The following is a 144,179-nucleotide window of genomic DNA, read 5'->3' as shown; positions in this document are numbered from 1 at the left end:
AAGCGCCTAATTGTTCTCAGAAAATTGCATTTTGATTATCTTTTAAACAAGCAGGAATTAATGCAGGGAAGTCCTAGGGCCTGGGTTATACTGAAGGTCAGACTAAATGATCACAGTCATTCCTTCCGGCATTAGAATCTACGAAAAATAAATTTCTCTGCTGATTTTTAGCTTTCGACTGTGCTAATGTAGCAATATGGTTTTAATTTCAGATGAGCTATATCTGAGTGACAGCATCTCATACTCCTTCCTAAACCACCATCAGCAAAAGAAACCAGTTGGGAAGCAAGCCTTACAGGAAAATTTAGTCACTGGATGTGAGATCTTGTTTCTTTCTGGGCATGGTTCTGTTCCCATACAAGTCGATAGGAGTTTTGCCTTTGGCTTCAGTGAGAGCAGGCTCGCTGCAATGCAATCCAGTCTGCTGAGTGTGGAACTGGGGGGAGCAATTCATTTCAATATTTCCCTTGTTAATTTGTACGTTTCCATCTCTGAGTCAGCAGCATCGCCCTTAAAGCTGACATGAGGGTCAGGAGGGAATAGAGCTGCTCCAAAGCATATTAAGACTTCATTAGGTTATTGAAGCCAATATTTAAAGACATTTAAACTTAGCTGTGATTTTAAAAAAAGAAAAAAATACTTTATTCCCTTCTGAGCTGTATGCCTGCTTCAAAGAGGCTGCCAATGTAGAAAGGAGAACTTGCACTACAAGGTCATAAAGCCAATGGTGTACCAAAGATTATTTAAAATAAAATAAAAATTAGATTAATACCAGGTGGAAAGGGGCAACGAGGCCTGGGAGAGATGATGGAGTATTAGGGATTTTTTCTGCAGTTATTTTTGGCTTTTCATTATGGTATTCTAATTTTTTTCCCTTTAATGATGCTGCTATGACTAACAAATTCTAAGCTTAAATATTGCTGACTATGGGTAGTTTCACATGCTTGTCAGATAATCAGAGTGGTTAATTTTTCCAGTCCTTTTATTTAATAGTGCTGGGCAACTATAGCAAAATGTATTTGCAAAGATTCTCTTGCCAATTATTTCTTCTGCCGATTCATTTCACTGGTATTCACCACCATTTGTTTCTTTAGGCCTTGATCCTGCAGGCACATACACATGAGCTTACCATTGCTCATATGAAGTCCATGGGACTACCCACAGGTTTAAAGTAAGCATATGTGTAAGTGTTTGCAGGGTCAAGGCATTATTGCCCCACCATTTGTGTTAGCAAAATTTTATTTGCAAGGCTTGTGCAGAGCAATGCGAAATATGTTTGTAAGAATACTCACAGCCAAAGTGCTTTACATGTCCCTAGTAAAGAACTCCTATGATGGCACAAAGTAGATTTGAACTGTTCCACATTTTCTCAGACAATCTGCAAACAGAGAATGGGACTGCCTATGTTTAAAGTTTCAATCTTCCAACTAGGGAACAAAAAGAACAACCTGCAACTCAGGTGACCAATCAGTTAGCCTGCCTAACAAACAGACATTTGCGGCAACTGATTTGTGGCAGGCAATAGGCTAAAATGAGTATGCACAAATTACTGGTTGAACAGTTAGGGAAGATGGACACATCCAGAAAAAAAACTGTTCATGAACACTGCATAATGAGCTCATGAGATATGTCTTAACAGGCAAAAAGATACCTTTGAGTTGTGTTAATTCAATCAAGGTAGCTCAGCATGATTGAAAAGCCATGTAAAGAGGCAGCCTAATGTGTCTGAAGCCATGTTAGTGGGCCATATCATAGCTGAGGCTCTCTTCTAGACTGTAGCATATAAAAACACCATTAGAAAATAAATTATTAATTTCCTTGTGAGTTTTTCTATGGTACTCATCACTATAGTATCTGTGTGCATGATAAACGCTAATTAATATATTTTCACAACACCCTATAAGAGTATTTGCACCCTCTTTGCTCCTAGTCTAGTTGCATTATCAGACTATTGCCAGTCCCAGTTCACCCCCTCCCAACACTCTGGCTGATCTCAGTTGCTCCCTCTCTCCCACACAAACCAGTTAGCTCTCAGTCCAAACCATAAAAAGGGCAAAAACCATATTTTTACCTAATCTTATTCTTGGAAATGGCTGAACAATTTTTTGCTGCAACTTTCCCAATAAAATCAGTCTGAGGTAACTATTTAGCATAGAAATATTTAGCCCAAATGGTTAAACTTTGCTAAGTTACAAGGAACTGAAAACATGGTCTTATAATGGAAAGTGTCAGGCGACCTTAAGAATAGGAAATATTACAACCTCTGCCTATAATATTATGTAAGAACATGCTATCCTCTAAGGACCAAGAAATTGAAAACTGGAAGAAAACAAATCAAGGTTTAGAAGTACTTACCTGCTGGAAGATAGGAAGCTGTAGCAAGCAACAGTCAGCTGCAAAATGGCTACTTTAGGGTTGCAAAATGGCTGCTTCACTGAGCAAAGCTTAAAAGGGCAATCCCCAGTAAAACATTCTGGGGGAACAAAATCCTATCAAAGGTCAATCCAGCAGTATGGACTACTAGTAAGGCTCGGACAATTACAAAGGAAAGCACTTGTAGTGAAAGAGGTGGCTTCCGTGTATTTTACCTAATAATTATTTCATGCTACCATTATTTCTGCTATAACCTGCATTTGCAGGATAACAATTTTTCATAAGATTAAAATGATATAATAAGAGTAGCAGCCAGTGGTGCTATCAAAAGCTATATTACCTAGTGAATCAAGAATTAGACTGGGACTCAGGGGCCCTGAGTTCCATTCATCACTCAGCCTCTGGCCTGCTGCATGACCATGGGGAAGTCGTTGCCTGCTCTATGCCTCGGTTTCCCTATCTGTAAAATGGGAAAAATTATACTTAACTCCTTTGAAATCTAATGATGAAAAGTACTATAGAAGAGCTGGAGTTTTGCGCATGGATCAAGGGCAGCAAATGGCTTTATTCATAATATTACGAAGTTATATATCAAATATGCACATGAACTGAGATTTGATAACAGTCTTTTGTTACTCACAATCAAAATTCAGATTTCATATTGATTAAGAGGCATTAATAGAGAATAACTCTGTTACTGCCTAAGTCTTATCATTACTGTGTATTCAGGAATTTCAGGTCACCTTAGACAATCCCGACAGTATGTAAGCTTATTTGAAGTATATACCACCCATTTAAAATCCTGTCACCTGTGTTCTTCATACCTTGAATCACATAGATGGCCAAAGCTTACACATCTGGGTTAGCTTTCTTTTAATACAATTTGGCCCATTGTCTTCACTGGGTATGTCTCTCTAGCCCCAGCAGCAAGCCTCCTAGCCCCAATGGACAGCTTCAGACCAGTGTTGCTGCACTAACAATAGCTGTGTAGATGTTGCGGCTTAGGCTGGAGCTTCGGAGCACAACCTCCAGTCCCACCTGCAACATCAGAGCTCTGTCTACACAGTTATTTTTATCATGGTCATGTGAGCCTGGCGAGTCCAAGTCTGTCGACCCGGGTGGGAATCTTGCTGCCACAGGCTGTGTAGACGTAACCATTGGGACAACTCCAACGAGTAAAGTTAAGCTTTTGTGTAATTGTGTTCAAGATCAATTTCAGTGGACCTGTTCAAAGTAGTAAAGTTAAGCATGTGTGTGTGATATTGGGACCTAAGTAGTTTCATTGAAGTTTGACATGGTCTCCCCTCCTTTCAAAAGATATTAAGACTACATAGAAGTACTGGACTTCAGTGTTTTAAAGTCAGCTTTCCCAATTTCAGATGACATAGAAAACCACTAAAGGTGTGAAGCACGTGTAGGAAAAAGTGCAGGTTCCACAGATCAAAGTATTATTTATTTTTCTCCATCAATTTTCTTCCTTTGCTAAAAGGACATCCAACATTATTCATAGCAGATCCTCCAAGATACTGTGAGCAACCTCAGTTCTCATAGACCACAGCAGCAGCAGAGGGCTCTCTGCCCCCTCAAGAAGTGCCCAGCACCTGGCAAGGCAGATAACCCATTCACTTCAGGCAGTTAAATGTCCTAAGAAATTATATTATCCAAAAAAGTGACCATTTCCTTTTGTAGTACACAGACAACAAAATAACAGGCCTGGGTTTACTTCATCTAAGAACATCAAATCCGAGTGCCTTTTCACAACATTTATTCAGCTGGTCTGGATAAAAAGTAATGTCCAAAATATTTTGAAGTGTCTTCATATATAAAACTCTCTTACAAATTAAAAGGTCAATGGTTTTGCTCATGTAAATGGCAACGAATCAGTAATAGAGGGCAGAAGTCCAGCTTTTTATTAATTCCATCTCCCAACTCTATTAAATTAAGTAGCAGATTAAGTGCTGTACAGCTACATGGAGAAGTCCTTAGTCCTTCAAATATGTGTTGTTATTAATAATTTGAGACTGTTTTGACGGTCTTACCAGCTCCACATTTTTGCCACTGTAAAATGCAGTTGTTTCAGTGGTGTTAAATTATTGTAAAACAGATCTGCTGTTACTGCAGAGGAGAACAGCAAACTACACTATGCTCTGAGCAATCATCAGGGGTCTTTTTATTGCACGCTTGGAAGTCAATGGTGAATAAAATTCCATTTCCAAATGAATGATTAATCAGCTGTGACAAGTAGCCAGATAATGGACCCAGTAATGAAGCATTTTTATTATTATCTTTATTTGTATTACAGTAGTGACTAAAGCCTCCAACCAAGATGTGGGCCCTGTTGTCCTAGGCAGTGTATCAACAGAGCAAGAGACAATCATGTCCCAAAGAGCTTACAATCTAAACAGAGAAGACAGACCATGGATGGGAGGGGAAACAGACACACAGAGGTGAAGTGACTTGCCCAAGGTCACAAAAAGGTCAGTAGCAGAGCTTGAAATAGAACCCAACACTCCTGTCAACTGGTCATGCTGACTCTCTTTGTGGATAAAGATTAGTATTACACAATATGTGACAACACTTACATTAGTCACTGGTTATCTGCCTGGTTGGTGCCCTCAACTTCAGAAGGGGCAGCATTTCAGTGGAGTGAAGAGATTCCTGCAGTTTATTGATAGTTTGTAAAGTGCCTTGGCATCTCTGCAGTGCTGGGTCAGATGATGCTGTCAAATCTGCAACTCACAAGGACCCACCTCTTCCTACCCACTAGGGAGAGGTGGAAACGTCAGCTCACCGGCTACTATACATGCCCCAGTGCCATATGCTATGGAGCACAAACTCCTTCCTGGTGAATTTAAGTTCTGTGATGTTAATACCCTGAGATCCATGAGAAATCAGAATGCCTCCCTCAGCCTTCACCTTGGGTGGGTCACATTACAGGTTATACTGTCCTTCCATTTAATGGAGAACCGTGCTCCCCCCCTGCTCCCAATCTCTGAAAATAACCCCACACCATCTGTTCACAAGGAAGGACCCACATGTGCTTGGACTAGCCCTGACAAATGGCACAACAGACCATAAATGTGCATTATTTTTAGTATAAAGCATAATATCAGCTCAGTGCCTCTTAATAGGCACTGAATGGGGTTCTAATTTCTATATCCTGGACCAATATCAGAGCTGGGTATATGTAAGTGTAACTTCATTGGCTTCAATAAATTCACACCCATTTGTGTCAGGTGCACATTTTCTCAGAGAAGAGCCTTCCTGGTAGGTGAGAGGAAGTGCATGTGACAAGTTCTAATTCAGCTCAGAGGAAGTGCATTGGCATTAAACTGCACTTCCTTCCTCCAATGCACCATCATTGTCAAATGGAGCAAAAAGAGAAAAGCCAGCTGTTGCCTGGAACACATTGCTAACTGTCTGTGCATTATGGCAACTTTTCCGTGAGGGGCTGACAGGACAGAATCGGAATGCCTCCCATAAAGCTGGGAGCTGCTGACATTGAGCGATGTGAAGGGAAGGGGACCTGTGCTGATCATCAGGGGGAGGGTATGGAGTGTTCACAGGATGACTTGCCGGGGTCACCATCTGGAGTTAGGATAATGGTGAGGTTGGATGTTCAGGATGAATGAGGGAACAGGGATGGGGTATGGGAAGATAGAAAGCAGGCACTTTGTCCTACAGGGGAATTTGATTAGGTAAGGGAGCTGGGGAATATATATGGTAATGTAACCCTTCTGCCCGTCAGAGTTGGCAGCAACAAGGGCCGGGTTCAATATCTAGGGGTTCCATTCCAATAACACAATGCAAACCGGCTCGAGCCCCCACCCAGTGACCTGGGACAAATATATACCACCCCCGCTGGGCGCCTCCAAGAGGCAATACTTCCCCTCTCGCAAGCACATAGTCTGAGTGTAGCAAAAGCCTTTTAATAACAGAGAGAAACAATGTGGCATTATGTTGGGGAAACACCACCAACAAGATTCATAACACAACCCATGAGCAAAAAAAATCCACCCCAGGCAAATTGGGGCATGCCCTTTTCCCTTTGGTTCTTGAGTCCAGCAACCCCAAATCACCCAAAGTCCCAAAAGTCCAATGCCCCAAAAGTCTCTGTCTCTGGTCAGGGCAGCCCCAGAGTTCGAAAGTTTATCTGCGGAGCTTTACCTCCCAACCTGGGTGGAAATGGGACGGGGGTAAGAGGCACCTTACATGATCTGAAGCTGACCGCCCCATAGCTCCATAGCGGCGCTCCGCTCCGCCAGCCGCCCCACGAACTCCTTCGCTCCGCTCCGCTCCGCCAGCCGCCCCACGAACTCCTTCGCTCAGCTCCACGGCACACAAGCAGCTCCTGCCATCCACACACTGCTCCGCGTCAAACTGCTTCACCAGCCGTCCCACAAACTGCTCCACAATATATCTTCAGGCTCCCCCACTACTTAACACAACACTCAGTGATTTCAGCTCTTAGGTGAATTCAGCTTGTAGTAGGGGAGCCCCAGTGCTGGTGCACTGTCAGCTCAAAGTGAGCTCAGCAGCCTATAACTAGACTTCTAATGAAATCAAAATTAGCTCTGATATTCCACAGTGGAGAGAGGAGGAAGTGCAATTAGCATGCAAGGCCCTCACCAAGGGGCCCATGCCACCAAGTATTAATACTTGTCCCCAGCCTCTCTCCCTTCACACAGTTTTGGAACCCATGACCCTTGCCTAGCGAGTGCTACTTAGTTGATGGTGAATCCCTCCATCATAACAAAAGGCCACGTACAGTTCCAAGCACAGTTCCCATAATCAGGGTAATAACAATTTATTCTTCCTGCCCCAATAACAGAGACACTGGGGATCCCACAGCAGCCAAAGTGACCATTTGGGCAGCTATGGTCTCATTCTAGGCGTGGTGGGTGTGCCTATGCAAATGAGATTGGCCCCTGAAGTTTTTTTCCACAACTTGCCACACCTCACCACCAGATGTCAGGGTGGAGCTCATCCTGACACTGCTTACATCAACAAACTGTACATAATAACTAAATAACTGTGTAACCTATTTTTTGTAACCTTGGTGTATCCATCCTCTCATTTATCTTCTTCCTCTTGTAGCTCTCCATTGTGGCCCTATTTACCAATAGGATGCAAACTCTTTGGGCCAGAATTTTGCTCTCCTTTATGTTTACCGTGCTTTTTGGAGCTATATTATAAGTAAAACTAAAATAAAAAAAATATGCCAGAATATATATTGATCGGGGTTCCTACTGTGTTTAAGTCATAATAGGTCTCAATACAGCCTACAGGGAGTTACATCAGCATGATAAAAACCTAGAGTACTTATCAATAACTGAAGATATTGAGTGCATTATAACGGGTCCCAGAGGCATTTTACCAGCTGTGCAGACCTTGGAACCATTCACAGCAGGTATGCCTGGCTTGAAGCTGCATGACAGATACATGCATTCAATAGTATTGAAATATTAGGACTGTTAGCAATTGAGATATTGCCAAAACTGTGCGGGTGAAAGGACCCACTCAGTCTCTCTACCATTCCCAATACCATGAATGCTTATTTTTGTGAGTAATACAATTTTCCAAATGTAATCCGAGCAAGGAAAAGAACATCAGGCTCAGTCATGTACTGAAGTTACTTTGTATGCAATAGGTTTTTGTAATTCCCAGAGATGAGTTGGCCTGGGAAAGACCAGAGTTCCAACCTCTGGTTTTGCCCTTGGTTGGCAGAGGCTTTGGACCCGAGTAGAAATTTGTACTCAAGCCCCTGTGTTTATGAGCAAGAAAAGGCTGGAGTGCTACTTGACCACAGCTCCTGTGGCTGACTGAGGAGTAGGGCTGCTAGGCTCCAAAGGGAGTGAGTGGCATCCTGTATTTGCCAGAAAGATGATAGCGGCAATGCGGTACCTAGAAAGAAATTCAAGACCTCAGAGCTCAAAAGCTCTAATGACTCCAGTTTGAAGACCAAAAAAAACCTTTATTTTGGCCAGAATGATCAAATCTGGTTTTGTGTAGTGTGGTGAGGAACGTACAGGACTAACAGTGTGTCATTGGCTATAGCCAGGCACAGTGGACTAGATCCTCCAAGGTATTTAGGCACCTAACTCAGTGATTTCATTGAAAGTTTGATGACCTTTGAGGATCTGGGCCAAGTTCATCCAGATGCTGTGCAACCCTCCCCATGCTGCTTTGCAAAGCCACTCAGTCATCGCTCTGAAGTGACATGGTCCAGACCACAAAGATGTATGGAAGACATCTGGGAAGTGCAACAGAAATAATTAAAAAATAATGGTCCTAAGTAACTTCATTTATTTTAATCTACCAGTCCGTGTCTCAGCAAAATTAAAATGTACCTACCGAGGTGTGTCCATGGCTCCCACTGCCACCGTATCTAAGTTGGGGGTTCTCAAACTGGGGGTCAGGACCCCTGAAGGAGTTGTGAGGTTATTACATGGGGGGGTCACGAGCTGTCAGCCTCCACCCCAAACCCGGCTTTGCCTCCAGCATTTATAATGGTGTTAAATATATTAAAAAGTGTTTTTAATGTATGGGGGGGGGTCGCACTTAAAGGCTTGCTCTGTGAAAGGGGTCACCAGTACAAGAGTTTGAGAACCACTGATCTAAGTGCTACGCAAATCAGAATAGACTACTTCTGACCCAGGCCCAGGCAGGTAAGGAAGTGCTGTATTACAATCCTTCTTGCAGATGGGGTCCTGACACACAGACAAGGTTAGTGACTTGTTTAAAACAACACAGGAAGTCTGTGGCAGAGCTAGTAGCTGAAATCACCTCTCCTGAGTCCTAGTCTCCAAAAGACCAATTTTCCCCTCTCCTGACTCTAACACGTTTACTCTGAACCTATCACAATAATACTTCACTCTTTATATTTGAAATACCGATCTGCCCAGTACAATTCTACATAATCTTTAAAACATGGGTATTACACCCTGATTTCAGATGGTTAGCAGTAGTAAGACTGGTTAGTACTTTCATTCGTTTTAAAAAAGAGAGTTAGAAAATCTATTTTCAGTGAACAGATACTTTGCACTTTACCTGTAGTTTGCCAAAGTCAGTCAAGCCACTCCTTGTGTGGGGCTAATCAAAATGGCTATGGTTTTATAAGGTGAGAAGGGCCTGTGCAGAGACGCTGAGGGAAGGATCTGGACTCAAGTTTCCTCAAAGCTGGAGGTGGGTCGGTTGCAGTGGTCTGGTTAAAACCCTGTTCTACTCATGAGCCAAGCTTTAATGGTAAACATTTACAAGGCTCTTGGCTCTGCTCCAGCTCTGGTAAAGGGGCCCCAGTGCTGGAAATATTTCTACGAGAAATACAATGTACAATCCGCAAAACATGGCATCAGCACGTCAATTAATATTCAGTAACTCTCCTTTTACTTTCTGATTTCTTTGCAATTCAGTTCCCTGTGAGAGATCCAAACTTAGATGGCATCTAGTGGTTTTGTTTAAATCCAGCAAACACACTGGTGCTTCTAAGAGGTTGTTCCTAGCCCTCTGCAGACCACTGAGAGGTTAGTTTCCGTGTGTTGAATTTGACAGAGAGGAATTTGGGCTATGGTTAAAGCAGTTAGTGATTTGGGGGCTTCATTCAAGCTGAGGTTACCACAATCAAGAATATTTCTACCATTTCATAGGCATAAACATTTTGCCTGAACTTGCTCACTCATGGTGGAATATGGTTTATCTGTTACTTTTTATTTATTACTCGTGTTAAATATTGTGATGCATCTTATGCTGGTTCCCAGTACCACTCGCCAGCAGATCCAAACTGTACACGGTAGTTAAATAACTTATTAAGACCAGCATCTGAAAGCATATTAAATCAGGTTTTGTTCTGTGCCACCAGCTCCCTCTCTAGAATTAAAATTCTTATCTATTGACACAACTTGGCCGCATATCTGCTATTCCAGCCCTATATATAGGATCCTACCAAATTCATGGGCCATTTTGGTAAATTCCACTGTCATAGGATTTTAAATGTAATAAATTTAATGATTTCAGCTATTAAAATCTGAAATTTCATGGTAGTATAATTGTAGGGGTCCTGACCCAAAAAGGAGTTGTGGGGGGGCACCAGGTTTTTGTAGGGGGGAGTTGCGACTGCGACCCTTACTTCTGCTCTGCTGCTGGTGGCGTCACTGCCTTCAGAGCTGGGCAGCTGGAGAGCAGCACTGCTGGCCGGGAGCCCCGCTCTGAAGGCAGAGCCACCACCAGCAGCGGTGCAGAAGGAAGGATGGCCTGGTACGGTAGTGCTACCCTTACTTCTGCGCTGCTGCCTGCAGAGCTGGGCCCGCAGTCAGCGGCCACCACTCTCCGGTGGCCAAGCTCTGAAGGCAGCAGTGCAGAAATAAGAAAGGCATGGCATGGTATTGCCACCCTTACATCTGCACGGCTCTTAGTGGTGCGCTGCCTTCAGAGCTGGGCGCCCGGCCAATAGCTGCCGCTCTCCGGCTGCTTAGCTCTGAAGGCAGCGCAGAAGTAAGGGTGGCATTACTGTGTCTCCCCTAAAATAACCTGGTGACCCCCCTGCAACTCCCTGTTGAGTAAGGACCCCCAATTTGAGAAATGCTGGTCTCCCCCATGAAATCTGTATAGTATAGGGTAAAAGCACACAAGAGACCAGATTTCACAGTCCGTGACATGTTTTTCATGCCTGTGAATTTGGTAGGGCCCTACCTATATAGATGAAACTGCTATGTACATGATTTGAAAATGTGAACTGTAGTTTACTAAAGCTGTACATCCTGCATTGCAAGTTAAATGTTCACTGAATAATGGGTCTTCTGACAGGAAACAATGCTGGGGTTGCATGGGAATGATGTGTACCCTGGGCAGCGACTCTGTCCCCGCCCCTCATCCGTAAAGGGGTTTGGACCATTGAATCAATAGCCCATCCCCCAGTAGCTGATCCTGATCATTCATACCCAGCATGGTCAGATGGGGATTCTGTGATGTGCAGGGCTATCCCAGGACCAGGGCTATGGTTTATTTCATGCACTGTGCAGATTCACAAACCTATCTGCATAATTAGCCAAACAAAACCTGTATTTTCATTTGGAAGTGTTGCCTTTTCTTTAGGGTGATGGTGTTGCTAAGGAGCTCAGTTGTTTGGGGTTTTTTTCAATGTTTTGATGGAGCATAGCATTCCTCTTTGCAAATTGCTGCATTATGTTAAATATAATATACAATACTGTCTCTTTCTGGTTCATGTCAGAGTTAGCAACAAAAGCCGACTGCATGAGATTTATTATAATGAACTGCATGGGAGTTGTGCTTATTACCTATACAATTCTTGTCAGGAACGTTCCAACAGCTCCCTTTAAACTCATCCCACAAAAGGTCACCTTGTTCTTGTCTTGTGGACTTAGAAGTAAAATGGTTGATAAGAGCTGTTCATTTAAAGGAAAACTTCTGATTTTGGTAGGGGCAAGGGGATTGTATAAACCAGTTTCTTCTAACGATGATTTCTCCTGTTGCCTAGACTCCAATATTGAATTCACTTTATCAAGAACATATGGCTTCTCGCTTCCAGCTCTCTCATAGAACTGGCATAAACTGAGCACATTAGATTAAATAACTGATGTAAAAGTAGTGCAACTCCACTGACCACACTGGCATCACTTTAGATTTACACTGCTTTAATAAAGTAGAATTTTCACCATACAGTAGATAAATGAATGTAAAATTTTGTTAGTGATCAATAAAAACGGTTCAGTTACATAGAGCAAGGACTGCAGGTGGCTGAGGGTATGTCTACACTTCAAGTAGACAATCACAACTGGCCCGTGACAGGTGACTCCAGCTCGCGGGGCTAGACCTAAAGGGCTGTTTAATTGCAGTGTAGATGGTTGGACTAGGGCTGGAGCCTGGCCTCTAGGACGCTGAAGGGTGGGAGGGTCCCAGAGTTCGGGGAACAGCCCGTGTCCAAATGTCTACACCACAATTAAACAGCCCCTTATCCTGAGCCCTGCAAGCCCAAATCAGCTGTCATGGGCCAGCTGCATGGTTCTAATTGCCGTATAGACATATCCTGACGGGGCTGCGGCAGTCACTACCTTTCTGTTGCCCATTAACAAATGGACAGAAAGATAGGGATGCTGGCCCAACTTCTCTGCTCACCCCATGGAAGAGCTGGTTATGGCTCCCCGACTCTCTTGGAGGTGTTATACTTACCACAATCCTGGTGAAGTTTACAGCTACGTGTGGGGCTGCTCTAAACTCCTCTGTTTGGTAAAGGTCCTCTATGGACTAGCTGCCAGCTGAGGATTTCCAGAGTGCAGTATACTCTGGTCCGGTCACCTTCCTGTCCCTTATACCAGGGCTGTTGGAGGCTGGCTGTATGGAGATATGGGCCTTCATGGACCCTGAATAGCGCAGAGAATATGACCTGTCTTCACAAGCAAATATGGCAATTTTATACCTGGACACACAGGTGCTGAAACTATGGGTGCAGGGGAATGCTGCAGCACCCCCTGACTAGAAGTGGTTTCGATTATATACCGGGTTTACAGTTTGGTTCAATGGCTCTCATCACCCCCACTATAAAAATTGTTCCAGCACCACTGCCTGGCCAAAAGGGACCCAGTGTCATGTCTCATTCAAATGACACTGGGACAGAATTTGCTCTCAGTTACAGCCGTATAAAACAAAGTTATTGCTCTGCAGTCACTTGAGTTTCTCCAGAGTTACAACTGTGTGAGTTCAGAAATGTGGCTCATTACTGGAGTATCCCCTGCTGCACTTCAGTGTCAGCTCTGGGTATAATCCCAACCCCTAATATGGGCCTGGTTCATTTCCTCCTGGCTCAGAGATGAGAAAGCTATCTAACTGGTCTCTATTCTGATAATTGTATTGAGACAGATCTAAATTTGACCTTCCCAAGGTGGGGGTAGAAACCAAAGAGTTTTAAAATAGGAGAATTATTAGAAACTACACTGAGAAAAACAATCTGAGCAACATCCTAGTGTTCTTTAAAATGGATTTAAAATGGTAAATGCTACACAGTCAAATTGTTGACTTTCAATTTCAGAAAGTCTGAACTGCCTGATATGACCTGTTTTGTATCTATGAATTTGTGGGTGGCAAAGCTAGGAAAGAGGTCAAGCCAAAAGGCTTCCATTTTCCTTCCTTACGTCAGTGAGTGATTCTGAGGGGATGTGCTTAGCTTTTCACTAGTTTATGCTGGATTGTGAGCTCACTCATGGTTATAAATGGGTTGTCTGTACAATTGTTACCGATTACATGCGAATTGCTGCTAAATGGCACAGGCAACCCATTTGTGCCAAACGTTGGTTTACACTTTGCTCTCTTTCCAAGACAGTGGGGAGATAAAAAAGCTATCGGATTGATGAGTGGGATGTCAACATTTCTCTAAAGTTTCCATTAAGCAGTTAAACATTGCCTCACCGTTCTTTAACAAACACTGGAATATATCCAGAAATCACACTTCGTTTTTTCCTAGAAGGCGATCAAATACCTCCCCAAATCCCAGCAAGATGAACCAGTTCTTGTTTATCCTCCATGTCAGGGCTCTGATCCAGACAATACAAATGAGATTTTGATATGTTTTGCTCTATCAGTCTGGTATTCAGTTCTTAACCAACTTGGAATATACCAACTAGCTCCACACATTCCTCTCTGTGTTTCTGCTTCATTAAGGATCTGAACAACATTTGTTCCAAAAGGAGTGATCCCACCCAGATAATAAGCAAACTTTATGACCATACAAGTGAAGCTGAAGTGTACTTCACTATTAGCAATTTCTCTATTATTCAGGATTAGTTTAAGCTACGAGGGGGGAAAGCATTTCCCATTTATCAATCCATCTTTTGACTTTTTTTTTTTTTTAACTGTGGGTGTGGTTTTAAGTTCTGTCCTAAGTCATGGGAAGCAATTTTAAGATACAGCACTAAGGCCTAAATCTTCAAAGGCATTTAGGTGCCTAGCTCCCATTGAAATCAATAAGGCTTCAAGTGCCTAAATACCTTTGCGGATCTGGGCCTAAGTTTCTAAGTGAAATCCTAGCTTCACTAAAGTCAATGGCAAAGCTCCCATTGATTTCAATGGGGCCAAGATTTCTGAGTCAGCAAAGCATGCGAACATGTGCTTAACATTTCACAGGTAAGTCTTATGGACTTTGACAGAATTTAAACATAAACATGTTCAGGACTTTGAGTAAAAGTTCTTTGCTGAACAGGGATGGACTCAAATACTCACACCTTTCCAATCCAATGCAATGTTTGCTTTTCAGAGCTAGTTGTGAGTCTTTAAAATTTGCTTCATTGTTTCTGTTTACTTTGCTCTTGGAAGCTTGCTAGAACTCAAAAGAGGATTAAATATGTGGGCCATGATCCTGTAAACTACTCCACATGGTTGGACCTCAGCCATGGACCACAATAAAGTTCTCTGCAGACAGAAGGATTTGCCTACCTGGAGCAGTTCACAGCATCAAGGTTTTATGGCACAAATGTGCTACAGTCAGTTTTCACACACACAGATAGTTTCCATTATTGATTGGAATCACAGGGAAAATAGGAAAGAGAAAAAACATCAGGTGGGCTATGACTGGTAAAAACCTGAAGGTAAAGATCTCTGCATCGAGATATTGTAGATTTGAGAGCAAAATGTAGCTTATTTTAAAAAGAAAAAAACATTTTCTCTAATAAATGTATAATTACTAAGAATATTTTTTAAAGGGGGACTTAAAATATTTGCTATTGATATGTTTATAAAAACAGTTATTTGTCTTTGGGGGGGGAGGAGGAGTTTTAAAAGTAAAATTAAAAAAAAATCTGGATTCCTAGCTATTTCCTCCAGAATTCAGTGCTCTAAATGTGGTATCTGAGCAAACACCAGCTCTTGACCTCAACTCTATATTCTTCTCAGAGGTTTGTGCACCAGGATAGGGGACTCTGTGTAGTGGTTAAATACAAAACAAACCTGAATTGGTACCTTCTTAGCTTTGGTTCTGGCAGGCCTCTGAAATGAGATTGCTTTCAGTCAATTGGTTATTTCAGCACTTGACATCACCCCCCACACAAAACAAGGCAGGCGGCCAATTAGCTAGCTGGAAACCTTCCAGTTTAAAAATTCACTCGGTGCCAAAATGAACGAAGATGAAGTGGGGTAGAAAAATAAGTTTAAATTGGCTGAACAGTCTGCTCTCTATGGGAAGCTGAAAATAGAAAGCAGCCCATGGAACTCAGGAGCTTCATTATCTTTTATCTGGGGAAGATCAAACTTCCAAATTTGCAAGTTAAACTGGGATACCCAAGGTATGTGGGAAAGTGGTTACAAAAAGGGTTTTATATACATCCCATGTATTGTACAAACAAAACCTAACTACACTAAATTCTAATCGCATTCTATTCATAGTAGCCGAAGCCAGCGTAAAAGCCTTGCTTTCTAGAGGTAAATAGCTAGACTGGTGTTTTAATCTCCTCCTAGTTATCTGATTTCTCTCTTACAAACATGGGAAAACTTTAGATTTGCTTCTTTAGCAACATTCCAAGTTTTGATACTTTAACCATCTGATCATTTGTTGTGTTTCACACAATATAGATAGCACCACAGCTGACTTGTTCAAGCGACATAAGGGTTGCTGGACTGAGGCCATTCTGAATGCAAGAATAGCACTAGAAAATAATCCCTCTTATTGGGAAATGATGCTACTACAGATCTGAAAAAACAGAAAATATCTAATCATAGCAACTGTAAACAATTTGCATATAATCTGCATATAATTTGTATTACAACTTCAGTACACAAACCTAGCATTTACAAGTTTATCATAGAAATTCATAAAATATTATGAGACAATGAAGGTAAGCATTTTAAATATGAAGTACTCTAGCTGAAAAGTCCTATTAATTAGTAAAAAGGGGGTCATTATCTTAAGGCACAGCAATTTTATCTTATGTTGATGCCAAAACAAACAATGATGTACAATTCTGGCTACATATCTTGAGATTTTTGGTTTATTGGCTTTGTTCCATTCACATCAACTTACCATTATAAGGGATAATGCATCTCTCATTTGTCTTCTTTCCAATTCCAACACAGAATTTATTCTGGCAGAACAGGGAGATGGGAGTTAAGGTTTTTATGTTTATTTTTTAAATGCACACATAAATTTGCCATACTGGATCAGACCAGGGGTCCATCCTCTTCCTTGTCATGTTTCTGACAGTGGCCAATAAAAGTGGCTCGTCACAGAGAAACATACTTTTTCCCCCCCATTACAGCTAATTTAGACTCCAGCAATCTGTATGAGTAGCTCAAATTAATTTTTTCAGTGCATTATCTTGCATTTGTTGAGACTGAATTTCATGTGCCATTGTGCTGCCCAAACACCTAGCTTTGTTAAGTCCCTCTGAAGTTCCTCGCAATCTTCCTTCTTCTTGCCAGACTGGAGCCAATGAAAACAAAGTACTCAGTACCTTAACAGATCAAACCTTAAGCCCAGCATCAGTGGTTAACTGTATTTTAGAGTACAGGAAATTATATGTTCCCCGCTAATTGGTACAGTCCCAATACGTTGTGCTGTTTAACTTGCCATATAAAAAGTTAATATATGATATAAATTTGACAAAGTTTATACAATCTCTTTAATACAAAAAAATCCAACATTCTGGACATAATTTTTAACATTAAACTACAAAGGTGTGTGAGGTGTGTCCAATTCTCTCTCACTTAAGGCTTGACCCCATTGTTCAGTTAAATCAGCAACAAAACTCCCATTGTTTACAATGGGGCAAGATCAGGCCTATAAAGAGTTTATAAAGAAAAATCTGCTTTCCATTAATTTATACTTGACACGATTATTAATAAAAAGAATGCTGACTAAACAGAGCCAACATAAGATTGTCAAATCCTTAGTAAGTGATAAAAATGAATACAGGACTGAATTGCTGAGGAAGATAATGGAGCAAAACCTGGTGAACTTGTTCACATTTAGACAGTCCAAATTAATTTTGGGGGGCTTGATCCAAAACCCATTGAAGTCAAGAGAAAGATTTCCATTTCCTACAATTATCACTAATTAAGGTCCTCAGGGATAGATTTTTAGAAGTATTTAGGCACTGAGTGGGATTTCCAAAAGCACCTTCAAAAAAGCAAATTCACTAAAATTAATTCTTTTAAAGACCTTGTGATTTCCTTAAACATTATTAACATACATTAAGATACTTCACTTTAAAAGCTCATGTTTTTATAACTTTTTCTGACTGTCAAAGAACAGTATATTTAGAAAGAAGATTATGAAATCATCAAGCATGATGGAACTCATAAAAAATGGTTATTAACCTTTCTGTAACTGTCCTTTGAGATGCATTGCACATGTCCATTCCATATTAGGTGTGCGCACGCCATGTGCACAGTTGCTGGAAATTTTTTCCCTCAGCGGTATCCATTTGGTCAGCTTTAGCACCCTCTGGTGCCATGTGCTCATGTGCCAGTATAAGGTGTTCAGCCAACTCCGCACCATCTCAGTTCCTTCTTGCCGGCCAACTTTGACAGAGGGGTAGGAGGGTGGGTCGTGGAATGGACATATGCAACACATCTTGAAGTACAACAGTTACAAAAAGTTTAGTAACCTTTTTTTCTTCTTCGAGTGCTTGCACATGTCCCTTCCATATTAGGTGTCTCCCAGGCAGTACCACCGGAGCTTGAATCAGAGTTCATGGACATGCTGACTGCAATACAGCTCGACCAAACCTGGAGTTATCTTTAGCTTGCTGTGTGATGATGTAGTGGGATGAAAATGTACATACTGATGACCAAGACACTGCTCTGCAGATGTACTGGATTGGGATCTGGGCCAGGAATGCGCTGAGGAAGCTTTCACCCTCGTTAAATGGTCTATCACTATAGCCGGTGACGGGACCCCTGCCTGTTCATAGCATGTGTGGATGCACTATGTGATCCAGGATGAAATCCTCTGAGCTGAATTAGGAAGGCCCCTCAATCTCTCTGCTACCGCCACAAAGAGCTGCTTGAATCTACGGAACAGTCTTGTCCTCTCAATATAGAAAGCTTGGATGCTTCTAACGTCCAGTGTGTGGAAACATTGCTCCTCCCTGCTTGCGTGTGGTTTTGGGGAGGAAACTGGCAGGAAAATAGACTGATTACTGTGAAATTGCTAAACCACTTTTGGGAGGAATGCGGGGTGAAGCTGTACCTTGTCCTTAAAGAAGACCGTGTATGGGGATTCTGACGTAAGTGCCCTGATCTCTGAGACCCTTCTGGCTGAAGTGATAGACACTAGAAAGGCCACCTTCCAGGAAAGGTATGACAAGAAGCATGTGGCCAGTGGCTCAAATGGGGGGGGCCTGTGAGTTTTGACAAGACCAGGTTTAAAGTCCCATGAGGGAATGGGCTCCCAAATCTGTGGGTATAATCTTTCTAGGCCCTTGAGAAAACAAATGGTCATCTCATGCAAGAAAATTGATCAGTTATCCATTGGGAATGCCAAAATCACTGCCAGGTGGACTTTAACAACTGAAATTGCCAGACCTTGCTGTTTCAGATGTAGCAAATACTCCAGAATGGTCTGTAGAGATGACCAGATGGGTGAGAGGCTTTGCTGGGAAGACCAAATGGAAAAACGCTTACTCTTGGCAAGGTATGTAGCTCTGGTAGAGGGCTTCCTACAACCTAGCAGAACCTGGTGAACTTGCTCCAAACAGGTCAACTCCTCAGGATTGGAGTTTCCAAGCTGACAGATGAGATTGGGGTGGAGCATTTGACTATGGTCCTGCGATATCAGGTTGGAATGAGAGGGAGTGGCATCAGAGTTGCTACCGAAAGGCCTAGCAGCATAGCAAACCAGTGCTGGCAGGATCAGGCTGGGGCTATGGGAATGACTCCTGCTCTCTCCCGCTTGATCTTCAGCGGGACCTTTTGCACGAGAGGAATGGCAGGGGAAGGCATAGAACAGGTGCCTCGTCCAAGGGAGCAGGAAAGCATCTGTGAGTGAGCCCGGACTGTGGCCTTGCAGGGAGCATAATTGGTGACATTTCCTGCTCTGCCTGGTCACAAACAGATCTACCTGGGAAGTCCCCCACTGTTGGAAAACTACCCTTGTTACGTCGGAGCAAAGGGACCACCAGTGCTGACTGGAGAAATACCTGCTGAGGTGATTTGCCAGCTTGTTCTGGGCTTCTGGAAGGTGAGAGGCTCAAGATGGATCAATTGCGTTATGCAGAATTCCCACAGGTGGATAGTTTCTTGGCACAGGGGGAAAGAGCAAGCCCCTCCCTGCCTGTTGAAGTAAAACATGGCTGCCATATTGTCCATGAGCACTAGCACGTTCTTGTTCACAATAGGGGGTAAACACACCTGACAGGCTAGGTGGACCGCTCTTAGCTCCCTGACATTTATATGTAGGGAGAGCTCCTCTGGGGAACCACAGGACTTGCATCCTGAGGTGCCCAAGGTGAGCCCTCCATCCTAGATCTGACTCATCTGAAACTAGGGACAAAGGCTGTGGCCTGGTGAAGGGGAGGCCTGAGCAGACCAAACAGAGGGCTCCGCCATAAGTCAAGGAAGGCAAAGACCAAGGGCAGGAACTCCAAGCACCAAGTCCAGGTGATAATAGCTCAAGTGAGTACACCGAGGCCAGCCAAGCCTGAAGTGGTCTGCGGTGTAGCCTCACATGCTGCAGTACGTAACTGCACATGGTCATGTGGCCTTACAGTCTGAGGCAGAAATGAGCTGTCATGATTGGATGGGCCTTGACTTGCACTATCAATGACCGCATTGTCTGGAAACTGACTTCTGGGAGAAAAGCTCTGGCCTGGGAAGAAACAAGAACCGCTCCGACAAACTCTATTCTCTACATGGGAATGCGGGTAGACTCTATAGAGGTTTTTAAGGTCAGGCTTGACAAAGCCCTGGCTGGGATGATTTAACTGGGAATTGGTCCTGCTTTGAGCAGGGGGTTGGACTAGATGACCTTCTGGGGTCCCTTCCAACCCTGATATTCTATGATTCTATTCTATGATTCTGCTCATTTGTAAGCAGGCCCAGTGCCTGAAAGGTCAACTGTATGAGGTGGATACTGGTGTCCATTTGGGCCTGGGACCAGTCCTTGACCTGCCAATCATCAAGGTATGGCTAGACTTGTACCCCTCTTCTTCTGAGGAAGGCTGCCACTCCCACCGTGCATTTTGTGAGAACCCTTCGGGCCGCTGAAAGGCCAAATGGGAGAACCATGAATTGGTGGTGAGTCTGGCTTACAATGAACCTGAGGAACCTCCTGTGGCCTTGGAAAACTGAGACATGGAAATAAGTGTCTCTCAAGTGAGGGTGGCTTGCCAGTCCCCCAGGTCCAGGGAGGGGATGATGGAGGCCAGGGAGCCCATGTGGAACTTCAGCTTTTTGAGGTAGCTGTTGAGACAGCGCAGGTCTAAAATGGGCAGACCCCACCTTCCCTTGGCCTTTGGCATTAGGAAATATTGGAAGTAAATATTGGAAGTAAATATCCCTTCCCTCCTAAGTCTCAGGAACCCCCTCCATGGCTCCCACTTGGAGGAGGGCTTGCACCTCCTGGACCAGAAATTACTCATGAGAAGGGTCCTTGAAGAGGGATGGGAAGAGGGAGGGTGCGTGTGTGTGTGGCAGAGTGGAAATAAACTGGAGCATATAACCCCTTTCCACAGTGTTCAGCACCCAGTGGTCCATGGTGATAAGAGACCATGCCGAGCTGAAGTGGGATAGGCGGTCCAAAAACAAAAGGGGGGACAGGATCAGGTGGCATGGGAACTGGTAAAATGCTCAAGGGCATCCCATCAAAAGTTCTGTTTGGCTGCCCCCGGGTATCTGAGTGGGCCAGGCTGGGATGTTGAGGCAGACGAGGGCAGCTGGCTGTGTCTAAACCCTCTGCTTAGTTTCTTTAGCAGGTCCTGAGGGGGCGGTGGAGCTGAGAAATGGGTGGAGTGCTGAGGCCTGAAGTGCTTCCTCAAAGGTGCCAGGGCATAGAGACCCAGAGACTTGAGGGTGGCTCTGAAGTCTTTCAGGGCATGGAGCTTTGAATCCGCTTGCTCTGGAGAAGGGTGAAGCGCCTTCAAATGGAATGTCCTGGATGGACTGCTGGACTTCCATTGGCAGTCCCAAGGACTGGAGCTAAGAGCACCAGCGTATGATCAGAAGCCATGGATCTGGCCACTGAGCCTTCAGCATCCAGGGCGGCCTGAAGGGAAGCCCTGGCTGCAGACTTCCCTTCGTCCACCAGAGTGGAGAACTCCTGCCTGGACTCCTGAGAAAGTAAGTCCTTGAGTTTCAACATCCATTCCCAGACATTGAAGTCATACCTCCTCATCAATGCCTGCTGCTTGGAGATGTGGAGCTGTAGACCCCCTGTAGAATAAACCTTTCTATCAAAAAGATCTAGTCTCAGTGTCTTTCACCTTGGGGGTCACTCCTTGATGCCCTTGCCTGTCCCTCATTGGCCACCGAGACCACCAGGGACCCCAGAGGAGGGTATAAGTACTTGTACTACCATCCTTGAGCGGGAACAAAGTACCCACAGGGCTTTAACCGGTCCCACGATGGCCTAATTGAGATGGAGAACCACCTTTGACAGGGCCACTGTGGTCAAAATATCAGCCAGGTTATGGGAGGACTCTGACTACCTCCACTTCCAGCCTGAGGTTCGAGGCCACTCTTTTCAACAGCTCCTGATGAGCTCTGAAGTCATTGTAGGGAGGTGATGTGCATGCCCCTGACACTACCTCATCCAGGGAGGAGAAAGATGCCTGCATCAGCAAGAGGTCCTCTTCTTCCCCTTCTGCACTGACTGGATTCCCGCAGGTCTAGGTCTTGAGGGTCTGTACTGGGCTCAGTACCAGATTCCAGGTCAGGTGATTGTCAAAGGGATGGAGGTGCTCTCCTTTCTGAGGCCACTGAATATGAGCACCTGGAAGGGGGCCCTTGCATTGGGGAAAAACCGTATGGGTTCCAAAATGGCCACTGCATCTGCACAGGCCAATGCCCACTGTGCCAAGCATTCAGGACTACCTTGCATCCAGATCCAAAACCAAATAGGGCTGACCAGGGTGGGAGGGTACTGGCAATGGTTTCTCGGTTGGGGATACAACTCCAGTTCCAAGTCCAACAATGAGCCTTCCTCTGGGGACCATGAAGGAGCAGTACCCATCACTGCTGGGGAAAAGTGCCAAGGTGGGAAGACCTGCATCAAGGCCAGCAGGGCCAGTGTCCCTCTAGATAGTTCTGAGGGGTCGGTACTGAACAGGAGCTTGGGGCAACATTCTCCCTTCTGGTCACCGGCATGGACGACGCCGACTCTTGTACTGCTGGTGACAGTGGTACTAAAAGCACCAGCAACTCCCTAACCACAACAAATGCCTTAGAGATAGATGGTACCGCGATCCAACTGGTGCAGCATTGTCCCTCTGGTGCCAATGGCTGGTCCAGGATCGGACTCAATGGAGCATGTACAGGTTGGAGTCAATGGTACTGCCCTCGGACCAGGGGCAGAGGAGTAGCCAGACTCAGGTCGCACACCACTGTGCTCCCCGTGCTTGGCTTTCTTTAGAGTTGGGAATGCCCCCTCTCAGCCAGCTGTTTCTTATGTTTCTTTTCCTTGGCACCGGTGAAGGGGAACAGTGCTGAGAGACTCTCACGGCAGGAGGAACACTCCACACCAATGCCGAGGTACTCAGTGCCAAGTCCAACTGGCTCGGCACCATCAGGAGAGATTTCAACCTTGCCTCCAGGTCCTTCTTAGTACGGGACTTGAAGTCCCGGTATACCTGGCTGCAATCTCTGATATAAGTCTCTCCCAGGTACTTCAGATAAATGGAGTGTGGGTTGCTCACAGGCATAGGCTTGCCACAAGAGGCACAAAGATTGAGACCCAGACACCGAGGCATGCCCCAGCACCAGCACTGGACAAAAACTCCACTAACCACAGTGAAAAATGCCAACTAACTATGTATAACAAATTGACAACAGTCCAAACAAGAAATAAAGAACTGGGATGAAAGAAACAAAGGGAAAAATAGTAAACTAAGACCACTGAGAAGAGTTTGCCAAAGCAGGAGGAGCAGTTCCAGCGACCATCACAGGCAGTAAGGAGGAACTAAGAGGGTACAGGTTCAGCCAAACCACTTATATCGGCCCATGGGCGTGTGGCACCAGAGGGCACTAGAGCTGAAACGGCATTTCCACTGAGGGGAGAAATGTTCAGTGACTGTGCATATGGCGCATGCATACTTAACATGGAATGGACATGTCCAAGCACTTGAAGATCAGATGATCATGAGAAACAAGGTATTAACAGTATGTTCGTGAAAAAGGCGGAATTGGCCCCAACAAAACTTTATTACAAAACAAAAAAAGCTGTAAATTTTAAATTACTCACGTATTTTTAAAAGAAACACTGGCTTTTTGAATATAAAACAGATAGACATGTAAGTTTACTGATTTCTCTGACATCATGAGAGGCTGATTTAAATAGAACAATGAGCAGACCTCTTTAGCGATCAAGCTACAGAGCTATTATCAAAATAATCAGTTAACAACAGAGGACCCTATCCTGCGCCAAGTTCTGAGCAGACAGATCCCAGCACCAGCATAGAGCATGTTTTTTCCCCTTCGTCAAACTCTGATTAGGGATATGCTGCTATTCAGGAAAGCACATGCTAAACTACCACTGATGTCAGTGGAAGATATTTATGTACTTTTGTATTTTTCTGAACTGGGGCCTTGGTTTAGAAAGAAGGCCCAGGGATCCATCACTTACCCTGAACTGCATGGAAGTCATGTCATGCTGAATGACAGTAAATGATATGCACTTGCATGCAGACACCTACGATGCAATCAATAACCATCTGCTTCTCCCACCACATAACCTCTGCTAAACAATTTGTTTCTATATATCCCCACAGACTCCAGATATCCTTTGACTTCTATATAGCACAGCATCCACCTCTGATTCCCCTCTGTGTGTCCTTTAATTCTCAAGAATTATCTCTGGCCTCTCTGCTCAGGCTTGTGGAACCCAGGCTATAAAGATCCCAAATGCACCCCAGAATCTTTAACACCAGCTGCTGTAGTACTTCAAAAGAGGTTACAGCTAAGGATTTAGGACTGCAGCTGGAATCTGAAGGCTCAGGGTGGGGCCCCAGGGGCTGAGTGAAAAGAGCAAAGCTCATTTGTAAGGATTAAAAAGTAGACAGGTAATGGAGCTAGATGGGGTTGCTAGGCTGGACAGAGGTAGGAGAATGTGGGAGTCAATACACAATAAAGACAAATATGAGGACGTTAAGAGGAGCAACATAAGGAAGGGAAGGGGACATGGAAAAACACAAGAGATGCACAGGGTAAGTAAATAATATACATGGACCCTAAGATGCATAAATAAGCACATTTTAGAAATATAAAAAAAGGATGTATGGAGAAAATAAAGACTAAAAAATATAAATGGAAGAGAAAACAGAATGAAGGAGAAAAAGATCAACAGGAAGAAAGTACAAAAAAAGAGGAGAGGGGCAGAAAGGAGGACTAAGAGACCCACAGAAAAATGCAGAACACAAATTACTATGGGAGAGCAGCTGTATCCAGCAGCAAAAGAACTTGTTCTATGAAAACACTAATGCTATGGTAAATGATTAAACAGATTTTTTTCTAAATGTAAAAAGTAAAGCATTTGGGTTTTTAATTAATAACTAACTTCTACATCCCTGGGCCAGGGAAGCTAATGATCCAACAAGTGCACCAAATTCGGTGATGAATCCTGGTCATGTGCCACCTGAGGCACGTTGCACATATGCTAAGAAGTAACTTGAACACAACTGGCAATGTCCCTTTCACTGGTGAAAAGGGCCGGTAAAGGTTTGCTTTGTTATTTTAATTGTTTGGCAGCAGGGCATGAGGGACAGGACAGAGAGAAAGAAAGGGAAAAGAGGAACAAGTGAGGAGAGGATTTTTTCCAGGTGCAGCAGTTAGAAGGGTTAATTTTTATTTTTTATCTAATTTATACAGAAGGGAGCAAGAATACTAAGAGTTATGCAAAGTGTATTACATAAAATTTGGAGGAAGGGGGAAGAAGAATTAACATTTATATATGTTTGCTAGTTAAATGCCATAAAACGGCTAGACATTTCTTTGTATTTATATGAGCAACTGGAGGTGAATTCAGTGTGGCCAGAAATTCACCCTTGTGCCCCTAACTAGACAAGAAAGGCCCAGTTTGGAGGTCATTATTGCTATTACAAGCCATGAAAATATTAAATGTATAGAAAAATAATCACCCTTTTATGACAAATCCAACTAAGTCAATAGGTGGCTGTACCAACTTCAGTGTCTTGTAAGGCCTAGTGCAGAAAAGTAGGAACCCTACTTTTCTCAGCATCCCATTAGATTTATAAGTACAGGGGGAGAAAAAGATTACTTACCACCAGAAATTGTAGTTCTCTGAGTGTGTTGCCCCTGCATATTAACAATCCCCATCCACCCTCACGTCTTCCTGGGAGTTCTAAGAACTCAAATTTAGTACAAGGGACTGAGCCAGTTGTGGCCACACAGCCCTTTTAATAAATGTGGCTAATGAATAATTGTTATTGCAACTGAGGAGGGTCATAGCGCACCCATTGTCCATTGCAGTTTCAAAACTTTCCAGAAAGCTTTGAAACCATTCAGAGAGGGGCATCCCAAAGGTGGGAATATGAAGAAGCCACTTTGAAATATTAATCCCACTTTACAGATAGGAAACAGCAGCACAAAATGATACATTAATTCAACAAACAAAACATCAAAAACTTGTCCAAATCCACACAGAATGTTTGTGGTAGACTGAATTAAACCCAGATCTCCTGGTTCCCAGTCTTGTGCTTCAGCCATATGCCCATTCTTCATCCTTCCTTAATTGAGCAGTGATATGTGATAAGTGATATGGAAACCCAGCAGTTAAGGGGTTAATAACTAGATAGACCATGATTTAAAACAAACCTAATATTTTTGTAAAAGAGGATAATTCAACAAAAGCTCCTTTCAGCATCCACATCATACTATGATGGTACAACCTCAAATGTACATTTGTTGGGGGAAACAGGACTGAGCTTCCCAACCTGCCCCTCTCCAGCCCAGAAAATAAACAATCTCTATTCAATTTGACCCGAAATAGAGCGTGCTTATGCTGAAAATCTGCCTGTTTGGTTGTGTACTCTTTAAGGCGGGGACTGGCCTCAGCTTGTTCCGGTGAAGTGCCTAGCACACTTGTGAGCACTCAGAAATAATAAATCACAGCCTTTTTAGTTTTCTACCATCCAGTTAAAACTACCATTCACACTGCATATTGATCAGTTTCAAAATAATACAGTGAGCCCCCCCAAAAAAGCCAAAACAACAGACACACCAGACACCACATTCATACCATTTGTAACTCTCTTTTGGAATCTCGTCTTTCACACACTGGTTGCAAAGCACTGGGATTGTCCACTCCCATTACTTGCCTCATTTCCTCTCCAATTACCTGCCCACCTCCTCTCTAATCATGTTCTCCCTGTGACAGTAAACAGGATTTCTACTGGCTTTTCCCACCTTTAGAAGGCTAAGACAGACTCCTCTCTGCTGAAACCAAGCAGTCTGTCTTAAATCTCACCTCCTTCTTGGGCTTCCCGTTCAGATGTACCCCAGAGTACACTATGTCGGAAAGAGACTCTCCAGAAATAAGTAATATTCAGTGGAGCAGAGAAGAAATTTGTTGGTCACAGAGAGGATAAGACTGAGTGACTTAACTTTTTATTTGTGGCTTTTACTCTGAACTGTATTGGCAAGAATTGCTGTTGAGATTGGGTCATAGGGAAAGAAACAAGTGCCAGGCCAAACCCAATCCAGCCCATCCTGCCAAGGTGCATAACATCCCTGGGGGGTTATGAATGAACTAAAAATGACTGATCCTAATTGATTCATCAACAGTTTCTAATGCGTGCTGAATACATCGCTCATCATAAACAGACCAAACTGCTGACTGAGGTTCATCCAAATTCATGAACACATACATGCACTGCATCAAACAAAAAAAAGGACATTGATATGGTACACTAATGTTCATTACTGGCATCTTGCAAGTAGCAATGGGGACAATTTGGGTCCTTTAAAAAAAAAAAGTATGTTCTTATTGTAGCTTTATTTCAAGGACTGTTCCTCATTAGATACAGTTTATACATTTTTGCACTATATAACAATGGAGTATCTTCCAAATTATTCCTACAGAAAATATATTACTGGTTCAAATGATAATATGACAATAGCTTCTCCAAGTTACATTTTGCTGAGTGTCAGTTTAGATCACAGGAAAAAAAAGACAAAATGCCTTTGCAAAATACCTTACAGCAGTAATGCCTTTAAAACTATTTTGAATACAGGAATTCTAATCCAATTTTACCTCAACATCAGTCAGAAAGATAGTAGGGCATATGTATACACAGTTACACTGCTTTATGGGAATATAATTCAGAAAAATATATATCTTAATTTTTCAAAGTGTGTGGTCCACTGTTTGAATCTAGGCCAATAAAACAAGATGCCTGCTGCTTTTCAACACACAATGGCGTAGCAAGTTTTCGAAACCTCTAACTGCACTACAGTGATGGTCACTGTTCAAACAAAGTTCCTGGCAACCTCTAGGCCTGTTCAAGGGAAGAAAGGCTGCCAACGGTATCAATACAAAGAAAAATATGTTCACTGAATTGCACACATTGAGCTTCTAGGAGGGTTAACAGTTCTTGCCACAGGCTCTTGACTGTAGTTTACAATATCTGCCTTCACCACCCTCTGTCATAAAAGAAAACACAGCGATTATCAAGATATCAGAAGCAGACATTGTTCAAAGTGCTACTAAAAACATTTAATACGGCAATTATTTTAATGAACCCTAGAACACAGATGTGTTACTATGAAATATGTTTGTGCTAATAAAGAATCAGTACGAACAGACATACACTGTAGTATTCTTTTTCTGGAAATTATGCGGTAAGACTTGTCTAGGTGTTCATTCTCATTCTAAATATTGATTCTTGGCACTAGATGGAAAAAGAGTGCCTTGGTTACTAAGTTTTCATGACAATTTTGTAAGGCTGATGTACGTATTAACATAACTCACTTTAAAATCATTAAACAGTATTTTCTTTAATGAGACAAGCTTTTTGTATTAAGTGTTGATGGTAGATAATAAAACAGTATCTGTTTAATAAGAATACTGTATGTGGTATTTTTAATAACAGTCTATTGTTTAACTGGAAATTTGGTATATATTGTTAGAATGAAATGGAAATTTTTCACTCTTTCTGCCCGCATAGGAAATTAAAAACCAAAACAAGATTCTGAGTTAACAAAATGACATTTCAGCAAAGTTGTAATAGGCAGAAAATTTAAGGAGCAAAACAAATATAAAAGCTAGGTATCTCCCATATTATGTACTCCACACATCTATTAGTGAATCTATTCATTAAGAACTTAATAAACTTTTGATGGGGGTTCTTTGGTGCATTCTGTATGTTGCGCAACCCTTGTACTTTACAAAGAATTTCTATGCGGATCTCATTCTGTATTTGTATATTAAAGATTCAAACCACAAGAGCATTTTATCCAAGATTATATCTGTACAAAATCAGTTTCAGTCTGCTATCAACATGTTTGCCATTAGTAATAACTTCTACCAAACCACTAATGAACTACCTAAAACTTTAACTTTTGAACTTCATCCCATTTTAACTGGCCCATAAGATACATTTTTGGATTACTATTGGTGACATGTAACCAGTTAGGACATAAACATGAAATCAGCGTACCCAGTTTTCAAATCTGGACAACAAATCTAGAGGACCCAATTCCACGTGTAGTGCTCAAATAAGGAATCTGGTGTCCATTTTGAATTGCTGTGCGTCAAATTGAGTACGCAGCTTTGAAAATTGTCCCAAAAATATTAATACATGATATTATTACAGAGCTGCGAGGAATTAATCAGTATTTGAAATTTAATTTAATCTGTGTAAATGTTGTGAAGAGATATACAACATTGCTTCACTATTAATAGATATACAGCACAGAACATTTCAGAGTGGTATTCATTGTCATACTTACTACTTCATGGAAAAGCAAAGTAATAAAAACAACATTGATTTTTACCATGATACCTGAACTATTGCACTGAACAGATTTTACTCTGACAGTTGGCAGTGCTGTAGTGTTGGTTATCTTCTTCGGGATACTTCACTAGTTCTGCCCTGACAACATGCTGTCAACCACATGTCAATATAATGGGCAAATAGCAAGGAAGAGAATGAAAAACAAAAAAGAAAATGGAGAGACAGATCAATAGCTGAAAAGAAGGAATGAATGACACAAATGACAGCACAAAAGCAAAAACAATTAACCGAAACAAAAATGCATTTCTTTCCAGGCCCCGTGCTGAATAAGAGACAGATATGCCTAGCAGAAAGTTTTATAGCGGGAGTTGGAGTAGCTTCTCAGATTCATCATCAATCATGCCCTCTCCCACAACCAACACAAAATAATCAGTTTAAGCAACCAATAAAAATGTTTTGCAGCTCAGACATGAAAAGGGATTTGAAAAAAAAAAGGGGGGGGGAGGGGGTAAGAGGACAGATTCTTTGCCTCTAATCAATGTAAATGCTACATAGATCCACTTCTATTCACAATTATATTAAAGATATGCATGCATCATTCCCACTTCAGAATTGTAGTGCAATTCCAAAATGATAAACATAAAACCTCATATCCAAATGCTTTCAGTTAGTACATGTTTTACTTGCCAACTGTTCTTAATCACTTGCAAGTTTTGCTGAAGCAATCCTTCAGTGAAGTGACTGGGACATACAACTTGCAAAAGGAAAAGTAGAGGGGATGTGCGCATCTGCATTTTATGGTTGAATTCTAATGACTCCAAATGAAGATTTCACTCAGGCTTAATAAAAAAAATTCCTTCAATGCTCTTTGCCAAATATTTGCTTTTAGTAAAAACAATCAATCATCTGTCCAAACCTCTCTTAACCTTTATAAAAAACTTAATTGAAAAGTCTTCAGAATAAAAAATATTTATGCTTACAGGAGAAAAATACAAAGACACAAATCAAACAGTAATGCAAAATAGCAGGGGGAACCTACGACAGCAACTATATGGACTGAGTCTACTGGTTTAATATTTCAATTCTTACATAATTAAAATATATATGTTTGTTACAAGTGAAGCACAAATGGGGGGAAACAATTTTATATTTCTAAAGGAAACATCAATTAATATGGACATGAATATATAAACATTGTTTGCTGAAGATAACCTCTGTAAATAAAGCATATATGTAAAACAAGCAATAGTAATTGAACTAGACGGTAGAGTGTTTAGATTTATTAACTGCTGAAGTACTCTGCTTAAGTTTTAATTGATCAACTTCATATCTTATCGGGTGGACAAGAGTCATGATTTACTAGACTTCTGGCCTGATGTTATCAAGGGAAGGGTTGCCTAATCCCGTGTAAGGCGCTAGTAGGGGGTTCAGCATTAAACAGTGTTATCTGACCTTGCAGGACCTAATTTCTTCATACCAAGTTCTACGCTAGACTGAAGAAAAAGGGTCCTTGCAATCAGTAAGCAATTAATTGTTCCCCCCCAATGTTGGTTTAAATCCCATCATGTAAACATAGCTAGGTTAGTGACCCGTGTTTAAGTCACTTTGTGGCAGGAGACTGACTAACATAAATGACTTGGATTTTCTAAAGGAATTTCAGCTAAATAAGAAGAGAAGAAACAGCATGCAACACTTTTTCCTGCTAGCTTCCTACCCATTACACACACATTATGCGTTTTGGGACATCTCTATATTAGATTGGAAGTATTAGCCAAGGCTCCAGTTTCTATCAACAATCAGATCCACAAGTTTGTTTGGCGCAGGTGCTCAGAATTCCAGACCTTGCTTAATGCCAAACACTGTATTATAGTGGCCCGGCACACTAGCACGATCACGTTAAATGGGCATTTAGTTAAAGAGAAAAACCTTCTATATCACTTAGAAAAATGTTAATTCTTGCCAATGCCCAGAAACAAAGTTGTACCTCATGCAGTTTCTATACTATGACTGGAAGTAAAAAATATTGAAAGAAAAACATTTAATCAGTAAAGGAGCCATTTCCTTAAGTTTCAACAGCCCCTTGTGTTTTAAAAGAGTTAGGAATTTGAGGGCTGAAAATAAGATGTAATGTGTAAATTTTTTGTTTTGGAATTCTTTGACTTTGAAAACATGCTCCAAGTTCCAGTCTTATCTACTTTTGTTTTATCTGGCCTTTGACTGACTATGGGTTTGATTAGGAGGCACCATATTCTAAAAGACTGTCTTGTACCAGGTAAAGTCAACAAAGGTTTTGCTGTTGACTTTAATGGGACCAAGAGCTCCCTCCATCATGGCACAAGTGTTTTATATGTCTAACCCAAGCCTTCAAAACTTGTGTGTCAAGCCCTGCAAAATCATGATATTGGCTTAGAAACTATGATTTAAAAAAAAACAACAATACATTTGGAGTTGCTTTTATTTACCTTCTGGATGCACTTGAGTCACATTTTGAAGTTTTTTTCCATAATCGTAAGGGTAAGAAACTTTTTTTTTTAATGAAAGCTGAGATTCTCGTGCATAAAATCATGGAAGTCAGCAATGTTATTTTTGTAAAGTGTACACTTAGAGTGTTAAGCAATCAGACAACTTTTCAGACCTCGTGATTCTGTTTTGGTGTGTGTTCCTCAGACACACAGATTCTTCACTTTTGGTGGTTGTCTGAGTTCAATGTTGGGCTCGATATATGCAGTTACAACAAAAAGTGGATCTATTACATTTAAAAAATAATCTCCATTTCTGTGAGAGTTAGAAGGATAGTAAAGCAGCAGTTCCACTCTATTGCTTTTTTAGCAATGTACCTAAGTAGGTATTCCACTCAATGGACTAATTCCAAAGCTATCGTTGCAGTATTTAAAACAATGCACATTTTTAAAAATAGAACCCAGTTCTGATCTTTGTTTAAAAATTCAAATAATTGTATTATCTGTGTTGCTATAAAGGCAACCTAACTTTCACCAGATGCTCCTTGAATCTGAGTGCTTCAGAAACTTTAATGAATATATTCTCACAATGCTTTTGTGAAATACGGACGTTTCATACTCATTTTACAGATGGAGATATGACATACAGGAGATTCAGGGACTTGCCCAAGGTCACACAGGAAATCTGTGGTAGAGCACGAAAAGAACCTCTAGCTACTGAATCCCATTCCAGTGCTTTAGCATCCAGATCATCCTTCCTCCCTGGCAAGAGCCCAATTCCATGCTTCTAGAAAATATGAAGCCACGTACTACCCCATAAGAGCTTTCCAGTACAGGGACTAGGAAATCTACAATTTTCCTCTTACGAAATTTTCTTCCAATTCTTTTGAGAACACAAGGTTAAGACTTGTCCCTTCCCCATTCCAATCCTGTGTAGCGACCAGAGCATTTTGTCTCCTAGACCCACAGATTTCAAGATACCAGTGGGAGGCACTAGCCTCAACACAGCTCCCCAGGCTCCTCCCTTACTTTCTCCATGGGCCCCACTGATGCTCATCTAAGAAAACAAACATCAATGGGAGTTATATTATTAGCAGGAATTTCTGTTGACCCAATATAGGTGGAAGCCTTGCCAGGCCCAGCAAGTGCTCTAGAGCTTTTACCCCCTCAACTCCTCTCCCCAAGTCAGAACACCACAGAGTTTGTAGTGTCTTGAAATCATGGGACAATACAGTGGAGCTGCTGCTCTATCTACTTCAGGGCTTTGCCTCCTCTCTACCTTGGGTTCATACTGGAAGGTAGTATGTGGACCATGGTCAATGTTTAACTTATAGTTAGGAGCCTCATGTAGGCTGTTACTTCTGCCATTTACCTCATTCTGCCTGACCAATCCAAGACTGACTGCTGAGCCATTTATTTTTCTAATATAATAGATAAGAAAAGTAGCTGAAATTTATATTACAAACCATCTTTGGCTGAAACTATAAGTTCCAATAAATTGGCCAGAAGAATTACGAACCATAAATATAATACTGAGGTGGGGAAAGGCCTTACGGTTGATATAGGTCCAATATAGCAAACTATGCATTCTTGGTTTTGCATTACGTACAGATCTTTAGAATATCTGATGCGCTTATTTTAGAAATCTACAAAACTTGATATAATATTTGGCTCATTTCTCATATCCTCTTTTTAATTTGCAGTACTTTACCATCTATTTCCTAGTTCTATGCAAAGTGAATTCACACCTAGACTATCAAAAAAGCATGAATATATTGCTGCTTTTGGCACTGCTGTGTGCAGATCTGAGATAAGAACGGTGTTTCAATGTTGTACAGTTAAAGAACAACTGATTTCCAATTTAATGAATTTATACATAAATCATTATGCAACTAAGAAAAGCAAATAGCAGGCACCTTTCTTTCTCTCTCACTCTCTCGTGCTACATATTATATATAAAGACAAAAGGACATTGTTCTGATCTTTTTTATTTTTGTGTAGCATACAAACAAAAGTTTTTCATAGCTGTTTTGCTTTACTTGTTAGGTGTGTACTGCACAATATATTTTGGTCTTCTATTGTTAAAATAATTCTAGCTATATATTTCAACACAGATTGTAAATATTGCCTTGGGGAAAGACTTATTTTCTTATTATATGATTTGAAAATAGATGTATTGTATATTTAAGCAAACTAGAGAGCAGGCTGTCCATAAAAGGGTAAAATTTTAATAAACATATTTTACTGAATTTTTTTGACTTTTTTAAATAACTACTAAGTCAACAGTGGCCAAAATGCAGCCCCTTGAACTGCCAGAAGAGATTGCTTTGAGTATAATAAGTAAATTAAAAATATATGTATTATAATCTCATAACATCATGATACAATAAAAGTTAGATTCTGTATTTTAATCCTTATTTTCAGGGGTTTATGAAACTTGTGTGTGTAAAATCCTTTTGGGTTGGATGTTTGTGCGCACAGTCAACCTGAAAGGGAAATTATTTTTAAAAAAATGGAATTTAGAAAAAATAGGAATGTTTTTAATGAGAGGATTGACATTCTTTTTGAAGTTTTTCTCCTAAACAGTTTTCTTTCATTAATGTGAACTAACTGCTTTTCCTATTCTGGGGACAAAAAAATTGAGAAAAATATATTTTTCTCAATTAATACTATTATACATGTGACAAACACTGAATGACACAAAATGATCATCATATTTTTCAAATACAGTCATAGTCCAAAAGGGGCCTGCAGCAGCTGAACTATGTGCTCATACAGAAGTCACCATAGTCACATCCCTAGCTATCAATTTAGGAGTATGGGCAAGGGCTTCCTTAGAAAACCAAGTTTACAACTGTTGCTGGGATCTATTTTCTCACCCTCAGTCCCTATTGAAACTAGAGGAAACAGAAGACAATCCCCCACATGTGATTGGAGAATGTCACTAAGATCAAATTGTCTGATGTGAAACGCATGCAGTGTTAGTTCTTGATGGTCTTTTTTGCCACCAAGATTCTCCTGTAGTGTCCGATACACTGGTAACTAATTAATAGGATTAGCCACAAAACACAGCACTGAGGTACCCAACACACAGAGAAGCTGAATGCAATGAGATCATTTAAAGATATTTCAGTGTTAAACTAAGATTTTTTGGGATTGGTACTTCCAGGAAGCTAATTAAAAATCAATGTCACAAACCCTTCATAAAGGAATAAGCAGCAATTTTTTCACAGCCATTTGAACATGATGGGCTTGATTCTCATCTGATATAAATCAGTGTCGCATTAATGGAAATATGATTTACTGAAGCCAGTAAAACTATGCTATACCTAGCACAGCACATGTCCCCTGGGGTTAGGGTTCAAGCCTCTGAGGTACAGAAGACCAGGACACCTGGAATGATCCTAAGCACATAAAATGGGACAGCTGGCAGTGTAGACTGAGCACCTTTATGGAGCTACCTCAAAAAAGGGATGATCCAGGGAAAACCTGGACAGGTGGCAACGCTACCTAGGGTGCCAGTACAACTGAGTTGCCTAATTAATTGGCATGAGAGACTCTAGAGCCAAAACTCCAACCACTTCCCATCCACCCACTGGTGTAGGGTGGGGAGTAGTTACTTTGAAGAGGTTGCTTTTCGCTCTTTGGGATGGGCAGTCAACATAGAGGCACCTCGTTGTGTGGGTACAAAGAATGAACCAAAATCTGGCCTTAACATACTGTATTATATGGATGGGGGTTTTTTCTTGACTGTGAGAACCACATGCAACATCTTTTTCCACTTTGACAAGATATTGTTTACAGTTACGTAAATGTGCAACATTTATATCCATTTAGATTTATACCTACAATTCCTTTTTTTTTTAACCTATAACTCTCTAAAATAAATTCTATTTAAAAATGTACGGAACTACAAATAAGGACGTAAGTGCCATAAAATCATACCTAGTGTTTAATGAAAGCATATGTACATTTGACAATGTCTCTGTTTCTGTATATCTATAACTATATACCTATATCTTTATCTAATTAAACCCTCCAAGTTTGTTCCTGCTTTTGGATTTCTCAGTGTGTTCTGACTTGTGTTTTTGAGGACTGCAAGTATACATTTGTACCATGTAAAGTACTGAGCACACTGTAAATGCAATGAGTGTGTCAGGCACCATAACTTGAAGATACAATAAAACTATATATAGGTATATAAACACACACTTGGATGTATTTAATATAGCTATGTTATTTTTTAACCGGAAAAAGCTTTTGAATTTTTTTTTCTAATTTAGTAGGACACAAATTTTGCAAAGTTTAAAATGTTTTTAAGCTACACATATAAGGAATGAATATATACGGAAGGCTGTAATAGAAGCATACAACTGACTCAAGCACAAATGGGATGCAGCTTACCTTGAAGGAAAATTTATTATTCATTTGTATTCAGATTTTTTTTAAACACCAACAAAATATCTAATAAAAGCAAGGTATGCAGGACAATCACCTGTGATTGTTCCATTTCTGCTTTGTTTAATTTGATGCCAAGGATGTCAGCAGTAATTCTCTGAAAACACAGGAAGACCTACATAAAAAAATAGAGCTTAAATGATTAAAAACAGACATCCTCAAGTTACTTTTAAATATATCAAACCTTTCCTGAACTGTAAACAATGAGATATGCAAAAATATGACCTGTGCAAAACAGATCTGAAAATAACTTCATCTGGTAAATTCAATGCTGTTTAAAATAATTCAGCAATGATATAAGGGAATGAACAGCATGCTGGATTGTTAGGCAGCACTTCTACTTTGTCTCCAGAGACGTAAGTTTAAACAAGTGCTTATACAAAACCCCTTTCAAATATGATGATTAGTTTTGCAAAATATGAATAAGGGCATTCATTAATGTTTGCTTGAAAAATATTTTACTCATGTATTGTGCAGCAGAAATGTGGGTTTCTGTACCTCAGAACAATTGGGTTTAGCACATACACCACCGGGGCCCCTATTCTGCATGTGATTAGTTCCCCACTTAAAGTTAGACACATGTGTAAGTGTTTGCAGTATAGTGTCTTAAATCCATAATGGCTTTTAAGAAATAGCATTATCTCATTAACAACATGCTGCATTTAAAATATGTGGCAGCCTGGCACTGAATCCTATACTTGGACAATAAAACAAGATGGACACATTGCATAAAACCCCTTTTAAAAAGTGAAACTTTCCCTAGACAGACATTTGGGCTGTGCCTATGCTACAAGATTACATCTTTTGTCCTTGAATTGGTTGGTGTCATAAATACAAAGGGAAGGGGGTAAGAAGCTCTGATACAGTACTATAAAATCTTCTTACCTGTAAAGGGTTAAGAAGCTCAAGTAACCTGGCTGGCACCTGACCAAAATGACCAATAAGGGGAAAAGACACTTTCAAATCGGGGTGGAGGTGGGGGGAGGGGGAGGAAGGCTTTGTCTGTCTGTTTGTGTGATGCCTCTGCCGGGGACAGATTAAGAAAGCAAGCAATCCAACTCCTATAGAGTTAGTAAGTAATCTAGTTAGAAAATGCGTTAGATTTTCTTTTGTTTTTGGCTTGTGAAATTTGCTGTGCTGGAGGGAATGTGTATTCCTGTTTGTGTGTCTTTTTGTAACTTAAGGTTTTGCCTAGAGGGATTCTCTGTGTTTTGAATCTGACTGCCTGTGAAATTATCTTCCATTCTAATCTTACACAGTGTTTCTTTTATCTTTTTTTGTTTGTCTAATAAAGTTCTGTTTTTTAAGAATCTGATTGGGTTTTTGGGGTTCTAAAAACCCAAGGTTGGTCTGTGCTCATCTTGTTTATCTCAGGCCTCCCCAGGAAAGGGGGTGTGCCAGTTCTCAGCACAGCTCGCAGAGGATTGGATTCTGGGAGATTTGGAAAGTCCTCTGTTCTACTGTGGGACAGTAGCAAAAGAAAAGGAGTACTTGTGGCACCTTAGAGACTAAACAATTTATTTGAGCATAAGCTTTCGTGAGCTACAGCTCACTTCATCGGATGCATACTTTCCACAGTATGCATCCGATGAAGTGAGCTGTAGCTCATGAGCTTATGCTCAAATAAATTGTTTAGTCTCTAAGGTGCCACAAGTACTCCTTTTCTTTTTGCGAATACAGACTAACACGGCTGTTACTCTGAAACCTGTCAGTAGCAAAAGAATTAGTTAATATATTTCCGCTAGTCCATATCTACACTGGAATTAAAATGAGTAATACTGAACTCTCTACTGAATACACTCACCCGGAAGATTTAAGAATGGAGTTGAAGTTTTCACTTTAACAGTATAAGTAGCTGCTCACGAGAAGTAGATACTTCTGTGTAATGTATTCTTTTATGTTCAAGTATCCATATGTTTCTGGCCAGCAAGTTAAAAAACTCAAAAAAATTCTATGAAACACTTCCGTAATTTGGGGATCAGTGAAAAAGAAAACTAGAAAGGCTCTTTCACAGATTTCAACATTAACTATATCAATTACAAAAAAAGAACCGTTAATTTGCTCATCACTGACAATGTATCAAATCAGTTTGAAAAGGAGATGTTGCCTATTTGAAAAAACATATTATAGAATGCGCCTACTATAGTGAGTATGACATTAAAATTGCAAAATGTTTAGTTTTGTTTGTTCGAAAACAAAAAGTTACACTTAAAAAAATTAACTAAATCTGACAACCTGATTGGAGCACAGACTTTTATACAAAATTTTATGGCCAATTTAGAAACCCCTGATAATCTGTGTTCATAACAGAAATGTTAGAGGTTATTACGTGATGACTGTTATCACAAACCTATAAGATTAATTTTAGAATTTTATTATAATTTTATGTTTTTTGAATAAGGATCTTAAACCACAATATTTGAATACTCCATTTTGAAAACATAATTCGTTTTGTACATTAAAAAGTGTTTTTTTTTATTATTCAATTATGTAGCCAGGGTAGTAAATCATTTATTAAATATGATGGCTTCCACTAAGGAGACAGTGAGATTGTTTTTATGGCTTTTCATGCCCATTTCCATAACATCAAGATGTGTAACAAAAGTTAAATACAACACCATGTTTATTTAAATTGCCTGTTATAGTTAGCACAAAAGTTCTTCCTGTCTCATCTAACCAAACGTACTAGCTGATTATGGTTCACAGTCAAATAATTAACCAAAAATGCATTTTTAACTGTGTTCTGAAGGTAAGTAAATTAAGCTTCAATGAACCACCAGAGGGAGTGTATCCATTGGCTGGGGACCCTCTACTGAAAATACTGTCTCCAGACCTCAAGACAATACTCCTAGAGACCGGACTGGCAGCAAAGAGAGATTTAGCTCATCACAGCTGTCATGCTATGCATAGAGAAACAAAGAGGCAGTGTGCAAGGTAGCCAGACCTCAAACCATTTATAGATTAGAGCCAATATGTGGAATTTCAAAGCAGATGAGACGTCACTATAATTAACAAAGCACAATTATAACATATATACCGATGATCTATTCCGCTAGCGAAGCAGTTGCACTCTGCAGTGACTGAAGTTCTGGATAGCTTGATAGTTGGAGTGCAGTGAAATGACCACATCACATTCCAGAGTTATAGTTTTTTTTTAAAAAAAATTATTTGATTGGTCTTACTTACAGAATCGCCTGTCTTGGCTGACACAAAATGGCTACTGAAACCATTTTCCTGGCAAAATCGTTGGTGTTTGTCAGTTTTCACTGTTCGCATATGCTCCAAATCAACTATAAAAAGGTTCAAAGGAAAAATTACTATAATGGAGCCCATTTATTTAGATACCTGTCTCAGCAATTATTCCTTGAAAATGCTTACAACAGACACAATCTTTCCCTCATACAAACAACAACCTTTTGTTTTTATAATTATTTGCTAAAGGAAAAATAATCCATTACTTGAAATTTCTGTGGGTACATGAAAAATAAATTACAATAAAAATTGAACTGTGAAATGCAATAAACTCATTTAAAAATAAAACCCAAATTCCATGCTCAGGCACATACAAGCAGCTCCCATTGTCTCTATTAGGAGCCATGTACACAAGTCTGAGGGTAAAACTACGCTCCAAATGTTCTGCATGCAAACGTGATACACTACAAAAATTCTAATGTTATTCAAATACTGTTGCAAAATAAAGGTAAAGCTTACAGATACATGTCTGCTTCCATATAGTTTGCTTCCAAGTTAAAAATGTAAATGAGTTATAAAGAATGTTAATACAAAGCAGTGCAGCAAAAATATCCGTTACATTAAATCCACTAAAATCACACTGAATAAATATTGACATTCATTTATTTGTAAATGGAGTTTTCAATTCCACAAAGATATACTTCAGAAAGCTGTATTAAACAACACAAAATGCATATTTTAAGAGTGGTATGCATTATTTTCATTTTTCCCATTATATACCCATTGGAAGTAGAGCAAAGCTTTTAAACAATATGTTTCATTGAAACACATTGGGTGCTTAAAATACAACATGGAACTCAAGTCTTGTACAGGTTTTATTGTGTACATTCCAATTTCTCCAAATCTGATCCTAGGGTAACTGGAAGCTATATTGAACAGTTTCTCTTTTTATTGCATTACAGTCCCTATAAGGGTGTTGACTCAATGCCGTCAAATTATAAGGCAAATATATTCACAAGGATTTAAGGACAACTAGGCTCTTTGAGTCAATACAGGAAAAAAAAACTTAAACTGATTTCCTGAGGAAGGGACCCAACTGACTTGTAAAAACTTGTAAATTTGCAAATCTAGTAAGTCTGCATAATAGTGTCATTTGACTATCAACTGAAAAAAATGTTCTCATACTACATAAAAGGCTTTATTTAAAAATGATATTGGAGGTCTTTAATTTGTAGGCTCTGGAGATTTTTTTCTCTACAAGATTTTTGATCTTACAGGAGATTCCTATACCCCATTTATGCTGCTTACCTTGGTTAATGTGGAGCTTTTTGCCACATGTTGCTTTTCCTTACACATCACTGAGGCCTTGTTTACAAGAACAGACCTAAAATCATCCATCTACCACAGGCATTAATTTGTGGAGGACTAAAATACTAAGCTATTAACAAGAATGTTTATAGTACTGGTTTATCATAATATTGAAGCTAGAATACTTATTTAACAAAAAAACAGAAAGAACAAATACCGTTAAGATAAGTCCCAAATGAAGTCAGTAACCAATTTTAAAAAAAAAAAAAAAACCTTGCACAGCTAATATAGCAACTGCTTTTTTTTTTCTCTTGAAAAGAAAATCTACTACAAGAGATGGCTTGTGCCAAGAAATCTTTTAGATGGAAAATACAGAATATTTTCTTTCCCTATTTTTAGTCTTCACATTTTAGATGTAACATAGCTGTGTGGGAGGGAACTACACCACCACACCTGCTGGAGAACTATTTTGGGGTGGGGGAAAAGGTTTTGTTTTTTTTAATTCAACCTTAATGGGCCAAATTTTTAGAGAGGCCTCAGTCCAGCCTCCAATTTTATTTTATTATATTTCTTTAAATGCATTATTAAAAGTGCATATCCAAACTCTATGCACCTGTACAAATACTGAACACGCAAGATAAATTTGCTTAATACATTATGACTCTGCCACCGATGCCATTTAACTCTACCAGTGACTCCCAGAGGAGTGACAACCTCTCTCTCCCGCCAAAAATATTACAGAATAAAGAAGTGCCACAGCATGCTTTGACAAACTCAGGATCTGTTGGTCTAAGGGAAGAAATTCCAAAGTAAGTGGCAGCACCCTCACAAAAATTGCCCTGCAGCAGCCCTTTCTCCCTTTTAAACCAGGAGATCTCAGTTCAAGCAGCTCCACTTATTGCAACTGCCAGGGTATCCACCAGAGAGAAGTTCCTTCAGGTAGCCGAGCTCAAGTCATTTAGGCCTCAGTTCAGCAATGTACTTCTATATTGGTTTTTACTTAGTTTACCTAAAGGGGTCGAAGACCTTTATCCAGCATGGTTCTTAAGCACACAAGTAGTCCCACTTCACCACCACATTAAAATCCATGCTGAAAGTACATGAAAGCCAATGCAGATTTTAGGGCAAGGATGTAACATACTATCTGCATACAGCTGTACTTCAGTATAAGAATGGTACTGTAGGTGGCATTATATGAAGGTTTAGATACCATGTGGTTTTGTGTCCAGAACAAAAAAATAGAACAATATATAAACTACATCTCAGATTAGACAAATGAGAAAGAGGAACGCTAACAGAGGAAGAACATGGGAAAGAAGAAGGAAAGGGGTATGCTTGTAACAGAGATAACAAATGGGAAAGCAGTGCCTACAGTGAGATCCATAACAGGAGGTCCCTAGCAACCAGTAAGCAATGTAACTGACTTAGTTTAACATAACATGTTGAAAACAAAAACAAAAGGCAGTAACTAGAACTATTATTACTCATCTTCCTTTGAATAAGATACTGGCCTGCTTCTTCTGCAGATACAGAAGTGAAGGTGCAATGGAGGGTCCCAATATTTTCAAAGCAGACGTATACCCAATAGTGAATTTAGTATCTTTGGTACATAGCCAAGTGTCTGAAATGTAATTATGTTTGCACAAAACTATTATGCCAACCATGAATCATGGAAAACCCAAACCATGCTATTGTCAATTTTACTCTCCCTCATCTTTCTAGCTGCTAGTTGTATTTTCGCTTGGTCTTGGAAGAGGCAACTTCAGTGGTGTTCACAGTGCGATCTATCAATGACAATATTACCATTGAGTATATTCAGACCCATTTTGGGATATACAAGATTCAAAAAAGGCCACAGGTTCAAATCTTTCTGAGCCCTCCAGAATTCCAATGAAGCTCAGATTATTCCTGTCAAGTTGATTCTCAAAGTCTTTGTTTCTCCCTCTAATGTACTGAATTTCTTTTTTTCCATTTTATGAGCCTAGTGGGTAGCATGACACTATCATCCATAGCGGTAAAGGTTGGCTAATCCATACATTTAATCCAGGTAGCTAAAACACAGAGTAAGTGTATCCAAAGTCACTGAAATGAAATTATTGGAGCAGGAAGAAGATAACGCCTAACTGGAACACATTCAGTGACAAGTTAAAAGACAAGATTAGATGGTGGCCATGTCTCCGCGGTGAGAGGAGGGGGGTGGGAAATGGATCCCTGAAGCCAGAGAAGAGTTTGCAGTAACTACCAAGGACAGTTTCAATCTGTGATACATTCCACATTGTTCATGGAGGCTTACCCATAACTAACTAACTATTTGCTCATTTACTGTCTCATTCTATACCTACCAGTTTGGAATGTACTGAAGTAGTAAGACTGTTACAACAACCACCAAAATTACATTCTCTCTACAAGTGATTTGATTCCACAACCAAGTTATTTAAGAATGTATTATGGCAGTCAGTGATTCTGTAAGTAGAAATAACCTGTTCTCTCATGATATGGACAGTTTTCTAGTCAATATCAGGCACAGGATAGCCTACTGGATGGGCAGGAAAACAGCAGACATATTATATCTTTATTTTAGTAAGGCTTTTGACACTGTCCACTATGATATTCTCATAACCAAACTAGGGAAATGTGGTGTAAATGAAATTACTATAAGATGTGTGCTGGTACTCATCAATATGTTTATTCATGACTTGGATAGTGGACTGGAGAGTACGCTTACAAAATCTGAAGATGACACCAAAGCTGGGAGGGGTTGCAAGCACTTTGGAGGACAGGTTTGGAATTCAAAATACCCTAGACAAATTGGAGAACTGGTATGAAAATCAACAAGATTGCATCTGTCTTTATGGAATTTAAAGTACTATTTAAACTCATTTCATTTGCACCATTTAGAGGGCAACCCAAATATACCAAAATAAAAAAGCTTGCATCAGACCACTTACCAACTGTCTTTCATTTACATTCCAATCCACTGTAAACATGCAAAACTCTAATAATCAGAACAGTTTAATTAGCTCTAGCCCACTGATTTCAATAAAATGAAACAGGGACTAATTTTACTAGCTTAGCAGAAGTTGATTTCAACAAATAAAAACCTGACACCAAGTCCCAATAGGGACATGTTTATTGTCTCAAAATAAGGCTTGGTAATAAAACATGTTTAATGTAACTTACTATATAGAGCTGTAATAAAACTAGTAACTACCGTGACAGGCCAATAAGTGCCAAAAGATATTTTATTGGGCAATCAGTAAAATGCTATATGTTATGGTAAAGATATTTCAAAAACAGTCAGTCAGTCATCTCATGGCTGATAAATGACAAGTTCTGAGAATAACAGTAACAACTCAAAAAAGTTACAAAAACAAATAATTACACATACTTTCAAATGGCTCTGTGCCACAGAGAGAGAAGCAATTATGCAGAAATACGGTTCAAAGGCCCACACAGCCGGGAAAGTAGCTACATATAGTAGTAATCTCCACTCACCAAGTGGCTGCCAGCATTCTGCATCATTACCACCCAGAACTCCACAAGGAATAAGAGTTTGCTGGATTAGGGGCAGGGCAGGGTTACAGTTCTGCATGAATGCCACACAACAGTGGAGGGAACAGGAGCATACAGCTCACAAGGCAATCTGAAGGCAGCCCAGGAAACAACCATGATGCCTGTGCTGGGAGCAGTGGAGAGGAGCAGCCACTATGCATATTAGGCAAGACCTGTGTCTGTGTGTGTTTAATGGTTTGCAGGGGTTTCTCATGGATCTCCAGTCTATTCATCTAACCTATATGGCACCACTCCCATATAGAGAACCTGAACTATGCTTATGTCAAGGTATTGTATCTACCACTAATTGCTAAGCTACCCATTTTTTTTTAAATCATGTACATTAACACATTTGATTTGCAAAGGTAATTTCACAAGGGTTTCCCCAGTCTAAATCGGATACCCCTTTAATTTAAAAATATACAGTTGTGCTAACTGTATTGCGAGGGCATCCATCATTAATAGACAGTTCTCATATTTATGCTTAAACTTTCACAAATCAATGTTACATTATTGGCATATAAGTATGCACTATATATGTGCATGCATTTACAACCATCTGATTTTATCATTAAAAATGGACAATTTCACAATTTCATATTTAACTGTAATTAAGGGTAATTTAAGTTATGAATACACATTATTATTAATCTATAGCCCTATTTATAAGTATATTCTTTTATAGAGTATGTTGTGGAAAATGAAATATAAATCTTTCTGAAAAGTATTTGCAGCTGTTCATACAAGTTATAAAATTACACAAAGTATAAACAATGAGCTATCACAATTAGCCCACACAGACGTGACAAGTAAAATGTGCTAATAATTTATTAATTTTATTTACATGTGCTTAATATTATGTACATATTTTCTCTTCTAAAATACTCCTGGGTCATTATATAAATGGCCAGTATATAACATTTTCTCTTTTTCATCTTATTTCCTTACTATAGTGTCAGATGGCCTTTTTCACTAGACATTTTTAACTCAAGCATCTTAACTCAATCATGCAATACACTGATTAAGTGAATTGTCTTCATACTGGTTTGTATGGGGAAACAATGTAGTTCAAACACTACAGTCATTTTAACTTCACCTCAAGTTTTGTTGTGCTTAGGTATTGATGCACTAGGGAAAAGGAGGGGCACCACCATAGCAGAAGTGCTTTAATATATCATGCCTTAAGGCATGATGCCACTGGGGTATGAGGAGATATATGCTGGGCAACAGGATTTACTACACTTGTTTAATAGGTTTAGTGGCATGCTCTCTAGCACTGTCCTACCAGGTTCCTGACTGGCAGGGCCCAAAGTCCTGGTCAGATACAGTCCCTCCTAGGCACTAGCCCTATCTGGTTCCTCCCCTTGTATTTCCCAGCATCCCAAAGTTATAGCTCTCTTCTGCCTGAGTCTATTACTCTGTGTCCCATTGCTCCCCAGCTAAGTCTGGGAGCTACTAATTAGCCCTTAAATTTAACAACTATTTGGATGCGCCAAATAGAGGAGTTATATTTTGTAAGATTTTCGGGCTGAGTACATTGTTATTTTCTGGTTAAAGATAAGTTTTCATTAAAAAAAAACAAAACTTAGCTACGATATTTAGATAAAAGGGTAAACACGACATATGCAGGAGTCATATGCATTAATCAGTCACCGAGCTGCATTATTTCAGTATTCAATCATTTCTTCTCATTACGGTTATACACTGTGTATCACCTACAGAGAGAGAGAGACTGCTTTTAAAAAACTAGCTTTGACTTGACACTTGTAAATTAGCATCAGTATAATGCACTCTCCTTTACAAGGTAAACAATGGAATCTTAGTGTCAGAATGGGAACTGCAACCTTTTATACTTAAATTTCTATTAATGCCTGTAATCCTTTTCTCACACTAAAGCTGTATCAGATGCCAAGAAAAGAACACACTTTCAGTGAAGTCCTGGTGAAACGTATACCACCCGTCTGACTTAAGGAAGCTGAAAGTGAAATATAAATATAGTTCCAGTACAGATTTTCTCAGTAATTTTTTAGGTTATCAAGAAAACATCTAGAGTGTTGATCTGGTTATACTCATTTCAGACAAACTACATGTCACATTAACTACCTCCAGGAAGTTATTCCAAACACAAAATAAACTGTTTATGCCCCTGCTCAGATAGATAGCATGACAGATTGTTATTAGTTGAAGACAGATGAAATACATTAATTTGATTGCAAGCATGTGTTTACTTTCTTGCTGTCATATACACTCTAATGCTGATGCTTCTTTATGAGGACATAGTAACAAATCAGATACCGTATTAGAAGAATTGTTAAGGCAGAGTAATAATAGTTAGTGCCATATTTTAGCATTTTAGAAAGCTATTACTTTTCCTCTTTCTCCCACAAAACCATGAAAATATCTAGAAATTACTTTTACAGAAAACCGGAAATTGATAGCGCAAAAACTCAGTAACCTACACAATATATTTTTAAAGCTTCATCCTCGGTAGGAAACCACAGGTATCAAAAATATGCATTTCAGAACAATTCAAGAAAAACAGCTCATTTTATAATCTTAACTCTTTTTAAACAGAGGACCAAATTCGGGCAGAATGCTAGATATAGGCACAAGAAAATTCATGTCTACTAGAGGGAATGTAAGGTGGAAATTTTTCATCACAGTCCTGGCCCCTCTAAAACCAGAAAAGCTTTACAACAGGAGCTTCAAAAGGGTATTATGAGAGCAGAGGTGAGATCTGCATGGTTTTGTGCACAGACTTCCTTCTGTACATACACTTCCTGACCATGGCACCAGCATATGCATATAAAAACTATGAAGATTACTCTTGCTGCTAAAACGAGTAATGTGCACAAAGGTGTCGGATCTGTGGTGGAGCTTTCTAGAACAAAGCACACAGTAAATCAGCTCGGCAACATACGTACACGTACGTATTAGGTCATCATGCAATGGGTGTTTCTACAACATGAACTAGCAAAAGCTAAACATAATGGGGCAAGTTTTCCTTTATTGTATTTTTTATGTTCATTGTAATGGTTTTAATCTAGAGATTAATCTTCTGAAAGAAAAATAATCAGATTTAATAAGGACTTTCAAGTCATATTTAAACAGATTATATATTAAAAAATGCCTGTCTTATGTTGTCGTTAAGGCTTCAACAAATATATTAGTTCTTGCAAACCGTTAGCAACAAGACAATACTGAAAAATATAGTGCTTCCAGGATTTAAAATTGGCTTCAGTCAAATCGTAAGCAGATTCCAATGAAAAGCAACAAGCCAACTGTGTTCATCTCTGGAGCATATCTGCGAGCGGCCTTTAGTATGGGCATGCCAACAAGTGTGTCAAATGTTTGGTACCTCGGGAAATATTTATTTTAAGGAAATAGGTTGATATTGCTTGCAAACAACCTTCTTAGCATTTTTAAGGGGATAAAATGCAAACAAAAGTTATTCTAAAAGGGGTGAAAGAATATGCTTAAATTTGTTTTCAAAACTAAAAACAAGATACAAGTTTATACAACAATTTACTTAGAAGCACTGAAAGAACATTACATAGTGTAGATGAAAGATATTTTTTTCAACTGGACATTTTCCTCTTATTTCACTTTTGATACATTCTTGGCAGAAAACTTTACAGGCACCATAGAGTCATTGACTGAACAGACTAAGTCAATACAGATAATTTGAACTTGATCCCTTTTGTGTTTTGCTTTGCCTTCATGTCAGACACATCTTTAGTTCTTAATCCTACCACAAATACTTTAAGAAACAAGGATGATGTTCAAAACAGAAGACAGTATTAATTAGACAGATCAATTGAGTTAAATTGCAATATATTTTAATTTAAAACACATCACAGGAACAATGGTCTATCCTTCACTTTTCTGAGGGAGGGAGAAGGAGGCAAGAGCTGAAACGTAAAGATTTCTGCTGATTTTGGTTTGTCCCATCTCCAGCCATTGAGCCCCTCAATTCCTAGAGTGACTAAGAGCTTATTAATGCAGGGACACTCAAGAAAGTTCAGACAAATTAATTAAAGATATGAAGTTAAAGCATATAAAACTGTTGTGTGAACAATCTCATTCAGCAGTGTCGCCTTTGTACGCTTTAGCTTAATCTCAAATAGAGACTACCACTGCATGGTGGAGAGGATTGTTCAATCTCCATTACAATCTACCTAGATATCCAGGTACTTACATTGCCCTCATCACCAGAGCATCTGAGTGCTTCACAATTATTAACAGATTTTTTCCTCACAATATCCCTGTAAGGTAAGGAAGTGATAGCCTCATTTCACAGATTAGAAAATGAGGTATAGGTTCAATGAAGTAACTTGTTCACAGTCACACAGAAAGTCTCTCATTGAGGCAAGAACTGAATTCTGTTCTCCTGAGTCCAAGTCTGTTGCTCCGTCCATCATACTATCCTTCCTGCCACAGACTCCTTGGCACCTTGGTTCAGATTCCCAACCATGGTGCCAATCAGTAAATATTGATTATTGTTATTTTGTGATGAAGACACTTGACCAATGGAAGTAAGTTGCTTAAGTTAAAACTGCTACTTCTGTCTCAAGCATCAGTATATGTATAACTAAGTTTTTTTACTTGCAGGTTATGTCTAATTCCTTTTATTGTCATAGGACCTCTAATGGAGTACCTACTATATGCGGGGAGGGAAGAAAGAAAGAAAACATGACCTGTGCTGGTGATGAAGGGAGAAAACCCAAGATTAAGCTTTTTTTTTTGCTGGATTTGTATCATACCAATCACTCAAGATGCCACAGTGATTACCACAGTATAAATGTCAAGGTCAGTAAAACAATTTTCTATGCCATATTTAAATGAAACAAAAAACAAAACAAAACAGCAAATCCAACATACCCATCAAGACATCCTATAAAATTTGGGCTCCAATCCTCCATTTAGTTACAATCTAATCTATCATAGGCACACTAGACCAAATATTGGGAAATGTAGCAACATCTCAGATACCATAGTGTACTAACTATATCAGACAAATGGCAATCACTGCACACAAGTAACAAGCATCACATTACAGTGTAAAGGCAATGGTGGTGATTATTTTGTGGCTCTCTGAATTTCTATTTGCACAATATTTCCTCTCCAAGTGACTTTTCAGTGAATAAATAGAGTTCAATTTGAGGACTGTCAACCTTTTACAAGCACAACAGTCACACAAAAAACATTTTTTTAAGTAAATGAACTATACAAGAGCATTTGTTTCAGTTTCCAAAACACTTAACTTATTACACTATTTCATACTCACTCTTTGAGGGATGTGTGGGGGGGGGGGAGGGATTTAACTTTACAGAAATGCTGGTTTCAAAACCTTTTTAATTGATGTTTAATTCCATGATGATTGCACTTCATTCTTTCAATTTAATTAAAATTAACCTATTTGGTCAATAAATGCTCTATTCCAGTAAATATAAATTCAAGAAAAAGTATTTTCCTCTAGAATGAAGAGACTTAGTAGCTGTTCCCACAACTTTACTGGTCTTGCTCCCTATTTTATACTATCACCATGTGCCTTGAAACACAGCTGGCCGGCAGAAAAGATATCAGAATCATCTCTTTAATCTACAATGAAAATATATTTCAAATATCACAGACACAATGGATGAGTTTAAATTAATTTGGTTTGGTTAATCTACTAATGACATACTGATAAACAATTAATAAAGACATTATTTGGTGCAAAAAGCAATGTTCCTTTGTAAGAACTGACATTAGAGGCTACTCTATACTGCATAAATTAAACAATATAATGAAATACAGAATTTACAGTTACAATAAAACCAATGCAAAAGCTAATAATGTATGTTCACTATTTAGCTATTTTATAAACAGTGTAGCTCACAAGAAGAAAAGTACATTAAGGTACTAAGGTTACTGAAACCCAAACTGAATGAATATTTTCCTGTAGAGTTCTTTCTGCTTTAGTCAAAGGCATGAAAGATGTAATGTACTAAACAATCAGAAGATGGTGCTAGTCCAATATATCTATGAGCCACGGATGGATCAGCTTCTCTTTCAACATATCACTCTACATTTTCCCCAATTTGGATGCATCTAAAACAATATAATTGAATTTACTTGCCCAACGAATAGGTATATTCATTACAAGTTAAATGCTAGTAAGCAGCATGTCCTACTAATGAATATTTCTTAGTAAAATTCATGAATTTTTAGTTAATCTAGAAATAACTGTCTGTATATTAGCTATATAAAGATCATTAGAATTTAATAACTTCACAGGATCTCAGGATTTTACAGAAAACTTAAAGGAAATTGTCTTTATACAATAACAAAAGCACTAATTTCAACTCATAAGTGTCTAGTGGTGAAATCCTGCTTCTCCAAAATCCCCGCAGTCAATGGTAAAACTCCCACTAACTTCAACACAGGATTTCAACCTCAGAGTTCCAGAGTGACTTTATTCAGACTCTTGGAATTATCTCACTATTAAATTAACATGAAGAATTATTTATCTTTACCAACTTAAAAGATTTAATTATTTCTGGACTAAGGTTTAGATACTGGCCTGTAAATATAGGCATATCCCAAATAGAAAAGTGTCTCCTTTGAAAGGGCTGCAGCTGCTGTTAACTGTTGCTATAATGAAATACAAACATCATACCAAGTGTCTTGTGGGCATCTGTGCACAAAAGTAACGTAAAATAGGACTTAATGTGGTAGAGAAATTTTATCTTTACATATCAATGTATTTATTTATTAATATATGCCCACTTGAAATGAATGTATTAAGAGCAAATCTCAGAGTAACATATTCCATGGATTCAAACCAATCTACAAAGAAAGGTAAGTATAATTAGCCATATTATGGAGATGGGGAAACTGAGGTACAGAGAACTGACATGACTTTCCCAAAGTAACATAGCAGGTCAGGAATAGAAGTGCAGAGAAGCAGTTCCCTCACAGACTCTGAGTCCAGTCTTCTTAGTGGCAGCTGTTGCGTCCGTCTACAACTCAGAGAGTGCTTCTACAGGTATCCTTCTGTTGATCTGAGTCCAAAGAGCCAAGAAAAAAAATGGCTATTTTCTGGAGTGTCATTTTTTGCCAATTCTCTGAATTATTTGCTCCTGAGAGAGCCAACTTGGCTCCATAGCCTTTCATGGTTCATTCCATTGTCGCTTCCAACAGCTGTAACGAAGAGTTGGAGACACTTTTACTTCTCCAATGCACCTCTCTAGGAGCTCTCCCACAACAACAAACAAAACTATAAATGAACACAAAATTATCATCTAGGGTATAAAAAGAAGCCATGTATGCTCAAAGATGAGGGCAAGGTTTTATTTTTCTTATTATAATTTGCCTCCAATATTAAGTAACTGGAAACATCAATTCCTCTTCCAAAGTTTTTTAGTTTAGAGGCAAGATTGGCATGTATCTGAGAATAATTACTCAGAGAGTAACTGAGCTATAGCTGTTTAATTGTTCCTTGTACATCAAATCCTACTTTAACCTAGTTTTTCTGATATCTTAAAGCTTCTGTAACTAATTATCACCAATTCGAGTTGTTATGAAATGATAGTTTTTTAAAAAAAAATACAAAACCAGGACTTCTCAGTAAAAATTACAACAAATTTTGATGTACTGTAGAGAAAGAATGTACTGGAATACAAGCACATTCAGCTAGACTACCGTGAATATACTAAATGTACAGTCTACATGTTTCTAACACTCATCTGGTAGATACACACATGGCCACATTCTGCCCTCAATTATGTGTGTGAAACCACTATGAAGGGCTGAATTTGGACTACTATGTATATGCTGAGTTTTTCTTGCCTTCAAGTGATGTGCAGTTTGTTTCTTCTGGATATTTTAATTCCTTTGGTCAATTCTCCTTCAGGATGCTAACTCTGTAATTTGAAAATTCAGTAAATTGGCAATTTTAAGAGTTGTATTAAATCTAAACCTGGTACCTTTTGTGTACTTGTTTGTTCTCAGCAGATTAACTGCTTCTAGTCTTCAGCCTAAGTTAAAATGCCTGAATAAAGCTCACATGAATAGAAATACTTTTACATTATTGACAAATTTATCAATAGTCCAAAAAAATCTTGACCATCTGGAAAGTTGCTACATGAGAGTTACACTAGGACTCTCTCCCAACCTTAGAAGGCAAGTGATATATGAAGTGTGGAAGGATACAATCAAAGATCTTCAAAGTGTTATCTAGATATAGATATATAGGCCTGGCAGAAAAAGTTACTCACCTTCTTGTAACTGTTGTTCTTTGAGAGGTGTTGTTCATGTCCATTCCAATCAGGTGTGCGCGCACGCATGTGCATGGTAGCCAGAAGATTTTTCCCATAGCAACCTCTGTCAGGTTGGTCTGAATGCCACCGGGAGTCACCTCTTCATGGCGCTCAATATAAAGCCCTGCCAACCCGCCACCCCCTCAGTTCCTTCTTGCCGGCTACTCCAACAGAGGGATGCGGGGGTGCATATTGGAATGGACATGAACACCACATCTCGCAGAATAACAGTTACAGAAGATGAGTAACTGTTTTTTCTTCTTTGAGTGCTTGTTCACGTCCACTCCAATCAAATGACTCACAAGCCCAAGTTCAGGAGGCGTCCACTGATTGGAGCACTGTTCTTCCGAAGGCCACATCGTCTCTGGCCTGCTGGGCGATTGCATAGTGCGTGGTGAAAGTGTGTACGGAGCACCACGTTGCTGCTCTGCAGATTTCCTGGGTGGGAATATGTGCCAGGAAAGCGGCTGAAGAGGCCTGAGCCCTGACGGAGTGCGCATGACTGCCATGCACTTGATAAAAACACGAGGCGCTGCTGACAGGCCGAACAGGAGGACTGAACTGGTAGTGGTTGTTCACTACAAACCTGAGGTATTTTCTGTGGGATAGAGTTATTGCTATGTGAAAGTATGCGTCCTTAAAATTGAGGGTGGCATACCAGTCTCCTGGATCCAATGACGGGATGATGGAGGCCAAAGAGACCGTGTGGAACTTGAGCTTCTTCATGAATGTGTTGAGTTCTCACAGGTCTAGTATGGGCCTGAGCCCGCCTTTGGATTTTGGTATTAGGAAATACTGAGAATAGAAACCCTAGCCCTTCTGCTCCTGAGAAGCCTCTTCCACTGCCCCTCGCGAAAGGAGCAAGTGCACCTTCTGTATAAGGAGTTGCTCGTGAAAGGGGTCCCCGAAGAGGGATGGGGAAGCGGGGCGGAAGGGAAGGAGGGCACAGAATTGGATGGAGTATCCCCTTTCTACCATGCGGAGCACCCAGCGGTCCAAAGTGAAATGGGACCATGCACGGTAGAAAAGGGACAGTCAGGAGAAAAAGATAAGGCAGGGTAGATCCAGTTCTTCTTCTGGTGCGTCATCCTCGACCACACCTTCAAAAGGCCAGTTTGGGGCTGGAAGGTGGCTTGGGTTGGCTGAAGCCCTGGCCTGAGGACAGGTGCAGCCTTTTTCTGCCGTTCCTATTCCTCCACCGGGAGCCATTCTGTCGGTTCTGTTTGTAGAACCGTGGAGGAGGTTGAGGCCTGAAATGTTTCCATTGCATGGCGGGAGTATGTAGGCCAAAGGATTTGAGGGTGGCTCTAGAGTACTTCAGGCTATGTAGCCTTTTATCTGTCTTCTCCGAAAACAGTCACAACCTCAAAGGGGAGGTCCTGTATTATCTGCTGGACCTTGTACGGGAGACCAGAGACCTGGAGCCCCTTCTCATGGCCACCCCTGTAGCCATGACTCTCGTGGCTGTAGCAGCACTGTCCAGCACAGCCTGCAGGGAAGCTCGGGAGATTAGCTTGCCCTCCTCAACCAGCCCGAAAACTCGGCACGGGAGTCTAGAGGGAGCAGCTACACAAATTTTGCCATTGCTGCAAAAATGGCCGATTGGTTGGAAATTCGAAGCTGCACCCGTGGAAGAGACCTTCCTCCCGAAAAGGTTGAGTTTTTTAGCCTCCCTGTTTCTGGGGGAGGGGCCTTGGAAACCTTGCCGCTCACGCTGATTAGCAGCGTCGACAACAAGGGAATCAGGTTGCGGGTGGGAATAAAGATGTTCATAACAATTAGAGGGTACAAAATATTGCCCATCATTGCACTTGGCAGTGTGTGGCAATGAGGCTGAGGTCTGCCACAGGGTTTTGGTGGTGTCTGCAATAGTTTTATGAGTGGTAGGGCAATACGGGAAGGTCCAAAGGGTGCGAGGATATCCACTCTGAGATCAGAGTCCTCTGCTACCTCCTCTGCCTTGATGCCCAGACCCTGGGCAACTTGGCACAACAACTACTGCAACACCCGACTGTCTTTAAATGCTGGGGCTATGGTGGTGCCAGCCAGCGCCTTGTCCGGCGACAACGAGGAGGAAGTCCCAAAGAACAGTGGCTGCTCCCTGCCATTGGCTCCCAAGGGCTCCCGTGACTCTCAGGGATCCTGTGCAGGTGCCAACACGGACGGTGCCATGGCTAGTGCGGGGCTGTCAGCACTGAACTCGGTACCGGCGTCAGCATCACCGCTGCGGTGCTGTCGGAGCCACTGTCAGTGCCACCGTCGGTGCCACTGGTGGTGCAGGAGCCGCTGTCAAAGCCGATGCCAGCAACAGTGCTGCCGCCGAAGTCGATACCGGTGATGGTGCCGCAGCCGATGGTGTCGACGTCAGTGGCAATAGTTTAGTGGCTGGTCGTGCAGCCAGTGGAATAAAGGTGGCCGAAACCACTGAAGTCAACAGTGAGCGGGACCCTTGGCTCCTTCCTGGGCTCTGGTGAAAGGACCAGGGAGTCCAGAAGGGCCACTCAGGAGGGTTCTGCCACTGCGGCAGCCACAGCGCCAGGTAAGCCCGACTCTCCTGCCGTGACCTGGACCTCCTTCTCCTGCTCTTATTGGAGCGGTTGGAGTCTGATTCCGACTCCGAGGTCTCCAAAAAGGAACACCACAGAGGAGCCGTGCTTTGGGGCACCGACTGGGTTCTCTTTCCAAAGAGGTCAGAGCCGGAGGGTGCCGCGGAGAAGGAGAGCGCCGGGACATTATCGCTGGCTTCCCTCTTGATTGCACCTGGGGCCGTGGTGGTGCAGACAGGGCCAGAGCCGCCTCTGTCCTAGGGGGCAAGAATGGAGCTGTGAAGCACAGCAAGTCTCGAGCTGCCTCAAAGGCCTCCTGTGTCAAGGGGAGCAGCAGTTGCTAGTGTCAAAGTTTGACTCAGACTCACAATTTATCAGACCACCCTGTTTTTTAGCAAAGCTGCTCTGCTAATACATTTAGAAGTGAGCCCCCCGAGTGGGGCTTGTGTCTCTTAATTTATACAGCTTGCTGGAGAACAAGTTACAGAGAAGTTACAGACAAAAGAAGAAAAAGATTTTAATCACCACCCTTCGAGATCCCTGAGACCAGTCACATATCTTCAGTTACCTGCCACCCTGAATAATCTCCTTTAACAGCTTCCAGTTAACTTAACTAATTGCCCTTCACACCTTCCATTCTGATGCCTGCTTCTTAGACGTGCTGGCTCTATCTTAATTGCTCCTCCATTCAAAAGCTAACTGTCCCTACGTGTGCTCCCTCAGATACTTTGTAACATGTTTTGGCATGCCCTCTCATATACAATGTATCCAGCATGTCCCCTTATACAATGTTATACTTATACAATGTTATACTTCCACACTAGCCAGTAGGGTCCAGTGAGCACGGTGGGCCCAGGCTCAACTGCCTCGCCTGGGCAGGAGTCGACACAGCTCTGCCCGGGGACCTGGTGCCGTGGCCCGACTGGGGTCTCACAGCCATTGGCTCCTTAGATTTAGCGGGGTGGGGGGAGGGGGCAGAACGGTCTCTCTCCAGTTGCTTCTTCTTCTGAGGCACTGGCGACTGAGCCCAGTGCCTGGCCATCAATTGGCCACAGGAAGAGCCGAGTGTCTCAGGAGTCCTTCACTTTCGGCATCGGTTCCTGGGATGACAGTGCCGGGGCACTCCGCATCAATGAGGACATGCTGGGTTTGGGGTCCCCCGACCTGGGGTCTGAGTGGGGACGAAGAGCTGCCTCCATTACGAGAACCTTAAGCCGCTGTTCCCTTTCTTTAATAGTTCTGGGACGGAACTCAGGGTCCTTTTGCTGACCTTCCCCTAGGCACCTTAAACAAGAAGCGTGAGGGTCACTCTTTGGCATGCGCTTAGCGCAGACGTCACAGGTTTTAAACCCCAGGGACCGCAGGATACCCTGGTTCCAGGGAGTAAGGGGGGGGGGAGGAAAGAACCCACAACTATCTCTAGCTAATTATAACTACTACACAATACTAACTAAAGAAAAACTATATACAAAATGGAGATAAAGGCACTTGCTAAGCAAGGGCTATGGGACGTTCCAGCTAACCATCACTGGTGGTAAGAAGGAACTGAGGCAGTGGTGGGTTGGCAGGGCTCTATATTGAGTACCATGATGGTGCAACTCCAGGGGGAGCCCAGGCTGATCCTACAGAGGCTGCTATGGGAAAAATCTTCCAACTACCATGCACGTGCACACACCTGATTGGAATGGACATTAACAAGCACTTGAAGAATAATTCAATTTATTATTTTTCTTTTTTAATTTTGACAGATAATAGATGTTTATTTTAAGCATTTTTTTCTATTTTTATCTATTTACATTTTCAAAGTTGCATGAAATCATGGGGGAAATCAAACAATTATTTAATGACAATAGGCACTGAGATTCAAAAAGTTAAAGCTTTGTAACCATTAACGCACAAATTGTCAGGATCACGTCAAAATATACAAAATAAATATCCTTAAATTCAACTAAGAAGTTCTCAAGCTGCGTTTTTCTTACTTTGACTATCTGTAAATTTCCATTATTGTAGATGGAAATGTGCCCCGGCCACCTCTATGTGAGTAGCTATTTGTTCAGCTAGCTGGAAGAAGAGGGACATTGCCCCCTTTAAAGTCTCCCTTACAGCAGGTAGGGGAAAGGGTGAAACTTAGAGGGATGGACAGGAAGCAATTGTGGCCAGGTCAGGATAAGGCATCTGCATTGCCCTTCCTACTGTCCGGAAGAGTGTGGGTCGGGGGGGGGGGGGCAAATATTTAAACTCCATTCAGCTTTATGCTAGTTGCCCCTTTTCCTTGGGGGGAGGGGGGCTGGGAAGAAATATTTCCCTCACCGCTAGATTGGCTGAGGTGGGGTGGATTTTTTTGCTTCCCCCAAAGCTGGTCTGGGAGCTGGTGGGGTAAAACAGGAGGATCAGGTTATAATGTCACAATTTAATATGTAAAACCTGTGGCAGATGTCCAGTGCAAGTACTCAGTATGGAAGGGATACAATTATCAGATTGAATGGATTGGGAAAGGATTTGAAGAAAAGCATCCTTATGGGAGCTGAGTAATGGAGATTAGAGGCTCCTATGTTTTGTCAGCGGGGAGCAAACCCCCTTCTTTTCCTGACCCTCCTTTAACAGAGCTGAAGAAGGGGACTTTGGGCTCCCCCTCTGATCCAGATGTAGAACAAACTTCCCCCTGTCCTTCCTGCACTGTAGAATTTGTTACTGGGTACTCCCAAATATTATAAGTGAATAAAGTTATGGCCTCATTAAACCACATCCAGGGCCTTCTGTCTTTCTTCCAACATGGATGGATAATATTTTTTCGCTGATTTCATCAACATATACAGACTTGGTAAATGTTGGTATATTTCATAGTTGTGAGGATTAGTTTGTAAAACTTTGAAAATGTAAAACTACTAAGGTTAAGGCTAAGTTTGGACTTCTGAATCATAGAATAATAGAATATCAGGGTTGGAAGGGACCTCAGGAGGTTATCTAGTCCAACCCCCTGCTCAAAGCAGGACCGATCCCCAATTAAATCAAACAACTCCCTCCTTTTCACATGCTTGATCTCAACACCAACATGATTTTTTTTATGTTTGAGAAAAATCCCTTCAGCCATTTTTGTGCTACAGGAGAATGTAAATCCTGAAAGTGTGTTTTTCCAGTGTCTTTTGTCAGCCATAATTCAAAATAGCTGAACAAACACATTCTAAACTTTGCAGTTAAGTAATCTTTAATGAGAAGAAACAGTTCCTTTGCTATGCTTGAAAAGAGAAAGGGGAGTGAATTAAAAATCAAACTTATAGGGGACTGACAAGCCCTTTCTAAATATGCTCAGGAGACCTCTCAAGATTTCAGTAGACCCCTAATGGCTCCTCTGTGGCCCTACAATGCATGCACTATGATGCAATCTAGCCGAGTAGGCTTAAAGGCTGCTCAGAGACAATTTGCAGGAGGATTATGCAGGTGGAATTTACAGAAGTTCTCAGCATCCACCTAAATCTAGACCCAACTAAGTTAATGCTAAAACTCCCATTGATTTCAATGGGAGCAGAATCAGGCCAACACTGAGCCACTTTTGAAAAATCCCACCGTAAAGGCTCGTCTCAACAAGGAACATATGTTAAAATAAAACTTTTTCTGTTTCATTAGGGACTTAAAACATACTTGTTAAAATGTGTTAACTAACTTTTTTTTTTTTTTTAAACAAACCTCTTTCATATAATCTCGGTAAGAAGTGAAATTTTCAAAAGTTTCTTAAGGTGCTTTTGAAAACTTTATCCAAGATCGAAATGATACTAATTAAGATTTTTGGGGCAGATCCTCACCTAGTGTAAATCAGCATAGCTCTACTGACTTCACTTAGGCCATGTGATTTTATATCAGTGAGAATCTGGACACTTTTCCCTTCTGTTGTTCTTTCCCGGTGTGTACCTTTGCTAATTCAACTTAGCAGAAAAATGTCTCCAACCTAACAACAACAACAACAGAGGGACATGCTTTTCCTCTACCTAGTTCCCCTCTGTGAGATGTCCACTTCAAAGCTATTTGGAAGAATTTAAATACTAGCCTGAATGGGAAAGTTTTTCGTACCTTGTCATAAATATAAAGGGAAGGGTAAACCCCTTTGAAATCCCTCCTGGCCAGGGGAAAGCTCCTCTCACCTGTAAAGGGTTAAGAAGCTAAAGGTAACCTCGCTGGCACCTGACCAAAATGACCAATGAGGAGACAAGATACTTTCAAAAGCTGGGAGGAGGGAGAGAAACAAAGGGTCTGTGTGTCTGTCTGTAGTCTTCTTTGTCGGGGATAGACCAGGAATGGAGTCTTAGAACTTTTAGTAAGTAATCTAGCTAGGTATGTGTTAGATTATGATTTCTTTAAATGGCTGAGAAAAGAATTGTGCTGAATAGAATAACTATTTCTATCTGTGTATCTTTTTTGTAACTTAAGGTTTTGCCTAGAGGGGTTCTCTATGTTTTTGAATCTAATTACCCTGTAAGATATCTACCATCCTGATTTTACAGGGGGGATTTCTTCATTTCTATTTACTTCTATTTTTATTAAAAGTCTTCTTGTAAGAAACTGAATGCTTTTTCATTGTTCTCAGATCCAAGGGTTTGGGTCTGTGGTCACCTATGCAAATTGGTGAGGCTTTTTATCCAACATTTCCCAGGAAAGGGGGGGTGCAAGTGTTGGGAGGATTGTTCATTGTTCTTAAGATCCAAGGGTCTGGGTCTGTAGTCACCTAGGCAAATTGGTGAGGCTTTTTACCAAACCTTGTCCAGGAAGTGGGGTGCAAGGTTTTGGGAAGTATTTTAGGGGGAAGAACGCGTCCAAACAGCTCTTCCCCAGTAACCAGTATTAGTTTGGTGGTGGTAGCGGCCAGTCCAAGGACAACGGGTGGAATATTTTGTACCTTGGGGAAGTTTTGACCTAAGCTGGTAAAGATAAGCTTAGGAGGTTTTTCATGCAGGTCCCCACATCTGTACCCTAGAGTTCAGAGTGGGGGAGGAACCTTGACATACCTCTTTTCATTTATTGTTTTCTTTATTATAATATAAACAAGGAAGTTAAATGCTAAACACAGTGGTAATTCAATACATTTAATTTTCTATCTATTTAGTTTATCCAAGAGAAAGTTAAGAGGTGACTTGATCATAGTCTACAAATATATATATGGAAGAGATTTCTGATGGTAGACAGCTCTTTAATCTAATGGAAAAGGGCATAATGAGATCAAATGGTCGAAAGATAAAGCTACACATATTCAGACTAGAAATAGGTTAAGAAAAACTGTAATATTGAAGAGAATTAACCATAGGGACAGCTTACAAGACTGGATGTCTTTCTAAAAGATAAACTAATGCTCAAACAGAAGTTATGGACTTGATACAGAAACTACTGGGTGAGATCCCTGGCCACTGTTATGCAGGTTGTCAGACTAGATGATCAGATTAGAATCTATGAAAAAGCTAACATGGCAAAGTCAGGAAAGGCAAACTGTTAAAGTTCAATAGTAAAATTACTTCATACATATTGCACTTATTTTCAACTACTATTTAGGTTCTCAAAGATATACTTAAGAATATAAAGTATGTGCAATATAGACAAGTTAATGCTAATCAGTACCTTAACTTTTTCAATTCCCGACTTTGTTTAATTATGTAAATTATACACAAAATTCTAATCCCATCATGGACAGTCAAGTTAAAAAAATGTCAAGATGAAGTCATTACAACAAAAATAAATTACTTAACTGTATTTGTGTCTATTACAGTTGACTCTTCTCCTCAGAGATGTGAGAGTGCAGCGTGGAGCTTGTTAGCGGGTTCTGATGGACTGAGTCGGGATAGGGATGAGATTTATTTACTAGAAGTGGTTGAGAGGCTTTTATTCTGGCTTTCTGATTAAATGAAGTCCTAACATCTTCATGAAAGGTATTTAAACAGACCAGGGAAGAGAGGACTATGACAAACTCTATTGCTTGTGAACAATTCACCTTACCCCTTAACTTATCTTGCCCACCTGGCTGTGGTATAACAGAGAAAAGTGTTGTGCAAATTAGAAATGCAGTGAAATTTCCTAACAGACTGTACCACGTTAGACTGCACATACAACAGTGATGCTGAGGCAAACAGAGACTCTGGAGCCAGATTTGATAAAGGCATAGACACAAGTGCAGGGAACTCAACGGCATAACTGGGTGGTAAATACCAAGCCAGATTCTTTCAATGCCAGCACAAGAAATCCAGTCTGTACTGCGCTCCTGTCTATGAAGGATTAAAAGAAAACAGATAGCTCAAGTGCTTGCATCCATGCAAGAAAATGAAAGACTAAACTGTAGCTTTGCCAGGTGCATTGTTGTGCTCCAACAGGAACAAATCAAGAAACACAATTTGTCTCCTGGTTCCCCACTTGTTCTGGAGGAATGGGGAGTGAGGAAGTATAATCTACAATAAGGTATCTATAACTGGCTCAGCGTACATTCCCCAGTGCATCAGCATAGATATGGGGAGACATGGCCGAGGCTCCATCCATTTCCCACTCCTTCCCACCCCACTTATGTTGGGAGAAGTACAGTGGGGCACAGAGGCTGCTCTCCCTCATGCATAGGTACCCAAAGTACATGTACCTTCTCCAGGGAAGAAACAGTGCTTTATAGCCTCCTTCCTCTCCAGGGCAACCTGCAAGCTGTACCACAAGTTAGCCCTATGTCAGCATAGAGATGGGCAGGATTTGGACAGAACAAGGATCATTCTGAAGTGCTCCACTCTATATGGAGTATTTAGCATCTCAAATTCTCTTTCTAGTCCCATTCAGAGTTATTGGCCAAATCTGGTTTACCAGGATTCAAGAAAAACAGTTAGTTAGAAACCAGCAGTATCTTGGGAAATAAGTGGTGTTAGATGTTTCAATCATGCACACAAGTAAAATGTGTCAAAAATTAGGTGTGAGGAAGCTACCTTCTTCCCTGAGGCTTCCTCTGTGACCTCGGGAGTATCACCTTCCTCCAGAACAATGATCAGGATCACCCAAGGATCAGATGGGTATGGGCCTATCCCAGGGAAAGGCACTGGGGGACCTACGTCCTCTCAACGTCTTGTATATTTCTAACAAGCAATTTCCCTAGACTCAGAGAAATTTCATAAAAAGTTAAAGAGAAATGGCAAGGTGCCTCCTATTACCACCAGCCTAATAGCTTGTGCTGCTGCTTCAATAAAACACAGCTTTTTTTAATAGAAAACAACAGTTAAAAGCAGTTGACTGAAAGTGAAGAGCTATTGAAACATGCAGCCCAACTGGCAACTTCACTTTTAAAACAGTTTTAAAACTTTCTCCCCTTTTACAAGTATTGTTTTGCTTGTGGCTTTTAACAGCTGTACACCCACGCCTGGGCTAGATCTGAACTTCTGTTTTCCCAAAACTAAAGCTTTAAACAGCATTTGATTTAAGTTTTTTGTTTTTTTTTTTAATTAAAAGGGGAGGTTAAAAGGGCCATGGCAATGGGTGATGCAGCTGTGCTTATGCCAGGGAAAGAAGTCCAGAACAAGAAATGAGGTAGAGTAATTACACAAAATAGCTCCACAAAACAAAGTTTTCACCGTGCATTTCTATTTTAATTTTAGTTAATGGAAAGTTAACCCTGTGTGACTTATCTCAGATGTTTTCTCAAAAGGAAGTGAAATTCATTATGATTTGGCCAAATCTTGACAAATGTGATAATATGATCTACCGATATAGTGCTCTCCAGTCAGATCCCATCAGAATGAATTCCTGTTTCATAGATTCCAATATTATTTTAAAAAATCTTAATATAAAAAACAAACACATCAATGACCAGAGTTCAAATGTATTTAGATGCCTAAAGATGCACATAGGTGCTTAGTGGGATTTAAAAAGCATTTTACCTGCTTAAGTGCTTTTAACTCCCTAGCAGTTAGGCACCTGACCTGATTAGTAGAGTCCTACAAATCTGCAGATATCCGCCTTAAATCCACGGACCATGTTTGGAGATTGGATACAAATACAAATGTTGTATCCACGTAGGGCTCTACTGATTAGGTGCTTCTGAAAAAGCTCACTAGGTGCCTATCTGCATTTCTAGGTGGCTTTGAAATCGGACCCTAAATACTTATTAATGCCAAAACATAGCGCTAAAGATAGGAGAAATTAAACTAAAAAGGAAGGTGGAATTAGAATTCACATTTACACACCTATTTTTATAGGTATAAATTGAGTATGAAAGCACACAATGGTAGTGCTACATATCATCAGAGTACTTAAAGAGTCTTTGCTACTAAAGCATTTAAAAAAACATAATAGAGCATTTATTAGGCTGAATTTGATAGGATTATGAAGGAGGTTCTACATTAATTCACAAGGATTATTTACCCAGCAGAATAACAGCTCCAAAGGAAATCCTTCCTAGTGCACATATTATTTAAACCAAAGAACCATAATGGCTCATCTATCAAGTTAATTCAGCCAAAGAAACTGCTGAAAATCCTCATAAGATTTGTACTGTTCAAAAAAATAATAAAATATGTGCCTGTAGAGTAACCCACACTTTTCAAAACACAACTAGGATATTTAAAAAAAAATAAGAACAAAATACTGGAGTCTACACTGGTCTGCTAAAGCAGTGTTCCCTGAAGATCTGAGAAGGGAAAGCAAAGTCAACAGTATTAAAAGCACTCCCTGTATACTACGTCCAACAAGGGGCTGGGTGGGAGAGAGGAGAAGAATAAAAGAAGTAAGAGAAGAGGGCTCCATGCTGGAGGAGGTCAGTGGTTAGTGCAAGGAGGCAGATGGAAAGTTCTTGGGGATAGGGTAATTACATGCACACATACATGGAGGAAGGGAAGGGGCAAGTTGGGGCTAAGGACTAGGACAGAGGGGACCCAGAATGAGGAGGGAAAGCAGGATTACTTGCCTAACTGGGACCCGGGATCCAAGAGGCCCTAACCAGGGTCTCCATCAGCTTGGATACTCGCAAATGTTCTTAAATATGAAAATACCAATCCCCACTGGGGTGGAATACAATGGTTTATGGGATGTCATGTTCAGTACTAAAACAAACTTTATGTTAAAGTAATAAACCACCTAAAATATTATTGCTATAATAAGACTGACATATTTTCCATTATAAACCTCCAGCTAGTTAACTGTATTTTGATCTTCTATCAAAGTAGCTCTTTCTGTGATTCACGGCTTTGTTACAAGGGAAACTCAGACCAAAGGGCAACCAGTTATATATAGAGGGACACAAATTACATCTTAGCATCTCAGTATACCTGACCTAACAAAACAATTTAATCACAGAAAAACGTCACACTGAAAAAGGCAAATATGACTTTAACACACTTCCAAAGCTCCTGAGAATAAAATACTGTGTTTTGAGAACTATTTGCACAGTAGTTCACCAATGACAGCTAAAATGATACTTTGAACAATTCACACTGTGCCAACTACTGTCTGAAATAAGTCTAATACTTTGCACTGTAGGAGGTGAAATTCCACCAGATAATTAGAGTGACTAAGTAAAAACATTATTTCATATAAAATAAATTAACATTTGTTATGTAGTCTTGCACACAAGTTAATTATAGAGGTATCATTCAAGGTAGAACTAACCTATCCATACCTGGCAGTCAGTGACATGGAAGCTCCTTAACACTGTGTAAGCTACCTTAAACAGCTGGCTAAGTCATCTTGAAGACAGTTGGGCTCAATGTAAATGGGACCATACAGAAGGATTGGCTATTATACAGGATACTTTAAAAAGGGTGGCAGGTGAGGAGGAGGTGGACTGGGAATTCATTCATGCAAGATACTCCCTAAAGAGGAATTTATGAATTCTTAACTTTTCTTATGATACCCCAAAGAAGGCACGGTGATCCTATAGTACAGGAAGCCACATGTCATTGCCAAAAGAAACCTGGGGTAAAAAAAACTTTAAAAGCTGGTGTACAGCCAAGATATCATTGGATTTTTTGAAGAGTGTGGGATTCTATCCTTCCCCACGCCCATTTCTTCTCCTATAGCTTGGGGGAGAGAGAGAGAGAGAGAGAGAGAATATACATCTCCTCTCTAAAGATTGTCAGCTGGGAGCTGTCCTTTCTGCATCCGATATCTAATAGCACAGTGCTCTTTAATCTAGCAAAGCCATAATAAGACCCAATGGCCAGAAGCTGAAACACGACAAAATTCAAACTGGAAATAAGGCAAATATTTTTAACAATAAGATTAACTAACCACTGGAATAATTTACCAAGTGATGTGTTACAGTTAGATTGTAAACTCTTCCGGACAGGGACTTGTCTTTTACTAATGTGTTCACAGTGCGTAGCACAACGGCTTCCTGGCCTATAATTTGGTCTCCTAAGTGCTAACACAATACAAACAATAAATAACAATGAGAGTAAGGGATGTGATGGATGCTTCATCACTTGAAATCTTTGGTCAAGACTGGCTGGTCTTTCAAAAAAGAAATGCTTTAAATTCAACCTAAATTACTGGCCTTGAAGTAGGAATTACAAAGTGAACTGCTATGACCTGCATTGCACAGGTCAGACTAAATGATCACAGTGGTTTATTTTGGCCTTAAAAATCTACGGGTGAAATTCTAGAGGAATGGTTTAAAAAAAAAAAAGGGTGGTTGTTATAGAAAAATTAATACACCAGTTACATACCCAGAAAAATAGACAGAAGACAAGAAAATACTTAGATATGTAGTTACACCATTTATTCAAAGTACATTCACCTGCAAAAAAAACCCAACCAAAAAAAACCCAAACGCTTCACTAGTCCAATTGTTTTTGAATATTAACATTTGATAGATATGCCTGGTTTGTTAAATGTGTGTAATCACAGATTTCACTCAGTGTAACATAATCATTAAAAATGACATGTCATGGGTAGTGTAAAGATGTTCCCTCTGTAACCTAGTAACACCCTGTCAAACAGAGATTTGATATACGGTTTCTCTAAACTAAAGCTCAATGTTGTAATATTATTGTATTGTCTCCGATATTCACATGGCATGGATTTGTAAACCTGTTCAAACATTCTCAATAAATAAATTGTTAAAAAAAAAAATCTGCATGTGAAATTGTGTCTCCACTAAAGTCAATGGGACAATATGACTTAAAGGGGGCCATGATTTCATGCTAGGAATCATCTTCCTAGGTGTTAATTATCTCTCCAGAGTGAGGGAGGCCCTTTGCATGTTGAAGAGGAGTACTTGTGGCACCTTAGAGACTAACCAATTTATTTGAGCATGAGCTTTCGTGAGCTACAGCTCACTTCATCGGATGCATACCGTGGAAACTGCAGAAGACATTATATACACACAGAGACCATGAAACAATACCTCCTCCCACCCCACTGTCCTGCTGGTAATAGCTTATCTAAAGTGATCATCAAGTTGGGCCATTTCCAGCACAACTTGATGATCATCACTTGATGATCACTTTAGATAAGCTATTACCAGCAGGACAGTGGGGTGGGAGGAGGTATTGTTTCATGGTCTCTGTGTGTATATAATGTCTTCTGCAGTTTCCACGGTATGCGTCTGATGAAGTGAGCTGTAGCTCACGAAAGCTCATGCTCAAATAAATTGGTTAGTCTCTAAGGTGCCACAAGTACTCCTTTTCTTTTTGCAAAGATAGACTAACAAGGCTGTTACTCTGAAACCTTTGCATGTTGAATACCTCACAGGTATCCCCCAACATTCAGAGAAGATATAGCCTCTTACTCATCTTCTGGATACAGTGAAATATTAAGTGGGCACTTAACACCATCTGGCTTCTAAGAGACACTCTGCATGAGATTACAAGTAGGCCTCCAGAGTTGTAGAACATGACTGGGCTGCCCTGAAAGGCTCCATTCCATTTATGCACCAAGACAAAAGGTTTGCTCCAAACCAGAATGCAACCGGAGCGCCAATAGTTTAAAAAAAAAAAAAAAAGGTGGTGGTGTGTGGACATCATTAAAATATAAAAAATTAACCTGAATAAGCATGATGTGAAAATTCACCAACAGGAATAAGATATAAAATGAGTTAATAGTAATTGTCCAAGGTAGAGTATGCCATGATTCCAAGAAAATATAACTTATTTCTAAATATTTTCTGTTTTAAGGGACTTCGTGATTATTTAAAGACATTTATCTGTTCCCCTTGCTATCCAGTGACCTGTTTCCATTATTACTTCAGTGCTTTCGTTTAAATTTAAACACATGAAGGAAAATTTAATGTTCATTTATTGCTTTGTATGCCAATATGACTTCTTTGAACACGTGAGAATAACTGTATACCATGGAATTATGAAGTTGCTATAGTACTTACTCTTCAGTAGAGTAATTACTCTAGCAAGTGTGTAAAGCAAAGAGGCCCAGTTGCATAGGGCTGAATAGGGAGTTTTATGAACTGCATAAAAGCATGATTAGTATGGGGAGAAAACATGTTTCACACTTTTATTGTAAAGAACATGAGAATCACATGCCAGAACAGATGTTCATAAATTGGGCCCTTAATCTAGAGCACTTTCCAGGTTTTAAGATATATCCACTGGTCTGGTAGAACATATTCCTCTCTTTTTAATATAATTCTCCTGTTTAGTTTTTTTTAATAAATAAGTTTATGAGTTAGTAGTGTTGCCAGCTGTTCAACTGATTTACTGTCAGAGTCTGCTTTAATATAGAGTGGCTTTTGTGGCTTACCCATATAGATTACATTTTAAGCTTCAAGATATCACTATAAAGCAGCTGGAAAAAGTACTGGCTGTGCTCAGAAACCTACATTATTGCCCTAGTGATCAACCACTTGAAATATGCAACTACCCCAATAACTACTCAGTCCTCTGAAAACAGTTTTGCCTGACTCTGCTCTCAAACTGGAAGTCTTCTCTAAAGCTATAGTTTATAGATTTTTACCAGAAAGACAACATAAGAAAATTAATGATTTGGTAATTGGAGTACTATCTGGCAATTCAAAGTTCTCTTTACAAAGACTATTCCTTTATTTAATTTCCTTTACAAAACAAACTTCAATTTTCTCCTCACAGTTCATCACAATGGACATCCATCAGGAACAATTATTCAAAATGGTGAATTTGGTGGAGTTCAAGTTATAGGCTCTCATAAAAGTTAAGGTTTATTATTGCAATGAGTTATTTCAAATTTTTCTCTTTTCTTTAGAAAAGTTACAACTAATAAAGTTAGGGATAGAATGAACAAGTTCTAGTAAAATCCAGATACCCTTAGACAACATGGGGCTGCATGTGTGCAATGATATATTAAATGAATGCCCTCCTGCATCTCCAGAAGTAGGACTTCTAGAAATCTCTTTGCAGCACCATGAACATTTACTAAATGGTACTATGGTAAAATTATTGACAATACTTAAGAACTTGGAGACAGTACCTTTATTAACAACACAGAATTATACAGCAGCTATGGATGTGCTGATTCCTTCTCCCTACTCCCCATCTTTATCTGCAAGTATAGGGTATTTTGATTCTGATATCTGCAACCATGGTACTATGTTTTAAATGGAACAATGGATTTAAGTCAAATGTCTCTACAATGGACACTGCCTACTCATTCTAATGTTGATTCAGTCCAACAGATGATTTAACACTGTCACACACAAGCACACATCTCCTGTATTGATACAAAGGGCTATGAATATTCTACAGCTCATATTATCTGGTCCATTTCAATATAATTTTTTGAGGTTTTCAAGCTTTAAATATAAACTGCGATGTGCTCCCCAAAGATACTGTATGTGGTTACAATATCTGTCACACACTCTAGCGTTGGGCGGATCAGAATCTTTCTGTCAAAAAACTCTCTGAAACTGAAAATGAATTTCAACTACAGTAGAACCTCAGAGTTACGAACACCTCGAGAATTGAGGTTGTTCATAATTCTGAACAAAACGTTATGATTGTTCTTTCAAAAGTTTACAACTGACCATTGACTTAACAGAGCTTTGAAACTTTACTATGCAGAAGAAAAACGCTGCTTTTAACCATCTGAATTTAAATGAAACAAGCATGGAAGCAGTTTCCTTACTTTGTCAAAAAATTTTTTAAACTTTCCCCCCTTTTTTTTTTTTTTGTAGTTTACGTTTAACACAGTACTGTACTGTATTTGCCTTTTTTTTCGGTCTCTGATACTGTCTGAGTACTTCCAATTCCAAATGAAGTCAGTTTGTAACTCTGAAGTTCTACTTAAAACAATTGGGAGGGGGAAGAAGAGGCTACTTTCCACAGAAATTTGTTTTTTTCATCAAAAAACAATGCCTGAAAATTTTTTGGTCAAAAACCAACGTTTGGTTTGGAAATGCTATCACAGTGCCTCATATCTCCATTCTCAGCTACGGGTTGGGCTCCCTCACTGGACTCCATCTCCCATAATGAACCACAGACAGCAATTCTCAGGTTGCACCATCTCCCCAACTAAGAGGAGAGACTGTGGTACATCTTGGGAGATGTAGTCTGACCAGGGAGACCAGCCTAAGGAGAAGACTGAGAGTACAAGGCACTTGAATTACAATTCCCATGAGACATTGTGGTGGCATATCTGAATCCTAAGTACTTCAGTTCATGACCCAAATAAGTTGGCTTTTGATTTTCTATCAAAAAGTCAATATTTTCTGTGGGGTGGAAAGGGTTGGGGGGTAGACATTTTCTAACCAGCTGTACTTTAGAGTTTGACTAACTCCCATACATTGTAGCATTAGAGAGGGAAGAAATCACAGAATCATAGAAATGTAGGGCAGGAAGGGACCTCAAAAAGTCAAAGTTCAGCTCCCTATGCTAAGACAGGACCAAGTAAACCCAGACCATTGCTGCAAGGTTTTTGTCCAACCTGTTCTTAAAAACCTCCAGTGAGGACGGAACAAGCTCTCTTGGAAGTCTATTCCAGAGCTTAACTACCTTATAGTTAGAAAGTTTTTTTCTAATACCTAACCTAAATCTCCTTTGCTGTGATTAGACTTCTTGTCTTACCTTCAGGGGACATAGAGAACTGATCACAATCCTCTTTTTAACAGTTCTTCACATATTTGAAGACTTATCAGGTGCCCCTCCAGTCTTCTTTCCTCCAGTCTAAACATGCTCAGTTTTTTAATCTTTCCTCAAAAGTCAGGTTTTCTAAACCTTTCATCATTTTTGTTGCTCTCTTCTGGACTCTCTCCAGTTTATCCACATCTTTCCTGAAGTGTGATGGCCAGAACTGAACACAGTACTCCAGCTGTGACCTCACCGGTGCCAAGTACAGCAAGACAACACTCCTGTTAATACACCCCAGCATGACATTACTCTTTTTCACAACTGCACCATACTGCCGCTATTCAATTTGTGACCCACTGTGGTCTTTCAGCCAGCTGTGTACCCACCTTAGAGTAATTTCATCTAGACCACATGTCCCTAGTTGGCTTATGAGAATGTCATGTGGAATTGTGTCAAAAGCCTTATTAAAATCAAGATGTATCATATCTACTGCTTCCCTCTGTCCACATTAGGCCAGTAACACTGTTAAAGAAAGACATTATGTTGGTTTGGCATGATTTTCTCTTGACTAATCCATGCTGGCTATTCCTTCCTCATTCCCTAGGGGTGCTCAACCCCAACTCTGCCGCAGACTCCACCCCCACTCCAACCCTTCCCCCAAAGCCCCACCCTCACCTCCTCCCACCCTGTTCCACCCCCTCTGCATGCTGCTGAACAGCTGATTGTGGCAGGCAGGAGATGCTGGGAGGGAGGGGAAGGAACTGATCCACAGGGCTGCCGGTGGGTGCTGAGCACTCGCTTTTTTTTTTTCCCTGTGGGTGCTCCATCCCCGGAGCACACACAGAGCCAGTGCTTATGTTCTTTATAACCCTGTTATGCTTCAGATGCTTACAAACTGCTCAATAATCTGTTCCACTATCTTTCCAGGTATCTAATTTACGTTGATTGATCTATAATTCCCAGGTCCTCTTTGTTGCAATTTTAAAAGATAGTAACTATGTTTGCCCTTCTCCAATCCTCTGGGACCTCACCCATCCTACATGAGTACTCCAAGATAACTGCAAATAGTTCCAAGATTGCTTCAGCTAGTTCAAGTACCTTAGGATGAATTTCAACGGGTCCTGATAACCTGAATACATCTAACTTATCTATATATCCTTTAACTTGTTCATGCCCTATTTTGGCTTGTGTTCCTTCCCCTTTGTTTTTAATAATGATGTTGAGTATCTGGTAACCATTAAGCTTTTCAGTGAAGACTGATGCAAAATAGGCATTAAACACCTCAGCCTTCTTGAAGACATCAGTTATTAGTTCTCTTTCCCTGATAAGCAGAAGGTCTACATTTTTCTTCATCTCTCTCGATGTATTTTAAAGAACCACTTCTTAATGCCTTTTATGCCCCTTCCTAGGTATAACTCATTTAGTGTCTTAGCCTTTCTGATTTTGTGCCTACATGCTCATCCCTGGCTGGGATGATTTAGTTGGTGTTGGTCCTGCTTTGAGCAGGGGATTCGACTAGATGACCTCCTGAGGTCTCTTCCAACCCTAATTTTCTATGCTATTCTTTTGTACTCCTCCTTAGCAATTCATTTGGGTTTCCACTTTTTGTAGGATTCCTTTTTGATTTTCAGGTCATTAAAGAGCTCCTCATGGAGCCATATTGGCCTCTTACTATTCTTCCTATCTCTCCTTCTCACTGGGATAGTTGTTGTTATGCCTTTAATACCATCTCTTTGAGAAACTGCCAGCTGATCTCCTTTTATCACTTAGATTTTCTTCCCATGAGACATTACCTGCCAGTTCTCTGAGTTTGTTAAAGTCTGCTTTTTTTGAAGTCCATTGTCCTTATTCTGATGCTCTCGTCTCCTTTCTTTCCTTAGAATCATAAAATCTAACATTTCATGATCACTTTCACCCAAATTGCACTCCACATTCCTTTGACTCCAATTCCTCCCTGTTGGTCAGAATCAAGTAGTTAGTGAGGATGAAGTAGTGGGGACATTTCAAAGAGCACTCTTCTGCAAGTTCTTAAAAATAGATGTTTAATAACTGATGGTCTCTGCTCTTTTCTTTTGATAAAGAATATATACAAGAGTTTTACTTTTTACACTATGTCTATATAAAACAGACTTAAAATGTATTTCATACAGTTTAAAGCCAGAAGGGACCATTACATCATCTAGTCTGACCTCCTGTATATCACAGGTCATTAAATTTCACCCAGGTACCCCTACATTGAGCCCAATGACTTGAGATAGACTAAAGCATTTCAGTCCTCAGGGGATTAAACTGTTCACAGCCAGAGAACAGGGGAGACTGAGGTGCCACGAATGTCCAAGGACCATGCAATGATTAGGTGGGATATCCTCAACCAATCCTAGCAGGCAATTCACACTCCATGCTGCATGGAAGGAAAAAAAAACTAAGGTCCCTAACAATCTGACCTATGGGGAAATTATATCTATTACATAAAAAATATAGATATACTAAAAGAAAGTTAAGGGTGCAAAATCAAGCACTCAAAAGTTAAGAAATGTGACAGTTAAGACTGTCCGAATTAAGGTTGCCCATGAAATCTTAATTCAGCCTCTTTCTGCATATGTATTATGATACAATCTTTATTTACGTGGTCACATACTATTTTTCCCACAAGAAAGTCTTCCACAAATCATTTCATCTCTCTGCGACTCTGTCTCCTCTCACCTTCAGCTGTCTGGTCTATTTAGATTATAAACTCTTTCAAACTGGGAAGGACTGTTACTACATGTTTATATAGCACCTAGCAGAAGAGGGCAGCGATCGTGGTTGGTGCTTCCAAGTGCTAATGTAATACAAATACAAATGTTTAGGTTGAAGAGTTAAGCACCCAAAACTCAAAAAGCAGCAATGTTAACAATAATTCTGCTCCCTTCTGTATATACATAATACAAAAGACTATTTATTGATATCACATACTATTACTGAATTTGCTATGCCTCATTCAGTGCACAGACTGCATGATGCCCAGCAAATGAGGTAGGGTTCTGAGATGCATGAGGCAAGAATCCAAAGGATCATTCTGGGCCAAATTCTGTTCACAATTACATCAGTGTAAATCTGACATAATTCAATTTAATTTGGAATAAAACCAGAGACTTAACACCTGTATAACCAAGATCAAAATTTGTCCTTCAGATTGGTGGCTCAACAAGTGTGCAGTGAATGAGATATGACTGTTTACTGTATCACAGAGACCCTAAACAATGAATGAGGCAGGGTGGTAACTGCTCATAGATAGAATAGTATGTAGCAAGGGCGAAATTCTCTCTTGTGCAGAGGGCCAGCACAAAGCTTCTGTATCACTTACATCCTATGGGAATTTTACCATAAATGAGACAAAGTACACTTATTAAGCAGTAAAAGACAAAAATATTTTAAAGTAATATTTCCAAATGAATGGGGATATATTAACAAATTGGTAAAATATATAATGAAATTTCAATAGAGAATATATATTGTAATACTTCTAGAAACAGGAATTTCACTATGTGAAGGGTTCCTCTTTTCTGCTTTAGTAGGTTATTTTAAATTAGAGTCAGACCTTTGCCTCATTCACTACACACCAGAGATCAAACTGGCCCATCTTGTGGAGGTTCGGTGAAATGATAGTTATTTTTGAGATTAGCATCATGAGCTACAGAATCTCAGCTCCTTCATTTAAAAAAAACAGTTTCTAGCCCTTATGACTGGGAAAATATCCTTGAAAAATATCAAGCAACCATAACTAGTACAAGTTTATTATCTGCCTGTAATCCTGGAACAATAGCAGAGAGGTGTGAACAGCCCCAGTCATCTCAGTGAGGTGTTAAAAAAGGAGAGGGATGATCATATTATAGAGATCAGCAAAATCTATAGAGTACTGTAGTATCTCTGTTTGTTTAACAAATGAGTAGTACATGGAAAAACACCACCACTTAATTTTTTCCCCCTCAATCTGACCTGTGAAGTAAACAAGGCAGAAGGAAGGGGGAGTCCTCTGTTAGCATCCGAGCCTCACCTAGGTGGAATCCCACCCCAAGCACATGGAGAACTCAGTAAGGCATGAAAATCCCACCCAAAGGGATCCAAGCTCATAAAGCCCAGGGAGACATTCAAGATCCACCGAGGAGGAGCCAAGCAAAAAGTTTAGAAGACCACACATGATCATATTTTGAAGTTATGTACAATCTATTGAGAGTGACATCTCAGTGTACCAGGTGGATGGAGCAATGTTTGCGAGGGGAGCCTGGAACTATACCAGTACTCACCACCACCACAACCTCCCCACTTTCCTGCAATTAGAGCCCCAGCTACACACCATCTAATCTGCACATTGAAATGAGAGGGATCAAAGATCGGATCGTAAGACATACACACAAGGAACAAAGATAAGATGGTGCACTTCCTGAATTGAGAGCTTCACTCTACAACTCTAGGTCCTGTTCCCCAATTGGATCTGCTCAGGTTTCAATGGGACTCCGTGCAGATCCAAATTGCAAGATTGAGACCATAATGTTCGTCCATTTTGTACAGAACTGCTTATCACTTTCGAAAAGAAAAGAAAGAAAAAAAGAGAAAAGAAAAATATATTTACTATTTGCCTTCACAATTTGGCTATTAGCAACAGAAAGCACAAAATGAACCAGTGCATGCACAGTGAAAATGATAAAATTTTAGCTGTAATTTGCCCCTTAACAATTCATGTAACTATATATACACATCTATATATATACACACACACATATATGTATATGTATGTGTGTGTGTGTATATATATAGATGTATATATAGTTACATGAATTGTTGATATATATATCATGATATATATACACTAAACTGGGAGGAGTGGTAGATATGCTGGAGGGGAGGGATAGGATACAGAAAGACCTAGACAAATTGGAGGATTGGGCCAAAAGAAATCTGATGAGGTTCAATAAGGATAAGTGCAGGGTCCTGCACTTAGGATGGAAGAACCCAATGCACAGCTACAGACTAGGGACCGAATGGCTAGGCAGCAGTTCTGCAGAAAAGGACCTAGGGGTGACAGTGGATGAGAAGCTGGATATGAGTCACAGTGTGCCCTTGTTGCCAAGAAGGCCAATGGCATTTTGGGATGTATAAGTAGGGGCATAGCGAGCAGATCGAGGGACGTGATCGTCCCCCTCTATTCGACATTGGTGAGGCCTCATCTGGAGTACTGTGTCCAGTTTTGGGCCCCACACTTCAAGAAGGATGTGGATAAATTGGAGAGAGTCCAGCGAAGGGCAACAAAAATGATTAGGGGACTGGAACACATGAGTTATGAGGAGAGGCTGAGGGAGCTGGGATTGTTTAGCCTGCAGAAGAGAAGAATGAGGGGGGATTTGATAGCTGCTTTCAACTACCTGAAAGGGGGTTCCAAAGAGGATGGCTCTAGACTGTTCTCAATGGTAGCAGATGACAGAACGAGGAGTAATGGTCTCAAGTTGCAGTGGGGGAGGTTTAGATTGGATATTAGGAAAAACTTTTTCACTATGAGGGTGGTGAAACACTGGAATGCGTTACCTAGGGAGGTGGTAGAATCTCCTTCCTTAGAGGTTTTTAAGGTCAGGCTTGACAAAGCCCTGGCTGGGATGATTTAACTGGGAATTGGTCCTGCTTTGAGCAGGGGGTTGGACTAGATGACCTTCTGGGGTCCCTTCCAACCCTGATATTCTATGATTCTATGAATATATAAGTAAATAAATAAATAAAATAGAAAATCAAGCAAAATGTTGAAGAGTTCAAATCATATCCTGAAAAATGTTTATTGTAAGGGTTGATTTTCCCTCAAATCATAAGACTATTTAAAAATGTGTAGTGTACACTGGGGACAAATATCACACTGGGGCAAATAAAAGTTCTTCTAAAAAATCACAATATACCTCAGTAGTGATATACATACTAGGTGATACAGAGGCTGCAATGGTAACTCTCTCTTAAAAAAGTAACCAGTCTCATATAATTCTGAATTTAAAAAACAAAAACAAAAAAACTAACACAAGATTGAGGCTATCCAAGGGAAACTCTAATTACCAACCCTTTTAACTTTTTTAATTCCCCCTCCACCTTTTCTCCCCCCCCTTCCTGAATCTGAACATCTTAGTTCATGTTTTCCAGCTGACAGAAACAAATTCCAATATTTTTTTAAGATTAGCTGCCCTTCTGCTGTCTTGTGTGCCTCAAGAATCTGACAGCAAATTATAATTTACTTTGAAAAACAGTAGTGAAGTACATCAAGAAAACACGCAAAAACCTGCTACCTTAGTTTTAACTGCCACAAAATCTCCACTGATCAGAAGTACTAAACTATTTTAGTAGCCAAAGTCATGTTTCAGAATTCCAAACTTCTATCAATTACATTCAATTGCTTTTAAGCTAGGATGAAATTAATTTAAAGAATATCTCAAATAAAATTCTTAATTTTTTCAGTCGAGTCAAATCTAAGAGGGAGATGTTTACATTTTCCTTGCTGAACAGGATGGTAATTCTCCCTCCTCCATCTTCCCCCCCATCCTCCCCCGATCTGACCACCGCATAGTAAACCATCATTTAGTGTACACAAATCAGATGAAGTTAGAGTGTATGCATAAACATTGTACCATTCCTTCTTTATTACAGTCTTGATTTTAACCACTGGTTAAGAAATAATTACAAAAACAATTATTTACTGAACGATATCTAGTTCTTGAATTAAAAAAAGAGTGCTATAAGAGCACTTTTTTCCTACTTTGTCCAAAAGTCTGATATTAATGTCCTTTTCACACTTGAACGTTGGTTATCCTCTATCATCAGCTTTCCTCACTGATAATATATGAGAATATATTTCCACAGTAGCTAATGGAGACATTCCTACAAATCAATGTGCTGCAGTGATACAGAAATAAAAGCTTATTTCACTGTAATGATGCTTCCAGACTTCCCTCAAGTCAGGTGGTTACTTGCAGTTAATGATCTGTGACATACCACACAAGTAGTCCTAAAAAGACTTATTATCCACTGCATGTGCAACAATATTTGCTTTATGGATGGCTAAATGAATGAAGACATTCAATGTAACTGTAAAAGTAAAATCAAAAGAAAACTTACAAGTAACATGTTTTCTTTGAGTAAAAGAGCTGTGAACATTTTCCATTAATACTTAACCTTTTGCTGGAGCAGTGAAACCACATATAATGCTTGAATCCATAAAGACCAAGAGCTGTTCAGGGTTAATGCTGATGCCCCCAATCAAATGCTGTAACTTTTTCATAAATGCAAGAAGTCTAATTTCCATTGGTGAAATCACACTGTATTTATGTCACATGATAGAGAAGAAAAACTTTAGAAAGAATGAATGTGCATACTCTGTGCCTTTGAAAAGCTTAGCGGTTTTCTTTTAATCAAACAAAACATACAAAATTAATTTCTAGAAGTTATGTTGACGTATTTTAAACGGCATGATTACACTTACCTACGAGTAGAAACGCATTGCAAATTAATTCTAAATAAGCTACTCAGACAGCACAATATCTTCCATAGCTGTCAGACTGTGCAGACATTCACACATTTTCTGTTTATAATTTTATTTCATTTACTAGACTCAGCTTTTGTCCACCATATGTCCACTGTACATTAACTATTCCCTGAGGTACAATTAAGGGCTTTCCATTTGTTGTAAGAAGACCTAAGTATGAAGGACGCAGCCAGAAACAACATTTCTACCTAAACCAAAAACAGAAGCACATTCAGCCTGAACTATGGCTTATGCAGCATCTTTTTTTTTATTAGACATGTGTCCACATTGCTAAAGAAATGACAGCCAGAACCCGTGGCAACAGTACATGATTTCTCAACATTTTGTGTGTGTATTATTATAAAAAGAGGATATGCGTATTGTTCTAACCTTTGTATTTAAATCATTTATTACCACTTGTCATTTTTAATGGCATGTTCTCTAAATTTAAGCATAACTATTTACTGTATGGTAATTTTTTATTTATTGGTATTTTTGTAGCACTCACTGCAGCGGTATCTGAGCTCCCAGGTACAGTAACAGTATTCTGTTAGACTTTGAACCTGGCTGTCTAATTTCTGTTGTTCTTTGGAGGCAGGACATATGTGCACAAATAAAACAGCACCTAAAGATTTTTAACTGGGGGGAAATAAATCAAGTCTGTTGTTTTTGTCCTCATAAACAAAAGAAAGCGTAACATGGTAGTCATTTGCCAGTGGGGCTCATTTAATTCCACTCTTAACTGCCTACTCTTTTCCTCTTCAATTCTGAGTGAAAGAGAAAAACAATGTACTAGCTAGAGTTTAGTGCAGACAGGCAGTGTGCAAGCTTCCTCACTTAACTCTGTTAATGCATTTCAGTGGTGACTTACAAAAGTTTTGTTACTCTTGTCTTGCTTCTCTCTTGCTCCCAAAATGGTCTGGTGCCCCCGGCCCCCCGATGGCAACATAGGTATAGGTTTAGAAGACACTAATTTCCACTTGTAGCCTACGCAATATTACATTCCATAAATCAGATTCAGCCTGGCGTGAGTGCAAGTCCACAGTCCTGAATGGAATTATACCTATATCTCTGGAGTCCAACTAATTTATATAGCTATAAATATATATGTCAGCTTCAGCTCAGTGGCTGAAGCTTGAAGTGCAGTCCCCAGCCAGCCAAAGAGCAGGCTTACTATAGACCTATCCTACCTACTCCTGTCAGAAATGGCTTTGGACTTCACAGCCAATGTCCATAAAGATGGCAATGAGCTGACGCAGCCGTTTTTGCTACAGTACTGACAGGATGCATCCCTATGCTGCTCTGTTCCTTGCTACGGCTGCTGCCAAATCATGGGGCCTCCACAGACAAAACTGCCAAAACTCTGATCTGCCATCGTGCCCCATCATAGCTAGCTGCCCTAGAATCATCTTCAACCTTGGAAGAAACTAAAAGGAAAGTGAAATCCCTATTTAGCATACTGGATGGTCTAGCAGATACAGTCTCCATTCTGGCTTCCCAGCTAATGTCAAGAAGGACTCTGGATGGGGACTATGAGTAGAACCTGGGCTCCCCCATGAGATCAGATCCACCATGTACATTTGTCCACATAGATGAACATGTAGATATTAAGTCCAGGACCCGACTACCCTCTTGGTACCCACATCCAGGTTCTTTGATACACCCTGGAGGTCCTCTCCCGGTCATATTCCCACTTCACAGCTCATGGAGTATATCTACATAAACATTACAGAACTATACATCAATACTCCCAACTTCTTCTATCTTACACAACCTGCTGCATGCTTGCATGCTAATGAAGGAATGAACTTGTAGTTCAGACTGCACTTGATCCAAGCCGGGGTAACTATTACCTCTAACATATTGCAAATAGCACTCCCAAAACTGTCCTGCCAGCAATGGCAATTTAACTGCGGTAGTCCCATGACCTCTTTGGCACTGCAGTCAGCCAGCAGTGCCACAACATCTATCCCCCTTTGCTGCACCAACTAGAACTTAGGGTCAGGACCATGCCACTGAGGCGTCCCTTCTGATGCATTTTTGGTAACATAAGTAAAGAAGTTTGTTTTTAAAATATGGTTTTAATTTTCCCATGTCCTTAACCTAATAAAGAATGTATTCATGAATTGAGCTGCAAATATTTTAGAACTTTGCATAAAAGGTTGCTTTCATTGGACATTTTTTTTTCTTTCATTGTCTTGAATGATTCTTTAGGATGTTAAAGGCCAAACTCACCACCAAAACAAAACATGCAGGGAATGTGGGGTTTTCTTAATAATCTGTGTAGGGATGATTATTTAACATAAAACATTCTATATCTACACAAACAACTTGTCAGATGGGCTATATCACAGGGTAAGCTGGACCTTTAAGGGAGTCGTGGGTTCAGCCTCACCTTTGACTAGTTTCTCTCTCAGTCCAGGGGTCATATGATGGAAGCATATGAATAGGGGCTTATCTACACTATCTGTGGTTTGCTGATACATCTATACCGGTATAGTTATACGAGCAGAGCAAACGCAACATATGCCAACAAGAAGGAGTTGTATTATCAGTATACAGGTTTCAGAGTAACAGCCGTGTTAGTCTGTATCCGCAAAAAGAACAGGAGTACTTGTGGCACCTTAGATGATAATAATAATAATAGAGACTAACAAATTTATTTGAGCATAAGCCTTCATGGGCTACAGCCCACTTCATTGGATGCATAGAATGGAACATATAATAATAAGAAAAATATATACATACAGATAAGTTGAAAGTTGCCACACAAACTGTGAGAGGCTAATTAGTTAAGATGAGCTATTATCAGCAGGAGAAAAGAAAACTTTCGTAGTGATAATCAAGATGGCCCATTTAGACAGTTGACAAGAAGGTGTGAGGATACTTAACATGGGAAAATAGATTCAATATCTGTAATGACCCAGCCACTCCCAGTCTGTATTCAAACCCAAGTTAATGGACTGCTTGTGTGGACTGGTCTAGGCTGAGGTTGATGGTGGGACGGAAATTGTTGAAATCATTCAACAACCTCAGCACCATCAACCTCAGCCTAGACCAATCCACACAAGCGGTCCATTTCCTGCACACTACTGTGCTAATAAGCAATGGTCACATAAAACACCACCCTATACTAGAAACCTACTGACTGCTATACTTACCTACATGCCTCCAGCTTTCATCCAGGACACACCACACGATCCATTGTCTACAGCCAAGCTCTAAGATACAACCGCATTTGCTCCAATCCCTCAGACAAAGACAAACACCTACAAGATCTCTATCAAGCAGTCTTAAAACTACAATACCCACCTGCTGAAGTGAAAAAACAGACTGACAGAGCCAGAAGAGTACCTAGAAGTCACCTACTACAGGACAGGCCCAACAAAGAATAACAGAACGCCACTAGCTGTCACCTTCAGACCCCAACTAAAACCTCTCCAGTGCATCATCAAAGATCTACAACCTATCCTGAAAAATGATCCCTCACTCTCACAGATCTTGGGAGACAGACCAGTCCTTGCTTACAGACAGCACCCCAACCTGAAGCAAATACTCTCCAGCAACCACACACCACACAACAAAAACACTAACCCAGGAACCTGCCTTGCAACAAAGCCTGATGCCAACTCTGTCCACATATTTATTCAAGTGACACCATCATAGGACCGAATCACATTAGCCACGCCATCAGGGGCTCATTAACCTGCACATCTACCAATGTGATATATGCCATCATGTGCCAGCAATGCCCCTCTGCCATGTACATTGGCCAAACCAGACAGTCTCTATGCAAAACAATAAATGGACACAAATCTGACATGAGGAATCGTAACATTCAAAAACCGATAGGAGAACACTTCAACCTCTCTGGCCACTCAGTAACAGACTTAAAGATGGGAATTTTGCAACGGAAAAGCTTCAGAAACAGACTCCAGGGAGAAACTGCTGAGCTTGAATTAATATGCAAATTAGATACCATTAACTTGGGTTTGAACAGAGACTGGGAGTGGCTGAGTCATTACAGATATTGAATCTATTTCCCATGTTAAGTATCCTCACACCTTCTTATCAACTGTCTAAACGGGCCATCTTGATTATCACTACAAAAGTTTTTTTTCTCCTGCTGATAATAGCTCATCTTAATTAATTAGCCTCTTACTCCACCTTTTCATGTTCTGTGCGTGTGTATATTATGATCTTCTTACTATATGTTCCATTCTATTCAACCGATGAAGTGGGCTGTAGCCCACAAAAGCTTATGCCCAAATAAATGTTAGTCTCTAAGGTGCCACAAGTACTCCTATTATCAGTATAGTTATACTACCTCCCCGAAAAACATTAGTTACGCCAACAGAAGCACTCTTCTGTTGCCATAGCTGCATCTACACTGGAGGGGTTTGCTGGCATAGTTCTGGCTGTCTGGGGTATGTGATTTTTTGGCACCCCAGACCCACAGAGCTAACCTGACAAAACTTTGTCAGTGCAGATCTGGTCACTGTAGACCGGCCTAGGAACAGGCCTGCTGTGGGGTATATGACTAGGCTGAGTTCATTCCGGAGAAACTCAAATGAGCAGGAGGATTGTGTGAACTGCTCTACACAGACACTCTCCTTAGTTCCCAGGCAGAGGATCTGCAGAGCGCAACCCTGCAGGGAGCAGGAGCCAGCTCGAAAGGTTGGTGGAAGAACTGTGTTCTTTTGAACTTTATATTGAACAAGCCAGCCTCTCAGAAAGGGAAGGTTATTGAGAAAATACACATATTTTGAAGTTTGATTAGCTGGGGAAGAAAGGGTAATGGAGGCAATAACTGGACTCAAAGCAGACCAGGAAAGCCCTGATATAGAAAGGATTCACATGAGTGCACTCTAAAGCCAAACATTCATACGTAGACTGGAAAATGTTTCTTTTTTGTGGTCAGATAAGATAGGTAATAAGATTGTATTTTGTGTGAATGCAAGTTAAAGGGTACACTAAAATATAACCTTTAAACTTCACAATATAACAGCACATCATTTCCTGCTCAGAGATAGCACTCCAAGATCAATTAATCATTGCTAAGGCGAACATAGAGTCAACATTCTTAATTAGTGTTGATGCACTCTCCTCTATGCCCTCATCTGTCATGAAGACTGTTTAAAAATCTGAGTTATTAGTCTTTATTGGGGAGAGGATCTGGTTAATATCTCTAAGAGTAGAAATCATTCATCCATCCACCATACACTGGTGCCTGATAATTTCTACCCCCAATATAATTTACAGATAACCACCGCCCTGAGACTATCTAGGCAGCTATAAATCAAAAAGAGAGTAGCTCCCATGCAACCTGGGTTAATTTTTGTTTACAATATATCCACAGAGAATGTTGGTTTGACACTTGAGGAGTCTGTTAATACATCAGATACAGAAAATATAAAAGAACTAGTCATGGTAAAAAAAAAACCACAAATCAAATAAAATATAGTAGAACCATGCTAACTCACACTAATGACTAGAAAGCTTACAGTGAATTACTGAATTGTTAGAAAGTGAACACACAAAGTTAAAAAAAAGCAAAGATCTTACTGTACAAAATTTACTTGTCTTAGCTTGTGATAATACTTAATAAACTTGTAGAATACAGTATCTTAAAGGGATAAAGTCAACACACAGGTTTTTGTTTTGAACTACTTGCTGAGAACTGGAGCTTATTTCATCATTCCATGCTGCCTTGATTAATATTTAATACAATGTAACTTTAGTATTGTAATTGACTTTAGCAAACAAGTTCTTTACTTCTGTTATTAACATTCCTGTTTTAGAAAAGCTGTATTATCACAGTCATCACAGATTTTACAACAAATGTGAAATTCAGTATTTAATTTTGCTGTCAGAAAATAAATGTGAAATGTTAATCAGTTGCTTACTGAATAAATAAAAATAAAAGCTTGAGAAGTGCTGATGTGATTAAGCAACTGATTTAATTGATGATAGGCTGCAAATGAAGGAGGCAGATTTGGCTGGACCTTGGTTACAATCTATACTTGCGCAGTTTACATCAACCTAATTATGTCAGGGTACACACTACAGCCTTGCTTCCACCAATATAAGTGCCTTACTACATTGACATAACAACAACTCCACCTCCACGAGAGGCGTAGGGCTTATGTCGGTATAGCTAGGGCGACACAGAGTCCATTTTAGACTCTGTGGGTTACTTACATCAGCTCTTGGAAGTCATTCTTATCTATTTCAGGGCTTCATGCGGGAGCTGTGAAATTGACAAGAAAGCTGCTCACAGATTGTGCTGTGACCCCGGGATGAGTGGGGGGCTCCAGCTAGAGCCCAGTTGCCCACTGGGCTCCCCGCTCAGACCCAGGCTACTGCCCTGGCTCCCCACTCGGAGCCAGGCTACCCCCACGGTCCAGGTTCCCCACTCCTAGCCACGCTACTTCTCGAGCTCCCATACCTGGCTGCATTGAGGTGCCCAGCTCCCCACTCCTTGCTGGGAACCTGCCTGCACCCAGGCTCCAGGCATGGAACTATGCACTGGGAGCCCAGGCAGCTGCTGTGTTTCAAGCAGCGAGCCGGGGGGGCAGCCAGTCTCCAGGTAGGAAGCTCCTCACACTGCCTCTCAAGTCAGTGGAAGCACTCCTGGTGGGGACACTCACCACCGCTAGACGGAGGGTAGTGTGGACATGAACTACTGCAGTATTACTGAGGTAGCTGTAAGTCAACCTAACATAGGTTGACTTAAGTTTGTAGTGTAGATAGACATGCCTTCAAACTGAGCCTAACAAGACCACTGAGATATGATGTGGGAAAGTAAAGGAAGAAGAGACGAGAAAGGAAGAAAACCCCATCATAACAGAAGACTAGGAGAAAAGAGACCATATATCCTGAAGAGAACAGTACTGTTTTCTCATAGAAGGATGGTTCCCCTAAGTTTTTGTGTTTTTTTCTGTCTCCTGCTCCTAATGATCTAATCTGCAGGGCAAATTCCTTCTTTCCTGCTGCACAGAGAAGAGATAAATACTCCAGAAGCAAGAGGAGGAAAAAAACATGAAAAACTTAAGGGACCTCAACTCATCCCAACACACCTAAGAAAGCCAGTACTAAATTAACAAATAGTATAGTTCTCTCAAAGTAAGGTTGGTGTGAGCAGAGGGAGAGGGACAAGGAAGGCAGGGACTGTCTCCTAAATTTTGGGGTTTCTTCAGCTTCTCCTACTTCTGGATGGTTTAATCCTCTGGAAGTTAAGCAAGGTCAGGTTACCCTGCTTGCCTAGAGGATCTGCTTCTGAAGACAAGCCTGAAAGACTTTAAAGAAACTAACTATACAGGGAACATATATCAAGAGGCTAAAGCAAATTTTTAATGAAATCTTTTCTACCTAATTTTGAATCCTGCAGTATAAAGCAGAGATAGTCCAGATAGTTATAAAAGAAAAGCTCATGTGATTGTCAACTAATAATATTGTACTGTACTGAAAAGAGAAAGTTAGATACTTCTGCAACCTGCTCCATGGGAAAAAACCACAAGACTGTGAAAGTTATCGTATTGTGATTATGCCAAACTGGAAAAGTAGCTCTTTTAAATTTGATAAAAACAATAATTAATATGGTGTTTAGTGCTCTGAATAACACAATTCTGCATCCCCACCTGGAGGCAAAACAAACTTCTACCTGGAAAGGGCATTCACACCAACATCTCAGTGGCTGGGTTCTGAAGGTCTACCTAAAGTCTTTGACTAGCAGGCTACTGATGTAAAACAAACAGTAAAGTTATCTAAGCAGTTTTTGGCAGTTTTCTGTGTTAAAGTAACTACTACTTAATATTATGATTTCAAAGATGTTAATATTGAGGATGTGTAATGATGGAAGCCACATATGATAAAACTGCTTCCTAAGAAATGCTGAAAATACTAATGAGTCAGATATTCCTTACACAAAGGTGTTCGTGTCCACAAGAGACAAATGTGCATATATAAGTGCCACAGGAGAAAAAGCCTAACACACATGCTGCTGAATGGAGTGCATGTCATTTGTGAAGCCAATCTGCAAAACATGCCAGAGATGTTTGGAAGAAAAACTTCAGTAAACAATCTTGTTGCAACTGTTGTATAAAAAAAAACACCAAAAACACCACATACACATTCATAACTATTTCTGAAAAGAAAGCCAGATACAAGCAATGCTTAACAGCTCCAGGTAAATCCTCAGTATGGATTTCCTTATCAGTATTCAGTGGATGGAACCCTGGGTTTCTTCCCATTTTCTACCCTGCAGAACAGCCAAATAATTAAGTTTTCTTTTAAAAAATGAGAGAGAGTGAGAGTGAGAGAGAGAGAGAGAGAGAGATGCATATTGTAACTTTGTCAACATACCCAAATCATCAAATGTGTCACTACAGAAACACAACACTGCAGATGCATGCAGTTCATAAGTGCTTAAAAAGTACGAAGCAGGCCAAATTAAGGCTGTCTGTCCAAATGATCAGATGCTGAATACAACATCATTAGAAGTCACAAAGAAAACTTCTAATTAATGGGACTGCAATTAAACATGCAGAATAACCACTGTGGAAATAGTGTCTAATGGCAGCCTTCAGTGATGCAAGTACGGTGGTACGGTACGGTACGCCATACCAGTAAGATATTTATAGCTGGTATGGCGTACCGGAAAGACACAGGAGGAGCCCGCCCCCAGCCCTTCCAAGCAGCTGCATCTTCTGAGTCCTCCTGCATGGGGTCTGTACAGCAGCCCTGCCGGAGGAGTTGCACGTTTTGCCCCTTTCGCCGCTGTGGTTCCTGGGATAGCCATGCGGTTCATGACCCTCCCGAGAATTGCAGCGGTGAAAGGAGCAGAACGTGGGGCCACCGAGCAGCCCCACACCGGCAGCTCCTTTGGCATGGCTATACCGCCCCCAGCCTGGCCCCTAGCCCTTCCACGCAGCTGTGTCTCTGAGTCCTCCCCTCCCTGGGGTATGTACAGCAAAAGTCTTCGGCACAGCGGGAGGAGGACGGAACTCCCCTCCCCACAGATAACGTAGGATGGATGTGGATCATGGGGAGGGGACAGGGAGAGCAAGGGGGACCCTGGCGAGGAGGAGTCACGTGCAGGGTCATGTGGGGAAGTCACGTGCCCCCCCACCTTTGTGTCCCTCCCATTAATGCAGCGTACTGGCAAGAAAGGATTTCTACTTGCAACACTGGAAGTCTTCGTAATTACACTACTGCAAGGGAGAAATGCAGAAATAAACATTATTGGAATAATCTCCAAAAGCTAACTGAAAAGCAGATGAGAAAAAACACCGCTCTAAGACAGGTAGCTGGAAGAAGCCATAAAAGGCTAGGAGAAACGAACAGAAAATATGTGCCTAATTTAATGAACAGGAGTAATTCCACTGACTACTTGTTTAAGTGCTTTGCTAGATCAAGATTCTAAGTATCATACTGTTAACATACCTGGATTTTACACAAAAAAGCAGGTTTTGTTGGTAAAATTCAAACATCCACACTTGAAAATTTGGTCTTTAGAGAAGTAAAAAACATTTTAAATTAGTTGAAATTAAAATCACCTTATTTGTATTTTGTGACAAGTGATCATTAGGAATCCAATAAATCCGTTTGCCATGGAAAAATGCAGAATTTGTGTTTTTACAGAGAATCTTTAGTTTTTACATTTTGTGAAAAAATAAAAACATATACAGTAGAACCCCGTTTATCTGAGTTTCCATCACCCAGCTCTTCGTATTAACCAAGCTAGGGCTGACAGCCCGAATCGGGGCGTGGGCTGTCAGCTGAAGCCCGAGCTCCACCACACACGGCTGAAAGTAAGAGCCCCGCCGTACGGGGCTGAAGCTCTCCGGATTATCTGAATTTTCGATTAACCAATGTGGCCCCGGTTCCAATTAGGTTGGATAAATGGGGTTCCAGTGTATCAATAAAACACTGTGTTCAACCGATACCTGTGGCTAGGGAAACTAAAGTTCAGCGTCTCATTTTAATTGCGGAAAAAAATAAGATTTTTATGGGTTTTTTAATCAGAGAATTTGGGGGATTTTAATTACGGAAAACTAGGATCCCTGGTGATGCTATATATCCGTGGATACTCTGATCATTTATGGAATTAGCAATCATTACGGTTTAGTTTCTGATGTCTTGTCTCAATGAAGGACCCCACAAGCTTGATACACCGTGGTCATGATTATGACTTTGGATGAGATCTCCACTTACACAGAACAAGACTACAACTGGCTGCTACAGAGAAGAGAGTGAAAACTATCTGAGACAAGTAATAAAAGTCATTGGAAGTAAGGATAACAAAGTACTAATAGACCTTGTTATAAGGAACTGGGGATGAAAGCCAATTGATACAAAAGTTTAATCTGCCTTTTCTGCCCATTCCAAAAGATATAGTTGTAGCCATGTCTGTTCCAGGATATTAGAGAGACAAGATGAGTGAGGGAATATCTTCTATTGGACCAACTTCTGTTGTAGAGAGAAAAACAAGCTTTTGAGTCACAGAGAGCTCTCCTTCAGGTCTGGGAACGGTACTCAGAACCTCACAGCTAAATGCAAGATAGAATAGATTTGTTTAGCATAAGTAGTTAGCACATATTGTAAGGGTGCTTTTGTCTTTTATCATTTTCCTGTGAGAGTTCATATGAGAGCATAGTGCACTAAATGCCCCAATAGCAATTATCACCACACTCTTGAATGAACTCTCACAGGAAAATGGTGAGAGACAAAAACACCCTAAATAGGGTGACCATATTTTGGCCGAGACAGTCCCTTTTTTTAAGCCCTGTCCTGACCATCCTGACTTTTTTGCTAAAAATGGGCATTTGTCCAATTTACACTTGCCAACTGATCAAGTCAAAAAACTGGGGTGCGGAGGAATGTGTGTGTGTGTGGGGGGGAGTGGCAATGGCACCCTCACACAGAGGGGGCAGGGCTTTGGCAGGGGGCAGGCGGGGTTTGGGTGAACAGTGATGCCAGCCCCAGCCTTGCATGTGGAGAGTGGGGGAGCCAGCCTTGCATGGGGAGAGCCTCATGCAGGGAGGAGCAGGGGTGGGTGAGCAGCTTGGGCCAGCCCTGCATGGGGGGATAAAGGCTCAGGCTAGCCCCATGTGGTGTCCCTTTTTCCCTTTGGGAAATATGGTCACCCTAACCTTACATCACCTGTGGGGTGAACACTTCACAAAGCGATCACTCTATATCTGACCATCAGTCCTCATCCTCAAAGGAAATGTGTACAACACTTTCAAAAGACAGACATGGAACTTACATTCATAATTCTGCTAGATACCAAAAATCATGGACTGAACAGACACGCTGGATTTATGGTTTATTACAACAATCTGTAATCCACTAACCCCCCCCCGTTTTGTCCTAAAACTGCAGAGATGTTAATGGGTCACTCTACCTTGAATGGTCCCTTAGAATATGTGCTACCTACTTTTGCTGAACAATCTGTTCCATCTTGCATTTAGCTGTAAGGTTCTGAGTACCTTTCCCAGACCTGAAGAAGAGCTCTGTGTGACTCAAAAGCTCGTCTCTCTCAGCAACAGAAGTTGTTCCAATAGAAGATATTACCTCACTCACCTTGTCATTCAAAAAGATGACTTTTACCAAAAAGTCTGTAACTCATGAAAGCTTATGCTCTAATAAATTGGTTAGTCTCTAAGGTGCCACAAGTACTCCTTTTCTTTTTGCGAATACAGACTAACACGGCTGTTACTCTGAAACCTGTCATTTTACCAACATGTTCACTTCCAAACCATTTAGTAGTACAGCGAAAGCAGAATTTAAAAAAAAAAAAAAAAAAAACTCTTTACTAACAAATATGCTAACTGTCTTCTTCTATGCCTAGCAAGTATCATAAGAAGATGCAGTACACAACTACATTAACATTCTACAATACTTGATGATAACTTGCACCATTTGAAAACAGCATTTATTTGGAAAAGGTATTTTCAACTACCTTAATGCATGTATGTACGTAGTTCAAAGTGAAGGAGGAAAATGTAGACTTAAGATATCATCTCTTCCCCCTTCTTAAAATATTATCTAAATGAGAATTATTTCCCCACTTCAGTTAAACGCTTTCACAAGAGGACTAACTGACATCAAGAAAAGTTCCTATTCCTTCACAGGTGGTATCAATATGTGGAATAGTATGATAAATGGGAGTTTAAAGCAAAGTAACATTAAGATACTGAAAAGGGACACCAGCACCTTTAAACATATGCCAAGACTTTAACCACGCATTTTTGAAAGTTGGGCTCTTAAGTCAATATTTAGTCACCTAAATAGTGGCCTGATTTTCAAAAGTACTGACTTGAATGGGAACTGCTTGGTACTCAGCATTTTTTGCAGTTTTCTAAAAAGATATGCTGTAGCTCAAACATAAATTATGGTTTTGAGACAGAAATTATTGGATGAGATTATTTACCCTGTGTTATGCAGGAGGTTAGACTAGATGATCATAATGCTCCCTTCGGGCCTTTAAATCTGTGACTCTGTATGTTCCAAATAGGTCGCAGCTCCCAACACGTTTTCCTATCATCACCTACTGACTGCAGAAGCTGAGCCATTCTAAATGGAATGCATTTATTTAGACGCAGTTGTCAGTTGTGTTAGCTTTAACCCCTGTGATACATAGGCATCAAAACCATACTTCTCCTGTGAGTACTGATCTTATTATCTGCCTGCTTGTGTCACAACAGGAGCATGAATACAATAAAGTACTCAGGACATATTGAGATAGAATCCTTCTTTGATTTCCTCTTCCTGTTATAAAGTTTGGAAAGGTAATTAATTTCTAAATGCTTCATTCCGGTCATGGTTAAATAGCAATAAGGCACTTGGATATAAAATAATTACTAATCTACGTAGCATTCCATGCTCCCTTCCTCTGGAGAGATGCCATACTTCTAGAGATTTCCATAACAGCACTATACATTCTTTAGGATCACAAGAAAGTTCTATTTTGCTTTATTTTCATATCCAGCTGGCCACAGAACAGACATAAATTAGAGGCTCTCCAAAACAGATGAGAGGTACCCCACTCCTTCAGCTCATATATTTATGAGCTACAGGCCCTTTTCTTGGTCAATGTCAGTCTGCTATTCAAAAATTCATACAGACCCATAAAACCAAATCCTACTTTCAGTTGTATTCAGTGAGTTCCACTAGTTTAATGAGGTTTCATGTACATAATTAAGAAAAGAATTTGACTCAAATTATATAACAGAGATACAGTTCTCTCCTTTAACCGAAATTGAAAATCAATGTCTGATTTTCTGTCTATGATGGTGTCATTCCAGCAAAACAGCATTACTTATGTGTATCCTCTTGTAAATACTTTACAAGCTTTGCACAACTCCAGGTGGAAAGTCCAATTTCTAGGTAGAATATAAATCAATGAAAAATATTTTTCATTTGGATTTCAACAGAATCTGTACTATTGGCTCTGGTGTGTTATGGTACAACAGAGTCTATGTTATACTTTCAGAAGTGCTATTTATATATTGTAACTAAGTGTTGCTCTGTGTTCTTCCCAGAAAAACAAAAGCAGTCTTTCATAATGAACATCAGAAATAGTTTCAGCATTGCGGTTGCAACTCTAGAGTTAACGGCTAGGAATTAACGTATCTCAACTTTACTTTCATTTGCTTGTAACAGTTTCAAAAAGTTATCTTTCTGGATGAAATGTATCAGGTTTGTTCTTGACATGAACATGAATTATTTGAGAAAGACACAAAAATGTGTTTTACCCTTTGTGTTATTTAAACAAATATATGTCCGTTACTAAAGATTATTAGAACTTTTTCATTGCATGGCTTTTTTTATCTTTTTAAACTGGGCATAACCTGCTCCTACTGAAGTTAATGGTAAAAAGATTAAGAGAAGTGGGATGAAGCCCTGTGATTTCTAATCAGGGAGTTTCTGAAGGACTGATTAAAACCAGGAGAAAATTAGGATCCAGCTGGTATTTTTATGATTGGGAAATAATTTCTTAAGAAGGGTTTTTGATGATTAAGAGTAAGAAAAGGATTAAACTATGTTCTGATGATCAAAAAAGGGTTTACAATGAATGACAAATACCAACAGAACTATGGAGAATAATCCACCTCTAAATTATAGACGGTATGCAAGAAAATAAAAATGTTCCAGGAAAAAATCTCTTTTTATGCTTAAAGCTTAATTCCATGCTTTTAAATTATGGAAGCAGATTATTTTATTAACTGATTTCCACCTAGCAAAGAAAAACAGTCACTGTTACAATATAGAATTTAGAAAGACCTAAAACATAAAACCCATTATGTTGTTCCTTTGTAACTAAAGATCTGTCTTATAGTATTTCTCAATATTAAACAAACAGCCAAAGTACTTCAATTAACTAGTATTTATGCATTAATAACTTACTTTTATTGCCTACCAACGCCACAAGTGGCTGAATTTCTGATTCTTCATTTGCTTTCTTTACCATATTATACCAGTCTTCTAAATTTTCAAAGCTCTGGTAATTGGTGATGTCATATACCAAAAGGATACCCTGAGGAGAAAAGATATATTTGAAACATTATACATTGACAAAAGTTATTCATTGCAATAAGTTACTATTAAATTCACATTAAGTTTATTTTTTAAAATTCTTCAAAAGCTGAGATGCCACTAATTGTAAATTTTGTTTTATTATTATTATTATTGTAATCCAAACTGAACAGTTAGGATTCAAGCAACTCCACTAAATAAATATTTTATGAGATAAGACACATAGCAGTACACAGACTTTATTACTCATATATTAATTGTATCACAGCTAGAGAAACACAATGGAAATTTAGCAAAGAAAAACAGCAACCAGTATATTACTCAGAGTAGAATGTCACTGTCCAACATTTACATTTCTTTTAAAAACCTCAAAAGCTTTTCAAAATGAAAGTTAATATTGATTTAGTTAGGGATTGGTCCTGCTTGGAGCAGGGGGTTAGACTAGATGGCCTCCTGAAGTCCCTTCCAACCCTGATATTCTATGATTGTAAAAACTAAGTTGTAAAAGGGCTGCTAATTATCTAGTTTTCACCATAGGTTTCCAGATTTGATTTTTTTTTTTTTTAAATTGTGAATCACATATTTCTTATTGCCTGCCTGCTGCTTCTATTCTCCCAGCTGGGGCAAAAAGCCAGCTCCAGTCCTTTACTGTTGTAGAAGACAAGTATTGGCAGGCTTTTAACAAAACTCTAAGGGCCTGATCAAAAGCTCAGCATAGGTCAATGGAGAGACTAGCATTGACTTAAATGGACTTTAGGTCATGTCCTAAGTGAGAAATATTCAAAAGACAGATATTAGTCAGGTGTCCCATAAAGTCCATTATTTTGTGGCGAAAGTCCATTGACATCCCTGACTTCCCTGCAGGCTTTAGCCTATCTCTTCTCATCTTTTTTCCTCCATGGATTCAATGGTCAGCTCTCACCTTCATTCTCTTCTCAATTATTCACCCCTTTGTCCTTCTCTCCCACTGTTCCCTCCAATTCAATATCCCATAGCCCAGGCTCACATCCAGAATCTGCTTCTGCTGATCCTGTTCCCATCGTTCTATATACCTCTAAAGAAAAATCACAAAGACCACGTAGCGTTCCTCCACTACAAATCCATCCTTTTCTCCTTATGTACCACCAACTTCCTTGCAAAACCGCTTTACTATTCCTTCAGAAGCCCTGCTTATAACCTACGACAACTTTGATTCCTCCCTCTCCGTACAGTATTATCAGCTTCTTCAAGGAGATGGACAAGAACTAGCATGATCTCCCTTTCACCCTCTTCCCCACGAAACACTCTTTCCTCTTTTATCTCACTCACTGAATCTAATGTCTTGCACCAACCGTTCCCTTCCAACTCTTCCATCGCCTGCCCCTTGACTCCATCTCTCCCAGTTACTGATCTCCTTACTCCTACTCTACCCATTCTTCCGAAATATTTCAACCTGGAAATATGCAGGAGGGAAGTAGCAGTTATATAGCAAAGTTACTTTCCTAACTTTGAACATCAGTTATACAGTAGGAATTGGGGGGAAGGGGGAAGGGGTACAAAGAGACTGGGATTGGGACAAGCCATGCCCTGAAGCAAGTATGCTCATGAACAGGTCAATCAAGGTAACAGTTGACTGTGAGGACTGAAAGTGTTCACATGGAAACTCAAAATAAAGATCATTGTGAACTGGAGATGTGCCATCAAATACCAAGGAGAATGTAATAGATACATACTGCCTACTAACCAAGTGGCTATTCTACACAAATGGATTTTTGAGCAATTTGTGGCTGTTATAAAAACAGAGTGGCAGAAAATAAAGGAGGATGGTAAGGTCTTGAAATGAAAAGATAGACCCCCTTGGCAAAGCCCCACCTTCATTCATCTTGATTTGGGCAATAAAGCAACACCCCAGTGAGGGCAGAAAGCTTAACACAATTTATCATAGCTACCTGACAGTTGGGATGCCAAAAAACTGCACTGTATCCAAATTTTTGTTTTACTAGTGGAAGCTTTGTTGTGAGCAAGACACAGTGTTGTGCCATGTCTAATGGGAATGGAAGAAGGGGAGCACAAGGGTAGGGGTTGTTTAGGTAGGAGAATAGGAGTGAGGTTGGTAGAAAATGAGGAGGAGCATGTGGCATGCTCCTTCCAGCTCCAGTACTGCCACCTTCCCCATTTAGTAGCAAAGCATGACAGTCCTTATCTCAGATAGCTCCAGAGTTCAGAAGACACTTGGGCGATAGCAGCATGTTAAACAAAATTAATGCAGAGTAACGTATTTAAAATATTTATACCTAACATGATGGGCTGGCTGTCTCCAGTATCTCTTCAGACCACCACTGTGCTGCTGCAAAGCCAAGCATAGCCTCTGCTCCCCCTTAGGAGAAAAGGAATCCCACAACAGAGGTTTCATGGAAGATACTCTTGAAGTGAGTTCTAGCAGCTGTAGCTCCACAGTGTCCTTACTATTACCTTCCAGGCCATCTCCAACACTGCCTTAAAAAATGATGTACTTTCCTCAATCATTCCCTGTCTTTGAATCCTCTCACTGATTGTCCCACACAACAAGTTTAAACTCTTGGTACTTGCTCCTAAGGTCCTGCACAATTCTGCCATGGCCTGCCTGCCTGCCCGTGTGCACGCACACACACACCTCTAACAATACCGACTTCTCCCTGCTGTTTCTCTTTCTCCCACTCCAATGTCTAGACTTTTTTCCAGGTTACCCCTTATGCATGAACTGGGAGATCACTCTCAGTATATCCGGAACCGCACCCTCTTCTTAATTAAACAACAGAAGCAAATGCGGATGTCTGAACTCATGGAAATGATATAGGATTGACAGTGTTCACTACTCTCTCCTTTCATCTCTTGGGGCTTACTTTGATTGCAACCCAGGATATCCACAAATTGTGGAAACAGGCCCAATGCTGTCTTCAAATACCGGATATCAATGTGTTACCCAGGTTTTATATCAGTGTAACTCTATTATTTGAGACATGGACTGGCAGGGATGCAATAGAAGACAAGGACAGACTGATTTTATGGCCTTTACACTAAATACTAATCTGTAATCTTATTTTTTGCCCCAACAAAAAGATAATGTATAATGCTCTACCACTGACTTATTCTGAACTTTACAATTATGGAGGTGCTGGTCACAACTTCATATCTAATATTTAGTTCGGTTTTCTACTGAAAGCAGAGATTCAACCTTCATTTTCTCTGGAAAAATACAGTGTATCCTCCCCAAACTTACAATACTTTAAGTACAGAGAGAACAGATATAAAATTCAATCATTGCTATTTCCCCAACATGCACATGAAATACACTTGGAGGCATTTTTAAAGGATAAAAAATGAGAAAGAAAAACAATTAAAATTAGCCTGGTAACACAGATGTAGCACACTGCCCCACCATGAGAAAGAAAAATGTTTGAGAACTGACAGGATACCACGACGTGAACAGTATGTTAATTCTCTAGTCTCCGGCACATATTCCCTGCTTGCATAACAACATTCTGGCAATGGAGACATTATGCCTACCTTACTGTACATGTGAGTGTTTTTTGTTTCTGAATTGTAGCATATTTGCAAAAATAGTCCACTGGAAGCTGAGTGTACTGCAGAAATGATTTGCTGGTCTCTAGAGAAGGTATGGTCCGCACTACTCTTATTCTGTTAACAAGCTAATTTATGAAGTAGCATATGCCAACTCTGAAGGATACTTTACACTAGAGATATGGATAGGGTCTGCAGCTATACAGCTCAGAGTTGGGAGTTGGTCTAAAACATATTTACAGCATAAAAATGCAATTCTAAATGCTTCATAACAGTATTAAATGGAATTATACATAATTTGACACTAGAAAAAACATTTAAGAAGTTTCAAATATTTACAACAGTAGTATATTAAAAAGACTAAAGAAAATGCTAATCCAATAATTTTATAGTTTAAATATTTTATTATCAATGCTTATCAAGTTATAGCCCTATCCAAATGATAGATATGATTACGAAAGAGCTGATCAAATTTTAATTTGACATCAAATTAAATTAAATTGAATGCTCATGAAAAGCCTCAGATTAAAAGTAATAGACACTGAAATCTTCTAGCCACAGAACAGACGGAGCTCACGTAGTGGCATCTTCCCCCTACAAACATGCAGAGAGCATCCATGCTTAAAAGGTAAGGTAGTTCACTGTCTATGCCTATTAATCATCAGCTTCTCTGAAGAGACGAACCTAAAGGTTGCCAAGACTGGCAAATCTGTGATGTGGCCACATTCTCACTAGGGACTAGATGCAAACTACATAGCTCACAAAAGTACAAAAAGGAGCCAATCTACTTGCATCTTCTTTTGTAAATCTCTTAATAAGTTTTCCCATTGTTAACATAGGTACATAAAAGTTCCTTATACTGATAATTATCACAATAATACATTAAACAAAAATCTAAGTTAGCTTTTAAAGGGTGCCTTACTCTGGCTGTTTAAATAATATTTACTTAGCACCTTTCATTCAGAAAGATCCCAAAGCTCTTTACTGTCTGCTAGAATCATTTCAGCCACCACGAAATTTAGCCAGCTCTGGGGTGGAATGCAGCAACCACATCATTCTGGGCTAGCAACACTAAAACAACAACAGTTTTAGGAGGGGAAGTAAATTACTAACTTCTTCAGCTGAAAGTACATGGAAAATTAGGTAGATACATTGGAAATAGACTGAGACACCAAGGTTAATACCAACCACTCCGATTGCAAAATGTGACATAGGAAGCCCAGAGCTCTGTTCTATGCCTCAGCCACAAGATGGCATCTCTAACAGTACCATAACCCAAAGCTCCATCCTGGAGAGTTGATTCTATTCTGAATGAGAAAGAAGGAAGCCACTAATGCCAATTTCTGCAGCACCTGGAGTTTCTTTGAATACCCCTCATCCAAATACTAAGCACACCCAACAGTCTGATTATGTCATCTGACCAGATCATGGACTAAGAGGATATAGGTACAGGATATATTGTTTACAATGACTTGTGCAGAATCTGTATCTACCATATGCCCCAACCCAGGAAAATGATGCATATGGGTAGTAGACCTCTACATCCACGTGGAGTCCATGTGACTTGCACAGGCATAGCAGTCCATTCACACACAAGAAGTTGCAGAACCAAAGCTTTACATGGTTAAGTTCCTTGGGGCAGGAGGCAAGTCTTCTTTTTTGCAGACAAAGCAACAAGAAAACTACCAGTACTTAATAATTAGTTCTATGGAAATGACACATGACGTTATCTGCCTTAAGAACTGAAATTATTGCCTTTTGCACACTTAATAGAACCTAAATGAAATATTCTGGATAGATATTTATGCAGACTGTATATGGTTGCTTCGGTCATACATTCATTTCACAGCTAACAAGGCATTAAGGGCCAGATTTAAAAAAGGTATTTAGGCATGTAAAGATGCATATAGGCACCTAGTGAGATTTATAAGGCACCTATCTGCATCTTTACGTGCCTAAATACCTTTATAAATCTGATGCCTAATGATCTGGGATTTATGAACTCACACGTAAAAGTGATTGGATGTGAAGGGACTGACTTTTCAGGAAAGATTAAAAGAACTAATGGTAACATTTTGAAAACCACATTGATGATTTAGGCACTTAAGTCACTTATTCAAAAATAATTTTGGTACTTTGGAGACAAAATCCCATTGACTTTCAATGGGAATTAGGTGTCTAACCTGCTTACATGCTTCTGTAAATCCTATTAGACACCTATCTGCATTCTTAGGCATTTAAATACTTTTGTTAATTTGTAAATGGAGACTGGAGCAGTGGCATATTTCAAGACACTAAGTAAGTAGGTAATAATTCCTTATGAATTTTTTGCTTCAAGAATATCATCATATATTTTGTCTTAATTAAATATCTAGCTTTGGCTTATTATAATGATCAAATACATTATTCAATCATGGAATCATTTTATCTATGAAATAAAAGATCCAGGGCTGAAACCTTACCTTAATATTCAGTATGCATTATATTTTCACATTACTTAATTCCAAGATATACACACGGGTTTAACAAACAGAGCAACTGATCAGGATGCAGTATTTCTATTTGCACTTTTTAAAGTTAGACTTTAGCATATCTCGTAGCAGGTTATCAAAGTACAAAAACCTCTTTAGGCAAAAACAAATCAAGTCAGAGTGCAAATGGATTCTCCGATTTCATCCCTCTGAACAACCTGATTGTATCTCTAAAGAGCAATTAGTTTTGGGTCTGAATTAAGGTGACTTCTTATAGTCGTTGGTGACAAGGCGAGTAACACCAGCAATTTCAACTGCCTGCTGTGTTATGGAATGCAGGTGGATGCAGCTATATGTTCTGCCTATCTACTCCCTTTCTTTATACTTCACTATATTGCCTGCTCCCAAGAATTTTGTTATATACGTAGACTAGGATTCTTCCCTTCAAATTCCACATGGTGCCCTATTTCGATCTCCCCTTTTTCGTTTCCACTAAACCTTCAGATTCCCTACATTGAAGCAACTTTCAGCCTGGAAGAGAACAGACGACAGCTTCTTCCAGAACTATCCATGCTGTTTCATCTGTTCTTCATGGAGGCTGCTGGGAAGCTAATGCTAAGAAAGTGTTCAGACCAGCCCTGGGAGGACAGACATCTTGGCATAATACTTACTAGAATTAAGGAGACGGAAACTGACATTAATTTATTAGAAAGTTGCAACTAGTGTAGTTTATCAATCAAATAAAAGTAGCTTTTGCAGTTCTTAGTTATTTTAATGGAAATGTTACCAGATCACCCAATGCTGCTAAATTACAGATTACTATGATTTAAAAGAACACAATCAGCTTTATAAAAATCACACTTTGGTCTGAATTTTTTGGGTCTACTATTGCTACAAGAAACTCCTAAAATCATCAGTGAAAGTAATAAAAGAAAAAGTATGTGTGCTCATTGGGAACACTGTGAATAGTTAGTTTCCTTGTTTCACTGCAGTCACTTTCACCTGTTGCTTGATAGGTCTTTCACAGGACAGAGAAAATCTTTTTAAAAAAAAATTAAGTTAAGCGTGGCCGTAAAACCACAGACGTTACCAGGGTGACTCAGGTTCAGGTGTAATACTTAAAACTACTTAGCCTTTTTTAGAAATTGACTAAATTTTAAATCGACAAGGAGGTCAGATTATTTTACCCTATCAATTTGCAAATCTTAGTCATTTTAATTAGCAGCCCCCGTTCTATATTTATTAGTGTGATGCCAAGCCTCCACTCTTGTCCAAGTCTAGAGCCATATTCTTCCCTTTATTGTGAGAAGTAGGGACCAGAAAATAGAAGTAAAAAGAAAAAATACATGAAAACAATACATTTTATCATATACATTGTCTATGGTTCCTGTTGCAACTATTGCCAAAAATAAAAGAATGTAGTACTTAGTTTGATGTTACTAAGCCAAAAATAAAATTATGTGCTAGGGCTATCGATTAATTACCGTTATCTCATATGATTAACTCAAAAAAATTAATCATGATTAATCACAGTTTTCATCGCCCTGTTAAACAATAGAATACCAATTGAAATTCAATATTTTTCAATGTTTTTCTACATTTTTAAATATATTGATTTCAATTACAACGCAGTATACAAAGTTCACAGTGCTCACTTTATATTATTATTTTTATTACAAATATTTGCACTGTAAAAATGGCAAACAGAAGAAATAGTATTTTTTAATTCACCTCATACAAATACTGTAGTGCATCAATCTCTTTATCGGGTAAGTGCAACTTACAAACGTAGATTTTTTTTTGTTACATAACTGCACTCAAAAACAAAACAATGTAAAACTTTAGAACCTACAAGTCCACTCAGACCTACTTCTTGTTCTGCCAACTGCTAAGACAAACAAGTTTGTTTACATTTACAGGAGATAATGCTGGCAGCTTCTTATTCACAATGTCACCTGAAAGTGAGAACATGCGTTCGCATGGCACTTTTGTAGCTGGCATTGCAAGGTATTTACGTGCCTGTTATGCTAAACAGTCATATGCCCCTTCATGCTTCAGCCACCATTCCAGAGGACATGCTTCCATGCTGATGATGCCCATTAAAAAAATAATGCATTAATTAAATTTGTGACTGAACTCCTTGGGGGAGAATTGTATGTCTCCTACTCTGTTTTACCTGCATTCTGCCATATATTTCATGTTATTGCAGTCTCGGATGATGACCCAGCACATGTTGTTCATTTTAAGAACACTTTCACTGCAGGTTTGACAACACACAAAGAAGGTACCAATGTGAGATTTCTAAAGATAGCTACATCACTCAACCCAAGAATTAAGAATCTGAAGTGCCTTCCAAAAGCTGAGAGGGACGAAGTGTAAAGCATGCTTTCAGAAGTCTTAAAGAGAGCAACATTCCAAAGTGAAAACTGAAGAACCTGAACTACCAAAAAAGAAAAATCAATCTTTCTGCCGGTGGCATCTGACTCAGATGATGAAAATGAACATGCATCAGTCCATACTGCTTTTGATGGTTATCGAGCAGAACTCATTATCAGCATGGACACATGTCCTCTGGAATGGTGGTTGAAGCATGAAGCAACATATGAATCTTTAGTGCATCTGGCACATAAATATCTTGAAACGCCGGCTACAACAGTGCCATGCAAATGCTTGTTCTCACTTTCAGATGATATTGTAAACATGAAGCGGGCAGCATTAGCTCCAGCAAATGTAAATAAATTTGTTTGTCTGAGCGATTGGCTGAACAAGAAGGAGGACTGAGTGGACTTGTAGGTGTTAAAGTTTTACATTGTTTTATTTTTGAATGCAGTTATTTTTTGTACATAATTCTACATTTGTAAGTTCAACTTTTAAGATAAAGAGATTGCATTATAGTACCTTTACTAGGTGAATTGAAAAATACTATTTCTTTTGTTTTTTACAGTGCAAATACTTTTAATCAAAAATAAATATAAAGCGAGCACTGTACACTTTGTATTCTGTTGTAATTGAAACCAATATATTTGAAAATGTAAAAAATATCCAAAACTATTTTAAAAAAATGTATTCTATTATTGTTTAACAGTGTGATTAATCGCCATTATTTTTTTAATCGCTGGACAGCCCTATTATGTGCACATCATTAAAAACTGCATCTCATAAATCTACATGTTGTTGCAATATTTTGTTTAGTCCTAGCATTCACTTAAAGTTGTTTCATAAGCTTTTGGGGCAAAAATTAATTTTCACTATATGCATGTTCTGCAAAAAATATTTAGCTACCTGGTTGCCTCCTTTTGTTTGCCCTCTTATAACCCCACTTGCTTGTATGAGCTTAATGGTGTAGGATTGCTCTTAATTTCCTCCTTCTACTTTTTCCCCTCAGGGGGCATCTGCTCTCAAAGCAGCCAGTATATCTACCATACCATGTGGATATCCAAACAGCCTTTACTGTTTACTGTGATTGCTTTTCTCAACCCAAGCCACAATGCATGGAAACATACATCTGTTTTTCGAGAGTTGTTAGGGATCTGCAAACTAGCACCTTTGCTGCTTTTTTTAAAGCCAGCGCAAACGTCACTATATCCAAAAATAAAACTTGCACATAAATCAATGCTAAAATAAATTTTAAATTAAGCAGCTTAATTTTGTGACTAAAAAAGTTTCCTGAAAGAGTACGATTATGAAAACAAAGTTGATAACTTTTGTTTTGTTTTTACTGTACCTGGGCTCCATAGATATATTTATCCAACATCTTGCCTCCTATTGTTTGTCCCCCAATATCCCACACTTGAAGAGTAACATTCAAGTTTCCTGAAAAAGAAAAATATGCAGAAGCTGATTTCTTTGAAGACATTGATTTGATGAAGTTAGATGCAACTAAATTCCAAATGTAACATTAAAGCAGTTGATACAATTCCAGCATATTTGTACTTTTTACAAATATTTTCTTGTACACCTAATAAATGTTTGGTCAAAATATGGAGATGAACAAATCAACTGGGGAAAAAAGTTAATTCCTATTAAATTATACTCATTAAGATCCAGTAAAAATATAGCTAGATATGAACCACATCTCACTGTAAATGTTCTATGGAGGAAAAGAACTAGAATGGTATAAGGTACAGTTTTCCTAAGTCGAAGTTTAATAATGTATTTCAGAGAAGCAATCTGAAAAGAAGCTTAATAAAACAAATCTTTATACCACAATAGTTGCATTGTCCTTTATTTCTAGTAATATCAACCTAACCACATATTTTATCTCCCGTGCGCCTGTTCAACTGTCTTAAACATTTAAAACTAGGATGCATGCACAGAGTAACTCTATTTTGGTAGAGCTGTTCTCAGTATTACTGTACAGCTAGGTGACTATAATGGAAATGCTAACACAACCCTATTTTTAGGATACAAAATCCTTCCTCCTCTGCCCTCCCCCCTCCAAAGAGGCACTCAGCCATAAACCTGACTTGGCTTACAAATTCTCAGCCTCTAAGTTATTTTTTTTTAAACCAATGACTAGACCATCTCTTTTTGGTACACCACTCAAAGTAGCTTTAAATTCAGTTTTGAAGACCATTATTCTATACTGTAGATAATGGGTTTTGTTTGTTCTATACACAACCCCTAAAAAAACCCAAGAAACAGAAATACCAAAATGAATGATATGCAAAGAGGTAAAAAAAAAAAATCATCTTCAGTCCATGCAAACCTGTCAAATTCACATAGTTGTTAAAGTCTATTGCATCCAAAGAACTCAATGGTCCACTGAGCCATCTTTAGATGTAATGAAACAGATGTATTTTATGAGCAAACAATCCAAACTAGCACACAAAAATACATACATGCACACAGATCTATGCCAACCTGTAACACACACAGAGTGCATAACTTGACTGTCATCTTTTATGATCAGATACCTTCTACAGTACAAAACTGATTGTCAGGAAGCATCAGACTCTAGTACAGTAAAGTTCAATACAAATTTTCACCAATCTAACTACAATGCATACATTAATAATACTTTAAGTATAAAAAACTATAACTTCCAATTAATTTTTATTTCTAGACAAAAATGCAATAAAGTGACACATTCCACATAAGTCATAAGTCTAACATTTCTTAACTCATACCAATAGTGTGGTATGTAATGGGGGAAGAAAAAGCAAAATACTATGGGTTACAGAGAGAGTTTTAGCCTTAAATTGGATATTTATTATTATATTACAAACTTTATGTTCTTGAGCAAAATGTTGTTATCTATTTACCCATAAAGAAACAGAGCATTTACATGAAGAACTTTTATTAGCATTAAATGAGTTACACAAGTAAATATCCCACTTATTGATGAAAATTTATTCTACTGCTTTGTGACAGTAGACAGTAAGTTACAAACAGATACATGGATATACTGTGCTTGGGCTACAAAATGTAACAATTACATTTTTATAACACATTTTGTTTTACTTTGGTTAAGTGTTCAGACTTTTTAGCCAAATCTTTTAAAATTGGTACATATGTCTCAGATGTGAATATTTCATGTACTTACTAAAAGATTCAATTGATTCAGAATACTAAAAATAAGCTTTACTTATTAATCTGTTTTTAAATTTATGACATCCCCTTCTTAAAAACAAAGAATATTTATGGAAACAGTGTATTTATGTTCAATATTCAAAAGTAACCTTTCACCTGTAATAAGAAACATATCTGTTTTCATAAGGCATTGACAAATCATTAAATGATGCTTTTAAAACTTAGAACATAAATCTATAGTGACTACAGATAACACAGGAGTAAGTCTTTCATAACACATATGTGGTTATGAACAAACTGGTGAATCAGCACTAGGAAGCAACTATGCTTCTTCAGTGGGTAACCAAATTAAATACACCCAAAAGCCCACCAAACAACTCATTCTGTAGTGTCCTATATCTAACTTCATTGTAACAGGTTTCAGAGTAACAGCCATGTTAGTCTGTATTCGCAAAAAGAAAAGGAGTACTTGTGGCACCTTAGAGACTAACCAATTTATCTGAGCATAAGCTTTCGTGAGCTACAGCTCACTTCGTCGGATGCATACTGTGCAAAGTGTAGAAGATCTTTTTATACACACAAAGTGGGAGGTATTTTTTCATCCTTGGTGTGTATAAAAAGATCTTCTACACTTTCCACAGTATGCATCCGATGAAGTGAGCTGTAGCTCACGAAAGCTTAGTCTCTAAGGTGCCACAAGTACTCCTTTTCTTTTAACTTCACTGTATTTGTTCTATTGCCAATTTACCATTTAATTCATGTTAGATATATGGGAAAATATATTAGAAATAGTGTAACTTTTGAAACAAGGAAATTTTAGAATCATAATTGTGTGTGTTAAAATGTTTCCAAATTGATTACTATCCAATGTTGGAGACAAACACAAGTTACTGGGCTCAATACAGGGGTAACTGGGTTATCTTCTCTGGCCTGTGTTACACAGGAGGTCAGACTAGATGATCTAGGTCTCTTATAGTCTTAAAAACTTATGAAGTTTTCCCCTTCTATTAATATTATAGAAAATAAAATCTTGTTTGTCTAAATAAAGCTTCATTGTTTCATTCATGTTAAGGTGACTCCTGGCTTAAATTAAACTAGAGCAATTACTGAAATTCATATTGATTATGTAGAGTAATAAATTAGTATTAACCCTATACTGCTTCATATGTTTTTTTGCAAGATTATTCCATGTTGTGTAGTATCTATTTTGTGGTCAACTTTTTAGGATAGCTATGACAGTAGAAAAAATCTGAACAATATGACTATTTAAAATTCAAATATCAGATATGGTAACATTAAATTTTACTTTTGGCATAAAATGTATTTATCTACTGACCAATTTAAAGGAAGTGTATATTAACTCATGAGTGGCAATAACAAAAAAGTTAACTATACATGAAGAAAAATGTCAACAGTTTGCTTTTTTACAGCTATAGTATGCTTTCTCCAAGCACCAAAATGAATGTACCAGTAAACAATTAAAGCTAAAGAATTCCAGAAAAATTGCATAGAGTCTATTGATGACAAACAAGAAAATTCAAGTGGAGTTTTTTGTTTGTTTGTTTATTAATTTGTTTTACACACACTTAGTAGAAAATGGCATGCATTGGGATGCAAAAAATGAGTAAATTGGAACATATAGGTATATAGGTTGCTTTTGGTCTGAACTGAAGCCACTAAAAGGATTCAACAGTGACCTTTGTAAAAGTATGCTTGGTGCATTGGTTAATCTTACTTAAAGCGCTGCACAGTCCAGATGAAACTAAAAACACAAGTCTGCCTACTTCTTGTACTGAAGACTTAAAAAATCCTTTTCACAGTAGAACCCTGTTTAGTGAACTGTACCCACAACCTCCCTGCAAGTATTTTGACTATGGCTCTTAAGAAGCTCTATCAGCAGAACCTCTGGCTAACAGATTGACTATTTAAAGCCATAAAATCTGTAGAGTGATTGCATCCAGACTTTACAGAATATTGGATCATGAAATATACTGAAATGGATCGGTATTTGGAAAATAATTACCTGGAAAAAATTTCATGGAGAACACTAAAAATCAAATTGTTCACAATTACACTACTCAAAAATACTTGCAAAATGTATTAAGTTGTTATTTTATTTGAATCATCAACTGGTAAAATGTTATTCCACTTCTTACTGTAAAATTATATCAGTTACTAAAAAAATTGAAAAGTATAAGACTATACTGGATAAACACAACATTCCAAACCAACATTTCATTTTTATCTACTAATATTAAGTTCCTATTTGTTTTTAAATAGTTTTTATGGGGATGGAATAATACATATTTCTGTTTGGTTTTAAAACTATCATTTCAATTTTGAAAAATCTGCTTACATTTAAAATCAACACATAAATTAGTGCTGTTCCGAAGTCAGTTATCTACCAGCTGTCCTACTAAAGGATGCAAACTAGTGTATGTTTTTCTACTGATATTTGCATACTTTTGTCTAGTTATATGAATTCATCTTTAGAGAAATATTAATAACTTTGAATAAACAAAACTAATAGTTGCAATCAATAAATTAAAAGAATCCATTTACTGAGGAAGTGCATTCCATAGTTACTTTTTGAACTTTAAAACCTTTCCCCCCCAAAATCTGACTTTTCCATAAAAATGAGACAGAGGGACACAGTGAGAAACCAAGGGAAAAATGCATCTTTCCTGATATAAAATGTATTTATTTTACAAATACAGAAATAAGAAAATATACATGAGCAGTCACTATTCTATATGTTTGGGTGTGATTTACACCTACACTCTTATTTTGAAACAAAATAATTATGGAACAAAACTATTATGAATGGGGACAAAAGTATTATACTTCTCCAAATTTTCCACCCAAAAGGAATATTTAGAAACTCAACAACTAATAGCTTCTGTATGTTTAACCATTGGAAAAAACCTTGCAAAAGTACAAGTTCTCAGCATACATGCTGTATGATTTGTGTACACATTCCATTTACAAGTGCTGCTGTAAGTATTCTGCATAGTTGTATTTCTAGAAGAGCAGGCAGGACAATAAAAAATTACTCTATCCATTTTATACAGAAATAAGCACACAGAGTTGGAATTTGCGTCAAGTCATACACAAAAGAGTACAGTGGAATAACTAATAAAATAATCTTGAAGAACAGAATCCTTTTACGTACTCCTGCATTCTATATCACTTGGGGGGAAAATTAACATAACATTTAAAAATTATTGGCAATATAGTTTTAACAAAATGAAGTTCAGAACACTGCATGTTTTCATGGAAGATTGCAAATTTCTTTTCTAGTTTGCTACTTGTATGTTACCAAAATAAAGACAGAACTTGCATCAACTTTATCATACCTGACTGCAACTTAATACTTAAAAGTGCTTTTTCCAGCTTTCATTTATTAAGCTCACCAGGGTAAATTGCTTTTAATGGAATACTTTCATGCTTACAAATTGAACAGCCACAATGAATGAATGGTTCTTTTTATACCCCCAATTGTTCAGAAACAAACTTTAAGCACTAACCATTCTTTTTTTATTATTTTTTGCATTTTCCATGCAGTGTGTGCAACTGGCATCTAAATAGTTTCTTTGCCGTCGTGAACTGAAACATCTTGAATGCTCAAACTGTATTTTTATGAGTGCCGAGGGACGTTAAATTTTAGTGGTCTATTAAATGCCAGCAATTTCATGCTGCCTTGCATAAAACAGCATTCACATATTAGAGCACAGCGATTCCATAGGTACATTATACTTCTCCCCCACAACCGAAATACAAGTTCAGTGTATTTTATCTAAAAAACTAGATTTATTTCAAAATGTAAAGATATTTTCAGTTAATACATAATTATATTTGGTTTATGTTGTGTATTATACTACTATCCACTTGAAGAGGTTAATTTTAATAGGGATACCAAAAAGTAATATTTTTTAAAATGTGGCTAATAATGGTTCTAGGAAAATAACAATCTTTAAAGACATAAACTGCCAGTACACAATCCTTTTTCACTTGGTGTCTACATAATAAGAAATCCGAGAGAAACTACCCTCAATAGCCAAATTAATTGTTCTATTTAAAAACATCTGCATGAAAAGCACTAGCTTATGTTATGTATTTCATTCTCAAGACCTTGTCGCTGGAGTCTTACTATTACCACCACTTTCAATCTAAGACTCTATATTCTCTTACCTGGTAATGTTATTCTTTTCAAAAAGAAGTCCAGTCCTACAGTCTGTCTGTACTGTTTCCCAAAAGCTTCTTGGGCAAAACGTGTGGCTAAAGATGTCTAAAAACAGAACCATATCAAATTATTTGGTATTTTAAAGGCTGCAAACCCAATTTAAACCAGTCCTAAATCTTATAAAACAAAGGTAAACAACTTTTTAATCAACGCCAGCTAACAATATTCTATGATAGCAGACAAGCTTTCTGTCAAGTTTAAAAAATAATAAAAGTAGATGATAATGGCAAGTTATGTCAGCAAAAAAACAAAGAGTAAAACATTCAGCATGCTTCCTGTACATTTTAAAAATATTCTGATATTAAAAATGCAGAATTGTGTTACATTTTTAACTGAGTGCCAAATAGCGCACTCTGCTCCATACAAACATACGGTGATATGGTCTCTACCCCATAGGGCTAACAATTGTTAAAAAGAAAGTCCTGATTTCTACAACACAGGACCATGTGCACAGCACTAATCACAAACCTTCAACACAAGGCAACTGCTCACACAGATCCACACTGCAGGTCTGTATGGTTGCAGGGATCCACTTCCTGCACAAATGTTGCAAGATAAGGGCCTACCTGGGGACTAACCTAGTGCCTGATCCTGCAAACATTTATATGCCTATTGAGACTACACACATGAAGTTTTGCATATATTGTGTCAAACAGTACGTTGGAAATTGTTTTCCTAGTGTTAAATTTCACAAAGTTATGTCATCGTGAATGTACACGGATACATAGAGCTGCCTTTTGAAATAACAGATTTCTTAATTTTTACTAGGAACCTCAAAAAGGGCATGCTTCTAATGACTTTAATATGCAGAAAGTAACAACGTATGTATTTTCTGTTTCTTCATGACCAGTTCTAATCCATTCATCAAAGGCAATAAAAATACATGATATAATGTAAAAAGGATACAAAAGAATAGAAAACACCAGTTATATGCATTCCTAGAACTGTTGAAAAAAAAATAATGTGATGCCTTAAAAAAGTGTGATGTTGCTTAAAGAATGTATCCTATATCAAATCATTGCCAGGCATTTATCAGTCTCTTGTTAACATAACATCTACAAACTGCAGAAATTAGCCATATTTCTGCCTCTATTTGTAAGGGAAAAAAATATCAGGAAACAGCTTCACAAAGCCCCTACACTGCCAGAGACTGACATCCGAAGTGACTAAATAGGAATCTAGCCAATCTTTAAATAAACCACTAAACGACATCAAGTGTTATTAAAAATGGGTAATAGAGGATATCCAGTTAACATACAATATATTACAATAATACAAATAGTCCTGTTACTGAAAACCAGACATGTTACACTACTAATGTATTAAAAAAAAGGAGGAGGGGGGAAGAGGGACACTGTAACGCTCGCTCTTGTTCTACAACAGCTTGTACCTTTTTTTCATGAGAAGTTATTTATACATTACCACCACCAAAGGACTCCACAATTAAGGAATCAAGCATGAATAGGGAAATAGGGATCCAGAAAGTTATTTGTGAAGGAAGTAATACAAAACTTAATAGTTGCTTGATTGTATCATTCATATTCCCACCACTGTCAGAGATTAATAGGTGTCTTGAACTCAGAAGATATTTTTAGACCTGATCCAAAACCCAATTAAATTAATGAGAATCTTTTAATTTACTCTAGTGGACTCAGGCTCGTAGAGAATTAGAAAATTAGAATTAGAAAACAAGCAAACTATAATTAAATAAGCATATTCATGCCATTTGTACCACACTTGAAAGTGAAAATGTTGAGGATCACAGAGGATGAAAATCCATCTGTCACCGCAAAACTATCTGACAATTATTTTAAAGTACATATTCAAAATAAAATTCAGTAAAAATTTTGACTGGAATACCACTAACTCATTCACATTGATTTTGTAATCTAACACTGAGCATTTGATCATTTCACAAACAGTATTTAAAAAAAAAAAAAAAAAAATCTATCACCACCTCAGATGTAGGCAAGTATAAATAAAGTGCAGAAGTACACTATATAGGCCCTCTTTTCCTGTAAACTGAATGTTTAATTACAAAATAGGAACTTTTCCCTTGTAATTTCCTCTTTCATTAGTGAATAATAACTAGCACCTGGGATGAAGAACAAAATATAATCTGACTATATCATAGGGTTTTGGAATATATAAAATGCTAATTTAGATCCATGATAAATAAGCAAACCCTCCCCTGTTTTAAGGGTACAGTAAATATTAACTTTATCACTCTGTGACACCTGATATTCCCAAAAGGTTTCTAGGGGTGTTAATAAAAATAAACAACACATTCAATTAACAGCCAACCAATAAGAGCAACCAGTAATCAACAGCATGGCAAAGTTCTCTTAAATAGTTTTCCTCCACTCTCCTGAATGCAAAGGAATTTATAGCAGAAAGTCATTGACTAACTCCTTTTTTAATTTTTTAATGAATGTTAGTGCTCACGAAAGGTGTAGGATTGCCAGCCATGAAGACTGGAGTTCTCTATTCATTCACAGAACAAGTATTTATCCACAAGAACACTGACAGCAGCAGTTCAAGTCCTCTACACATGGAAAAGTTGTCTCCATGCCCATTCAGGTCCATCCACAATGCAAAAGCTCCCTGCGATCCTAAAACTATTCTCTAGAGGGGTTCTTGAGAAAGGTTTTAGGTAACAATTTGGCAGCAGCCGTGGCCTGTGTGGTCAAGGTAAATTATTTTCCATTCCAATGGTTGATGAAAGCCATTCTAGCTCAAAAGAACATTTTCTGTGACTGTTTTTAACAAGGTTTTCCCCACCCAAAAAGTTTCATTAATCTGAAGAACAATTTTGTAACATAGACTGGGTCTCATTCCATGACCTCTCTACTATGACTGCTAACTAGAGTGCCCGTTGTGTTGACAGACTCTCTATTTAGGACCCAATTCAGCAAAGCATTTAAGCACTTGCCTAAATATAAGCATATGCATAAGTACTTTGCTGAACCGGGATGGCTGACTGAATCTGGGTCTTAATGCATATGCCTGATATTTATTAAGCAGCCCAGTCCCTCCCCTTTCAGCTAAAGTTCTTGGGGTGTTGAATTAGCAATTCATATAATTAAATCATAAGAGTAGAAGAACAATAAAGAGCTTAAAAGCCAAACCAGCAGTTTTAAGAATGAGTGATTTGGGGGGAGTTCCCTACAAAACAAGGATACAGTTTAATGTAAGGGGTGAAGGACAGGAGAAGACTGCTTGCTTATATTTTTAGATCAATCACCAACTAGTTGTATCACCTGTGCTGCAAATGGTCCATAAATTGTCGTGAAAAAGAGCTCTGCAGCTCAAAAGCTTGTCTCTTTCACAACAGAACTTGGTCTAATAAAAGAAATTACTTTGTCTCTCTCATATCCTGGGACAGAAAAGGCTACACCACCACTGCAAACATTCATTTACAGACAAACAAACAAAAAAATCAGACTGTCTGAAAAACAGTTACCATCTGTCAAATGTTGGCAAGTCATGGCAAGTCATGGTATAGGCCAGTGTTTCCCCAACTTGGGACACCGCTTGTTCAGGGAAAGCCCCTGGTGGGCCAGGCCGGTTTGTTTACCTGCCGCATCCACAGGTTCGGCCGATCGCAGCTCCCACTGGACAGTGTCAGTTATGCTTTCCCACCAGCCATGTTGTGGTTATTTGTAGAGCAGGAGTAGGAACTTCCCAAAGGCTGCCCTACTTGCCTTTTCCTCCCTAGGAGGTAAATTTTTCAGAAGTGCTAATGGGACTTTGGCTGTTACCTCTGGATCCCACAATAAAGGTCTTCCATCAAAGGTTTCCACTTTACCAAACCCATTGAGAATTCACTATCACTACCCAAAAATTAATCTGTATCCCCTCTCACCTCACCCCTTCCAGTTTATCATGTCTCTATTTATAGTAGCAATGCCCACTGGACCACATTCTGTACCAGCACCAGATTGTAAGAATCTTAGTTAGATGCACAAAATGACAGAACACTGTAGGGCACAAAATGCTTTAATTTTTGTACGGGTTATGGAGTAACTCAAATATGGATAACTTTTCATTGAAGAAAGTCTAGGTCTAGTTTATAAAAAACACAGTGATCTAAAATTTTGCTTATTCCTAGTTTACAAAGCAAATAATTTTATAATTTTGTTTTTTTGGCCTTCCCACTCCACTGCGACCCAACAATGAAAAACTGTCCTATAAAAGAAAAAATGGCTGATAAATGTTTACAGACAACCTATTTATTTTCACTATCTAGGTTTGCAAGTCTGAATATGGCTCTTTGAATAGTTTCTCCATCTGCAAAATGGAGACTATGATAGTAATCTACATGATAGTGGTGGAGTGAAATTTAATTAATGTTTCTAAAGTACTTTGAGATCTTCAAATGAAAGGTAGTACAAAAGTACAAAGTATTAGGTGGGTAGTGAAGCTATAAATGCTAAATACTTTTTAGTTAGAGAAGGAAATTCCAGTTCATTAATGGCTGGAAATAGTTATATGATGAGTAGACCAATATTTACAGTACTTCCTCAGAGATCAGCAATAATGAAGTCTGAAATTATGTTGATCAATGAGGTTATAGAATGTGAAAATAGAGTCTCACTACCCCCAGGTCAATTCAAAATTAAAAAAAAAAAAGAAGAGGAAGGGGGGAGAATAGACACATCAGAAAGATCTAGGAGCAATGCACAGTTGAGAAGCCCACCTCAAAGCTGATGTACGGGAAGAGGGTTTTAGGATTCCTACCAGGGGCAGGACACAGTTAAGTTCCATCTTTTGTATCAACCTTGAGAGTAGATATCTGATAAATTGAAGACCCACACCCATCTGGAAGGGAGAGAAGGAATGTGCACTGCCCCTTATCTCCAGCCCGAAAGCCTCCTAACTTTTGGGGTGGTCCCAGCTATTTTATTCTTCCTCTAACCTCCCAGTAGGTAAGGGGATGGTGCATTTCTGCTGCTCTACCCACTCCCATGACCTTTATTTTTCCAAGAACACCTTACCCATGAATAGCTCCGGAACCTAGTTCCACAGAGAGACACAGCTTTCCCGAGCAGCAGCAGAGCAAAACTAATGTGATTTTTGTTAGTTTCACTACTGCCATGTTTCTCAACATGCAAACCAATGAGCATGTGGAAAGATGTAGAAGCAGAATCCAGAGACTGACACCATTTTTTCAATCGATATTAATGTCACTAATTTTAAAAAAGTTTGGTTTCGTTTCTGGAGGGGAGGGTTTTGACAAAAGCTCTCGTTCCTGAATTTTGTTCCCTTTTCTCTTTCCCTCCTATTCCTTCCTATAAAAGAAAGTCATTTCTTTTATACTGCTGTGTATTTTTGCTTAACTCAATCCTCCTTTTCTGTTTCAGATTTCTTTTCCTCACCTGGTTTAATCTGTTTTCCTTATTTTTGTCTAACTCATTCCAACCCCTTTTTATCACCATTTTTCCCTTAGGTCATGCATTGTTTTCCCAATTTTTTTTCTTTTTAATATTTTCTTAGCATTTTTTAAAATTTTAATCTTTTGTTTATTTTCTCCATTTTATTATACTGTTTTTCTTCTGGCCTGTGTCTTTGTACTTCTATCAGTCGCTCCTACCTTTCTATCATGCTGTTACCCTTACGTCTCTCCTCCAGGAGCAGCACTTCCACTCCTTCCCATCAAGTCAACCTGATTTAGACTCCCCAGCTACCCTGAATCGTTCCCATTTCCCTTACCACCCTGCCATGTCACCACTCAGGTTTAGCCCATCTATCCCTCCATCTCAATCTATGGAGAGTTTGACGGGCCAAACCTGAGTAGCACTGTGACATCATCTGACAGGTCGCAATGCCACTGCTGTGCACTGAGTGCTAGGTGGGCTCTCTCTCTCCAACCTTCCCCTCCAGGTCTCATTTTTCAGAACCCCCACTATACTCTTGTGTATATTTTTGTAGCAAAAAAAAATACACGTAGTGTCGTTTCCATGAGTGTTTTTCCCCACACACCTGTCATGAAATTTTCTCAAAAAGTGAATGGGAGTGAAGCATTGCTCTCTGCCTCATGAACGGGGCACGACTGAGGAGGAGAAATGGAAACACTGTCCTGGACTGCAACTGCCACTGAGCTGTCTGAGCAGTTTTGTTTTTAAACTACTGCCAGGAGTTCCACAGAATTTGAATCCTTCCCCCTATCTCCCAGGCATGACACCAGAAGACATGCAAGTTTGCTGCCTTCTTGTAAGCTGGCTGAATCATTGTTCCTTGAGAGGCAGGAGACCAGTGTTGTCAATGCTGGCCCGGAGGAAGAAAAGGAAAACATGAAGTTCTGGATCTCAGGAGGGAATGAGGGAATATATCTTCTGCCACTATTCCCATTCCTCTCCATTGACTGAAGATCATAGTTCCTGCAGAGAGAGGAATGTGCACAGTGAATGGGGGCTGAGAACGTGCACAAAGGAGGCTGGATGAGAAACATATACAAGAGGGAGGCTGGGTGGGGGATAAAGAAACTTATGCTTATACCCACACCATTTTAAGAACGAGGGGGAACAAGTGACAATACAAGAGAGGAACTCAAATGGTTTGGTCTTAAGAGGTCTCCAAATTCACCTGAACTGGCCCCCAGGCTGTATTTTTATCCCCCTCATTCAGGCTATCAGACCTCTTTTACTTTTGCAAGATTTTTCTGCAAGGCCCAAAGTTGCAAGTTCCTCTTCCTGCAGCAGAGGATTCGGGATGCAACCAGGAAAAAAAAAAAAAAAAAATGCACCAATGCTTGTAATTCCAGTTATGGTAAGAGGTCTTGCCATAAGGTGCTAAACAGCAGTAGTGAAAACGACTTCTTAGTTTGATTTGTATACTGGGAAAGCTAAGAGCAAAAGACTAGAGCAATCTTGAGCATTTATAATACGCTCCTTAAATTGTCACTTGGAATTATTTGTCCACTGATTCAAACATAACACTATTTTTATGGCATAAAAGGTTTTCTTTACAACCATTAGAGCTAGATACTCTTTCATTTAAAGAAAAGAGTAAAGTCTACATTTAGCCACTTGCCTTTTTCACCACAGAGAATTTTCCTACTGATCAATGGCAAGCAGATTTTCCAACACCTGCAAATTATACGAAGTCTTGGTTTTTCACCTGAATCATAAGTAAACCAGTTTTTCCATGTCTGAACTTTTAATTTCCTACTGGAAAGTCAGTAACAAAGGAGAAATTGTACTTTAGAAATTCACATTCATGAGGGAGATTATCAGGTATGTCTTATAAACACATTCAAGATATGTGTAATAATACATACACTATGATCACTTTTTGTTGCAAGTAAAGATCAGGTCTTATTGTCTTCTTTGGTGCATAGTGACTTGTGCTTTGCCTTATTTGACTCTAGGCTGGTCAGGGACCTCATGTAGTCCACAATTCTGTAACCATGTTATTTGTTAATTACATTCCTAACCTTCACAGAAAGAAAACCTTGAAAACGTGAACCAAAATTAAAACACCACACTGGTGACTTCCCATATCCTGAAATAATAGCTCTGACAGATATAAAGTTGCCTTATTCGTGTGAGTAGTCTAGTAGTTTTTGAAACCTTAAGAACACAACTTGAACAGCAACGTTCCTAACTAGTGCACTGTTGATTATTTCAGCAGCAACATCCAGCTAGTATGTTTGTCCCCGAACCCCAGATTCCCTCCCTCTGCCTTGCCAGAACCCCAAATCCCTTCTCAGTGCCTGTCCAGATGCCAAAAGCTGCAGCTCCCCCCACCCCCCCACCCGACAACCTCTGTGATGCAACTATGCCTTGCCAATACAAAGTGTGCAACATACCGAAAATACGGGAACAATATAGGATAAATCGGTTTTAATGTCAAAATAAACACCACAGAGGCGACTGTAGTGATTGTATTAACAACTTTTACCTTTATTAAGGACTTTTATACTTGAAGTTCAGCCAGTCTAGAATTCCTAGGTTGCCGCACCAGAGCGTGGCAGGACGCAGGAGCCTTGCCCAGCGTTTGAGCGCCGGTTGCCAGGGGGCGGAAGGGTCTAGGGGGCTGCTCGGCGCCACTGCTCTTTGCGCCCCACAAGACAGATGGGGCTGGCCACAGTAGCCTCCCCTCCCACTGCCTGTCTCGGGGGGCTGCGCTGACAGCGGGGAACCCTCATCGCTGCCATTCGCTGCCCCAAGAGGTCTCTGGAGACCCGGCCGGAGAGGCCGCTCGTGGCGCGATTGTTCCACCCCCACCGCCGCGCTGTGGGCTCGCGTCCGAGGTCGTTGGACTCCCGGGGACGGGGCTAGGGACAGCGGCCGGTCGCCTGTCAGTCACTGGCCAGATATGGCGACAACGACAGGCGCGACAGACACGAGTCGCTCGTGACGGGGGGCAGGGGCTTGGCTCTTTGAGCTACGCGAGCCGCACGCGCTGCTAGCCGCGGGGTGGGGCCGGCTGGGGGGCGAAGAAGGCGGGTCCGGTGCGAGGCCGGGGCCTGCACCCCGGGACGCTCCGCGGCTGGAGGGGACAGAAAACATCCCGGGGCGGGCTGGGGTGCAGCCCCGGCAGCGAGGGCAGACGGGCCCCGGCACTGACCTTGCCGGAGGTGCCATCCCCCAACACCACTAGCTTGAGCTGCCGGTCCGGACTCTCCTCCTCCGAGTCCGACATGGTCCCTGCGCCCGGCGGGGCAGGGCGGGGAGCGGGGGCCGCACTCACGAAGCCGCTACCGGCACAGAGGCCGAAGCCGCCATCTTCCCTGGATGCGGCCGCTGTCACTAAGGCCGAGCCTGGGCGAGACCACCGCGCGGCCGAACCGGAGGAGGGCGAGAGAGACGGGGCGGCGGCCCCAGCGGCCGCTCCCCGGCCTGGGAATCAGCTCGCTGGGCCCCCCGCGTCCCTGCACCCTCACAGCCTCTCCCCCCTCCCTGCGCGATAGTGGCTTGGCCCGGAATTCTGAGCGCTCCAATGGTTTCATCCCCTCGTGACGCCCGGCGTGGTAACTAAGGGCCGTGGAGTGAAAGGTCACGGGGCGGGGAGCGCCACAACTGGCCCCTCCCTCTCCCTTCCCCAAGGGGGCGGGACTTAGGGGATTTCCCGCCCTCTGCTTTGCCCCCCAGGCAAGGCACGGGGATTATTTGCCCTCTGCTCAGGAGGAGGGGCGGCGGGGGGCGGGGCATGGGAATTTTCGCCCCACCCCCTCGCTCAGGGGCGTGGCATTTACTCCCGTCTCCGAGCGCTGGGCGAAGGGGGTGAGCAGAGGGTTCTTTTGCCCAGGCCGCGTGGAGGCCCCCCCCTACCACCCCCCCGCGTCGCTCGGCCCTAGGAAGCGGGGGAAGGAGCTGCCGTGGCCTGGGGAGGGGAACCGTGTCCCCAGGCTGCTGCCGTCGGGCGGGGTGCAAATGAGAGCGGGGCTGGAGCCGCCCCCAGGGGAGATCAAGCCAGCGCCACCCTCCCCCGTTCTGTGCTGCTGCCCAGGCTGGGGAGCGGGGGCTGTAAGATCGCTTCTCCCCTTCCTGCCCCAGTGATTCGGGGCGCGGGCCCATGCACTGAAGCGCTCCCAGGGGAGGCAGGCAGCCCCCTCCCCCCGCAAAGGAAGAAGCCCTTCCAGGGCCTGGGCTCAGGCGGTGTGTTTCTGGCTGTAGCCATCAAGGACTAACGTGTTGGTGGCACTGCTCCCCTACAACGCAGCTGGCAGCCTGAGCCGGATCGGACCCCTTCTTGTGTGCAGGGCCGCAGGAAGGAGCCCAAGGGGAGGAAGCCATCAAACAGAACCAGATTTGAATGGCATGGGACCCTGTGTGCCAGGTCCCAATGCTTCTCCCTCGGGTTTGGCCCAGCCACCCATCTGTCATGCCAGCAGGGAAGGGGCTCTACAAGTACTCCACCAGCTGTGGTCAGCCCCCCCCCCTCCCCCACGGTACACTTGCTGAGTAGAAAGAAAAGGAGTACTTGTGGCACCTTAGAGACTAACCAATTTATTTGAGCATGAGCTTTCGTGAGCTACAGCTCACTTCATCGGATGCATGCCGTGGAAACTGCAGCAGACATTATATACACACAGAGATCATGAAACAATACCTCCTCCTACCCCACTGTCCTGCTGGTAATAGCTTATCTAAAGTGATCATCAAGTTGGGCCATTTCCAGCACAAATCCAGGTTTTCTCACCCTCTACCCCCTACACACACACAAACTCACTCTCCTGCTGGTAATAGCCCATTACCAATGATAATAATAATAATAGCCAATTGCTGAGTAGGTTCTCAGAAGTGGGGGAGGTGGCTGGCTCTGTTTTTAAAAGGGGAAAGGTGCCAAAGGTCCTTTGTCTCATTCCCCCCATTTTCTGGCAGCTGTGTGCATTGCTCACTAAGTTCTCACTAGAGAATCTTTGATGATGATACATACACAACATAGATGAGGAAAATACTCAAAACATCCATCTTGATTCTTTTCATTATGGAGCTAGGTGAAAACACCTGTGCTGTCATAGAAGTGTAAGTCAAAGTGTAAAAAAGCAAAAACCAGCTGAGAACTGAAAAATTGGATGCTAACAGACTGTGAATCCTAGTGATTATTTAACATGGTGATATTGCTTCACACTGACTCAACAGACATTCTAGGCTTCAGAGTTACAGTCCTGGAATCTTTTTCTATAGACTGTGGTAGTGCCCAGAGAGCCACTATTTTAGGCAATGTACAAACAGAATAAAGGATGTTTCCTGTCTCTAGACCTCTGTGAGTTTGCATAGCTGGCATATAGCTTGCATATTTGGAGTTCAAAAAGGAGGCATTCCCGTTGCGTGCATTGTAAGAAGCATATTTATGCACTTCTTTAAAGCATTCCTTTCTGAAAACTGACGGTTAAAATGGCATCTAAGGGTCCCATTTTCCATCTCACAATGATTTCCAGTAAAAATTTGCTCAGTTTACATGAGGGTTTTTTTCTTACCGCAGCTCCTGCAGACTCAGCCTGGGTTCTGAGAGCTAATCTGGGTTCTTGTATGTTATTACCAGTAACGAAGATTCAGTGGCAAGAATACTTGGGATGCTGACTAGCTGGCAAGTGTCCATGGCCTGGCCTGTATTTTTGCCTAGTCTACATGGTCACTTCATAGTACAATACCCTGAAAACTATCCGGGAGATAAACTAATGCTAACCCCCACAGGAAGACTGGGAATCTCAGTTTCCTGATGTTAATACTGAGGTCTTATATAGTGCTCTTCATCAACAGATCACAAAGTGATTCATAATCTTCCATGTGTTTATCCTTATAATGCCATATGAAGTAATGATATGTCAGTCTTTTCAACTTTGGCAATTTACAACGTACCAGACCTTAACATCTCATAATTCCAATTACATTCTTGCTTCTTTCTCTCAACTTCAATTCTAGACTGATTTCTACAGCCACTATCTTGAAAACTAGTACTTGTGACACCTTAGAGACTAACCAATTTATTTGAGCATAAGCTTTCGTGAGCTACAGCTCCCTTCATCAGATGCATACTGTGGAAAATACAGAAGATGTTTTTATACACACAAACCATGAAAAAATGGGTGTTTATCACTACAAAATGTTTTCTCTCCCCCCCACTCTACTCTCCTGCTGGTAATAGCTTATCTAAAATGATCACACTCCTTACAATGTGTATGATAATCAAGGTGGGCCATTTCCAGCACAAATCCAGGGTTTAACAAGAACGTCTGAGGAACAGTGCGGGGGAGGGGGTGAAAGAATAAACAAGGGGAAATAGGCTTGAATAGAGACTGGGAATGGTTGAGTTATAAAAAGTAACCTAAGTTAATTATATCCAATTTGCAAATTAATTCCAATTCAGCAGTCTCTCGCTGGAGTCTGGTTTTGAAGTTTTTCTGTTGTAATATCGCAACTTTCATGTCTGTAATCGTGTGACCAGAGAGATTGAAGTGTTCTCCGACTGGTTTATGAATGTTATAATTCTTGACATCTGATTTGTGTCCATTTATTCTTTTACGTAGAGACTGTTCAGTTTGGCCAATGTACATGGCAGAGGGGCATTGCTGACACATGATGGCATATATCACATTGGTAGATGTGCAGGTGAATGAGCCTCTGATAGTGTGGCTGATGTGATTAGGCCCTATGATGGTGTCCCCTGAATAGATATGTGGACACAGTTAGCAATGGGCTCTGTTGCAAGGATAGGTTCCCGGGTTAGTGGTTCTGTTGTGTGGTATGTGGTTGCTGGTGAGTATTCGCTTCAGGTTGGGGGGCTGTCTGTAGGCAAGGACTGGCCCGTCTCCCAAGATTTGTGAGAATGTTGGGTCATCCTTCAGGATAAGTTGTAGATCCTTGATAATGCGTTGGAGGGGTTTTAGTTGGGGGCTGAAGGTGACCGCTAGTGGCGTTCTGTTATTTTCTTTGTTAGGCCTGTCCTGTAGTAGGTGACTTCTGGGAACTCTTCTTGCTCTATCAATCTGTTTCTTCACTTCCGCAGGTGGGTATTGTAGTTGTAAGAATGCTTGATAGAGATCTTGTAGGTGTTTGTCTCTGTCTAAGGGGTTGGAGCAAATGCGGTTCTATTGCAGAGCTTGGCTGTAGACAATGGATCGTGTGGTGTGGTCAGGGTGAAAGCTGGAGGCATGTAGGTAGGAATAGCGGTCAGTAGGTTTCCGGTATAGGGTGGTGTTTACGTGACCATCGTTTATTAGCACTGTAGTGTCCAGGAAGTGGATCTCTTGTGTGGACTGGACCAGGCTGAGGTTGATGGTGGGATGGAAATTGTTGAAATCATGGTGGAATTCCTCAAGGGCTTCTTTTCCATGGGTCCAGATGATAAAGATGTCATCAATATAACGCAAGTAGAGTAGGGGCATTAGGGGACGAGAGCTGAGGAAGCATTGTTCTAAGTCAGCCATAAAAATGTTGGCATACTGTGGGGCCATGCGGGTATCCATAGCAGTGCCGCTGATTTGAAGGTATACATTGTCCCCAAATGTAAAATAGTTATGGGTAAGGACAAAGTCACAAAGTTCAGCCACCAGGTTAGCCGTGACATTATCAGGGATAGTGTTCTTGACGGCTTATAGTCCATCTTTGTGTGGAATGTTGGTGTAGAGGGCTTCTACATCCATAGTGGCCAGGATGGTGTTATCAGGAAGATCACCGATGGATTGTAGGTTTCAGAGTAACAGCCATGTTAGTCTGTATTCGCAAAAAGAAAAGGAGTACTTGTGGCACCTTAGAGACTAACCAATTTATATGAGCATAAGCTTTCGTGAGCTACAGCTCACTTCATCGGATGCATACTGTGGAAACTGCAGCAGCTCACTTCATCGGATGCATACTGTGGAAACTGCAGAAGACATAGATGTCTTCTGCAGTTTTATGTCTTCTGCAGTTTCCACAGTATGCATCCGATGAAGTGAGCTGTAGCTCACGAAAGCTTATGCTCAAATAAATTGGTTAGTCTCTAAGGTGCCACAAGTACTCCTTTTCTTTTTGCGGTGGATGGTAGTTTCCTCAGGAAGTCAGTGGTGTCTCGAAGGTAGCTGGGAATGCTGGTAGCGTAGGGCCTGAGGAGGGAGTCTACATAGCCAGACAATCCTGCTGTCAGGGTGCCAATGCCTGAGATGCTGCGGCGCCCAGGATTTCCAGGTTTATGGATCTTGGGTAGTAGATAGAATATCCCAGGTCGGGGTTCCAGGGGTGTGTCTGTGCGGATTTGATCTTGTGCTTTTTCAGGGAGTTTCTTGAGCAAATGCTGTAGTTTCTTTTGGTAACTCTCAGTGGGATCAGAAGGTAATGGCTTGTAGAAAGTGGTGTTGGAGAGCTGCCGAGCAGCCTCTTGTTCATATTCCGACCTATTCATGATGACAACAGCACCTCCTTTGTCAGCCTTTTTGATTATGATATCAGAGTTGTTTCTGAGGCTGTGGATGGCATTGTGTTCTGCATGGCTGAGGTTGTGGGGCAAGTGATGCTGCTTTTCCACAATTTCAGCCCGTGCACGTCGGCGGAAACACTCTATGTAGAAGTCCAGTCTGCTGTCTCGACCTTCAGGAGGAGTCCACCTAGAATCCTTCTTTTGTCTCTAAGGTGCCACAAGTACTCCTTTTCTTTGTGCCATAGCTGGTTTCCCTTGTTTGTTTGGGTGTTTCGCACAGCAACAAAGATGAGAAACGTTTTTTTTTTTCAAAAATAGGACAATATAGTTGTAAAACAAAAATTGGCAGAGGGACTCGAGCAGGTGTAGTAACTGAAACTAAACTGTTGTATTTTTTAACTGATGAGATGACAGGTTGACAGTGTCTTTTTTATAACCAAAATTTAAAAAGTCTGAATAAAAATCATTTCTTCTTTCAATCAGGCTTCACTTCCTTGGTAACTGTGGGGTCATAAAAGCTTCAATCCTCCATATACACACACAATATAACCCCAGTGAGTTCAAGGGGACTACTCATGTTGATAAAGTTACTAATGTACTCCAGTGTTTGCAGAATCAGAGCTAATAGTAACTAGTTCTCCAATAATCCAAGGATAGACAAGACCTGAATTTCCAGTGTAAAAAGACAAGCAGAGAAAAATCTGAATTTATTTCTCATACATTAGAAAGAAGTAAAACATGGCATACCCCTACTATTTTCCTGTGTAGGTCACCTTTAACTTAATTGGGCCGTGGTGACTCTGATTAACCTATCCAACTTCTGAGAGGTCAGTATCTGAATAGGACTCAAAGAAGGAAAGAAAAGGAACTGAGACAAACATGAACTTTCTATTATGCTTTGTGACTTTATTGAAGTTTTGTATGATTAATGCTAAATAACATTGAAAAATGAGTGTACTAAGGTAGTTGACACTCACACTATAAAGCAAGTGTTTCATGACTCACCAGGACAGAGAAACACTCTGGCAGACCAATGCAAATATTCTTGGGACCAGTAAACTGTTCTGAACACTGGTTCTGGATTAGTGATCAGAAGAAGAAAAATATACTTCCCAGAATAAGTTTACATATCCATATGGTAAGTAATTTTTTCTTATACCAGAACTGTTATTAAAGAATAGTATGGGCCTAATGTAGCAAAGCTGCTTATACTGTTTATGCCCAACACAGTTTTCCAAACCTTTATTGCTTTTGAAATGTTTTTCCACAAAATGATTAGTTTAATGTTTTTTCCTCCTTGAGGACTACCGTCCTACCAAGTGTGAACTTCACATGGACAGTTATGTTGTGTTCAACACACATGTGCACAGGTTAAACTAGACAGGTGTCTCTTTCCCCATCTTCTAATTAACTGAAAACCAGCTTAGCTTTTGTTGCTCAATGTTTCTCAAAAAGTTCACCTTTGGAGAACAGAAGGTTTGAGCCCCTAGAAAAGAGATTTCAGAAAGCATCTGAACAAATACAGGGGGCTGGAATGGAAATACTTCTCAGTCTTAACCATAATGTTTACTACCACAAGCATAATAAAGAAACATTATATGGAAGACTTTGATGGTACATGGTATGACTGTCTTCTCTGCACACTGCGCCTCCTTTTGTCTGCTCATGTGCACACCAGAGCAGCTAATTTAAGATAAGCAGCTGTGAAATTGGTGGAAGCCCTCCGCAGCTGGGTAATTTCACTCCCTGCTCTCTGGTCTGTTCCTCCACTATGGAATAGGTGGAGTTAAATTAACCAACACTGAAGTGCTCCCACTAACCTGCTAACAGCTGCTTATTTTCATTTAGGTGCTTTGCTTAAATCAGGAGTAGGGAAAAAGCAGTGGAGCAGCAAGGGGGCGGGGTAGGGGGAGGTTCGGAATGGAACGGACCAGTTGGAAGGGGAGAAGGTATTCTGCCATGCCTGAGAGAAGGGTAACAGAAAGGGGAAACAAGGAGAGGAGTGAGAGAGAGGAAGGGTAGAAGCTGGGTGGGGGAGGCAACCAAAGAAGCAGAGGAAGAGTGAAAGATGCAAAAAAAGGAAAAGCCATGTGGGGGGGGGGGGGAAGAGTATTGTAATACAATAAAAGCAATTCAGAGAAAGCTATGATGAATATTCTTGGGACAGTGTGTGTGTGTGACAGTAGGAGACAATGAGTGGGAGCAGGTGAATATGTAGATCTGGGATGGAGGAACAGACCGGGGGAAAGGGTCAATGCCAGTATTGAAAATACACACCAAAAAATGACATAACTCTTAATACCACAATAGATAGATCTGACATGTACAATTTTCCTTTGTAGTTCATTTATTTTCTTTATGAGTTCTTTTAGTTTGAGTATATTTAAGGTATGAATACTCTTGCTCTAAGAAAGTGAACAACAGAGAGGAAAACCATGTGATGCAGCCCTCTGACCAATGTACTAGTCCTCATGTGGCCCTCCTGGTGATTCGAGTTAAAGATCCCTACTTTAAATGGTAATGACCGCCAGTGACTATTGACTTGTCTGGATTTTAACTGCGGGTCCGGGGGAGGAAGAGCTAATACCAATCCTCTAAAATATCTAGTCTCCCATGTGCTAAATAAGCTACACTAAATGATTGTGGCTTGCTCAATTTAGGTCTCATTTTCAATCCTTGCTATCTATTTAGATGTGCATTTCTTCAGGAGTAAATGCATGCACTTTGCATGTGAAAACACACAACTAGGTGGTCACAAGCAAATCAAGGTTTGTGTGTGAATATGCAGTCTACAAAGGAAGCATTTTCAGTGTGCAAATACAGATATAAACAGGTATGAGCACATCCTTTATGTGGAGTGGTTGTGACAAGAATGAGTCATTTTAGATGCCCTTCCCCAAACCTCACAGCAACAAGATGGTCATCAAAGCAGAATGATACACCCTCCATGTGTGGGATAAGTCAACTACTATTAGAGAAAGTGCTAAATAGTCATGATTGGCTCATCATTCGAAGTAAACAAAGAGGGACTGATTCAGGGAATCAGTATTTCAGTCCTGAGCTATTTTCCCTAGTTTCTTCTGCAGAGCTAGTACACTCACCATTTCAACCAGAATCCTGCTGCTCCCTAATGATCTCTTTCACTCTGCAGCTACACACTGATTTAAAGCCCATGGAAGACACTGAGGCCACAAGTGGGCATTCAATGCAGTGTTGACAAGCGCCATTGGGAACCATATCCATTCTTCCTCTGGCAGCCAGAACATTCACTACACCTGTTTCACCAATGGTATTCTCACCTTTGGGGAAAAAAATCAAAGCCCAAACAGAAAAATAGGAATACAGTTCTGTTAGAAAAGCTCTCTTAGTTCACAGATCCACTTATGGTTTTGTGATGGTCTAATCCCTTTTCTCCCTTAACTCTCATTACATTAAAGGCTTGCATATATAAAAATCTGTTTCCACTTCATCAGTTGCCATCTCTAATGTCTCTACTAAATCAGTTTTACGTCTGTGCACATTTTTTGGGGGTAATTTGATTCCTTTGATGTTAAATTGAATACTGTAACCAATAAAATTGACCAGATTGACAAATGAGTAGAAATGATAGAGAAGAATTACTTGTTACAGATGTAAAGACCATTTTCATAACGGTTAAGATAGGAGGTGGCTTTTTTCTGTACAAGACACTGAAATCTTCCATGCACCCAGCAAAACACAGCAGGTTGCTAACTAGATAACACAGGGCCAAGAGTTAGGACTGAAATAGTCATTCTAATCTGAGATACCATCAACAACCCACACTGGACACCTGCTCTACAGTAGTGTAGATAGATAAACAAGCCCAATGTCTTCTACCAATAATAAATCAATCTGAAAAAATAGTGATCCGTTTGTGAACATTTCACTAAAAGGAAAAGCAGCATAAGCAGTTGAATGAATTATTCATTACATATTATTTACTCATCTGTCATGATAATGGGTCATAGGTTAGTCATGTTTTCTATGATCACCTTTTGCAGCTGTCACAGTTCAGGGCAACTGCATCTGTGTTCCCCTTCTGTGGTCTACGAAGGGCACCCACTTTTAGGCCTCTGGCTCCCAGCCATTACCTCTTTTGGACAGAGACCCACATCTCTCTCCCTCATGACTGTTTTTCACCCCCAGGCTGCATAGTTGCCTGCCTACACTGTGATATCCCCAGCATGCCAGATCACCTAAAAGGACAGCATCTATACTTTGATTTCTCTTCAGAAGTTATGAACGGAGTAATTGTCCACGGTTGTGTTACCACACAGCTCTTTATAAGCGAGCACATTTATTATTAAGGTGAAAGTATTACAGAGAATACATTAGAAACAATAAAAGAACCTTCTCACATGCTAAAAAGCTTAGCAGAGGTCACCCAAACTCCAATCTTGGTCTCTGGTAGATGTCACTGCTTCAAAATCCACAACTAGGTTTTCCCAATGGTTACAAGTTCATAATTGTCTCGGATTCAGAACCAGAACAAGGATAGATCGTTCAGTCTTTCCTTTATATGATTTGGTCCTTTGATCTCGGCCTCATGTAACAGCTGATCAGCAGACAATGACCCATCCCTCAGGGCATAGCTTCAAAAGGCTAGATTTGCATTCACCTCCCAGTAGATTTCCCTCAGAAAAACCACTTAAAACTTCTTGTTCCAAAAGTATACTTTTGCCTGGCACATTGTTCAAGATAGCACTTTGAACTCCTAAGTCTCTCATTTGTCGCACACAGACCCCGAGGGGTTACATGCAATCCTGACCCACAAAAATACAAAGACTCATAGGGTTAGAAGGGACCACAGAGGTCATCTAGTCTAACCCCATGCCAAGATACATAAACCATTAATTTAATACAATGGACCCCAAAGATACTTAATTTAATAACTCTCCTAAGGCTATGGCAGGAAATTGCTATATTTGTCACAGCAGCAATGGTAATTCTTCATAATTTCCATATCCAAAGCACTGTACAAGTATGAGCTAACTGACTCACCTAGCACCCTGTGAAAGAAATCATAGTACTGTTATCCCTCTTTTACAAAGAGAAAGGCCCAGATTCACAAAGGTACTTAGGCACCTAAGTCCCAATATTAGGAGCCATTATGATCCACAACACCGCTGCTCAACTGCCACCTAACCCTGTAGGTTGCCTGACCTCACTTGGTACCTAAATTTCCACTGTAAAAGTTCCCTCAGCCCCTAAGTTTCTGCCTCTGAACATGCATGCTGCTGCCTCACTCTAGGCATCCCAGGACCTGTCTACCACCTAAGCCCTGGTGCGATCCACAAATTGTGAAAGGATAAAGTAGCACCTATTTCACCCATGGGGTCTGAGCTGGTAGGTGTGCTCTGAAGCTGCCTACCAGACGGATTCCCATTCAAAATCCGGATGGAGGAGGTGCCACTACCCACCTCATAATTTTTAGCCCAGTGGGCAGAGTATTCACCTGGCATGTGGGAAACCCAGATTCAGTTCCCCCCTCTGCCTGATGGGGCAAAAGGATTTGAACAGTGGTCTCAGGAAAGTGCTCTAGCCATTGATTGCTGGGGTATTTTGATGTGGGATCCATTAATCTCTTCTGTTGAAACTGTTTCACTGTGGATATAGAATTAAAGAGACATAGTAGTAGGGGAACTAGACCCTGCATCTCCCATGTGGGAGCGCTCACCACCAGCTATAGTGTCAACCACTACCTTGCACTCTCCCAATATATAGCTAATCCATCTCTGCTGCAGAGTATGCTACCATGCTGTTGAGTTCAGTCCTGACTTGAGCCCAGTAAAATCATGTATTTGCCGAGTGTTGTTAAAGTCAATACTGAAGGGCCATTCCTTACTAATTAGCTCCCCAGGCACCTCACTTTTGTTTAAATAGCCTATGTTCTGAGTCATGATCCACTGGATAAATGAACCTTTGGCCAAGCAGCTGCTTTCCTGAAGCAAATCCATGTAGTGTTGTATGCTGGGGTTGAACCCCATAGCTTATGGAAAATATCTGCTACCAGGGTCACAGCTCCTTAAATCTCTATCCTCAGGTCCCCAAAGGTGAGACGGTAATGCCCCTCTCCTCCCAAGCACTGCTGAGGCTTCATTGCTCCATCTGTTTGTCTAACTGATGCACAACAAGTTGAAACAACTCCATTGGATGCAGCATTTCCTGTCAATCACTAAGAGGAAAAACTGCATTGAATATGGACACCATGGATCTGATTCTCTTGTGTGGTCATTTACCCTACTGCAAGGTAAATTTGAAATGGATGTGAAATCCATTCTAATTTAGTACCCTTTACTACACACTGTGAGCTGGTGTAGGGGGATGGAGGATCAGGCCCAGTGTTTCTTCCACCATCCCAAGAAACTCCATATCAGCTGGGCCGCTTCACCTTAAAATGCCAGCGCATAAGGCAGAGATGACAGAAGTACCAGAGAAGGCAGTGTGCATTGTCAGGAGATGATCAGTGATAGGAGAGACATTCAATAACTAGATGCAGGTGTGTAACTTGCCATATTCCACTTTGAAACGTTACGTTGGATGGTTATTTTGTCATTGCCCAGTGTTACTAACAAGCGCATTGCATTTGATAGCATTTTCAGAACAATTCTTACTAATATTGTTAAAGCTCACCATGCAATGGGTATTGTTTCTTGGGTTGGATAGAAGAGGGCTAGAATTTCAGGCACATTTCCCATTCTTTGTCCCTGCTATATAAAAGAAACTAAAATAGGGATTATGTGTCGTTACTTCCTAAGCAAATATGATTTGCAAAATTAGATGTCTGAGTCAAAGTGTTATGAACTTTCATTGTCAAAACACAATTGAATTAAAAAGATTTAATAGCATAACTCCTACTAAGCGTTTTATTTGGGTGCTATTTTGTGTATAAAGAACCCTAATTTTCCCAGGGAAGTTTTGGATCTATTTGGGGGTAATTTAGAACTGCCAAAATTTCAGGCATTTTTGATAGAGATTGGGTTGTCTTCAATGGGCTATGTATGCAGACCTAATGTGCATCTAAGCTATCAAGGAGAGTTAGCAGCCTGATGGATGTACAGAATAAAGAGAGAGAAGAAAGAAGATACTGTTAGGAACAAAACATCCTAAAATTTTAAAACAGCCTCTGTTACTTTAAAATGCATCTCTATAACTTTGATCATCATATACTTCCATAAAGGAGGATGACCTCCACTGAAATCAGTGAAATTACACCAGGGAAAGTAAAGGGAGAATCAGGCCATTGTTACTAACACCCTTGATTTTACCAGTGAAAATGGAGTTGACAATTGCAATTTTGAGGTTACATAAAAAAAATGTTGTGACGAAATAGATCATTTATGTTAATACAATATCTAATAAATCAAAGCACTCATCACACTCTCTGGATGTTGAATAATGGGCCAAATCCCTGAAGTTTTTACTCAGTCCAAATTCAGGCAAAAGTCCCATTGACCTAGATACGGGCTTAATAAAAACTATTGGAGGAGTTCAGATTAGGTCCAGTAATATATTAAAAATAAATAGCATGTGTAACTCATTGACCAGTGTCAACACTAAAGTACTTTCATCTGCCATTAAACTGGTGGAATACACCTCTATCAGGTTGAGCATGGGAACTGAGATGCAAGCACAGAACTAGCTATTCTGACTCTGGAGCCTCTGATTACTTGTAATCACCAAGAGTACACATTTTTGCAAAATGTAAATATAATTTTCAATTTGACAGTGTCCCTTTAAATACACACATGTACAGCATAGTTAGACTTGGAAGTGTTCGATTTTTATCACTAAATGTCAGTAAAAACCAGCTTCACTATATGCATGCAAACCAACAAAAAAGTATTTCCAACTATAATCAAAGTTTACAGGTAGGCAAAGTAAGAAAAACGCTGCTTGAGAATTTATTAGAGTCCAAATCCACTTATTTAGAATTTTGAAATAGGCTTGTTACAAGTGGATTAGCAAATGAGGAGTAAAAACAGGTATGATTTGTTGATTTAAGGACACTTACTTTGTATATTTTGACATGAGATGCTAACAATTTGTACTTTAACACTTTATAAAGCTCTAACTTTTAGAATCTCAACATCTACAGTCATTAAATAATTGTCTGGTTCCCCCATAATTTCCCACAACTTTGAAAATTTAAGAGCAATAAAAATATTTGTAAATGCTTTAAAATAAAGATTGATATTATCCATCAACATTATTTAAAAAAAAAATCTGCCAAGCATAAGCCAAGTACATGATGGGATTTCGGCCAGTACTCTGAAGCCTGTTGACATCATCACGCTTCCAGAAGTTGGAATGCTTCTATTTCACCCACCTCTGAAATGTAGCAACTTTTCAATAGAAAAAAACTATGGAAATGCTACATAATAGTTGAGGACAGAAAGTGGCAAAGGATTCAACTGCCAATTAGAACTACAAGGAGAACTAAGACAGAAATGTAGCTACCCAAATTGGAATTGATCCAGAACACCAGGGTAACACCAGTGCTCTGGCAAAAACTTCCATAGGCTTATTAGTGTCCATGCATGGGCATGACCTAGGTTTTACATCACAGCTAAAGGACTGGGGTTTTTTTCAGTAAGTTAAAATAATGGTGTGTGTATGTATATGCATATAAACACGATACAGTTAACAGCATTTTTGCAAAAATTCTCATGTCCAAAAGATCAGCCCCTTTGCATTTTTATGAACATGGTATTTATTATGTGGTAGAGAAATTATATGTATTCAATGGTTTATAGGCTAAAAGAACAGGGAGTCACTATAGTCATATCTGAATTTAGTATCTAAGGGACAGATTTTCAAAAGAGCACAGCTCCCATGTAGGCACCTAAGGGAAGCGGCTATATTTTCATTTATCCTCAATGCCCGGCAGCTCCCATTGACAATAGTAGGATGTACTGGATACTGTGCAGTTTTGAAAATCTGGTCACTTCTTATGTTCCAAAGTGGGAACTAAACTCCGATTTAAAACATCTGGCAAAAAACGTGTATGCACCCTTTGGGCCATTTCCTGCAATCCTCACTCAGGCAAAACTGCCATTGCATCAAGCCCGATTGCTCACATTCAGATGTGAGCAGAGACCTGTTGTCATTTCGTTCCACAAGAACTTTTCCAAAACATTTCCTGCTGTATTGTGGTATTAACTGCCATGTGCCAACATTTTCACTCAGCCTGCAACTTTCAACATCAATATCCAGCTCAGTCAATTGGTCCTTGGGCCAAATCCTGTTCACCTTACTCAAAGAAAGGAGTTCCACTGAGATCAACAGAGCCACATTTGGCTCCAGGGCAGAGTAGGCTGGACTGTGTGACATCACTGCTTGCTTTATTTTATTTTTTGACTTCCTAAAACGTTGTAAGAAAAATTATGTATAGTCTACAATATAAAAGCAACTGAAAACACAAGCCAGTCAGCCCATCAGTGACATGAGACATGCAAACCTGGGTTCTGACAAGGATATTATGTGAGAAATGTAAATAATGAAGCTCTAAAAAGCACCAGTTTAAGAACGGTGAATGGTTCAGAGCTGTGCTTATATAAACTACAATTTAAAAGGCTAGAGGCCTCATTTTGAGCCACTAAAATTCAAAGTGACAGAAACCTACAAATTTTTATTGCTGTGCATTTAATAAAATGTACATTTACAAGCTGTCAGTTTGAAATGTTAAATAACTGGTAGTTTAGAATGGTGAACAGCAGTTTGGGTTGTGTTTGAGGTTCATTACTACCTACTTACAATGTTTCTCAGATACTCAAAATAATCCTTCAACCCAAGCACTTTTGTTATCTCTATTAATTCAACACTGGCACACAAAAATCCATTGACTTTGCAGTAAGGTCAGCAAAAGGAATTTATCATGTTCCCATAAAGTAAGGCGTAATTAAGAGCTCCCCTTTTGCTTGTTTAATGTGCTAATACGAGAACATTAGGGCCAATGTCCCATCTATTGCTTCATTTCGGCAGCTGTCTGGGTTTTTGTTAATTTATGGACTCAATTATGTAGACTCCCTTAAATCCACAGCATTGGTGGGTGGTAAGGTAGATGGTTAATGAAGAAACATAGGGTAGGAAACCCCTTTAATGCCTGTTTTATGTGCATCCTGGGTAATGTTTTCTGGAGAACAAGGATCAAAGATTGTAACTTTAGGAAACTCTCAAGCCAGGAATAAAAGTACATGGTTTTAAGACACCCCTAAAAATTATGAGATGGCTAATATCCCTATGATTTTGTGGTCTTTTCTAAAACAAAACATTAAACCAACTGTTTGGCTCTGTATAATAAAAACAGATTATTTAATGGTTTCCAGGATGAAATGTGAGAAATACCTTTCATAAAGGCTTCCTAATAGTTATGTATTATAAGGACTTCCTCATTTTCAGTATAAATGGAGACGCCTATAGAAACTCTATTAGATATTATTTATTCACATGCCCTCGAAGGGACTACACATGGACTTTTTTAATTAACACTATTTGCAACACTTTCCTCTTGTTTTCACTAACAATCTCCTATGTTTTGGAATCCCTACCAGAAATTTGTCATCACTTACTCTAATTACAAAGTCTTATACTACTCCAAAAAGAATACAATGAATTACAGTCTATACTTATTTTAATTAAAAACAAAACATTGTTTAAGTAACCTTGAGGTTGTAACAGCCCCACCCCAACCACCCCCACAAAACCCAACAGGAAATGTAAAATAAACATTGGTTCGCCATTCTTTACACACCACTAGGCCTTGCATTTGAGAGAAAGTGAAATTATTTAAAGATAAAGTAATGGTTTAGTAGACTTTCTGCAGTTCCCAATACATTGAGGCTCTACAGGAAAGAAGCTGCAGTGTTTGATACTTGATATTAAACACTGCTGCTCCCTCACTTCACCCAAGGTGGGTGTTGAAAATGGTTGTCATTCTAGAGTAGACAGGAGTTTAGCTTTGTTATATGTGTCAAGTTCAACCTGTCCTGATCCAACTAGTGAACACTCATTTTGAGCACCAGTTTGAGAGAAGAGCAAGATGGGAGTCAGGGATAGCATGTTTCGATACTCAGGCCTTTTCTAGTGTAGACAGGACTGTTTTTCTTAACATGTCTCATTAGTGCAACTTGACTGGTGGGAGCAATGTTGGCTGCTGGCATTTTAACCTGTGTTGTCCAAGTTGCTCCAGTTAGGGTAAAATGCCATTTAACCAGACAATACTCGCACTCCCACTTTGATATGGGCAAGGGAGTCCCGCTGGTAGTAGCCAGGTTGGGAATTTTTTTAAAACTGTGAACATGGCCTTGTCCCTGCCAACAAAGAGTTTTCAAACCATGTTAGCTTCTTCCTGAATAACTCAATTTAAACATAGCTCCTGTGAAAAAGGTGCTGCTCAGAAAGCTTCAGAATTCAGTGGAGAATGGGTCCAACCATGTCATAAAGTGTTTTACAAAACCTTGTTGTAACCTACCAAACCAACACAACGAGGTCCAGAACCACAGAACTCTCAAACCTGTGTTAGCATCACCTGTACCACAATAACAATTCTCCAGAAAAATGCTCACACTGTTTGAAAGGTCTTTGTATGCAGAGCTTTCCGAGCTCTTTCCTTTTCTGAAGGCACAACTCACTACATATCATATGAACCGCAGCAGCCGTCTATGCAAGGACACTATGTGTTTTCTCAAGTTCCTCAGTGCTAAATATTGCATCTCCAAATTCAGCACAGACTTAATGGCAATAGATTAGTATGAACCATTTTAAAATTCATTACACAAAGGAGACTAGATATTACATATGATTGGCTCATGAGTCAGGAATGATGGTTACAGCATATAAATATGCCTGTTCTACCTGGATGTGTTGTGTCTCCATGCTTCAGACTACTTAGGAATACATTCAGACTACTTAAGAATACATAGTATTCTTGTCAGCAAGTTAAGGAAGTATGGGCTGGATGAATGCACCATAAGGTGGGTAGAAAGCTGGCTAAATTGTCGGGCTCAACGGGTAGTGATCAATGGCTCCATGTCTAGTTGGCAGCCGGTATCAAGTGGAGTGCCCCAGGGGTCGGTCCTGGGGCCGGTTTTATTCAATATCTTCATAAATGATCTGGAGGATGGTGTGGATTGCACTCTCAGCAAATTTGCGGATGATACTAAACTGGGAGGAGTGGTAGATACGCTGGAGGGGAGGGATAGGATACAGAAGGACCTAGACCAATTGGAAGATTGGGCCAAAAGGAATCTGATGAGGTTCAATAAGGATAAGTGCAGGGTCCTGCACTTAGGACGGAAGAACCCAATGCACAGCTACAGACTAGGGACCGAATGGCTAGGCAGCAGTTCTGCAGAAAAGGACCTAGGGGTGACAGTGGACGAGAAGCTGGATATGAGTCAGCAGTGTGCCCTTGTTGCCAAGAAGGCCAATGGCATTTTGGGATGTATAAGTAGGGGCATAGCGAGCAGATCGAGGGACGTGATCGTTCCCCTCTATTCGACATTGGTGAGGCCTCATCTGGAGTACTGTGTCCAGTTTTGGGCCCCACACTTCAAGAAGGATGTGGATAAATTGGAGAGAGTCCAGCGAAGGGCAACAAAAATGATTAGGGGACTGGAACACATGAGTTATAAGGAGAGGCTGAGGGAGCTGGGATTGTTTAGCCTGCAGAAGAGAAGAATGAGGGGGGATTTGATAGCTGCTTTCAACTACCTGAAAGGGGGTTCCAAAGAGGATGGCTCTAGACTGTTCTCAATGGTAGCAGATGACAGAACGAGGAGTAATGGTCTCAAGTTGCAGTGGGGGAGGTTTAGATTGGATATTAGGAAAAACTTTTTCACTAAGAGGGTGGTGAAACACTGGAATGCGTTACCTAGGGAGGTGGTAGAATCTCCTTCCTTAGAGGTTTTTAAGGTCAGGCTTGACAAAGCCCTGGCTGGGATGATTTAACTGGGAATTGGTCCTGCTTTGAGCAGGGGGTTGGACTAGATGACCTTCTGGGGTCCCTTCCATCCCTGATATTCTATGATTCTATGATTCTATGATTAGTGAATCCTTCACAATGACCTGGAGTCTCTTACTGTTATTATACTATGGTCTTTAATTTTTCCCCGCAACCAAAAATCTAATTCCATTTCACTGTGTTGCTGGCCCATTTGACAGGTTCCCTAATGCTAAAGACTTAACTTGGCCGTGTCTATATCAGAGCTTCCTGTAAGTTGTATAGCGGACATTGAATAGGCCTTCTAAGCCAGGATGAATGTCATCATACCATATGTTGCAACGAGACCATTAAAGTTGACATTTAAGTTTTCATCATTATGCTTCAAAATAAACACCCCTTGAAATGAATGACTTAATACCTCTCTCACAGCGATTGTTTTGGGCTATCTGCAGACTCACATCAGTTACACATTTAAATTTTTTCTCTGTAACACAGAGGGCTAGGGATTTTCAGTTTTTAAATAGCAGCTTAAATTCCAGAGCACAAGATGGTAAGCTCAGAAAAACAGTGCCAACTTGACAAGGTACTGGAAGTTGTTTCAGTTCAACACTGAGGAACAGGACTGGGAGCAGGCAGCACCGGGGCAGGGGTACTTTGCATGGCACTATCCTTGCTACCTCCATGGAAATGTAGCTTGGAGGTAGTCCAGTTCTGTGGTCCAGTGCTTCCCTCTGAGCAGATGCAGGAGATACCTAGTCATTCGCAGAATGGCTTCTGCAGAAGAAGGGTGGGCTAACAGAGAAGCAGTGTTCCCTACAGGACAACTCTTGTTTCTGTGCAGACCTCCAGGGCTAGAGAGGGTATGTGTCTTCCAAAGTCATCTGCCCCACAGTCTCCTCCCACCAACAGAGGAAGTGTAAGAAAATTCTGTGGCTGAATCCTCACCCTACTCTTCCATAATTGTTTGAAGGAGGAGTCTTTACTCTTACTTTCTTCATATCTGTAAGCCACCTATCTTCATGAGCAGAATAGGGGAGCAAGAAGTATATTAACTGAGGGCCAAATCCCCTTAAAAGACATAGAAAAAATCTTTACAATTTCTTAAACACCACATTTGAATTTTATTACTTGTTTCGTGAAGTTCAGTACAAGGAAAGGAAAGGAAATTAACTCGTGCCATTCCATAGAGCACTTGGTGCACTTATCCTTCTAGCCCTTTAATGCGCCTGAGGCCCAGTCTTTCTCCAACTGAAATCAACAGCAATATGCCAATTGATGTCAGTGGGTGTAGGATTGGGCCTTTAATCCTGCAATTCTCACCCAAGTATGATTTCCATTGAACTCCATTTCTTGAATACAGGCAGCTTAAAGAGAATAATCCTTACACTCCTAAATATAGTCCCATTGATTTGACCCAAATGTGTAAGTAACAGAAAAAGAAAGATACTAATTTTTTACAGCAAAAGCTGCTCCCCAGTATTTTAGACATAGGAATCAAGCATATTTTTGTGCATGTCTGTGTAATATATATAATATACACACACACACACACTATATATATATATATAAACTTCACAATAATGAAGCACAGTTAAATTAAATAGAAATAGATTATTAGAAAATATCTCACCATGCTTTCCAGAATGCTAAATGCAAAGGCTTTTGTTGTAGTTTGTGTGTTCCAAGGATCTATCTCTCTGCCTAGACATTCCTAATACTCCTCCACCAACACCACACATACACACACTCATTATAGCTAGGGTGACCAGATGTCCCGATTTTATAGGGAAAGTCCCTGATTTTGGATGCTTTTTCTAATATAGGCACCTATTACCCCCCGCCCCCATCCTGATTTTTCACACTTGCTGTCTGGTCACCCTAATTATAGCATTCAGTACAAGAGTTGTTTTTTAAACCCAAGGGCCCATACTGCAAACCATTCATTTGTGAGTAGACCAGTTCTCCCACTGAAGTCAGTAGACTAGCAGTTGTGAGTATAGAGGGTTCATTGGGCAAGCGTTTGCTGAATCAGACAATAGGTGTGCAGCTAAACAGCAAACAGAGCCATTGAGTTAAGTGAGACTGCTCCTAAACCTAGGGAGAGTGGGACTTAACCCTTTAAAAATAACTTTGTAGCTGGTTATTGGTTGAGGGCCAAACTTTGCTGGGACTATTCCCACTGATGTACCTTTTGGCCCCGTATATGTCTAACTGCAAATCATATCCATTTCAACTGCCTGCCTTTACAAGTTTGTCAGACATCTGCCAAGACATCATTTAATTCAGGCACTGGCATATCCCTAGAGTTTAAAAATGAAGTGGATACAAGATAAATACATGAAAACCATATCTTGTCATGTCCAAAAGCATCTATATGTCAGCTGATCGGGATGAGGGTGGTCTAGTCTAGAGGTCAGAGCAGGCATCAAGCTTAGTGGCTAGGATTAGAGCCATAGTCAGTAGTGAGGATCCAGAGCCAAGGGCCAAACTGGAAGGCAGAAACTGGATACCAGAGCCAAGGGTTGAGCCAGAGTCCACCATCAGGAGCCAGAGCCAAGAGTCAAGCTAGAGGGCATGAACTGGAGCAAGCAGGGTATCAGGCAAGGAGAGGTTCAAGGCAAGGGCAGGACAGAAACAATGCTGGATGCAAGGCAAGAACAACCAGAATAAGGTAACACAGGAGCAGGTACAGTGAAGGGCATGAACACTGAGAAACCAGTGAGGAGCTGCTGCAGTTGGCTTAAGAGCTAGCCTCTGCAGCCAATCAGGCAGGCTGTTGCAGGCCCATTGTACTGATGAAACCGCCTGGAGACTAGCTCTGCTGCAGGCCCTGATTGCTGGCATTATAGTCATTCCTGACTCAATCCAACCTCCATGAGGGCTTCAGGATCCGAGCTATGATTTCCCAGCATTATGGGGCCTCTTTGAAGGAGGACAAATCCCACGAGGTGCAGTTGCAGGTCATTCTTGTGGGTGCAAGGGAAAAGTTGGTGTTTCTGACTAAGGAGAACCTGGCAGACCCAGTTAGATCACCAGGGTAGATCTGGGTGAAGTTTTTTGCATGCATAGTTAATTTGCTGAATTAAATATATATTGGGTCAGGAAGTGAGAATGACTCTATATCCCTGTGTTTGGGGACCCACCTGGATCCCAGTTACTGCCCCAGCAAATACTTAATGATGTAGTCACAGGGGTTCTCAAACTGGGGGTCATACCCCTCAGGGGGTCAAAAGGTTATTACATGGGGGGGGTCACTAGCTGTCAGCCTCCACCCCCAAACCCTGCTTTGCCTCCAGCATTTATAATGGTGTTAAATATAAAAAAGTGGTTTTAACTTGGGGTGGGTTGCACTCATAGGTTTGCTGTAGGGGTCACCAGTACAAAAGTTTGAGAACCACTGACAGTGGAACAGCTTCAAAAGGAGAGTTTTAGAGGTACAATGTGGAAGACCCAAGCCCAAATCCCTGCTCCAGAGGAGATGGCCTGGGCACTTGACCCAGGGTCTCCTAGGGGCCCCCTGAATGCCCAAACCACAGGGAGGCACTTCAGCCTCCACCGGTTTTAGCAATGGGGTTGCCGCATGTCCTTGGCTTTTAATAACATAAATAAAAGTTCTTATAAGTGCCTGAAAGGGACATGCAGTGTTTTGTTCTGGGTTGAAAAAGATATTTCATTCCTCCCATAATATCCCCCCTCCCACGAGAAAACTGATTGGTTTGGTTTGGTTTGGTTTGTGATCAGTCCAAAACTATCACCCCTCCCTCCCTTCTTCAGTCTGGCAGACAAACCAATCAATGATTACTGGCACAGTTCTAGCCCTGGGGCTTTCTGTCCCGGCGGATTGACTCACCCTCTTCCTTGCTATATACCGGCTGTTGGAGGATCACCTTGAGCCATCTTTTGGCGTTTGGGATCAACAGACTTTCTGAGCCGGGAAGCCAGAGCTCCTGGTAGCCGGTTAGCAGTAATTGCCTGGAAGTGCCATAATTTTTTAACACATAGTGGGGCTGATTTTCCATCGCATTTATATGGAACTCTAAGGCTAAGAAAGTATTTTGTTTAGTTCTCGGGGCAATTGCAGTAACACCTCAGACATGCCGTGAAAGTTTAACTAGAAATAAACTTTCTAACCAAAATATCTCTGCGGAAATCAAGAAACTTTACTCAAGCAATTCCCGTAATCCTTAAGTATATAAGTGGACATGCTCATTGCCATAGTTATGCACCTAATTCCTCCATAGTAAGGAGTCTGATATAAAGTTTGGTTTGTCTGATCTTTGCAGAATCATTTTACAATAATCACCTGGGAAATATTAATTCTTTTGCCCATCTTATAGGAGGTTAACGGGAGATTTCCTTGCAGATGAGCTGTGGAACTGGGTCAGCTGAAGGTTAGATTGTAGACACACTGCAAGATAAAGCACCAAGTCAAAACTCAACACTTGAACGTAGATTTTAATTTCTTTCTCATATTAAATCGGTTATATAATGACTACAAATATTCGTTCTGTATTTTCCACAGGGGTTTTGCCCTTAGCGGACAATAATCAGCTACTGTTTTGTTAGCGCGTTTCTGGCTACAGAAGACAGCCCTACGGCCGCTGTCAAGGGCTCTTGACTGAATGATTAGATCGCTTCTGAATCAAGCATAATAAGGCAGAATGACTGAAGCGAACTCCATATGCGAAGACAACGTGAAATTCTCCCAGTTCTCTTTGTCTTTGTCCAGGGCCCACTTTGGTGCTTCGGTACCTTAGACCGTGACTTTCTTGCGGGTGTATTTATTACCTTCCAAAGAGTTTCAACGCCAGGATGGTTTTGCTTTGGTTTGGTTTTGATAAACCCAACGAGGCGAGGAAGCTTTGAGGAAGACCAAGCACTGTAGCTTGGAGCGGGTCAGAGTGTGGAATACAGCACTCGTTTTCTGTGCGCGCATTCAGAAGCGGTGGCGTCTATTTTCAAGGGGAACCTGACAAAGCCACATCCCTCTGCTTCATTTCTGAACGGAACGGCAGCGATTCTAGTCTACAGAGCCGCCAGGCTGGTGTCAGTGGTTAGCCCCTGCTGCTCTACACCAGAATGTCTCGTAATGAACTGTAATATATGTGATCTCTATTCTGTTTAAGAGGCTTTTCGTTTGTGCAGCTCTATTAGACCCTTGGTACCTCTAAAAGTAGGAATTCACGTCACGTGACGGAAAAGAATGTGAAAACAGAGTGAATGAGCTGGAGAAACAAACTGTAAATCCAGTTTGTCAGCATCTAGGCACTGGTACTCTGGGCTCCTGGATTGCACGGGCTGCTTTCAGGCGGCGGCGGTAGCCGGTGCTTGGGAGCAAGTCGCTTTTCTTTTTAGATACCTTTGAGTTTCTCTGCTGCCCGAGCAGGGGGGATTCTAATCCATCGCCGCTGTTACAGCCACATGGACATAGTCTCTTTCCCTCACTGTCTCTTCTCTCCACTTTCTGTAACGCCCTCGGTTACTTTCCGAGGAACCTGAAAATACTTGGGTTGTTTAACAGGTTTCCGGCCAGGAGGGTGCAATGAGGAGAGACCGCAAGGAGCAAATGTCAAAGTCGATCCCGAGTAAACACTTGGCAAAACGGCTTGTAGCAGCAACTTAAGCTTCCCTTTCTGGGCCTTCCCTCAATAGCTCCAATAAGATCCCGTTCATTAAGAGCTACGGGCCCGGAAGCAACTGCAATGAACTGAGATCCTTTAATTAACGCCCTCCCTCCCCCCCCCATCCCCCCTCTCCAGCTCCCAGCAGTGCTGTGGCCGTGCGAGGCTCCTTTTCCAAATGCATCTGTGTGTATAGAAACCCACTCACACATATGTCTATTTTGGCCCCTGTCCTTATTCTTTCTGTACAGGTAGGCCTTGTGCTATTTTTTATATAGGACTGACTTGAATCAAAACATTTTCCGGAGACGACCGGACTGCAGGATTTGGCCTGGTGGCAGTATTATCCCCCTGCCTGGTTGCCGTCTCAACGGTTTTAACAGGAAGGACTGGGACATACACTTTCAAATGATTCCTGTCGGTGGAAAGGGTCCACGGAGGTCCTTAAACGTTAATGCTTTCTAGGCCCCCTAAACTTGAGAGACACTTTTAAAAATGGTAGGTTTCAGAGTAGCAGCGTGTTAGTCTGTATTCGCAAAAAGTAAAGGAGTACTTGTGGCACCTTAGAGACTGCATCCGATGAAGTGAAGGAAAGCTCATGCTCAAATAAATTTGTTAGTCTCTAAGGTGCCACAGGTACTCCTTTTCTTTTAAAACTATAAATGCATTGGGTGCGATTTATTTTCTACGCAGCTTTTAAAGTGGAGATCTAGGCATTTTGGAGATCTTCGCACTTACTGACATTAACATCTTGGATAATAAATGCAGTATATCCACATGGGCATTTGGGGGTTTAGAAACTGTACAATGAAATCCCATACTCCAGGAAAACACATTAAAAATAGCCAAATAGTAACCGTGGGCAAAACCCTACGCTCTTCATTCAGGCAAAACTCACATTGACTTAACTGGGAGCAGGATCCGGTCCTATTTATATTTTACAATCTGTAGGAAGGTGTCTAGGAGCTATAACTTTTCACTGAGTGAGAGATCCGTGTAATTATAACATACCATATTGCTGTGGTTTTCAGTTTGCTAATCTGTATAGACTGATCCATAAATCCTAAGGTAGGGACCTGATTCTGCTCTCATTAACTTTCGGGAATGATCTCACTGGGAACAGGACCAGTGTTCTGTTCATCTCGGTGGCGTGGTTTTATTTGTGTGTTTGTTGGCCGTTTACTTTGATTGCTACCTGCCAGAGGCAATGGCCATGTTTTTGTTCTGTGTTTGTACAGGGGCCTAGTCCAATGGGGGTCCTGTTCCATGGCTGGAGCTGCTAGGCCTACTGCAATACAAATATAATGAAATAATAAATAACAAATCACGGATGCCTGCTTAATAGGTGAAACAACAGAAAATCGATTGTGAATGACAGAATGTAGCGCCCTGTCCTTCATTTCGCTATTGTGCTGTTTCACACAGTGAACGACAATCCGCATCCGCTAATCCTTATTGCTAATCAGCAGAAAGACAAGCTGTTTGACTCCGGTTTTGGCATCTCTCTCTCCTCCACGTTGCGTAAATACGCGGGCATGGCGTGTTCTCTCGAGCAGAACGGTGCAGTCAGCAAATAAGGATCCGCACGAATTTCGGATCGAGCTGCCTCCCTAGCCTGGGCTTTCGCCAAGATTATCATCAGGGCAGAAGTAAATGGAGCCCTGTCCATCAGGCAGCAAATAGAGCAGAGCCTCCACCCGGGGTCTGTTGCTTCTGGGATCTGCCGGGAGCCGTAAGGTGAGGCGCGGGCGGGCGATCATTCCAAGGTTTGCTCGCCAGACGCCTTTATCTTCGGTGGTGGTGGCTGTACAATAAAGGGGGATTGCTCTGCTCCCAGAGGCCTTTTGCTACACACAGGGCACCATCAGTCTTCACTTATCGCTGCGACTTGAATGGGACCCAAGCAAAACAAAGCAGCGCCGAGAATTCTGCCGAGAGCTAATTATCTTGGGTCGACTCCACTTAAGTCTGAACAGCCGCAGAATGGCAGGGGACAATGTGCTCGCCAGGGATGCGTTTCCAAAGGTATTTCTGGGTGTTTCGCACGTTTGCGCAGGGGGGGCTGGCTGGCTCATCTCCCTCTCACACAGACAGACACATGCGTGGGGCACAGCACCGGCTCAGAGCAGCTGGTTGAGCGCATTTCAGTGCCACGCAAACAGCGCGCTCAGACCTAGCTGCTGGGAAGCTGATCAGTCTGGGGGTGTAAACGCTGATTTCCCAGGTGCAGGGAAGGGGGGCTGGACGGGCATCCCTCCCCCTCGAGCTGGGGGGACCGAGGGGTCCGCTTGCAGCTGAGCGGCCTGCTGAAATGGCCCCATTATCCCGCTGTGTTTCAGCCACATATGGCGGGTGGATTTAGGTGTCAAAAGGCGGAGAATTAGAAATGGTAATTGTCCGTCATTAGAGGCGAAACGTGATCTGTCACAACAACTGGAACATGTCTGGGCGCTAGCGAAAATAATTTGAATGATTAGCGCTCATTATGGATGTCAAGCCGCGTCCATTAAGTTGTATAAAGAAATTATCCTTGACGTGCGAAATCAAACTGCAAATATACAGGCCTGGCATTCCGCAGGCCCAGGGCCGGGAGGGGGCCGGCTTTGCTTCCCAGCGAGCTGCGGAGGGGCGATCAGCCCAGCCGAGCCCCCGCAGCTCGTCCAGCCCCAACCCCGCAGCCGAAGGGCAGCCGGCCGGGGGCCTGGCTCCTCTGGATCCCCACGTGCCCCGTTAGTTGTTCGCGATCCAGCCCCTGCCCTGTCATCCCAACCGCAGAAATCCAGCAGCGATGGGTCCCCTGCCCTCCCCGTGCAGGACAAAGTCCCACCCCGCAGCCTCTGCTTGCTGGGTATAATTCACCTGGAGGGGTGGGCTGGGCTGGGCTGGTCCTGCTAAAGCGAGAGGACCTTGTACACCGCAGAGCAGCTAGTACTGGAAGGGGAAAGAAGGAGGATACTGAGCTGTATCCGGAAAACAATTCACGTTGTATAGCCAGTGTGGCTATACACTGGGTTTCACCTTCCAGTGGTTTTCCACAGAGAGGAAGGGAAGGAGACAGACAAGGTCTCGTGCCCTGAATGGCTGACGGATACTCTGGAAGCTGTCACCTTCAGGGACACATCTCCACCACCTGTTGATGCTGGAGTCTTTGACAGAACCAGCCTCTTGAGTCCTCCCCCGGACCCGCCTGAGCTCATAGCCGCTCTCCTTCCTGTGACTAATGGCAATATCAGTGCATTTAGAATGGCAATTCTGTCTCTGCATTGCAGCCAGACACCCGCCTCTCTCTCACACCCACACCCACCCCTCATTGCCTCTGCGCGAGAATACTGAAAAATGTTTGAAACTCAACAGGATCTCCCGTTTATTAGAAAATATGCCTAAAATAGCGACAACCATTATTGCCTCTTTTAGAAAGAGAACTAATCTATTTTTTAAAAAGGTAGAGTGATGTGCCCTTACCAGGGGATGCATTTATTTATTTTAATCCTGTTATTATTTAGGTAAGATTGCCTTATTTTTTTCTCTCTCTCTCCTCCTTGAATTTTAGAAATACCTTCGCTTGATCGCACTACAATTAACCTG

The 144,179-nt window shown here is 40.4% G+C and overlaps 1 protein-coding gene across 5 annotated transcripts; it reads right to left on the bottom strand.

The window, feature by feature from the left end:
• Positions 1-27,135: 27,135 nt before the first annotated feature.
• RAB28 (RAB28, member RAS oncogene family) lies at positions 27,136-117,111 on the bottom strand. Of its 5 annotated transcripts, none has more exons than XM_073342487.2 (8): positions 116,733-117,101; positions 108,110-108,206; positions 102,111-102,199; positions 92,247-92,376; positions 39,599-39,702; positions 36,450-36,527; positions 29,544-29,644; positions 28,100-28,182 (listed from the first exon to the last, which is right to left on the bottom strand). In XM_073342487.2, the coding sequence occupies exons 1-7, from the start codon at positions 116,805-116,807 to the stop codon at positions 29,549-29,551; spliced, it is 669 nt and encodes a 222-aa protein (XP_073198588.1). In that variant the 5' UTR covers positions 116,808-117,101; the 3' UTR covers positions 28,100-28,182; positions 29,544-29,548. The 5 variants fall into 5 exon arrangements, with proteins under 5 accessions (XP_073198589.1, XP_073198590.1, XP_073198588.1 ...); XM_078852582.1 differs by having other exon boundaries at positions 28,126-28,182; positions 29,536-29,644; XM_073342488.2 differs by lacking the exon at positions 29,544-29,644 and having other exon boundaries at positions 27,136-28,182; positions 116,733-117,097.
• Between the last annotated feature and the right edge of the window lie 27,068 nt (positions 117,112-144,179).

Source organism: Lepidochelys kempii, chromosome 4, assembly GCF_965140285.1.
Source record: "Lepidochelys kempii isolate rLepKem1 chromosome 4, rLepKem1.hap1, whole genome shotgun sequence".
In the NCBI taxonomy this organism is placed as follows: Eukaryota; Metazoa; Chordata; order Testudines; family Cheloniidae; genus Lepidochelys; species Lepidochelys kempii.
This window is presented reverse-complemented; position numbering and strand designations above follow the sequence as displayed.

Excerpts from the sequence above, each read along its gene's own strand:
- RAB28 (XM_073342487.2), bottom strand. The coding sequence starts at position 116,807 with ATGTCGGACTCGGAGGAGGAGAGTCCGGACCGGCAGCTCAAGCTAGTG. Across the intron at positions 39,703-92,246 it reads GGCGTTGGTAGGCAATAAAA|TTGATTTGGAGCATATGCGA; the intron begins GTAAGTTATTAA and ends ACCTTTTTATAG. Across the intron at positions 36,528-39,598 it reads CAGCCAAGACAGGCGATTCT|GTCTTCCTGTGTTTTCAGAG; the intron begins GTAAGTAAGACC and ends TTTTTTATGTAG.